This window comes from Panthera uncia (genome assembly GCF_023721935.1).
Source record: "Panthera uncia isolate 11264 chromosome A3 unlocalized genomic scaffold, Puncia_PCG_1.0 HiC_scaffold_12, whole genome shotgun sequence".
NCBI lineage: Eukaryota > Metazoa > Chordata > Mammalia > Carnivora > Felidae > Panthera > Panthera uncia.
The window spans coordinates 25,702,079-25,846,257 of NW_026057579.1; the positions used below are offsets into that span (position 1 = coordinate 25,702,079).

General features: G+C 39.1%; 1 long non-coding RNA gene across 1 annotated transcript; it reads right to left on the reverse strand.

The window, feature by feature from the left end:
* Positions 1–38,063: 38,063 nt before the first annotated feature.
* LOC125937643 (uncharacterized) lies at positions 38,064–116,718 on the reverse strand. Its single transcript, XR_007462453.1, has 4 exons — positions 116,498–116,718; positions 75,804–75,918; positions 75,195–75,264; positions 38,064–38,554 (listed from the first exon to the last, which is right to left on the reverse strand). It is a non-coding gene; the product is annotated as an uncharacterized LOC125937643 (long non-coding RNA).
* Positions 116,719–144,179: the final 27,461 nt, after the last annotated feature.

A 144,179-nucleotide genomic window follows, 5' to 3' on the forward strand; every position in this document is an offset into this window, starting at 1 on the left:
TATTATATATATATGCAATGCACATATATATATATATAATAGCTACTAAATGTATATAAATGGCTATTAAATGCCTACTAAATGGCTACTAAATTGTTAGAACATAAATACATATCAAGTTACATGGACCTATTTAATAAATGGAAATCTCTGGTATTGTTTTTGATCTAGAGATACTCTGAAAAAAATTCTTGAGTCGCCAGGGGCACTGTGATTCAAGAAAGTTTGGAACCCTCTGCCCTATGTAAAGCTGGTTGGTGATCCTCAAATGTACAAGTCAGAAGATTCCTATTTCAGTTTAGGCTTTGTAGATCTGTGGGGATGAAGGACGTGAGTGGCTTTAGTAAGCAACCACTCAGTATTTGTGGATGAATATTTTCTCTTAACGTTTACTGAGCCAGGCACTATATAAACCATTTGCAGTACACTATCTTATATGATTCTGATGATGCCCCAATGAAGTGCGTGTTACAGTATTCACATTTTACAGATGAGACAACCAAGGCTCAGAGACGTTAGATAAATTTGCAAGTCTCACAGCTAGTATATGCCATTTGAACGCTGGATGGTTTCACTTGAGGCTCATACTCTTTCCACCACACCATCCTCCCCCAAATGCACGGACAGACAAATGGATGGATCCCTGTACAAATCAGAGACCTGATATTTTTGCACAAGTTGGTCAGGGAGGAAACTCCAAATGGCATGGGATGGTAGAGGGACCTGGGGAGCAGAAGTTCTTGTGTGAAATTGAACACATCAATTAACCAGTCTTCATTAGGGACTGAATAAATAAAACCAGAATGCCTAAATCTACACTGAGTTCTGCAAAGTTCATCCTTTGTTTCACGTTTTGAAGATACATAAGAATCGTAGTCTCTGTTACCGTACAGTTAATTCCTAATGGCTTAGTAAAATCATAGGTTGATCCAAGTTCAAAGAGGACAATCTCTTTGGTTCTGCATGTCCTTCTAATATTTCCATAGCCTACTAGCCCAAATACTTGAGATGTTTGAGATATTTCTGCCTCAATCAAGCATTTCTATTTGCATAAAATATTTAGATATTAAATTTCTAATGCTTAAAAAAAAACTTCAGTGGAGAAGTATGTTTTCCTTAACCTCATTTGTTTTAAAGGAGAAAGAATGAGAGAGAGAGAAAAAAATGCATCGTGTTTTACATAAAGGAAACAGCTCGAGGCAAACCTTACTAAATATTTTAATGGTTTAAACATTCATTTTAGCAAGTTTTCTTTAATTTTCTTAACTTTGTTCCTTTTGAACTGGCTCAACCTTCATGTTTAATCCTTGGAGCTTTCAAGGAACAGCTCACAGAAAGTTATATACACAAATATAACAAACATTTCAAATAAAGCACAATGCATAAAACAGAGAACAGGAGAAGTCTGACAACAGCTGCTACATTTAACACTAATAGTTTTGAAAGATTTTGGCTTGAAGGTTAAGAGTATCTTATGACAATAAGCAGGCTTTGTATATAATGTCAACAGTCCTGTTGCAACATGCCCAGTTTTAATTTATTCTTTTTCATTTGTGTAAGACAAATAATATAATTATGGATGTCTGGTTCATGACATTGAAATTTTAAAAAAAGTTCAAAATCAATCATGTTTTTCAAGAATAACAACTTAAAAAAAAAAAACCTCTGGCCTATATGCCTGGTAATAGCTACAGTTTGGTTTACACATGATAATATGCTTCAAATCTTTATGGATTTGTTTTATTCATAGTAGTATTTGGTGCATGGGTGCTTCTGCATATGTGGAAGTGATTTAACTTTCTGCCCAATTTGCTTCTCCAGAGGGTGCCACGACTGAAGCTGAGTCTAGAGATAGGGGTTGGGCACAAGGACCTACTCGTTCCCCCTGCCCCACAGACCAGGAACAGATGGAACTTTTCAGAATCAGCCACCGGCCTGCTTTGCCCGAGCAAAGGCTCAGGAACCATCCCAGGCAGATCAGAGAGTGTTTTACATACATGCACACGGGCACAGAAACACACATGTACATAACACACACACATACATAATTTTATAAATAATAGCATTTGTCAGGCTTTGCCTAAGATGTCAAATGGGAAACCTCGAGAGAAGGGTGCTACACAATGCAGTGCGTGTTTAGAAGATATGAAGTAAAAGAAGCCTGCAGCCAGATCCCTGTGTGGGAGGCAAATAAGGCTGGAGTGTGGCTTTCAGAAAGAGGAAGGGTTCAACATAGTATTGTTGATGAGCCCTTCCTCCTCAAAAACACACAAGTCACCAGCGAATGTCCAGACAAGGCAGTAGAGGGGCATGAGCTGGCCTTCCTTGTGTGTTATGTTAAAGGACCCCAGCTCTCTTTCCACATCCAGGTGGGCTTATGCAATAGACCTCAGGTCCGGTGTCTTCAACCCAGTGTCCAGGTGTAGTGAGGAGACCAGGCAAACACCTCTTGCTTGCTCTCAAGAGTGTGCCTTGGCTTTGAGCAATATTCTCTAGAAGAAATTTCCACAGTGATAATAATAATAATGACCATAGTAATATTTATGAGTACTTACTACATAACAGGCATTGTATTAGGTGGTTTACTGATAGATCTCTGATTCCTCACCACCATCCTATGAACCAGGTATTATGACCCCTTTTTTGTACTCAAGAAAACTGAATCAATTTTCCCAAATCCGTGGTAAATTCAGGACTCAAACCCAGATATTTTCCATTAAAGAATATGTGGTTATAACCTGTCTTTCTTTCCTACAATGAAAGTGCTGAGGATTGAACAAATGATGTCATGTGTGACGATGGTGTGACTTGTTTCTAGGTCACAGTACCCTCCTCTGTCACTCTCCTCTGAGGAGTTAAGAATCCCATGCTTACCCCACTCACTTCTGCATCTTTCTATCCCATGATATTTTCTCGTATGTGATCTAGAAGTACACCCCTTGTCTTGACCTTGGAATCCATGTGGCCCGCACCTGCACAGGCATCTGCCAATTACTTGAGCTCTGACCTTGACACATATGGGCACACATGGGGAAAACTGAGACATCCTAGACTTGAGTCCCTCATTTTACTAGTAAGTACATTGAGACCCAGGAACTGGTGAAAGGTTAAAGGGGACATGAAAGGCAAATGCCTATTCTAAGGGTACTTGTGTGTGTGTGTGTGTGTGTGTGTGTGTGTGTAGGATCGCGTTTGGTTCATAAAAATACAAAGAACCAATGCTTTTTATTTCTCTATCAAAGATGAGAGTGAATATTTCCTAAGAAGTGAGAAGCACTGTTGGCCTGTGTTTTCACATTTTATGTGATACTTCTTCTATCACTAAACAGCTTCCTGAGGATGGGGTTATTCCTTTCCTGCTCTTTACCCAGTTTTAGCACAGGGCCTAGTGCATAGAAAGTGTTCACTGTAAGTCTGTTAAAGGAGCAAAAGCCAGACTTAGATGAGAAACTCAACACTGGAAGGAGCCCTGCCTCTTTAATCAGTCTGTTGTTCTAGAACAACACCCAGTGTTTTGGATGGAGGTCATGGTACCTCCTAGTTTCTGTGCAGCTTCCGTCTTAACCACCACTAGGATTCTGTGGCCTCAGGAGTGATGGTCTCTCTACATCTACCTTCTCGTTACAGTTTGAAGCACAGACAAGCCACTGTTTGAACAAGGTGCTTAACCCAGTCAAAAAATCAGCTTCAGTGCAGAGCAAAGATCCACTGAGTTCAGGCATCCTTAGTGCGGTGTGTAGTGGGGGGAGAGAAGCTGGTATCAGGATGCCTGGGTTGTTGGCCCAGATCTGTCCCTACCACGTGTGGGACATACTCTCCTTGATATCCAAGAACAGTAAGATGAAATTGCGTGGAAGATGGTGTCTTTAGTCTCGTTTCACCCTAACACAACATGGCCGTGTGGAATGTGACTCTAACATCCCATGGTTCTGAGGTATGTTACTCTAATACCCCATGCTTCTGTGAGATGTCGCTCTAACATCCCCATGGTTCTGAGGGATGTGACTCTAACACCCCATGGTTCCATGGGATGTGACACCCGTGTCAGGCAACAGGAGACTCCCTATTCCTCAAAGATGGACAGTAACATGAAAATCCACAAAAAATCCCAAAGCATTTCACCCTGAGCTATGAATGACTTAGAGTATGGAGGATATTTCAGTGAGTGGAAATTCAGGGAAAACACCCTTGAGAGAAAGATGCCCCCCCACCATCTCACTCCCTGCCCTCACCCCACCAGGAGCCAATCATTGTGAAAATAACATCCAGGATGGAAATGTGAGGAATGTGAGAGCTCTTCTGAAGTCAGTTGAAAGGAGACAAACCAAGCCTACCTCTCTGGGTAGCTTCTTCCCAGGATTCCAGAGTCTAGGAAATTTGGTCTGCTCCCTGCAATGGCGCAAATTACAGCCTAACTAATGCAAAAAGGCCTAGCTGCACAACCCTCCCTCATGCAAAACAGAGCTGATTAAATACCATGAGCTGGTCAAGAGCTTGGGCTTTGGAACTGAGAAGATCTGGGTGGGAGTCCCAGAAAATTTAGGTCCCTGTATAAGTCCAAACAGCTGAAAGGCAAATAATATTTACTGACTCTGATTAAGAGTTCTTTCAGAGATGCACATCACACAGGTTGCACATTAGGTCAGGGAAAGTTGCAGGGCTTATGAATTCCCCATCTGGCAGCTATCTTCCCGCCAGCTACTCTCTGCCAGGTGATATGTCCAAGTGTCAAGTGGTTTGTTTTATCTAACCTTCCTTGGGGTATCTCAACGGGGGCACCTGGGGAGAGTTTGTCTCTTTCAAGGGTCTGCATCTGTGTTCTGTCTTGTCTCCTTCCTTTTCAACTACAATCCTTGCTTTTGAAAGCCTGTATTCTGTAGCTCCTTTTCACGTTGTAGATAGGTTTCCACTGTGGTGTGGTGACACCACCATAGTTACCTGAAATGTGTCTTCTCTGCTGTTTTTTTTTTTTTTTCTTCTGATAATCCTGCTTTTCTTTATGCTAACATATATACTTGTCAGAAAAGCTTGTGGGTAAAAATGGCAAAAACAGTATTCAAACTTGCTTTGACACATGTTCATTGTAATAATCTATGCAAACTCATAAAATTAATGAAGAGTTGCAGTAACTGGAAACTTTGAGGACAGGGGATTTACCCTTCCATTAATCCATCTCTGCTACTTCTTGCTGGCATCCCTATTACTCTCTCTAGTGTCTAGATAGCATAGAGGACAGGGTCACCACTAGGTCTGCAGTCATCACGTCTATGATGCTCCTTTATCAGAGAAGTAAAGAAATTCTTTTTCTACTTACTTTACTTAAGAGAATCATGGGGAAAACTCTGATTGCTATAGCTTGGGTCATATTCCCATTCCCAGATCAATCACTATTACTAGAGGAATGGAAAATTATTATCTGGATCTGGGTCATGTACTCACACTGTGTCTTGGGAATGGGGTCATGGAGCTGGCAGCATGCAGAAACCCACAGTTTGAGTAGGGGAGGAGAAGGTCTCCAAAAAAAAGGTTTCTACTATCAAAATAAGGAAGCAAAGATGCTGGGCATATGGAAACAATAATTTTACATCACAGATAATAATGATTATAGCATAATTTGTGACAAGCCCAATGTGTGTCATGTTTTTACATACAATTGCATTTCAGGTAGTCCTCATAATGAATAGACATGAGAAAGTACTTCCCCCATGCATTGATGAAGAAACAAAAGATCAAAGGATTAGGCTGTATGGATGGTGCCATGGCTGGGCAGAAGGGCCAAACATCCACAGCTTGAAAAATATTTCTGAATGTCTTGGTTTGTTACTGTCTAAGTCATTCCTCCAGATGAAGAGAAAATGCAATAAACACACAAATAAATAAATACTATTGATTAGGCATCCAATAAACATTAGGCAGAAGAGATGGATAGCTATAGATAGAATTGAAATCATGACTATTGGAGGAATGTTTTGCCCTCAAAGTAGCTTATAGAGCAAAAACCCTCAAAAATGAAGCAAGCCTATTGAATAGTCATGTTAATAAAAATTCTGAAGTTGGAGAAATTACACAATTTGAAAATGGTAATCTAATAAATGGAACACTAATTTTAATTACTCCTTTAGCTTTACAGAATATGAATCTTTTAGTTATTATTTAGAGAAACTGACAAAATATATAAGAGAAGCCAAACATGCAGGAAAAAAGATGAAGAAATATTTGAAAAAAAATAGTGTATCATTCCAAGAGAAACATCTATTAAATGGTTTAATATATGAAAATGTGTCCATCATTTGACAACAAAAAGTACAAAAAAATCATAAGTTTATGTGTATAATGAAATTTGAACAAAGAAAGTTTGCAAATCTCTGTGGAATAAAGGTGAACAAAATATAATAAAATCAAGTTCATAAGTATAACATTTTAAGAAGTTATTTTCATGACCTAGTTCATAATAGAGATATTTATTATGCTAACATATCGTACAGAAATACATGGGCTAAAAATAGTTTGATTATATAAGTTCAGTTAAAGATGACAAAGAGTTTAGTACCATGAATAACAGAATGGATTTTTAAATTTTTTTTTATGTTTATTTTTGAGAGAAAGTCAGAGAGCAAGCAGGGCAGGGGCAGATAGAGAGAGAGGGAGACACAGAATCCGAAACAGGCTCCAGGCTCTGAACTGTCAGCACAGAGCCAGACACGGGGCTCGAACTCATACAGCGTGAGATCCTGACCTGAGCCGAAGTTGGATGCTTAACCAAATGAGCCACCCAGGCACCTCTAGAATGGATTTTTAAAAGAAATTCTCTGCTTATTGAACCAAGTCACCTAATGGCTATCTACTTAATGAAAAATTATTGAAAACATTTATGTGTCTCCCTGTCAAAATCGAGATGCAAACAAGGTCATTATTTAGTTAGTGACACTTGTATGAGAACAATGTACATGCCATCTGACCCTCCCCTGTTCATGCTCTGTCTTTCTCTGTCTCAAAAATAAATAAACGTTAAAAAAATTTTAAAAAGAGTGATTTAAAAATTGTAAGAATGACTTTATGAATAACTTGCAGCATGATTTATATCATTTGGTAAAGAGTCCTAGAATACACTCTGTAGTTAATCTACAGAATAGAAAGAACTTTTAAACTTTTTTTATTTTATATATTGACTTGCTTTATCTCATTAGTGGTAAAATATATTACTGTCCTCTCAGCATTTATGGACAAGGAGTTAGGAGAACATAGAGAGCACTCTCATATCAGAGACCAGCTGAGAGTATTTCCTGTAGGAGGAGTCAGTCATTCAGCTGATTGGAAGTTAATTTCACAGACAGAATAGAAAACAGAGAATATTTTGAAGGGAGCAAAATTGTGGGATTTTGAATACACAAACTGATGTCTGTAACTTGGCCCACTGAGTCAATAGTAGAGGGCCTTATAGACAAGTAGTGGGAAACAGGTCTAAGAAGGTAAATTATGATTAGATTGGGGTATTTTAGGTCCAAATGGAGCAATACAATTCTACTGGCTCTTGTAAATCACTGATAATATTTTATCAGAATATAGTGACATGGGGCCTTAGTTTTCTTATCTGTAAAATGGGATAAACAATCCCTCAAGAATTAGAATTGAATTATGTATATGCAAGAACCGGACACAGACAGAGCCTATTGGAGATAACTGAAAAATGTATTCTATTCTGTAAAAGCACTCTGTTTAGGTAAAATGTGCACAGTTTTCTTTGAAGCTCATACACTCAGATTGAGAGTTAAGAATTAACAGAAAAGTAATATAATCTCCCTAAAGAAGGTATTTCCTATCTGTTCTTTAATCTGTTTGTTAAATTATCTTTAGTACCTTAATCAAACAACAATAAAGGAATCACCCCACATTTATTATACTGCATTCTATTAATAAGAATGCAAATTGCTAAATTCACCTTATTTTTGCATGACATGATACAGCTTTGCTTCTGTACGGTCATAAAATTTTGCTGAGATTCAGAGCACTTACTTTCTTGTATATTTTTTGGCTCATATGAAATCCAAGGTAATGAGCTTTAACACTACAAAGGCTCTGGAATGCTTTCAAAAACATTTGCTTCCCACAAGAGAAATTAGCTGAACCAAGCAATAAAATGTGACATTAAGCATTCAATACTCCCATTTTTATGTAGTCCCAGGTCAACAAAAATGACCCCATTGGGGGCATTTCTCTAATGCCCTTGTTCAGCGTTCTACTAAAAACCTGTCTCCAGAAAGCTAATCAATAGTTATTTATGCATTGTAGACCCCTAAAGAAAGCCTACCTCATAAATTGAACTCAAGGCATTCTGGAAGCTTCTGAACCTAATGCGGTTTATAAGGATCCTCTGTCAAGTGGACCACCCTGTGTGCACACATGTCTACATCTGTATATGTACATTTGCAATTTATCACTTATACCTATTTAGGATTGTATCTTAAGGTCTTGAGAATATTCTAAAGTTGCACAATGATCAGTGAAATACTACTCTTCTTGCCATTTTTAAAATTCATGTTTAGACTTTCTAGTTGTTGAATATCTAGTTTTTAGAATAAGGGATGTGTTCATCTCACCTGGAGTATCATGCTCTTTCCGTTCAAGGGAAAGCATTTCTCCAGGAAAATAGTAATTGGTCTAAAGAAAGGAGGCACGGAGTGTGAAGGAAGATCTTACATGGAACAGTTGTGAAGGCTGGGTGTTCTTGGCCCGAGAAGACAGGGATGTGGAATGAAGAGAGGAGTCAGTATCTGCATGTCCCTAGAAGACTGTTAAACAGAAGGGACCCAAGGTGGGGTGGGGTGGTGGTTAGATGAGGGGCAACAGAGTGACAGGGAGGCAGAGTTTAGGTCAGTAGGAGGAAGAATTTTCTAATACAATGGTCCAAACCAGAATGAACTATATAAGCAGAGACTAATTCATTAGACTGGAAAACTCAACTGGTGATGTTTCAGACCCTTTACAGCCCTGGAATGAAGGACTTAACGATCCTCACAATACAGAATTCTCTCCTGTCTTTTTCCTGTCATAGTTAAAGATATCCTAGTTGAGCTAGAGTTTTCCACACACAAGTCTGTGTGTGGAAGCATATTCCCTGAGGATCCCAAGGTTTCTTTCATTCCAAGGCCAGTTTTTTAATTTTTTGTCTAATAAAAAGTAGCAAAACAAGGACAATTATTTGAAAATTCAAATTAATGTTAAGAAATTTTACTATGTTTTTTGATTAAAAAAAATTCTACCAGGAAAAGTGAGACATTTGTTCAAACGGGTTGGTAAATTCCTGCCTATTTTATCATCTGTCAAAATTATGGGTGCTTCTTCCTTTTAGGCTACTCTATACCTTGATTAATTAATAGTCAGGAGAGGAAGCTTCCAGACACCACAGAAAAGATTGGCCTATCAGCTTTGTGTGTCCTTTCTTTCTTTTGAAATGTAATATCCTAACAATTTACAGATGCTCCCTGCACTACTTTCAGCTTCAGCTTGGACTGATCCAAGTAGTCCTCTGTCATCAGGAAGGCATTTGTTGCTTGGTGCCTGGGGCCAAAACAGACGGGTGCTTATGACCTACAGTCAAATTCTGGTGGAGAATGTAGAGGGTACCGTCCTGTCAAGGGCACTCTGTTCTATCACAACCTGAGAGCTGCAATTTAATCAAAACTTCTCCCTGAGCAATTCAGTGAGGACCTCCACTCACTGTGCAACTCTATTATATTTCCCTGATCTATTAAGGGAGGTTCAACAAGAAATCTGAACATGTTAATCACTCTAAGTACAGTCCATATCTCACTTATGAATAGCAATCATAACTCATCTATACTGATGGAAAGGAAAAACAATTACTAGGGCAATTCTACAGAGATTAGTACTGCCAGGAGAGCTGGGGCAGCTGTCAGGGTGGAGGGGACTCAGGAGCAGGGGAGCAAGATTAGCCGCTGTGTGCCCTGCTACCTCTGCCATGGCTGCTGTGGGTTTCTCTTCAGCCTTCTCCTATGTCAGGGCATCTCTGAAAGTCCATCTGGTCCCAAGATTCTACTTTCTCCAACAGCTTTAGGTTCTACACGAGGCCAGAACAAGAAATATTCGGATGAATAACTACTAGGACCAAGATGCAATGAGTCCAGTGGGTCTCAAATTTGTTTAGCTATAGCTATAGATATTTCATTTTATATAGGATTGTGCTAGATTAAAATGTGGTAGCTGTCCCCAAGGGTATAAGAAAAAAAAATATATATATATATATACTGGAAATAAACCACGTAAGTGGAAGCCATTTGGGGCCAGCATAATGAAGGTCAATGTCAGTTTTCTGAGGCCACACGATTTAAGAATGAATGATTAAGTCAAATGCTGAAATTCAGGAGTAAGCTGAACATAAAATGACTCTTACTCTCTGATTTTGCTTGTGAGAGCAACTTTGGAGAAAGTTTAAAAACATATCAATCTCCATCCCCTCTCTGGTTCCATTAGAATAAGTTTTCAGGAGTTTCTAAGGCCCCACCAGATTTTGTATTGTCCCTCACATTCCCAGTCCATGTGCAAACATAACTTCCACATCTTATCCTTCTGCTGACGTTAATAATGCTCCCTTAACCCCATCAGGGCAGTTTTGTCTCAGCAACACATGAAGCCAGTGTTGGGAGGTAATGATCTGTTTCCTCATCCTATTATTTCCCTCTACTTGATGACTCTGCCAGCTGACAAAGTGGGGTCAAAAAGTTTGCTGCATACACGATGAGATGGTAGCTTTGGAGGATGGGGGTTGAGGCTTCCCCCAAGCTGCAGGGATCACTTGCTATCATTATTGGCAGAGCAAAGAAAGGGAGGGTAAAAAGTGTGAGGATCTTGTATAACACATTGCTCCCTATCTTCTTGAGAACTTGAGGTGGCTCTGGTCATGACTTATATTTGTTAGGGCTCACAGATGATAGACTGTGTCACCAAAGTTGTCTTATGTTTTTGTATTCACCAATACTTTGGTTCTTATTTTGATACACACACTCACACCTACACACACTCGCACCTACGCAAACACACACAATCACACCTACACACACACACACACACACACACACACACACACACACACACCAGGTTACAAAAAAAACTTGCTGATTTTAGCTACTGAATACTTCACCAACTTCAAATTACCCTCATCATATTTACTTCCAAATAGTTTTCTGGCAGGCAAAAATTCTGAGAGTAATACTGATTTCCAGTATAATGAATGTAGTTATTACAAGTTTTTCTATTCAAAGAAAAGTAAGCTGCCATATGAAACTAATAATATTCATAATATATACTTAAATTTTTCAGAATATAGTTATTTTTCTATTATAGTAACAAAATTTAATTTACCTAGAGTTATTTTATCTCTTTTTTTTCCTCTTATGATACTTTTCTTATTATAACATCTCAGGTATTTATAATAATGCCTTAGTTATCTGAAAACACCAGGCTGACAACTCTTAAGTGTATGGAATATGGCCACGTTCCTACTTTGGGAAATGTAGGAATCTGGTAAATTTCTTTTAAGAATAAGTAATTATATGCATGCCCTTCTATAACATTTATTATTCCACATCAGAGATAATTGTTCTATTATACCGTGAGCAACTCGATGGTGTAAAATATATCTTAGCTTCTTTCTCATCCATTGGCCTTTGGTTCGCCTGTAACTTTGCAATGAGTAATCAGTTTCTGAGGGATAACATACCTTTCAAAAATATACTTTGAGATAACCTTACTTAGAGGTATTGGCAAATACTGTTCAGAAGGTCCAAAATATTCTACAAAGTTCAACAAAGGGGTAACCTAAGTCTTCTCCTCTCTGAAGCTTAGTTTCTCTATGGCAGAATGAAAGAGTTGGAAGATGAACCTGAGATTCTGTGACACTCTATAGTCCATTCCTTTGTACAATGTAAAATAGTGTTCATTTTTGCCACTGCATGGAATGCCACATTGAAATGTAATGGCTCATGTGTCAGAGGTCCCTGATAAGGGGGTAGGTCCTTGGCATCACAAAATGACCATTAGGGTTGAGGGGTGCTGCTGTCTGTTCAGTATTCACCAGCAGGGTCACGTGCTGAAGCCCCCATCCATGCTCCCCTTGTCCAGCTCTGCACCCAGAGGACAAACTGGCCAGTTGTTTCTGAGGGAGGGCAGCACCTGCAGAGGGTCTCTGCCAGGGAAATGAGGAGAGATCACCTCAACAAAGAGTTTCTGAGGCTCAGGCAAAGGAAGCCATGTTCCAGAAACCTTCCATCTATTATCGCTCCCTGTCCCACTCAGTCATGCCTTCCTGCAGATCATGCTTCAGAATCGATAGATAAATTTCTTTTCAGAGAGGGGCACCTGGGTGGCTCAGTCAGTTGAGTGTCTGACTTTGGCTCAGGTCATGATCTCGTGGTTCGGTTCATGAGTTCGAGTCCCACGTCAGGCTCTGTGCTGACAGCTCATAGCCTGGAACCTGCTTCAGATTCTGTGTCTCCTTCTCTCTCTGCCCCTCCCCCACCCATCCTCTGTCTCTCTCTCTCTCAAAAATAAATAAACATTAAAGAAATTTCTTTTCAAAGAGATCTTTCTTCTTGGCTCTTTTCCTTCTGGTTTACACTAACTTAATTTCTCACAAAGTAGATTTTTGCATTCACTTTTTTTCCTATGAATCCCCAGAGATTTTGACTTAGCTACTTATTCAGGGAAGTCATTGGGTTCTGACCAGCCCCTTCTGACTCTATTCAGAGCACAGGAAAACAAATATTCTAAAGAATTGCCAGTCTCAATCTAAAGGAAGGATATACACAGCGTGCACAGAATGGTGGGCTACATTTTCCTCATCCCTGGCTCTGGTATTCAAAATGTAGGAAGGAGGTTCCTCATCTACTAGAACATGTGATGGGTTTCTAAGTATTACCTGTGCAGCTCCCCCATCCCCTGCAGCAGCCACCACTTGGAACACAGACTTGCTGGTCTGCATCCCACATGTGCCCTCTATCAAGGTGGTAGGGCTCATAACACTCAGCAATGTCTTATGAGGCTTTTTCTAAAGACCTTCTACATCCCAGAAATTAGCAGAGGCAAATCTGCTTCTCATTATCCTGATAGTCAATGATTTATACCTTCTAACTTGGGGGAGGGGAGAGTGCCTAAGAAGGTGAGCCATTTGGCAAGTTATTAACCCTTCTAGGAGAATGTGCTCCCAGCACTTCTCTGGAATCAGTTAACTCGTCATTCCTGGTCCTTCCACCCCAATGAACTGTCCCTTTTCAGGGGTAACAAATTTGTTTAATTTTCTTGAACAGCCACCGTAGAGGGGGCAGGGATCTGTAGAAGCTTTGCAAACCTCTAGAAGCCGTAGCCATAGGGCTTCAAATGGAACCCTTGCTGGCAATGCTGCTTCAGGACAGGGACCTGGTGGCACTATTTGAGGGAAGAAAGGCATGCTTATTTGAGGGTCCCAGGCTTTGGGTAAGTGTGACCCCAGAAAGGAGAGGATAATTCCTCTAAAAGAATCAGTTTCCTGGGCTGTGGTCCACTCTGACACATGTGGCAGTAGCAGGAGCAAAATGTCAGCCTAACCATCTCCCTGTAGACACGGTGGTTCTGCCCTTGACTCTTGGTTCCATAGAACATCTCTTTATTGGGATCAATAATGAAAGAACTGGTGAAGCCTTTGAAAAACATTATAACACCTGGTGCTGGTGGCATTAATACTCCTTCCAATGGCAGTTGCATCATTGTCCAGTCAAAAAATGCATGCCCCTAAATTCTGATCTCAGAAAAATGAAAGCAACACACACAGGGTTTGTCCTTCAGACACTGGTAATCCCTTGTGAATTCCTTGACAAATAAATGACAGAGGCCTGAAAAACTGGACCTCATGCTCATCTGGATACATGGGAGCCCCAGGATTACTCTCTGGGATATCAGTTCACAGGCCCATTATCACATCCCAAAAAGTAAATTTGTCATATTCATCATATAACAAATTACCACCAATTAGTGCCTCAAAATAACACAAAATTATCTTATAGTGCTATGGGTCAGAAGTCTAACTCACAGGGCTAAAATCATGATGTTGGCAATGCTGCGTTCCCTTCTGGAGGCTCTAGTGGAAAATCCATTTTGTTGCCCTTTCCAGCTTCTAGAGGTCACCTGCATTCCTCAGCTCATGGCCTCTTTCCTCCATCTTCAAAGCTAGCAATGGAAAGTTGAGTCCTTCTCATACTGCATCACTGTGACCTCCTCTTCTGCCCCCTCTTCCACTTTTAAGACACTTATGGTTACACTGGACCCTCTCAGATAATACAGGATAATCTTGCTATTTTTAAGGTCAGATAATTAGCAATATTAATTCCATCTGCAACTTTAATTATATTTTGTTATATAACCTAACATATTAACAGGCTGTGGGGATGAGGACACAGACATCTTTAGGGACACAGGGGTTGAAAGTGCCTGTACCAGTTAAGAATTTAAGCACAAAGAATCAGCCACTGGGTTAGATGTTGGGTTTCCAAGAGGAATAAATCTCAAGGGTTTCTAAGTCCAGGAGATAGGCAAAAAATAATAAAATAATATGGGGTACCTATAATCATCATAGGATAATATCAGAATGCCTATCTGTTGGTGGCCAGTGGCATGGTTGAAGATTTTTTGGAGGTAGAGATGCCTGAGTTTAGTTCCTAATGGATTCACAGCCATCCAGTATGTGAAGAAGAAGGCATTCTAGTCACTCGCATCCCTAATGTACCAAAACATGGCAACTTTCCTTCCTCTATAGCTCGGCTGATGAAATCTCCTGAAAATCACAAGGCTGAGAGCAGCCAAATGGGGAATTCATTGAAGATTTTTACTTGACAAATATATACTGAGGACCCATGACATGTCAGAACATGTGTGGCTATCAAAGCTGCAATGAAGGGCAAGACGTATGTCTTTTTGGTGTTACAGGACTACACAGGAAGAATGGCATTGTTCATGTGAAAAACTACATAGGAGATAGGCTTATAAATCTGTCCAGAGATGTGATGCTTTTCAGATCCCAAGTCTTAACAGGAAGAGAACAACTTTTGAGTTTCCCCAAATCGCTGATGAACAACAGAAGCTACTTCCCTTGAAGATTATCATCACAAACCAAAGCAATGGAAAGTCTGGGGCTCAGTGAATAGGGTGTAGTTCTGGCCAAAGGGCCCCCATGCCAGTGATAGAGCTGCTTCAGTCCACAGAAGCCACTGTCATACCCTGCTCATGTCCCCAATTTTTATTTTCCAGCTCCCCCCATGACACTGCCCTTGAAGTAACCAGCTACTGGTCATGCCCCTAACCCCAGAAGTATCCCCTGTCACAGAATCATGGAATTTTACAGGCTTTTATGGGTTATTACAGAAGCCTGACTATTATTTCCATGTTATTTCTATGGGAAAATGTATGACTATTGACTTCTAAATGAATTATAATAAAATGCCAGAGTATAACTATTCAGAAGTTAGGAAAGGCCTAACCTTTATAGGGACTTAAAATTTTACCCGAAAAATGTAGATAATTAAGCTCCCTTAATCAGTTTTAACATCATTCATGTGGCTGCACCACTTTTATTAAGTTGTGATCAATAATCAAATATTGTTTGAAGCAAGAAGAATGGCAAATGGAAACAGCATACGTTTTGAAGGCAATAGATCTCTGCTCAAATCCAGCTCTGCCACTTACCAGCTGGGAGATCTTGGATGACTTACTTAACCTCACTAAATACTAATATCACCACTATAAAATCAGCTTAAATCTGTCAAACTCTAGCTCTGTGAAGAATGCTTGTGTTATTTTGATATAGATTGCATTGAACGCATAGATGGCTTTGGGAAGTATCGACATTTTAACAATATTTGTTCTTCCAACCCATGAGCATGGACTATTTCCATTTCTTTGTGTCTCCTTCAATTTCTTTCATAAATTTTCCATACTTTTCAGCATATAGATTTTTTTACCTCTTTGGTTAGGTTTATTCCTAGGTATCTTATGGTTTTTGGTGAAATTTTAAATGGGATTGATTCCTTGATTTCTCTTTCTGTTGCCTCATTATTGGCATATAGAAATGCAACCGATTCCTGTACTTTGATTTTATATCCTGCAATTTTGCTGAATTCAGGTATCAGTTCACAGAACTAGAAGAAATGTTTCTAAAATTTGTATGGAATCAGAAAAGACCCTGAATAACCACAGTAATGTTGAAAAAGAAAACCATAACTGGAGGCATCACAATTCCAGACTTTAAGATGTATTACAAAACTGTAATCATCAGACACTATGGTCCTGGCATAAAAACAGACACAGAGATCAGTGGACCAGAATAGAGAAGCCAGAGATGGACCCACAAATGTATGGCCAATTAATCTTCGACAAAGCAGGAAAAAATATCCAGTGGAAAAAAGACAGACTCTTCAGGAAATGGTGCTGGGAAAACTGGACAGTGACATGCAGAGGAATAAAATTGGATCACTTTTTTACACCACACACAAAAATAAATTCAAAATGGATGAAATACCTAAATGTAAGACAGGAAAACATCACAATCTTACAGGAGATAAAAGGCAGCAAACTGATCTCAGCTGCAGCAACTTCTTACTAAGCATGTCTCCAGAGGCAATGGAAACAAAAGCAAAAATGAACTATTGAGACCTCATCAAGATAAAAAGCTTCTGCACAGTGAAGAAAACAATCAACAAAACTAAAAGGCAACCAATTGAATGGGAGAAGATATTTACAAATGACATATTGGACAAAGGGTTAGTATCAAAAATCTATAAAGAACTTGCCAAACTCAGCACCCAAAAAATAAATAATCCAGTGCAAAAATGGGCAGAAGACATGAATAAACACTTTTCCCAGGAAGACACCAGGTAATTAACAGACACATGAAAAAATGCTCAACATCACTCACTCATCTTCAGAGAAATACAAATCAAAACCATAATGAGATACCACCTCACACCTCTTAGAATGGCTAAAGTTAAAAACTCAGAAAACAACAGATGTTGGCAAGGATGCAGAGAAAGGGAGGCACTTTTGCCCTGCTCGTGGAAATGCAAACTGGTGCAGCCACTCTGGAAAAAAGTATGGAGCTTCCTCAAGAAATTAAAAATGGAACTACCCTACAGCCCAGCAATTGTACTACTAGGTATTTATCCAAGGGATACAGGTATACTGTTTCAAAGGGGCACATGCACCCCAATGTTTATAGCAATGCTATCAACGATAGCCAAATTATGGAAAGAGCCCAAATTTCCACTGACTATGAATGGATAAAGAAGCAACTCACACACACAGACAATGGAATTTTACTAAGCCATCAAAAAGAATGAAAACTTGCCATTTGCAACAACATGGATGGGACTAGAGTGTATTATGCTAAGCAAAATAAGTCAGTCAGAGAAAGACAAATATCATATGATTTCTTTCACATGTGGAATTTAAGAAACAAAACAAATGAACATAGGGGAAGGGAAGGAAAAACAAGATAAAAACAGAGAGGGAGGCAAACCATAAGAGACTCTTAAATACAGATACAAACTGAGAGTTGATGGAGGGTAGGTGGATAGAGAGATGGGCTAAATTGGGTGATGGGCATTAAGGAGGGCACTTGTTGGGGTGAGCACTGGGTGTTCTACGTAAGTGATGAGTCACTGGGTTCTACTCCTGAAACCACGACTACACTGTATGTTAACTAACTTGAATTTAAATAAATAAACTGAAGAGAAAAAAATCTGTCAAACTCACAGGATCAATAGGAAGATGAATGACTGAATATATATAAACCACAGGGCGCTATGGCTGGAATAGAAGAGGCACTAAACAAGCCTTTACATCAGCAACCTCTGCATTTATGTGGCCACACCGTTGTCGGTTTAATGTGTTGATATGTCCCCTACTAGTGGGCATTGGCCTGTTCCCAAAATCCAGTTCTAAACACCTTTGAACAAATAGAATTGAAATATACCTGTGTGTGTGCATGTGTGTGTGTGTGTGTGTGTGTGTGTGTGTGTGTGTGTGTGTATTGCACTATTGAATGCACAGAAACAGAAACTGGTTCTGAATGTTTCTACTGAGGTGGTATGAGGCAAGCAGATGGTAAAAGAAAGAACTTCAGTAAACTCTTATCTCTGGACACTGCTATCCCTTGAGGGCATTGGACCCTGATCCTGAGGAAATAAAACCGTCTCACAGCAAAGATACACAGTCATACCAATTCCTGCGGAACACTTTAGAAAGATTCATTCCTATGTATTATAATCATGAAAATACCACATTCATACTAATAGGCTAGTCTGTGCTGAATAGTTCACATTTCTTCACCACAGAACTTTAAGACACTGAACAGAAAGAGAACAACGTCTAGGGCAGATATATGTGCTTTGGGGTTAACATTCCACCTTTCCTGCTGGTGGCTTGAATGATCTCGAGAAAAACCTTCCCGTAGCCCTTTCTAGATCTTGAATTGTGAGATTCTAGAACCTCCAGGTCCCTGCTGTTTTTATTGCTCTCGGCCCTTCAGAGCCTTTCCGAGTAAAATTTCTAAACTGGCACAGAAGGACTTTGGCATCAAATGACTCTTATGAAACAGCACACTGATGAGTTAAATGAAACGATTCAGAAAAATACCGATTAAATTTCCCTTTAAATACTCAGGGGTTTAGAAATTAACCAAAACTGCTTGGCACTAGGCAGTCTGGATTTTAACAAGCTCAAAATGTTTGAAAAGTGTTCAAGATGTTTTGACAAACAGAAAATGCCACTATGTTCTCTCCTCTCTCCTGACATCACTCTGCCAAAAAGAAGGCAAAATCAGTGTATTCAGGGTCTGCTGATCAGCTAGTGTCCCAGGAAGGGCTTTCTCTCATCAAATGGAACAATCCATAGTTCTTGTTTTAATACTCACTAGCTTCTTTGTTTTGTTGTAAAGTGATAGAACCAGTTTGCTTCATTTTAAAAATGAAACAAAAAACAGAGTAACTATGAATAGTATAAAGTGATGACCTTAACAAGTGAGGTCATATTTTTAAAGAAAAAAAAATTCCAAATTATGTGAACAGAATCTGTAATGTTGCCCTGGCTTGAGCAGTGATTGCAACGAACATGAAATTCAGCCATTATCAGACTTACAACATCACCACAAGTGGCCTGGGACACTGACCCTCACTTGCCTGCTCAAGGAGGGTTGTGATGTTTGGCAGGAAATAGAAAGACTCCTGAGAGGCCATGTGGTTGAGTAAAAAGAGTACTAAAGGAGAAGTCAGAGGTCTGGGCTTCAGCCCCAAACCACCACTGCCTGCATGGATCACCACAAACAAGCCAGGATTCACACAGAAAGCAGCCTCCCACATTGACCTCCCCTAAAAAATTATGTGTGGGTTGAGTCTTTGAGGTAACCTCCAGTTCTGGAACATTCTAAGATATAGTCAGGCTCTATTATTTGTACCTCCATAAATGAGGAACATAGTTGTAAAACTTGTACTGATAGATAAATTTGAGTCACTCATTTTCCAGTTTAATGTAATTTTTCCAATAAATATTATCTCCTGCCCCAAGTGAGGATATGAGGATATGAGGAGATATATAAATATATCCTTTCTCCCTAATGGAACTGAACTATATTAATATTACTTAGCCAGCCATCCATGCATCCATCCACCCAATTTTTAGCATCTTGCAATTTACAAAGTATATTCATCCTCTGCTTCTCAGAACTCTGATGTGGATCAATTATCTATGTCCCCAAATAATGCTCAAAGAAAACTGATACTTCTCAAGGTGAATTCCTCAAGGTAAGAAAGCAATAAGCAACACAGCTGGAGCTGGGCTTAAGTCTGGTGGGCCCGCGTTAGTTTCCTTGTAACATGGACTGTACTCAACCCATCATTATTTTATTCTCTAAGGCTGTGAATTCACTCTAAGGGAGTGAATGAATGAATGAATGAATGAGGGAGGGAGGGAGAGGGGGAGGGAGGAAAGCAGGAAGGCAGGAAGGCAGGAGGGAAGGAAGGAGGGAAGGAAGGAAGGGAGGAAGGGAGGAAGGAAGGAAGGAAGGAAGGAAGGAAGGAAAGAAGGAAGGAAAGGACATAACTTTTGAGCTACAGATCAGCAGCACGCCAGTAGGTTCTTTCCTGTGGTTTTGATGACCCAGAGCCATTTGGATCACTACCAGTCTGAAACTGGTGAGACCCAGCCATTGTTTGGCAAGTCAGTACAATGATACACGAGAAACAGTTTCCATTGTCTACTCCCAATTCCCCAGTCATGTCAGCAACCAAGCTGGGCTGGTTTGGGTTTTCTCATGGCAATCAGAGTCAATTTCAAGATTTAAAAGCCAAGTTCATGCTAGAGAACATGGAGCCACACCTTTTCCCTTGTCATTTTATATGATCCGTAAACTCTTTCTGTAACCATGAAATAAGGAAGCTGTAAGGCACCCAAGTGATATTATCATAGAGCTAGGGTTGATGTTTTAAAGCACATAGGGATTGATATCAAAGCCACAGAGATGAACATGTTATCATAATAGTTACGAACACTCACATGTAGCCCAGACATCTATTATGCTTTACAGCCTGCAAAACCCTGGTAAATTTATTACATCACTTGGTCACCAAAACAGCTTGGTGATTTAGAAAAGGTGAGGATTCCACTCCTGCTTTGCACATGAGGAGAGTGAGAATTGCACAGTCTTGGTAAATGGCATCCACCCAGTTGCCTGGAGGGGAAGCTGGACAGGATCCTCTCACCTCCATCTCCCTCACTTATCACAGCTCGTTCATCACCAACTCCTGGCCTTCTCTCCACCCTAGTATACATCAGATCCATCCTCCTCTCTGCATACCCCCCAACACAGTTCCAGTCAAAATACCCTCCGCCCTTGTCCGCACCTCCACAGCAACGTTCTCCCTGGTGTCCGTGGTCTTCCCAGCTTTCTGACTTCAGATCCTTCAGCAGCAGGGCTCAGACTTCAGCGTGAATCCAGACTCAGACTTGACTTTGCCTGCCGTCCCCACAGCCTCTGTTTCCAGCTCACTCTCCTCACCATGTATCTTTCCTTTGTGCTCTGCACTGCAACCACACTGGGCTTCTTTTAGTTCTCAAACTCCCCATGCCCTCTCTTGCCTTAGGGTCTTCCCACTTGTCCTTACCTGCTGGATGTGTTCCCAGTCCCCTCCCTTCCTTGCTCCCATTTGCCATAATGGTTTATCTTCCTATCTTATTTCCCTATGATTTCCCTCCCACAAGATCAGAATCTACATAGCCCAAGCCTTACTCAGTGTCTGACAAGCACAGAAGAAGTATTCTGTAGCATACCTTTTCAAGAATAAGTGAATGAATTTTCACCAAAGGCCTCAAGCCCAGGGTTTTACACCATCAGTTCAAGTTTTGCCCCAACAAACATCTATTTATATAGAATAACTGTGAATAGTACCTCTCTGTTTAAAATTGTCAGGTCACCTGATGGTGCATACATGCAGTCAAACTTTCCATCTTTCTTCCCAGACAGAGAAGCTGCCCTGAATCCTGAGTCCTTTTCTGTCTCACTGAAATTGGCCTGTATTCTGGAAAATAACTGGGTAGCCCCCTTCCCTCTTTTCCTTCAGCCAAGAACCAGTATAAGAGAGCCAGCTTTGTGGCCATTCCTCAAAGTTTCTCTCTGCAAAGGGATCCTTGAATCTTAAGAGTATTCAGTATTATCATGGGTCATGATGTTTCTTGACTCACTTTTGCTACAAAATGCAGGAGGGGACTCTGGCACATCTAGAGAGATTATGGGTTGCAGCAGCACTGGGGCACTAAGCCATGAACATTCTGGAGAGCCAGATGGCTGAGCAGGGAGGACCCCAGCTCCTACACTACTGCACATGACAGGAGAGTAGATACTCTCCTGGAATAGTACCAGAGGCCCTGATTCAGAGTTGAGTGCATCTAAGTCACAAGCCAGAGCAGCCACACCTCTTGGTTTAATCCAAGGTTCCTCACCTGTAGCACTATTGCCATTTTGGACCAGATAATCCTTTCCTGTATGGGGGTGGGGGGAGCTGTCCTGTGCCCTGCCGGGGCTTTGATAGCATCCTTGGCCTCAACCCTGGAGACAGCAACAGTAACTCTGTCCCCCATGACCCTCCCCCTACCCCAGATGTGACAACAAAAGTGTCACCAAACACATTGCCAAAGTCTCTTGGGAGAAGGGGAGGGAAAGTCTCCCTGGTTGAGAACCACGGATTTAATGGCACTCAGCACCTTGTGCAAGTTACAAAACATGTTGCTGATCTAATTTTCCTCATCAAATAAAGAAAACAAAATTTAAAAAATTTAATACTTTTATGAGGACCAATGAAAATATTATGTGTGTAGTATCTAACCTAGTCCTGGTGCAAAGTAGGTGCCTAGGAAACATGGCTATGTGAACAAATTCTTACCCATGAAAGAAAGTGACTGAGACTGGGAGAGAGAGAAGCGCTGCTCAAGTCAGCTCCTCTGGCTGGGAGGAGCCAGGTGCCCCCCCAAGTCATATCAGCAGCAACAGAAAGTCCAGTGAGGAGAGGAGTATGAGAACATTTTGCTAAAGCCAAAAAATTTTGCAAATGCAATTTATTTGGCAACATAATGGGATCTCTTATGGGGTCTTCTTTCCACCTGGCCTCCAAAAGACTTGGATTTTATGTGTGTGTGGTGTACCTTGGGGTACTGTTGTGGATAGTGTTTTATTTTTATTTATTTATTTTATTAATGTTTATTTCTTTTGAGACAGAGAGAGACAGAGCACGAATGGGGGAGGGTCAGAGAGAGAGGGAGACAGAGAATCCGAAGCAGGCTCCAGGCTCTGAGCTGTCAGCACAGAGCCCGACACGGGGCTCGAACCCACGGACCGTGAGATCATGACCTGAGCCAAAGTCGGACGCTTAACTGACCGAGCCACCCAGGTGCCCCAATAGTGTTTTAGGAAAAGCTGTCCCAGGAGGAGGCCCATGGTGGCCACACCAGAGAAGGGCAGCAGCATATTCAATGGGATGCATATGCAACACAGAAAAGGTAGAAGAGAAGTCTTACTGGGAGGCAGAGGTGGGCATGAGACTCCATCCTGCTCCTCGCGGTGTGACTTTTGGCATACAACCTTCCTGACCTTTACTTGTTTCATTACAAGGAAAAGGTAAGAAGTAAATGGAATAGGGGCTCCTGGTGGTTCAGCTGGTTAAGCATCCGACTCTTGATTTTGACTCAGGTTCATGATCTCACTGTTTGTGACATTGAGCCCTGCATTGGGGTCTGTGCCGACAGCATGGAGCCTGCTTGGGATTTTCTCTCTCCCTCTCTCTCTGCCCTCCCCCGCTGGTGCTCTCTCTGTCTCTCTCAAAATAAATGAATAAATAAATAAATAAATAAATAAACTACCTACCTACCTAACTCAAAAAAAGAAGTAAATGGAATAAGATGTACAAGTCACTTGGCATAGAGCTAGAACATAGCAATCACATAAAACATGTAAGCACTGATAATATTAATTATCACTGCACCGGCTTTTACTATTAATCGTTTTTTACTACTACCATCATTATTGCCCAGGGTAGTTTAAAGAGCATTATTGTTATTAACTTCAGATCTGTCACCTCTTGGTCAGCAGGGCTACCAGTCTGTCTCCTGGATCAAGAAGACGGTGAAGCAGACAGGTCGTTTTAGCCCACTTCCCTCTGAAAAACATTTTGGGTAAAAATGTGTATCGTCTCTGGTCCCAGGACATCAAAGTGGCTTTATCTCTCTTGGCAGGTTAGGCTACTAGGAATACTGAACATTTTTCTGTCACACCCATTGCCAAGGGTGCAATTTGGGAAAACAAATAGGGATTTACAGATAGCAACTTTCCTCTTCTTCTATTGATAGCCAGAGATAATTCATGGCTAGGTTTGGACAAATGCAAAAAATGTGCATTTAGTTTGAATTTGGATTAATTCCTTATGAATATAGTCATCTCAGCCTAAAATTCAAGCACTTCTCTGTTTCAACAGATGGGAGAATGAACTGTGGAATCATACCATGGCACAAGGGGAAAACAAGAAGTTTGGACTTAAATTTAAGGATAAGTCTTGGCACAGTGGCAGCAAAGAGTGCAGCACCATATATTTCCCTACAAAATAAGGAATGTACTCTTAGGTGTGGCTTGCATTCTTGCAAAAACAATGGGATGGGAATATTTATAAACCATGTTTGCTTGACAACTTAACTCACTGTAGGAATATTTTTTGCATGTAACTCTTCATACAGAGTTTCGTTTTACTGAATGCCTAGATCAGAAACTGACTCGTCATAGGTCAGGTTCATTGTCAATGATGAAAATAGGATGCTGAAGCTCCTGCTGCCTTTCATGTCCCCTTCTGCCTGTTGACATTCCACTACTTCCTGAGGCACTGCTGGTGGATCCTACAACATGACAGAAAATAGACCAGCCTGGGACCAGCTGGTGACACTGGGGGGAGGGTGGAGGGAGGAGGAGACAGGATCAGGAGAGAACTAGGAAGAAAAAGAGCAGGGTGAAAGAAAATGAAAAAAAAAAGAAGAAAAGAATTGGAGCAGGAGAACTTCATACTTTTCCCACTACATCACACCAATTAATGAAATTCAGTAGGAAATGCACTTGTTAATTCCAGTCATGAATTTTTGCTGAGCACCTACTGTGTACCAGACACTGTGATAGGCAATGGGGAAAAACTAAACTTTTATGATAATGAAACCAGAATTCATCTAACATCAAATCAAAGAGAACCCTAGTTCCCACTATTTTCTGAAGATTTCCATTAACTGGGGTGTCAACATGCCAATAACATAATAATTCTTGCCCTCTAAGAATAAACAAAAGGTCATGCAAGATCTTGAAGCTCCTTCTATATCAGAGAAAGAATGACATTCACTATGGTTCACTTTAATATATTTTCATTACCATTGAAATTCACTGAACAAACAAAATTATGCACTATATTGAATATACCCTTTAATGTAGTGTTATTGATTATCTAGGAATTTCCATTGGCTTCTCAGTGACCAATCAACTTCTCAGAAGTAGTTTTGGTTAAGTAGAGGTCACACAGAAAACTTTTCCAGAAATATAAAATTTAGAACTTCAGCTTTGTAAGAGATTCTAGAAATTATTTTGGCTGAACATTGCTCCATTTGCAGATAAGAAAATGAAGGAAAAGAAGAACTGAAGAACCATTTCATTGCAAATCTTTCTGATAGTAGATTAGACACAACTAAATTTTGTTGAGTACCTCTTTTGTAACTGATTCAGTTGCAGACACTTTCATCCATATAATCTCCTTCAGTCCTTCCTAGAACACTATGAGGCAGATGTAATGTTTAATATTTAATATATGAGGAAAGAGAAGATCTGAGAAGGTCAATACCTCATCCTGGGTCACACAGTTAATCTCCTTATTTCAAGATAGAAATCTCACTATGTATATTGTAGCTTGTAAAGAAGAGATTATATTACCCAAATTCTCAAAGTCTCTTGTGTACTTAATAAAAAGGCATTTGCCTTTTTATGCTATAGAATTCAAGAAGATTTTTCCATGTATGAGACTTTTTGAGTGAGAAATTAAAATATAAAACTATTTATTTATCAGGTTCCCAGAATCTATAGCATATCATCAGTTACATTGATTATCTATTTCCTAATTCTTCTTAGAAGGATTTTTAAAATATTAAAGGGACATTTTAGATAGTAACTGCAAAAAAAATTGTCAGAGAAAACAAGAGTGAAAATAGGGTCAATTTTATAGCCTATTAAAGAGGAAACTCAAGGTTTTTATAGCTCAATCTTAGCTCTAACTGGGTGAGTAATTAGGGCTGATCACAGGACCTTACTGTGTAGATGTTTGGGTGGAGTGAAACAGTTGTATCTGGATGACTTGTCCCTCACTGCCAACCAGCTGCCTCAACATTACTGGAGGTAATTTTAAATGCAGGTTGTTGCTCCCAGCCTCAGAGATTCTTTAACTCAGTAAGTTTGGGGTAGCTCAGAAATTTTTATTATATTTACAGCTCCCTCTGGTGATTCTGTTGTTCTTCCATGTAGAACTATCAACTGTGTTAAGAATATTTTATTTGTATCAGGTACTCTATTTAACTCTGAGTTTTGTTCTCTCATAGTTGTGGAAGCTTGGGCAAATCATATTTCTGAGCTTCATATTCCATGCTACAGTGTGAGAGGGAATTAAGCTTTGATGGTGTCTTGGTCACCACACAGGGCCATGATTTCCATGAGATCATGTGTGTGATGGGTGTTAAACTCAAAAGCTGTTTACAATGTCCATAAATTTTGGTGCCACTTTGACGACTCTATAGGTTAAGAGAAAGGTTTTGAGTGTCTGCTCCATGCCAGGCACTGTCCTTGATATTTCTCCTTCTCAACCATCAATTGTCATGATTGTCTGGACCAGCTGAGTAAAGAATTTTCTTCCTGTTGAATCTCCCGGCCTTCCAGGTGTCTCTCCCCAATGCATTAGCTCTATTGACCTTCCCATGAATGCTGACTTTTGGATCCAGTTCTTGTGCTCTGCTTCCCTTCTTGGATATGGTATTTTGCATGGTTACACATACATTCCTCCCTTCACTATACATCCCTCTCTCTTTCAAAAGATTCCCAAAATTCCATTCTAGACATAGGTCCTAGGATTCTTTTTCCTAGAATGGGCCATCAGACAATAATCATTATGCAAATTAAACATTATTATTTGCTTTTTTTTACAGATCAGAAAAATAAGCCTCCATGATAAGTAACGTGCCCAAGCTCCACCACTAGTAAGCAGCAGAACTGGGATTTGCAGCCAGAAAGTATGTAGCCCTGGATCCATAGATCATTCTACTAAATCGTTCTATCTCCCAGAGTTCCCAGGAAAATGGAAGCTTAGAAAGAGAAAGGAGACTTTCATCATTTTGGCATTGCCAAATATTTTGCTCTATTTCAGAAGTAGATTGGTTATACTATGCCTTTGAGTTCCTGTCCTCATTTTCAAGAGTGCTTTTAACTTCTTAGAGTAATGCCCTCACTCCCTTAGTCTACGTGGTCTCTCTTTCTAAAGGGAAGACCCATTGTTTTTCTGCTTACTATCCATATCATAGACCACAGAGTTCTCTCAGAATGAATTCTCTGTGCTTATACTCAGTGTTCTACCTAGTTCTTTTATCAAGTCAACTTCTGGTTACTCTCCTAAAAGTAGAGGAATTTAAAGAAAGAGCCTAAAGGGAACAGGAATCACTCTCTTTCCCTTTATATCAATCTCTACATTTACTGTGTGATTCTTTCATTATGTCTGTCACTCACATTTGCCCACTAGTTTATCCACAAAGCCCAGCACAGAGCTTGGAATAAAATTCTTGTTCAATAAATAAATGAATGAATGGATTCTTTTAAGTCTCTATACCAATAATGAAATTTTAAGGGAAGTTGAATTTGAAGAGTACACTGGAGACCCATTTGTCATATGATACAAGCTCAGGTAGAAAAAATCCCATGATTTTTAAGTATAGTCCATCGGTCATCCAGCAAATAAAACATAGTTTGGGGCACCCACCGTGTACTAAGTTCTCTGCTTCATGTTAAGGGGAGGCAAAGTGGAGCAAATAAGGTACTTATAGGACATATGCATCATTATTTATGAGACTGGATTGTATTTAACAGTCACTAACCTCAGAATCAGTGTGTACTGTACTCAGGGGACAGACAAGGTGTGGAGGGGGTACATTTGCAAGAGGGCGTAGAGATCAATGTTAACTAAAATGTCCAGAGGGGGCGCCTGGGTGGCTCAGTCGGTTAAGCGTCCGACTTCAGCTCAGGTCGTGATCTCGTGGTCCGTGAGTTCGAGCCCCGCGTCGGGCTCTGTGCTGACAGCTCAGAGCCTGGAGCCTGTTTCAGATTCTGTGTCTCCCTCTCTCTGACCCTGCACAGTTCCTGCTCTGTCTCAAAAATAAATAAACGTTAAAAAAAATGGCCAGAGAAGACTTTGCTCCCAGAAAGAATGAGCAAGTATTGGGTGGTAGGAATTCACCCAGGACACACTAGGGTGTGATCTATCTTACCTACATGATCAGTTCTGGTGGAAAATAAATAAAATAAAATAAAAATAAAAATAAAATAAAATAAACTTCTAAGATACTGTTTGGGACACAGACTGAGGCTGGCTTGTTTGTTTATTTATTTGTTTACTTATGCAAGGATAAAGACCTTTGGAACTCAAACTCAATCAATCTCTTTCCTAAGAAGAAGGTTTAGAACAAAGCTGATTTAGCCATATGTAGTTTCCCCTACATTTAAAAGGCCTCCATGTTTCTTTCGACTCCTTAAATTTTCAAAGGAAGGGGGAGGAGCATGTTTAGTTGCTTAATATTTCTGTATATCTTAAAGGACCCTTCATATTTATCATCAGAGACACACCAAAGCACATTACAAGTAATGTAAGCCAGCTGGTGTTTTACAGGCCAAAGTCAGTTGATGGTTTAATAGTAAAAACCATCTTTTTGTTAACATTTTTCTGGAGCACATCACCAAAGAATGCATGGCCCCTTTGTACATTTTTCAGAAATGAATGGTATTATTAGCTATTTTCTTAAGTTTCTGAATACTTCTAGGACATGAAGGATTGGTCTGGTTTCTTTTGAGAACTCTTTCAGAGCTGTGTAAGCCTACCTTCTGAACACCAGTGACATTCTTTTTCATGTGGACTTGTTGGATTCTCCAAATTTACCCACATAGATCATGTTTAATATACTTGCATAAGGTTAGCAAACCTTCTCATCTGGGACCTAAGCTAACCTGTGTCTTCTGTGCTGGTCCATACACTGGCAATTGCAAAAAAGTAACTCAGAAGAGCTATTAGAGATTAGGCAGTTTCACTGCTCCCTTCCATTCTCAAAACACTGATTGAGTCACGATTCACAGGTCTCACTCAACATGGAATTCAAGAATTACCTCTAAAACTCAAAGGAAAGGACAGAAGGGTAAATTATGTATGCTTTCAGCCACTTATTAATTCCCTAAATATGCCATACTCCTTCCTAATCCATATCTTTACACACATCGTCTCAAACATAATTCAAGACCCATCTCAAAGTCTCCCTCCTCCAGGGAGCCTATTTTATCATACTTCACCTCTTCCCTTCACCCTACTCCAGGCTAGTTTATGGGGAACTGCACATAGTCTTATTATTATACCATATTGTCAGCCTATGAGCTACCTATGGGCAAAGACTATGCCTGATAAACTGCTCCATAATCAAGCCTTGTAGTCATCATGGTAATGGCACCAGAGTTCTGAAATAGCATGGTGTTTATGCCTGCTACACTGTGGGAAGTTATTACAACACCAGAATAAGGAAAGCTGAGTGAGGAAATAGTTCTAGGCAGAATTTTTGTTAAAAACACAGATATATCTTTAGAACAACATAATATACAAAAGAAAAAATATTCACATCGTGTATAGAGCAACTGAGTTTAGTGCATCTAAAGCTTTCCCAGTAGAGCTCCTTTGGGGGTAATCCTTGGATGTAAAATCTAAGATCTAAAATCTCGGATCTATGAACTGCGTGGGAAAATTTTACAAGTACTGAACTCTATTATCTAATTTTGTCTTCTCAACAACCCTAAGGAAGTGGTTACTATTCACATGTTATAGATCTACAAACTGAAATGCAAAGTAGCTAAAATGCTGACTTGGGACTTTATCAAAACTCATGAATTTAAATGCTATGCCTTTCTTTCTGCTATAAGAAGTAAGCTGAAGAAGCAAAGGGTGAGTGATATCATAAAAGGTACCAGAAGAACTCCAAACCATTACCTTGCCCACTATCCTGTCCCTGATACAAGAGAACTGCTTTGATCTTAAAGGGGTAAATGTTCTGGCTTAACCTCTAAGGATTTGGCTCCTAGAGCATTTCCTTTGAGTTTGGGCATCTCCTTTAAGGGGAAGGTCATACACTCGCGGGGCTCCCAGGATTGCCCCTGTTCCTGGTCACCAGGCATGACTTTGTGCAGGGAAGATGGTGTATAGAACTCCAGTGACAAAGGAAGATGAGTCACTGTAATGGGATGATTCCCATTGGTGCAGCTGGGGAGGGACATGGCTTTTGCCAATGTCCGCTGACATCGCCATGTGCCAACCCCCCAAAATAGAAACCCCTGAGAAAAACCAGGAGCATCCCTCAGAAATACAAGAAGTCCATCTGGGGTTTGGTTACATGTACAGATTATACACTGAGCATCTAGGCTTCTGCTGGTTTTGCCCATGTGTTAAATTCTCACCACGCCTCCCCTCTTTCTGCCTCCTGAGTTACCCAACAGCCAGCGATGCTCTTCATGGATTATCTCTTAGAAGTTCTTGCTATCATAGAGAAATAAAGCACCACAAGTACGAAATTCATATTTTGGCAACTATTGCCATTTGCCATATTTTATCTTCCTACAGATTTAACTTCATTTAAATCAAGTCTTTTTGCTGAACTGGGACTGTGTACACCGACCAAAAGCAAAACCCCAGGCAGAGACGATGGCTTTGCTATCCAAGTCTGCTATTCAAAGTGACACTTCCTCAGACGTTTGCAGCCCTGCTGTGCAAACATAGTTACGCATGAAATAAAGTAAAAACAAAAAAAATTAAACAGCAGTTAGTGGTTGGATGTTATTTCCAGTTTGGAACCACTGACGAGGCTGCTATAGAAAACTCTTCCCTCTGTTATTACAAAATAACGGTTTGTGGATGGTGAAAAGAAAACACAACTGAATTTTCTTTTAACTTCAAATACAGAAGCTAGTGCATCTATCATTACCACCACATTACAATACATTATGGGAGAAGGTCATCATAACTTTAGATGGGTTATTTCCATCCACGTCTCTCATCCTCTCAAAATTGTTATACCAGGACCAGGCTGATGCCAAATGCTCTGCTAAAGAAAACACGCCAAGTTGAAGTGAGCTAATTAAAGACAGTGAAATAGAACCAAAAGGTCAATGCATGGGACCATTGCAATAGTGAAGCAGGTTCCGTCACAATGCGCCCCAAGACAGCAGCATCGAAAACAGCCCTGCTTCAGGGCACCTGGGTGGCTCAGTCAGTTAAGCGTCCAACTCTCAATCTGGGCTTAGGTCATGATCTCACGGTTGGTGAGTTTGAGCTCTGCATTGAGCTCCACGCTGACAGCATGGAGCCTGCTTGGGATTCTCTTTCTCCCTCCCTCTCTCTCTGCCCCTCCACTGCTCACATGCACTCTGTCTCTCCTTCTGCCTCAAAATAAATAAATAAATGTAAAAAATTTTTAAAAAACCCAGCCCTCCTTCTCTTTTTCTTTTGTCTTTAAGTCCACTTCTGTTTTGTCACATAGATTATCCTTTATCCAATGACCACAACTGTAGTCCTTGTCAATATCCATGGAATCCATCTAGGAACAACAAGAACAAAATTCTTCCACTTCTTTCCTTCCTAGAATTTTGTCATTATCTCTTTGTAGTGATAGTACCAATGAAGATGATAAAAGGAAAAAGGGCAATAAAGTAGTTAATATTTATTGACTATTTAGCAGGTGTCATGTAGTATTCTTGTTTAAACCACGTCATAATCCAGTGGGTTACTGATTCGAGCCCTGCTTTGTGTTTTAGCTATGAGTCTAATCAGACTGTCTTCATTATGGGACCTTTTTAACGGGAAAGTCTGAGCTTATTTAATCACCATATCCCTCAAACAGAGCCCCTAGTCAGTCCTTAATCAATGAATGTAGAACAATTGTCCATAGCAAAGTCACATGCTCCAGAATAATTAGGGAGCATAGTGATCATGTCTACTCTAAATAACCAATAGAAATTATACCAGAATAATAAATATGCCTAAGCAAAAGAAAAGATCAGGGTCTCAAAATGGTGCTCAAGTCCATCTTCTGACTTGGGCTATCATCTGCAAAGGAAACACAAGTAAACTAACATTTTCAAGTGAATATATTTTCATAATGTGTATTCCACTTACAAATGCGGTTCTTAGATAAAAGATACATGAATGATAATTGCATTGAGTGAGGGACAAGGAGCTCTTTAGTATAACATTTACTTCCATTTAATATTTCTTAGTAATTGGAACACATGACCTTGAGCCAGGGCATTAAAATTTGCATTGCTTTTAAGTGGACTACCTACCATACATGAGGGCACTCAGCTGTTCCTAGCCACAGAGCTTGGCATCATCAGTCAGAAGATTTCTTAGACGTTTTCAGTTTTTAGACTGAAAAGTGAAAAATGACTTGCTCTTTTTTTTTTTTCCTCTGGAGAATGAACTAACACCAACAAGGAGAGCACAAAACTGAAAAGGGCATGTTATCTTTGACAAGTCTCTGGAACATGTATAACTTGGAACCACACTATATGAAGAGGCCTGTTGTGAGAAATGAAATGGGAACGACGGTCAGAGAGGACCCCAAGAAAAGGATCTGTTTTTAAAGATGTGGGGTCAGAGCCAGATAAGCACCATGACTCTGTATTTGGATGATTAAAATGAAGTGTGTACACACTCACAGCAGGAGCCTCTCTGCTTCCAGCCTGACTGCGTGGAACAGCGGGCAAACTAGAGCAGAAGAACAAATAAGGACGATTTCTGAAGAAGTAGAGAAAGAATAGAAATCACATAGCCCTGAGATTTACAATAGGATGACATCATCTCCCTCCACACTCCCCACCCCAAACACCCATACACACACACGCTCACGCTCTCACACACCTGCATCGTTTAGCATCATGTAGTTTGACTGTAAGCAGGACAGCTTTTCTTTCTCCTGGCTCTTGATTTTACCTACAGGGCAGTGTTGATGAGTAAGTTTCTATAGACAGACTTTCAAGTTCCCTGCTTGCTTGCTACTCAAATTTCTTCCAACCGCAGCTTCCCCCACAGATCACTTGTCCACAAAATCTGTTCAGAAATGTCTTGTCCAGGAAGAATTTCCTCCACTCAAAGACAATAATAATAATAAAAAGAAATGTACTGCTAGTTTTTATGGTATTAGTAGATTTTATGTATTAGTATTATGGTATTGTTTTAAAATAATAAAACAACATCCAATCTATGGAAGTTTTTTTAAATGAGAAATTCAACAAGACAAATGGAAGGCAGTTGAAGAACCACATGAGAAAAAGTATGCTGTAAAGCAGCAGAAAGCTTTACCAAACATTGCCCACAAGATTAACAAATTTGAAGGAAATGCATCCTGTATGAGGAAAGAGCCCAGTGCAGAGTTAGTGGGGATGAATGGACAAAAGATTAGAATCGCCACACTGGCAGAGGACAGGGAAGAATTGTAAGGGGAAAAAAGAAAAACCATCAGAGGGAAGCTGAAAAAAAAAAAAAAAGAAAAGAAAAACAAACACACAGATACGACAAAAAAATGATATAAGGAAGGTAGGTTTGAGAACCCTGAGCAAAACTTTTCAGAGATTAGAGGATTTATGCAAAGATGTTAGATGTGGAATACATATGCAGAAGTGCCAATATATTCACAATTGGTGTCCCTGAGGAAAGGTACAGGACAAATGGAACAGAAAGAAAATATTCGAGTATATACTTGGGAAAGCTTTTGTGAAATTTATAAATATCTTAATCTTAGGATAGGCACATCATGTCTCAGGAGAAAAATAATTCAGATCAATCAACATCAGTATATACTCCACTGTGTTAATGGATTTAGAGCATATAAAAATAATCCCAGAGACATGCCCAATAAAACAAATCAAATAACCTATAAATTGGCAAAACCATATTTTTGGCATTCGTGTTGGCCATCCAGCTTTTGAATGCCTACTACATCTAGGCAATTCTTTCCTGAATTATCAGTCTTGGTGAAGTGCAGTGACCAACCCTAATTTGAGTAGTAAAAATGCTACACACTCCCTTTCCTAGCCTCCCTCATAGTTAGAGCACAGGGTCATGATGTGGGATTCACCAATCTGTCACTCATGTCATATTTTGACACAGGAGCTAGTAATGTGAGGAGAAAGAGGTGAGGGAAGCCTCTATCCTTGGCATTGACAGGAAATGGTAGCTAGAAGGTCAAGTTTCTGGCATTGATGCTTGAATGAAGTTTAGAAGTAGAAGTGGTGAAAACTGTAGTGCCTACTACTCATTAGCAGCAGCAAATTTCTATTTGTCTTAATCTGTTGTTATTTTTGGTCTTCAGGTATAGAGAATTGAACTAATTATGCTCCTTAGTTTATTTGCTTTATTATGGTTCTTTCAAAGATGGTAACTTTTGTTTTAATTATGCACTCATTTCCTTTATCTTCCAAATTTCCCTTTCGCATTATAAGTAACGTATTTACCCAGCCCTTGCCCCCATTCCCAGGAAGCCACTGATATAAATTCTGTAATTATAGTTTGTATTTTCTAAATTTTGGAACCATAGAACCACACTGTAATACTTTTATTTTTAATCTGACTTTTCACAAAGCATAATTATTTTTTAATGTTTATTTTATTTTTGAGAGTAGAGAGAGAGAGCACCAACGAGGGAGGGGCGGGGGGGGCAGAGGATCTTAAGTGGGCTCAGTGCTGACAGCAGAGAGCCCAATGCAGGGCTTGAACTCAGGAACCCTGAGATCAGGATCTGAGCTGAAGTCAGACACTTAACCAACTGAGCCACCCACGCGCCTCACAAAGCATAATTATGTTAAAATTCATCTACATCGCATGTAGTTAATAGTTCATTATATTGATGTGTAGTAATTCATTATATGACACATTGCAATTTGATTATCCATTAATCTATTGATGGCCATTTGTGTTGTTTACAGATGTGGGCTATTAAAATAGAAGTTGCTATGAATATCCATATACAATTCTTTCTATGGTCATAGTTTTTCAACTCTCACAGGTCCACACATATAAATGGAATGACTGAATCATATGGCAGGTGTCTAGCTAACATTTTAGGAAATGCCAAACTGTTTACCCATGGTTGTGCCATTACACATTCTTATCAGTAGTGTAGGGGGTTTCAGTTGCTGTATATTCTAGCCAACACTTGATACGCTTTCTATTTCTGTATATTCTAGTCAAAACTTGATATATTCTTTTTACTTTTAACTATCCCAACAGGCAGGTAAAAGTATCTCACTGTGATTTAATTAGCATTTCTCTAATGATTAATGATGTTAATGATCCTTTCATTTGCAAGTGGTGTATTCATGTATCTCATTTGTTCAAATCCTCTGCTAATTTTCAAAATTAGTTCTCAATTCTCAAAATTGAGTTCTTGTTTTCTTCCTAAGAGAATTTTAATACATATATTCTGGATACAAATTTTTACCAGCTCTGTGACTGGCAAATATTTTCTCCTAAACTGGTTTATCTTTTCATTCTGTGATTTGCAAAAAGCAGAGATTTGTAATTTTGAAGTGTAACTTATCATATTTTTCATGTATAGACTATGCTTTTATTCTTGTATTTAAGAACTCATTGTCTAACCCAAGGCTATACAGATTTTCTTTTCTGTGTTCTTCTAGGAGTTTTATAGTCTTAGATTTTACATATAAATCTAAAATCCATTTTGAGTTGATTGTTAATTGTAGAAAATATAAATTGAAGTTCATTTTGTTTTTTTGTATATGGATATCCAATGAATCCAGTATCATTTTTTAAGAATAAGAGAGAAAGATGGGGCGCCTGGGTGGTGCAGTCGGTTAAGCGTCCGACTTCAGCCAGGTCACGATCTAGCGGTCCGTGAGTTCGAGCCCCGCGTCAGGCTCTGGGCTGATGGCTCGGAGCCTGGAGCCTGTTTCCGATTCTGTGTCTCCCTCTCTCTCTGCCCCTCCCCCGTTCATGCTCTGTCTCTCTCTCTGTCCCAAAAATAAATAAAAAACTTTGAAAAAAAAATTAAAAAAAAAAGAATAAGAGAGAAAGAGAGACTATCCTTTTTAAACTGAATTGCATTTGCACTTTTATGGGAAAAAAAGTTGCTAATAAATGATGTGATTCTATTTCTGGACTCTCTATTCTGGTCAATTGATATATTTGTTTATCTTTAGGACAATACCACAGCACTTTGATTAAAGTAATTAAAAGAAATTTTTTTAATGTTTGTTTATTTTTGAGAGAGAGAGAGAGAGAGAGAGAGCAGGGAAAGGGATGAGAGAGATGGAGACACAGAATCCAAAGCAAGCTCCAGGCTCTGAGCTGTTAGCACAGAGCCCCATGTGGGGCTTAAACTCAGGAACCAACCGTGAGATCATGACCTGAGCTGAAGTTGGACGTTTAACTGACTGAGGCACTCACGCAGCCCTAAAGTAATTTTTAATAAGTCTTGAAATCAGATGGTATTATTCCTCCAACTTAGGTTCTTTTTCAAAGGTGTTCACTACTTTGAATTTATGTGAATTTCAGAATTACCTTGCCAGTTTTACAGAAATGTTCACTGAGATTTTGACTGTGTTTGTTTTGAAATTGTAGATTAATTTTGGGAAGACTGACATTTTAACAAATGTGTATCTTCTGACCCATCAACACAGTATATCACACCTTTTATTTAGGTCCTGATTTCAGTTATCAGTTTTCTTATAGGTTTTAGTGTACAGAGCATCTTAAAAAAAATTAAGCTTATTTCTTTATTTTGAGAGAGAGAGAGCGTACAGAAGCAGGGAAAGGGCAGAGAGAGAAGGAGAGAGAGAATCTCCAGCAAGGTTCTACACTGACAGCACAGAGCCCAATGTGGGGCTCAGTCTCATAAACTGAGAGATCATATATAACCTGAGCTGAAATCAAGAGCCAGATGCTTAACTGACTGAGCCACCCAGGCACCCCTTTTTTTTGTTTGTTTCTAAATACTTATTTATTTATTTCTTCTGAGAGAGAGAGAACTCGTGCATGCAAGTAGGGAAGGGGCAGAGAGAGGGAGAAAGAGAAAATCCCAAGCAGGCTCCACACCATCAGTGCAGAGCCCATGAACCTTGAGATCATGACCTGAGCTGAAATCAAGAGTCTGACACTTAACCGACTGAGCCACCCAGGTACCCCATGTTTTATGAGATTTATCTCTAAGTATTTCATGTTTCACATGCTTGTAAATGGCATTATTTTTAACTTCAATTTTTTATCCATTGCTAATATATAGAAGTACAATTGATATTTGTATATTGGTGTTGTGTCTTACAACTTTGTTGAATTCACTTATTGTGGTAGCTTTTTGTAAATTCCAACGGATTTTCTATAAAAATGATCGTGTTGTCTATGAATAAAAATGATTTTAATTCTTCCTTCCTAATCTGGATGCTTTCCTTTTTCTTTGTTCAGCTGGCTAGAACCTCCCTCCAGTTGAATAGCAAGAAAGAAAATAGACATTCTTGTCCTGTTCTTGATACTAGCAAAATAGCACTGAGCCTTTCCCCATTAAGAATGATGTTAGCAATAGCCAAATTATGGAAAGAGCCTAAATGTCCACCAACTGATGAATGGATAAAGAAATTGTGGTTTATACACACAATGGAGTACTACAGGGCAATGAGAAAGAATGAAATATGGCCCTTTGTAGCAACATGGATGGAACTGGAGAGTGTGATGCTAAGTGAAATAAGCCATACAGAGAAAGACAGATACCATATGTTTTCACTCTTATGTGGATCCTGAGAAACTTGACAGAAACCCATGGGGGAGGGGAAGGGGAAAAAAAAAAGAGGTTAGAGTGGGAGAGAGCCAAAGCATGAGAGACTCTTAAAAACTGAGAACAAACTGAGGGTTGATGGGGGGTGGGAGGGAGGGGAGGGTGGGTGACGGGTATTGGGGAGGGCACCTTTTGGGATGAGCACTGGGTGTTGTATGGAAACCATTTTGACAATAAATTTCATATATTGAAAAAAAAAAGAATGATGTTAGCTGTGGGTTTTTCTCAGAGGCCTTTAGCAGGTTGAAGAAGTTCTATCACTTGTTTGCTGGGAAGTTTGTTGATTTGTTTGTTTCATCAGGAATGGATGTTAGATTATATCAAAAACTTTTCCTGCATTCTTAATGAATGTAGATCTTCATTTAGTAAACTACAAAATCCCTATTTCAAGATGTCAAGTCCATTGTCTCTTTTACAAAATTGCTGTATGTGTGAGCGTGTATGTGTATGTGTGTTATTATAATCTAGTCTGAATGGTTCTGTCTTTCATTTAGTGAGATTAACCAATTTTCAATTAGTGCACATTCTGTTCTCTTGGTCATTATTTTTTCCACATTATTTCATATTTCCAAATTTCTGTATTTTCTTTTCCCCCTTTTTGTCTTCTTTCCTGCATTCCTGGGATAATTAAAATTGTCTTCTCTGGCTTAAAAAATCATACATTCTATTTTTATTCTCATGTCTTAGATCATGACACCTACATGTGTTGTATTATGCCTTTTTGTTGTTTCAATTTACCAAATATCTATTTCTTCTCCAAGAAAAAGACAAGTCTCTTACCTTTTTTCAGCTTTCTTTGGCCTATAGCATAAACCATTTCGTAAAATATCTGGAATGAAATAATAAAGGTGGCATTTCAATTCAGTAAACAAAGAATGATGTGTTTAAAAAATGACACTGACATAAAGTTAAAACCCTATTACACTCCATGTAACAAAACATTTTACATGGATTAGCAATCTAAATGTAAAGGACATAAAACATAATTTTTAAAAGTTTATTTATTTATTTATTTGATAGAGACAGAGACAGCACGAGTGGGGGAGGAGCAGAGAGGAGAGGGAGAGGGAGAGGGAGAGGGAGAGAGAGAGAGAGAGAGAGAGAGAGAGAGAGAGAGAGAGAGAATCTCAAGCAAGCTCCACGCTGTCAGCGCAGAGCCTGACGTGAGGCTCGAACTCACGAAATCCTGAGATCACGACTTGAGTGGAAACCAAGTCAGATGCTTAATTGGCCAAGCCACCCACACATCCCATAAAACCATAATTTTTAAACTAAATTTTAAATTAATTTTTAAACTAAATCATTTAGAAGAATATTGATATAACCTCAGGGTAGGGAATTATTTTTTTCAGCCAAACAGGAAACCAGAAACCATAAATGAAATCATGATAGATTTCTTGCATTCCACGAAATTTTTTTTAAAAAAATGACACATTTTATTGGCTGTATATTTTTATCGTGATGGTTATATACTTTTAAAAATAAGACACTGATAATTATCTTTCTTTTATTCTTGCTGAGAAAAATATATGACTACTTTTGCCACATAAAAAATCTTGCTTATTCCATCTATCAGTTTAAAATAATCTATTCTTTTTTTCTTGAAAAAAATATTTTTTCTACCTGGTCCATCCTGTACTAGGCCAGGTATCATGGTGGGATTTATTTTCTTTGTACTTCTCAGCTAATTCCAATGTATCTTGTAACTTTTGTTTTCTTTTTCTCTCTTGGTTTTTTAAACCTTATTTTCTTGAGTATATTATCTAGAAACTTCCTAAGAACGGTGCATAGGAAAATTTCTGTAGGTTTTTTTTTTGTCACATATTCTGACGACTTAGTTATGTATAGAATTCTAGATTCCATCTAATCTATTTTAAGAGCTTGGAAAGTGTTCTTCCACTGCCTTCAAGCATCTGTTTTTGGTGATAAGAATTCCGGTACAAACTTGATTTTCATCCTCTAAAGTTATGTGTTACGTGATTTTACCTTTTAAGGGTCTTCTCTTTATCTTTTGTGTTCTGAAATATTGGAAAAATAATGAAAGAATGTGTGTGTGTCTATGTGTGCATGCGTGTGTGTGTGTGTGTGTGTGTGTGTGTGTTTTACCTTGAGGTCATTTGGATGTTCCTTTGAATGACAAATCTTATCTTTCCACATCTCCGGTAAATTATTTTCTATTGTTTATTTGTTTAAATTCCTCCAATTTTTTGCCCTTTCTAGAATTTTATTAAGTGTCAATTTTGTTAGTACTCTATACAGCTTATCTATTCTGTAATATTTATCTTTTTTTTAACTCCATTCTGGTAAAGGTTATCAATTTTTGCTTCTAGCCCTTCTATTGAACTTTAAATTGAAACAAACTATTTTTAATTTCCAAGAGATCCTTCATAGTATTTTTAATGCATAAGAAATAAATCTCAGTTTATTTGACATGATATTGTTCTAGTAATTCTCTCCACTAATGCATTGAAAAGTAAATAGTAGGGAAAAAAGAAAAGAAAAGTAAATAGTATGAGGTTAATGGACATTTCATGTATAGCACATGCTAAGAATTGTAAATGTATATTGAATTTCTCTAATTACAATAGTAACACATGTTCACTGTACCAACATTAGAAATGCAACCACTACCAAAAATAACCACCTAAAACAATTTGGCTTCCTTTCAGTCTATGTTTTTTGGCTTGTATCTTTTGCTTGTATTATTTTTAACAGTTATGTAAGTCTTGTTTCCTGTTTTATGACCTGTTTTTCTTACTTAATATTCCTTATAATACTTTATTCCTGACATCAAATAAATATTCTTGGAAACACAGTTTTTAAACTAACATTACACCAGACACTATAATGTGTTTCTTCCTCATAGTTTTTCATTTTTCCCTTTTGTTACCACAGACTATTCTTGTTTTATAGAGGCAACAATCTTTCTGATCTAATCTTTGTGACTTTTTTTTTAAGTTTAGTTATGTTCCATGAATTATATATTTGTTTTAGGTTTAGTTGATCTTGACTTTTATTTATTTATTTATTTATTTATTTATTTAATTTATTTATCTATTTATTTATCTATCTATTTATTTGTTATTTCTTTTTATTTACTTATTTTTTTATTATTTTACATCATGAGTGCTATTTATTTTGTCATATTGCTGGTAAAATCTTTGTTTTCTATTATATTTGTGCACGAAGGACACTGTTGATTTTGTAGGTGGTTACAGCAGTGTTCTTACAGGTCTTCTTAATGAGCTCATTGGGAGCTCTATGTCTGGTGTAAAATTGCCAACTGGAAGACTTTACTTCAAAGTCTGCAAGTAGAAGATGGCCATTACACTAGAAATGATAGAAGCTTCAAAAGCCTTAGCCTTTCTCAAGAGGTAAGTTGAGTACTGTCGAAGGAGAGCACTCTTGCTGTCTTTGTTTTTTTCCTGTTTTGTCTGCCAGGCAGCCAGTTGTGTGAGGGTGGTGGTGGAAATAAGGAGAGCCAACAAGGTTTTTATTCTCTAAACCACCTTTAATTAGTTCCTCTGTTTGGGGACCCTATTTTGAACTTGCTAATTTTGCATAGACTCTTTCCCAGGTTATTCCATAGGGATTGGATCTTTCTTTCCTCTTTCTATGAGTTAAGATGCCAGTGTGGAGTGGCAGAAAGTATGTAAGGAAACAAATCAAGAAGCATTGTAATTTCAAACAGCGATTATAACTATGAGAAAAATAAAATAGAGTGATAGATATGAGAAGAGACAGTGTAAGGTACTTTATCTTTTGCATCAAAAAATAAGATTCATTTTCAGAGTAAATATTTGGAGAGAAGAAACATGGTGGCTCTGATTTCTTTGCTTTCATCAATATTATATATCTTGCACTTACTGGTAAAGATGGAAACCAAATGCAAACAAGCATTATTCTTTGAGGTCTGCTGATTTGAACTGTTGTGTTTGAGACAGGACTTGAAATAAATAATATCTTTATCTAGAAGTAAAATGTCTTCAGCAAATTAAAGTGGCTTCATAATCACGATAAATCGGGGAAAGGGAAAGAACATTTAAACTTACCATAAAACCTTATTTTAAGTTCAATTAATGCAAATCATTCATATCTGTATATAAAATAGGAACTCTGTACATGTCCACAATCATAGTTTCTGGCACCATGGGCTTTTGCAAATAATAAAACTAAAACTGCCTCACTTTTAAAATATCCTATAAAGCAGACTTCTTACCAAATTAGATTGACCTTTTCCCTTGTTAGTCGAAATCAGTGGGGTTTGACTAAAATGCCTGGAAATACATAGAAAGGACCAGATGTCAAAAAGTCAGGAAACCAACAAAACCCTAAATTTCACATAATTTCTGGCTCAATTGTGAAAACTCAAGGGGAGCAGAAATCTTTCTATAAGTAAGTGTCTGAAGAAAGAGCCTGCTGAGAGGTTAGGAGTGTTTAGAAAAGGCAGGTGGGAGGATGAAAGACAGGAAGAAGTCAAGAGTTTCACGTCAGAATACCAGTTCAAATGGAATCAACACATTGCTTGAGCCGGGATTAAACAGTATGTGCACTGTGTTTCTTCCCGTCACCACTATGTACTGCTACCCGATTCCTTTTCTTTTCAGCTCTCACTGAAGTCTCCAATCACGGATAAACAAAAGTATTTTCCAATTTATGTTCCATGGAATCTGAGTTTCACAGGGAATTAATTTGTGCTAAGGTGTTACAGGACACAAGGAGCTCTGTGACCAAATAAGTTGGAGACATTCTGTGTTAAACTGATACTTTCTGTTTATTGCAAAATCTCTTAGAATCTTTAGTATGCTAACATGCATTTGGATCTCTAAGGTACGCATAGTATAGGTACTCTTTCCCAAAGGTATTTGGCCCTGAATATTTTTGTTTTACAGAACAGCTTTTAAGGACCAGTGATCCAGTGAAGAGACTTTATGTTATGCTGTATTAAACATTCAGCAATTGGGGCCTCTGGGTGGCTCAGTCGGTTGCATCTCCAACTCTTGCTTTCTGCTCAGGTCATGATCTCGCAGTTTGTGAGTTTGAGCCCTGCACTGGACTCTGTGCTGACATTGTGGAGCTTGCTTGGCATCTCTCTCTCCCTCTCTCTCTCTCTCTCTCTGCCCGTCCCCTGATTGCAAACATGTCCCCCGCAATAAACATTTTTGATAAACAAACAAACGAACATCCAGCTATCAAAGAATCTAGATATCTGAGATTAAAATGTGGAAAAGAGAGTAGAAGTCTTAGTCTATTCCATGTATTATAACATTTCAGTTTGTCCAGTACTTCTCAAAACAAATAGGACCTATGTTTTTTTTTTTTTGCTTTGTTTAAGTTACTAATTTCATCTTGATTCAGACCTTTACAAAATGCAATAAGATATTCCTTAGAAAATGAGAAAACAAAAACATAAAATACAACTTATAAATTATAACTCATTACAATGTGAAATTGCTATTGAACTTTCCCTGTTTTCTCAATTCTGTCATTGCAAACCAGTAACAGAGCATTTGATTATTAGTACCAGTTGACATTCTTGAGTCGCCTGGAGTTAACACATATGCATGTAAGCAGCATCTACACCATAAGCTGTTGTTCTGAGTTTGGATAAAATAGATTCTCTCAAGGCCATCCCTCCACCCATCCCATCCCCTATTGATGAGTATGTGGGAATCACAGCAATGTCTCTGTGATGTGATACATTTTTATCTGAAAATTGGAACCAACAGTGACCTCACGAGGCTATCACAAAATAAATACCTTTTCTTTTCCCTTTTCCCTTTCCCCACACTCACGAAGCATCATAAGGCATGTAGAAAACTCAGAGTTTGATGTAGGCATTTTTTCTTCTATTTATTGTCCCAGGCACAGGATTCCCTCCCTGGCCACAGCAATAGATTATCTTGTCAGCATTGATTTCCAGGTCTCTAAATACCTTAGTGGGAATCAGTCTGGTTACATGATTTGGCCACCCTGAAAATAACTCTATGCTAAATGTGAGCAGCTGGAGTTCAAAATTGCAGTCAGATCTTTTCCCCCAAATATCTGTTATAGTGTGTGTGTGGGGGTGTGTGCATGGGAGTGTGCATACATGCTCAGGGGTGTATGAGTGTTTATGGATGTCTCTTTTGGGGGATACCTTGTAGACCTATAACTCATGTTCTTAGACCTTAGCTTTTTCTATTTCTTCTGTGAGCCTCTCTGCTGGAGCCTCCGGGCTCACAGAGATTTAAGGTTGGTTCTCTTCTACTCCAAATGCTTATACCCATCTTCCAGAGGACCTATTACAATACTGTGTCCTGTCTCTTGATTGGATGAAATCATCAATAGAGTGTGATTTTTGACTCCCCACCCCTGGCCCGCTAGACCTCCTCCTTCTGACTCTGCCTCTTGTTTCTAGGTACTTTTAATTCAAATTATCTTCAGTTATGGATCTCAACTTTCATGCTACAGAAACAAGAGAAGGCAACAGATCTGCTAATGCCTGTTTAATTGATGGCTTTTGGTGGAGGAATTTTAGCCTTTATACATCATCAGATAATGTTTTAAGTCAAAGAACCAAATGGCCTCCAGAGCTATGAAGAGGCAATTTCCCACACTCTCTCACTTTTGATTAGCTTGTTATTGGCAAGAAACTGTGTTTATTAAGAAACTTTTATCAGCACATAAAATCTTGATCTTCTAATTCCTAAAAGTAACACAAAATTGTCCATTCGTCTTTTTGTTTGGATACCTCATTTTCTATCCAGTTACCATCAGACATTACAGGGAATTTAAATATTCTCAAGAATTGACTCTCAAGAAATCAGTCCAGCCCTGATCTCTTTATATTATGAGTGCCATGTTAGCATTTCAAAATAATATTGATATACACCATCTCCAAAAACTTAGCATTCCTAACTTGACTACTTATTTGCAAGGAGAAGGGAGAGGAACCAATAATCATATATCAAATTCTGGGCTCAGCCACATTTCTTCTCTTCTGAAAATCTTAAATGCATCAGAAACATTTTAAAGCAACACAATAATGAGAAGTGGCTTGCTATTCTTTTTTCATATTTCATACCTCTCCTATCCTCCAAAACCGAAGGTGGTATATACACTGCTCATTGTACTAAAATACCAATGGCAGAGAGGAGGCATTTCATAAGGAGGAAGGTGGGAGATATATTTATAACTTGTCAAGATAAAAATACTGATAAACTTTTTTTGTGTTTTAGAAAATCTCACAGATTTTTAAAGTGAGAACACAACCATCTAGTCTACTGAAAACATAACACCCTCAAGGAAATAAACTATGGTTTTTCTTCTTCTCTACCAGTTGCCTTGCTCTCTGGAGAGCCTGTTGAGCTGCACAGTATGGCCTTACAAAGGATGCACAAAGCATCAGGAATCAAAGTCTCCTCAACACCCATCAAGCAGGAGACCAATTAGAGTTGTTACCCACCCAGTAGTGAGCCATGTACAACCTTTAAGAAAAGAATGGCATTTTACTGTCAACAAAAGTATACCAATTCAACTTCTGTCAGTCATGATAAAGTTGATAATCAGTGTTCCTTGCTTAGCAAAATATGGTAAATAAACAGACCTGACAATATATCTAATATTCTCTACATATAATGGTTTCCTGTTACTTTAGCAGAGAATGCCATGGTAGCAATAGATAAAAGAATGCTATGATCTAGTCAAGCCATATATTTTAAATACAGGATAACCTGATCCTTGGGCCTTCTGTAACTACAATATTTCACTGCTCAAAGAACAGTTACAAGTCCTCTACCAGTTCAATGGAAAAGAGATCCTTAGCTTAGCTCAAATATTTCCTGACTGAGATACATTAATTCATCTTACAATCCCAGTAACATCAGTGAAATCAGTGCTCTTCACTCAAGGACAAGGTCTGAGAAGCCAGTTAGTACTGGAGTATTTGCATATAGATTAATAGTGCCATATATATATATATATATATGGAGTGGGGGTGGAACAAATAATGGGGTTACCAGGTTGGTTTGTATTTCTCAGTGAATTGGGGCCAGCTACCCAGCAGTCTGACCAACTAATGTGCATCTCATTTAATGTAATAATATACATTAAGACCTGTCAGGCTCTATTGTGGAGAATGAAGAACTACACATTGTACCACTTCATATGGAAGTCTGCATATGGAACCCTTTAAAGGTTCTTAAGAGACCCATTGGGGTTTCTAATTATTGTGAAACATCCCCTGGAATCCAGAGAGAGAAGGATCTTGGCAGAATTGCTTCTGCCATTTCAAATGTTCACTGTGAAAATAATTAGATGATGAGATTTAGACAGAAACCGCTAACGAATATTTTTTTTAAGTCTCCTTTGCTTTTTAATGTACAGAAAATGAAAATCTGAAATCGGCGAGCACGAAAGGAAAACAATATGGTGTAGTTCATTCTGGGGGTGGGATTGGGGGGTTTCTTTTTTCTGACTTTAATGCTTGGCTTCCTGTGGTTACAGTGGGGGTGATTTTTTTCATTTTTTGAACATTATACAATCCTGTTGAAAATTGGACCAAGGGTTGTTTTTTTAAACTTCTGTTCTAACTTTCTAAATGTGAGCAAGCCCCCATTGTTCCTCCAAGATTATGTCTCTTTCTTCAGAGGGAACCCTGACATTAGAGAAACTTGCTTTAATCAAGCTTTAAAGTTATCTCCCCCTCCACACACCCAACCAGAACCAAAGAAACCCCATCCTCTGAAACTGCGAGCCAAGCTAACATGTAACCAATTAGGAGCCATCACTTGTACCCAAGACACAGAACATATTTGTTCAATTAAAACAAACAAATATGATTAAGAGTTTAGAAAGCCATGCTTTGGGAAAGATGGACATTTCAAAAGAAATGCTGGCTTAAGAAGGACGCAGCTGTGATAAAAGTAAGTTGCGTGAAATCAGAAAGGTGAACTTAACAAATGGGGACATAAACAATCTTGTGCAAAGTAGCCAGGGTCTTTGGGTTGAATACATCAAGGTCATAGTCTGTTGCCTGGAACCCACTGACTTCATTCACATGCCTAAGACACCCCAAGTCTGAGACTTTTTGCTTTTTTTTACCCATCCACAACACTCTGACTCACAGAACAGGAGTCAAGGAAGAACTGATTTAACGCCATTCTTTCCTATTTTAAACTCCACAAATTTGAGGATTTTTGGGTTTCATCTACTGTATGCCAGGCTGAGGCAGCTCTTCCCTTATCCTGATGTCTGTCAGTATTAGAATGGACAGTGGCTGATACTGTGTCCCACCCACCCACTTATTCTCTCCAGGTGTCTCCAGTTTAGGGTTGGTCATTACATACTGGATGGACTGTTCTCGTGATAACAGATTGAAAGGAGAACTCATGGTGAAATTGCTTGATTCAACATTGGTCAAAATGTCCCCTTCCCCTTTCCTGTTTTTGATATTGGGTTAAGGTCTAATGCAGTTCAGATTTCTAATCTCTCCTTTGGCTCTTCATGGATCTCTAACAAGTCTGGAACCAGTGAGACCTTTACTAAATATCCAATAAGCATCATTTCAGGTATGTTACATAGGTCAGAATAAAGGATATAATACAAATCCTGTCCACATAGAATTTTCAAAAAGAGGAGTATGGTTAAGACATATAAATATGTATTGAATGCCTACAATCTGCACACTGATTACATAGATCTGGAGAAATTACAATATTCTACCAGTAATACAGTTATTTAGCCTTTGTACTACTGAGGTACCATTTTGGTTTTGATACTCCAAACATACAGAATCACTGAAAACTGTAAATCCCAGCAAGTCTCCCACCAGTGTCTTTCCTGTTTCTGTTCCACATGCCAACGAAAGGGTGATATCCTCAGGATGCAATGCATCATGGTTTTTCTCACCCACATTTCCTGACCAGATGTCTTCAATGAGTTGCTGTTTCTGAATAGACCTAGTTGGCAGGAGTGTCAGGAGATCAACAAATATATATTGAGCATTTAAAATATTCCAGGCTCTGTTACGGGTGTGGGAAAAGAGCAGTAAACAAAACAGACAATATCTGTGCCTTTGTGGAGGTTATATTCTACTGGAAGAATTAGATGAGAGGTAAAATAAGTATATATTAAGTAAGATGGTGTTAAGTGCTATGGTAAAAAAAAAAATAAAGCAGGAAAGTGGTATAGTGAGCATATGAAAAGTTCAATAGTTCAATTTTAAATGTTTCTTGAGCACCTACTATATGCTACATGCTCTTCTTGGCACTGATTATATAACATTGAATAAAATAATAAGGAACCAAAATCCATATTGTCAAAGAGCTTGCATTCTACTAGAAGGAGACAAAAAATAGAAATATAAATCACGAAAATACATGGCATATTAGATGATAATGACTAACAAGGAAAAAAGTAAGACAAAGCATGACCATAGGGAGTGTTAAGGTGGTGGACATCTTGAGTAAGTCTCACAAAGACAGTGACAGTTGTACGGAGATTGAAAGAGATGAGCTGTGTGATATTTGGTAAAGTCCACAAGGAATGTCCTCTGATGGCTTCAGACAAGCCTTGAAATGAACGTGACAGTGATGTCTGTGCCTTTTTCTGATTGATCACAAAACAGGGATATCTACATCAGGAAAAAAGAATGGAAGGATTAAGTATCTTCCTGTCTTTTTCCAGGTAGGTCTTATTTTCACAAACCTGGTGAAGTTATTTATTTTTTCTTTCCTTAATACCATATGCCTTACAGTTAGTGGAAATTCTTTTCAGATACTGACATTTTGTCAATGCCTTTAATTTTTATCATTGCACATATCTTTGCAATATTTTGTCAGGACATCAAACCAAAAACAAAACCAACCAACAAACAAGCAAAACAGCTACAGGTGTTGCTCACCAGACACCGTGTATAAATGCTGGCATTAATCTGACAACCAAGTCTATGTTTTCCCTCTTTATCTTACAATGCCTTGTGGCAGAGACTGCTAACTACACCCCCAATATCCATCTTCCTCCATATTTCTTAGAGGTAAAATTTTATATTATTGGATGTGGCAATGTGACCAACCACAGGATCCTTTACAGGTTTTCTTGCATCTAAAGAATAGTCAATGAGATTAAAGGAGGAGTTGCTGGGTAGGGTTTGCAGAAAAGGTCTTTAAGGTGTCTCAATTGGGAGGTACATCATTTTGTTCACGCCCCATTCCTTCTTATTTCTTCATGCAACATGGATATAACGGTAAGCCTTCCAGCTGCCATCTTGTAATCTTGAGGATGGATGCCATGTGTTAAGGACAGTGGAGCAGAAAGATAAAAGGGACCCAGAACATTGATGATAGCACACATCTATCACACTCTCCCAGGACTGTATCCCTCTTGATTTCTTTTACCCAAGGAAAAAGTAATCTCCCAATTGGTTTAAGACACAGTTATTTCAATCATTCTTATCAACAGTCAGATGTAGTTTTTAACTCCTACAAGTCTTCTCTATTGCAGACTCTGCTTGGACAGGAAGTGATAGACTTGCTTTGTTGGGCCACATTTATGTAATAATTATTAAAACTCTTTGCTTCAAAGGCAAAGAAACTTTTTTATGTGCTTGGCACATGGAACATATTTTTAGAAAACCATGTTGAATAATGGAGTAGTAATACTTTACAGAATCAGATGTCTAAATGATAAGTTCTAGTATATAAGTAAGGCGGCCCCACTTAAGAACTACTTGACTGAGAGTCAAGAGTCTTGACTGACATTTATAGTATCTACTTGCTTGGAAATGATCAAGATTCCTTGCCTAGAGGTGACATAGTCTTATGTTAACCTCAGCTTTTTTGCAGCTTTGATATTCTTTTTTTTTAATTTTTTAATGTTTATTTAATTTTTTAAAAATTTTTTTTGTTTATTTCTGAGACAGAGAGAGACAGAGCATGAGAGGGGGAGGGGCAGAGAGAGAGGGAGACCCAGAATCGGAAGCAGGCTCCAGGCTCCGAGCTGTCAGCACAGAGCCTGACGCGGGGCTCAAACTCACAAACTGTGAGATCATGACCTGAGCCGAAGTCGGTCACTCAACTGACTGAGCCACGCAGGCGCCCCAATGTTTATTTAACTTTTGAGAGAGACAGAGTGTGAGTGGAGGAGGGGCAGAGAGAGAGGGAGACCCAGAATCGGAAGCAGGCTCCAGGCTCCAAGTTGTCAGCACGGAGCCCAACGTGGGGCTCGAACTCACGGAACTATGAGATCATGACCAGAGCCGAAATCGGACGCTCAACCCGTGGCTCAACTGAGCCACCCAGGTGTCCCTACAGCTTCGATATTCTTTAATTTTCTACATACCCTATCCTGGTTCTAGCAAAAGGAATTTTCATTTAATTTAAGAATCACAAAACCTTGGGGTGCCTGGGTGGCTCAGTCGGTTAAGTGTCTGACCTCAGCTCAGGTCATGATCTCACAGTTTGTGGGTTTAAGCCCTGTGTTGGGCTCTGTGCTGGCAGCTCAGAGGCTGGAGCCTGCTTCGGATTCTGTGTCTCTCTCTCTGCCTCTCCCCCACTCACTCTCTGTCTGTCTCTCAAAAATAAATAAACATTAAAAAAAATTTTTTTAAAGAATCACAAAACCTTGATGACTATGGATCTATGTTTATACATGCAAACTAGCCCAGTAAGAGTTTCTTTGCTATTTCATTCCAAATCAATAGGTAACTATTAGTAATGTATTTGTCCATGTGGTCTACAGCTCCATCTGAATGAACTCAGTAAATTTAACTCAGCTGACATGACCTCAATGAGATAAAGCAGAGGCTGACATGCTATCACATGCTGAGTGTAGAGAGTCTTCTCAAAGACTTTAAAACCAGAGATCCATTCAACCTCTGGATAACAGGCATTCTCAGCAAAGGACTATGGTTAGCTCAGTTTGTCCAAAAGTAACTGCTCTTATATTTGCCAGCTCTGTCATCTGCATGCCTCAAATTAATATTAGATGCATACCAGATCTCTGAGTATATGCAGGTGGAAAACAGCCCTCTTTTTTACCCTAAAGAGTCACCAATATGTTCCACTAAGGCCCAGATCCTGAGTACCCATGGGTTGAACATAAGATAACAGTTGTGACTCTAGGCTTTAAGGCGAGATGAGAAGAGGAAGGGAGAGGTAGGTGGGGGAAAGTTCCTGTCTGCGTTTTCTACCTATAAACTTCTACTTGCAAAGGTCCCCTCCCTGGATTTCTCTTCTAACTCAAATACAATCCAGTTCAACAAATATAGAGAGAGAGCTCATTATTGAAAAATACTTTTGTAGGTGCCATGGATGTTATATAAAATGAAATCAGACATAAACTCTACCCATTTTTTAAGATGTCCTTTAAAATCTACATCTTATGTGAAACATTTCTTACCCCCCTTTTCCTCACTCCAAACCCAATGTGGTCACTCACATCTCTAAACTATGACAATCTAACACAGTAATCCTAGAATCCCGTAATTCAACATGTTTTGCTCAAGGCACTTAATTTAATGTAACTCCACAGAACATTAAGCAACATTTTCATTCTAGGACATGTGGTAAAATCCTACAATATAAGTGAAAACAAGACATAGATTTTGCCTTCCAGGAGCTATTAATTTATTGGTAGATTAAAAAAAAAAACACTTAAGCAATTGATTATAATTCTATGAGTATCTACTCCACTACTTAAGCAAATGACCTAGAAAGACATACAAGAGTGTGGCACATACAGACACTGGCTCAAAAACATCCATCCCACTTTTATTCTTTGACAACATATGCCCACATTTCTTCATAGCAGCAATGTGCTGAGCCTCCAAAAGATGCTATGATTGACTTAGGTCAGTTGGGACATTCCTGTCTCTCTGTTTTCCAAGCCTTCTTTGGAAGCCTTCCTACACAGTCCAGGTTCAGCCAGTAGGCCCAACAGAAAAGTCCTTATTTTGCAGAGATTTGGTTTCCCCCTTCATCCTTGTATAGCCTTGAGCACAAATGTGATGTCTGAAGGTGTACCAGCTATGATTTAGACATAGGAGATAGGACAATTTAGCTGAAATAAAACATCCATCAGCATATGGAATACTCATGATTATCTCATGAGTAATTTATTTCACTATTCCTCAATGGACTCATCTCAACCAAATTCCAGAGAAAGAATGCCTTCTGAAAAGCATGCAGGTTCTTTATTTATCTCTTTTAAAGATAGAGACCCTAACACTTTGTCTCTGTAGGACAGGAGAATCACAGAGCAGTTGGCCTTTACATTATTAAAACACCAATGGTGCCTAATTCAGCCTTCTTGGTTTATTAGAAAAATAAACTCCTTTTGGTTTGAGCCACTGCTGCTTCTATATTGTTATTAGCAGAAGAACATCTTTCTAACTAATATATTATGCCTGAATTGTTCTGTCTGGGCCAAAATGGGAAGAGGAGACATGTTCACTTCTGTATTCAACAATTATTGATCATCTGAGCTGCTAATTATATCAATACTTATGTGTAAATTCTTCAGCTGCCTTCTGAACTTGAAGGAGAAATAATTCTTCTTTATATCCCTCATAGTGTCTAGGATGGTTCCCTATTTATGATATATTTATAAGTTATACATACTTCAGATTAGGGAAAGGGAAGACAAGTGGCTCATAGTTCCAAAAATTTCCTGTCCAGACTCCAAAAGAATGTCTCACCTTGTCTTACTTCTATTCAGGGACAGGTAAGAAGTCTTGTCTGTACCTCCAGACTGTGAGCCTGTCCCACCCCCAACATTCCTGGCCCCTAGGGTTCTAGTACATAGAAAAGACCATGGCCAGTGGACAAGGAAAACCATTAGTACTCAGTATCTCACACCAAAGTAACCAAGAGTGAAAAATAGTGACTTCATTAGAAAATACTAGGAACACAAAACTTGTGTTACAGAATCATGCATTTCCTATTTCTCCCTAGTTACATATAATTTGTTCCAGGGGCTCCCATGGTTGTAGGACTAACTAGGTTCTGAGAAATTGGCACTTTGAATTAAGCTTCACTGAAGCCTGCACCAGCCCTCTGATTATTGGGAGACAGGGGAGAATAGTTGCAATAACTTCAAGTTGAAATTCTCCATCTGTGGCAAGGCCATGTTGGTAACGTCCTCAGTAGGCATATGTCAGTATCTTGCTCTAACATGAACTTCAGGGAATTTGAGACTGATAGACCAAAATTGGCCCCCAAATCAAAATCTACATGTTGTGCCCACTAGATGGAGACATTCTTGATTATTCAACCCAACGGCATTTTTATATTTTTATTTTCCACTTTATACTGTCATGTGCATTTTATCATTCAGCTCTGGGTAGGAATCTGGGGACCTGGGTTTTAGACCAGCTTGGGCTACTGATTACCCACACGGCCTTGGGTTTAAAGTCCTCTCAAGTTTTAAAATTCAATAACTCTATCGTGTACATTATCTAGTATTCCTGATTTTTTAAAAGACAATTTAGGGGCGCCTGGGTGGCGCAGTCGGTTAAGCGTCCGACTTCAGCCAGGTCACGATCTAGCGGTCCGTGAGTTCGAGCCCCGCGTCAGGCTCTGGGCTGATGGCTCGGAGCCTGGAGCCTGTTTCCGATTCTGTGTCTCCCTCTCTCTCTGCCCCTCCCCCGTTCATGCTCTGTCTCTCTCTGTCCCAAAAATAAATAAAAAATGTTGAAAAAAAAAAAATTTAAAAGACAATTTAAACATGCTTAGTCTGCAGAAATGAAGAATGGAATAAGCATTACAGTTTTTTAATTTCATGTTAAGTCTTCAAATCAAGTCATTAGTGAAGAGACAGGTAGCTTTAAATTTGTAAGTAAAGTAATAGCTAAATATGAAAAAAATGACTTAAAAGGTTGTTAAAAGCAATTATAATTATGGAAAATGTTTATCTACTCAACTCCATGATACATATAATACCAAGGACAACAGCATTATTATTATTACGGAGACAAATTATGAAAGCAGTTTATAATTATTGTTGTTAATATCAATCATAAGTATATTACATATTTATATTACACTTATTATGTCCCAGACACTAGGTTTTATGTTTTATATACTTTCTGTCTCTACTACAATTGTAAAGTTATGTATAAGCTCATTATTAGATGAAAAAATTGAGAAAACCTGCTTCAGGGCACCTAGATAGATACACTTCAAATCCAAGAATATCAATCCCAAAATCTACTACTATGCCACACTGGCTTTCAAATAAGAACACAGAGAAATAACAGCCAGTTAAAGTACTTATCAGAGATGCTTTCAGACTGCTTAACATTCAGGTCTTTAAGCCACCTTTAAGTACAGAAACCAGAATATCCTTCCCTAACAGAACACCTTTCACAGCTTTTCTATCTGCTTCAAAAGTGGGAGTTGGAGTTATGTGCAGCAAAGAGAAGACAGAGGTAGGAGTAAAAAATTTAAATGTATAGGAAAGGTAATGGATGAATATAAGAAAATGCCTTAAAAGATTTTTAAGAGCAATAATTATAGAAATGCCTATATGGTCAACTCCATGATGCATGTAATACCAATAACAACATTTTCAAGATGCTTGAGAATATCAGGGCCTACTCTTCCTAGTGGAAGAAAGGAGAGGATGTATAGTCTCAATTAAAAGCATGGAATCTGAAGCCCCTGAGTTCCAGAACATTCCTATCTGGCCATATGATCATTGCTTCCTTTGTTAATTAATGTTTTACTATCTCGACCTGTGTCTCTCAGCTCTATTCAACTTACCTTCAGAATGCATAGGCTGGATCTTCAAACAAAGATCAGTTAAATTCATGTTTCATTATTTACTGGATATGTTTCTTCATATTTGCGTATGAGACATTGAGTCAGGGAACACTTTTTGACACTGGTCTTGGCAATGATTTCTTGGATTTGAAACCAAAAGCACAGGAAACAAAACCAAAAATAGGCAAGTGAGACTATGTCAAACTAGAAAGTTTCTGCACAGCAAAGGAAACAATCAACAGAATGAAAGGTCATCTTACAGAATGAGAAAAAATATTTATAAGCCAGTTATCTAAGAAGGGGTTAATATCCAAAACATATAAGAATCTCCCACAAACCAACAGCAAAGAAGCCAAATAATCTGATATAAAAACAGGCAAAGGAACTGAATAAAAAATTTTTCTGAAGATGATACACAAATGGCCAAAGGCATAAAAAAAGATATTTAACATAATTAACCACCAGGGAAATTTAAATCAAAAGCACAGTGAGATATCATCTCATATTTATTAGGGTGACTATTATAAAAAACAAACAAACAAAAGATAAGTATTGGTGAGAATAGAGAGAAATCAGAATCCTTATATGCCATTGGGAATGTTGAATGGTGCTGCAGGTATGGAAAACAGTATAGATGTCCCTCAAAGTTATATAAGAACTATCATATGATCCAGAAGTCCTATTTCTGGGTATATAACTAAAGGAGTTAATATCAAAGAGATATCTTCACTGTCATGTTCATTGCAGCATGATTCACAATAACTAAGGTACAGAAACAACCCAAATGTCCATTGTCAGATAAATGGGTAAAGACAATGTGGTATACACACACCATGGAATATTATTTAGTCTTAATAAAGGAAATCCTGTCATTTGTGATAACATGGACCAAACTAGAGGACATGATGCTAAGTGAAATAATCCAGTCACAGAAGGAAAGATATTTCATGATTCCACTTATACAAAATATTTAAAATAGCCAGACTCATAGAAGCAGAGAATACAGTCATTATCGATAGGGGCTTGGGGGGAAGGGGAAATGGGGAATTGTTTTTTTCAATGGGTATAAAATTTCTGTTATGTAATATGAGTAAGTCCTAGAAATCTGCTGTAGGGCATAGTACCCGTAGTTAACAATACATATCTTGAATTTAAAAATATGTTAAGAATATAGATCTCATGTTAAGTGTTCTTACCAAACAAACAAACAAAAAATAAAAACAAACACACAAACAAAAAACAAAACCACAAAGAACAGAAGAAAATCTTTGGAGGTGATGGATATATTTAGTGTCTTGGTTTTGGTGATGGTATCACAGATATATGCCTATGTCCAAACGCACCAAGATACATGCACTAAATGTGTGAAATTTTTTTTATCAATTATACCTCAGTAAAGCTATATAATGTAGATAATTATTAGAAGATGAAATAAAACATCCTACATAAGATGATTGGGGCACAGATGGAGTTTAAAGTTACTGAACAGTAAGCATGTTATTAAGGGTTCTGAGCTTTAAATGTATACACATACTTAAATTTATTTTTTCCTGCTAAGAATATACAGGCTTAGATTTAAAAAACTAATTAGATATGTTTTCTTTGAGTGATTTGAAATATCCATCAATGAAAGATTTTTCTTAAATTAACAAATATGGATAAAGGTGAGAACCTTGGATAACAAAGGATATATGATGGTCTCATTTGCTAGAGGAAATGTGTGTGTGTGTGTGTGTGTGTGTGTGTGTGCGTGTGTACTACAATTATGTTTAAAATGTGCTTGTTAACTGTGTTAAACATGATGTTAATTTTTATAAAATTTATAAAGACACAAAGTTGATAATGTTGAAAAGTATAAAATGTACGTACATGTGTGATATGTATGTACATATTGATATCTATGTATATACATTATACATTCCCCTATATCCTTTTCCTCAATTCACAGCCAACTCCTTCTAGAACTATTTCTTCAGGCATTTAACAACATACATGTAATTTGTCTCTTGTCCCACCTGTCTTAGATACTATCTCTCATTTTCCTGTCATGGTAGATAAGAATTAAGTTCTACTCCTTTCGCCCATTCCCATTCCTTTGTTAAACTGGAACCACAGGGTTGTACTTGCTGACTTAATTGTTGTCTCTTAAATCCTTAGTTCCCTGTGAATCATTGTGGGGTTATATTTAGATGGTCTTGCTCTAATAATTAAGTGAATATATAGGGTTACTTTGAGTGGATTTGACTTTGTGTAGTTCCTAGTCACAGAGGGTCTAGATAACACTCTACTCTGTAAAAATAAACGAAACAAAACAAAACAATGAAGATGAAGATGTTGCTTAATAAATATATACTGAAGTAGAGTTTTTAATATTTTTCACTCTTATATTCCAGATGGACAACTAAAGTAATTCTTGATCTAATGACTTTGCAGATGATTACACTAACATATCCCCCTATCCTAATATCAAAAAATCTAGTCTATCATAGAATGATATTTTTAAATTTCATTATACTGACTCTCCAGGTAACAGAATTTCTAAAACATCCACATGTATTTGAGTGTATATTATTCAACAGATGCTTTTATATATTTTTTTCATTTAATATTTACAATAGCCCTTTAAGGTTGTTGCTGTCTCTGTTTTAGAGAAGAAGAACCAAAGACAGAGATGGTAACTAATTTCCTAAAGGCAAAGCAAATCTGAGACCGAGGATTGGGATGGATTTCTGTTCCTTGGACTAGAGCTTTATCTACTCCATCACAGCTAACCTCTCTGAGTTCTGTTTAAAATCCCTAGGTCATTACCCTATGACCCAGCAATAGCACTGCTAGGAATTTACCCAAGGGATACAGGAGTACTGATGCAGAGGGGCACTTGTACCCCAATGTTTATAGCAGCACTCTCAACAATAGCCAAATTATGGAAAGAGCCTAAATGTCCATCAACTGATGAATGGATAAAGAAATTGTGGTTTATATACACAATGGAATACTACAGGGCAATGAGAAAGAACGAAATATGGCCCTTTGTAGCAACGTGGATGGAACTGGAGAGTGTGATGCTAAGTGAAATAAGCCATACAGAGAAAGACAGATACCATATGGTTTCACTCTTATGTGGATCCTGAGAAACTTAACAGAAACCCATGGAGGAGGGGAAGGAAAAAAAAAAAAGAGGTTAGAGTGGGAGAGAACCAAAGCATAAGAGACTCTTAAAAACTGAGAACAAACTGAGGGTTGATGGGGGGTGGGAGGGAGGGGACAGTGGGTGATGGGTATTGAGGAGGGTACCTTTTGGGATGAGCACTGGGTGTTGTATGGAAACCAATTTGACAATAAATTTCATATATTGAAAAAAAATAAACATTTAAAAAAAAATAAAATAAAATAAAATCCCTAGGTCATTACAATAATGTGATTCCAATGTAAGACAATCCATCTTACTCCCCAGGGAGGTAGTACTCCCTAGGCAGTCCACAATTTACTCTCATAGATGCACAGGGCCCTCCTGTCAAAAATACTCTCCTAAAGCCATCTCACTAGCCACCCACCCAATGTTATCATAGGGAAATCCCTTTCATTTGGTTAAAGTAACTCTGCTTCCCTTGGCCATATCCACAGGGATACAGGAAATGACAGAGACAGGGATTATATTATTGGTGTCAGAATAATCTAGAGGCTCTATATTCACTATCACATAACACTTCTAATACTTCCAGAATAGTATGCATCCTAGTTTATGTCACTTGTTTTGTTCATAAGTGCTTCTTCTTCTTATCAGACCTTGCAAGTGTTAACCACGGTTGTAGACCTCTGTCCCTCCCTGCTGGTCACTGCTGACTTTGCCTAGTCTGGACTTCGTGGGAGTATTCAATCCATTCCCTACAGCCTGCTGGACTCCTGGCTCCCAACCTGGCTACAGGCCAGGCTATTAGGGGTCTAAATTGATCCTAAAATTATTCTGAATCATGTATATCCTGAAGTTTCTCTCCATTTTAATGGTCCACAATCACCTATCTGCATTACAAAACATCAAAAATGTTCTTCACACCCAAGTGCTTTCCTAATCTGAGAAAACTTACTTGACCACAGAGTTGGACCTGAACTGATAGGAGAACTTAGCATAAACACTACAATGTTTTGTCAAACAAATATTAATGATTTTGATTATGAGGTGCTGGCCCAGACTGTTTCAGGGACATATGCTCTGTATTACCATTCTGAAATAAAACAAAAACAAAAGCAAAAAAAAAAAAAATTGAATGGAGCTAATGGAGATGCTAATTGGAATTCTGGACCCATGTATGCATTTTTCTTCATATCTGTGATGCAGAATCAATGAATGTGACTAGCATTTTCAGCATGAACATTTCTGATTGTCTCCCTCTGCTATATCCATAATGCAGTTGTTCTAGGAGTGTTCCTTTCTGTGAGATTTTAAAACTCCATCAAGGAACTTCACTGAGACAGCAGCTGCTCCCTTTAAAATACTCAGTTAAAAAAGAATATATGATTTCAAAGACCTATTTAACCTTTGCACTGATATTTCAAAGCAGCAGTATATTCAATTAAAAAGCAACATTTAAAAACAGATAATATTTTTTGCAGTATCTTAGCAACAGGTGATTGAACCCATGCCTAGAACTAAGAGTTGAGATTTTGCCAAAAGGGCCACATACTAGTGATATCTTCTTTTAACAAATGGAATAAATCTAATATTGTTTTGGACAAGTTGTGCTGGATTACATCACAATATGAAATCCTGACAACAGAGCCACACTAAAGGGAGGACACAGTTTTGAAAGAGAAGAGCAAATACTATGAGTTCCTTTATACCTAAGCTTCAACTCAGGTGCCTAAAGCATGAATGATCAAGGGAGTTTCTTCCTGAGATTCCTGGTCATTCAGAATTCAGTTGTCCAACAGGGACCTCTGAGGCACAGAGCTCTGTTCCCATTCTTCATAGCCTTCCTCAAGATGGAAGTTTACATAGAATTAAAATCAGTGGGGCGCCTGGGTGGCTCAGTCGGTTAAGCGTCCTACTTCGGCTCAGGTCATGATCTCACGGTCCGTGAGTTCGAGCCCCGCGTCGGGCTCTGTGCTGACAGCTCAGAGCCTGGAGCCTGTTTCAGATTCTGTGTCTCCCTCTCTCTGACCCTCCCCCGTTCATGCTCTGTCTCTCTCTGTCTCAAAAATAAATAAACGTTAAGAAAAATTAAAAAAAAAAAAATAAAAAAAAAGAAAAAAGAATTAAAATCAGTGACCCTTAGTCCATTTAAGAATTTGTTACAACCCTTACCCTAGAAAATCGCACCTTTGAAATACTCATGCAAGACATTTATGTGATTTGAGAAGATTTATAGAACAGGTGAAACTTAACTTTCAGTCCCATAATTATCCCATAATGTGTCCTGATCATAACTCCCTCTGTTGTATCTTGCTCACTCCTAAAACCTTAGTGGAACCAGGGAAAGGCAGGGTGACAGAGGTGACTACTTCTATGATCCTGAGTTCGTGTCACTACATAACTTGCACATTCATATGAGCAAAAAGTGGAGTAAGAGTGTTGGCTGTAAAGTCACATTTGTGTTAATTGAGAATGAAATTCTTTTCTTTTTAAAGCACTCTGCCCTTGAGCATTTATGTGCCAATTGGTAGATTCTGGTAGATACAGTATTAACCACTTTGGAAACCCCCATTTAAAAAACAACTATAATTAAAACAACCTTTAACATACTCTGAGAAATGTCTTGTCAGGGCCACTTGCCCAGCTACATATCCCCAAAGTCCCAAGTATGTGATAACAACCTAATATGTTTGCTGCAATAATGAGATTATGTATGTGAAATATCTAACAGCATGGTAACATGTAGGTGCCAAGCATATTGTAGTAATTATTATCATTATTCCTGGATATAGCTATAATCTTATAGTGTGATGTAATTACTAGCAGCATCCCTGACTCAGTTTAGGTGAAGCCAAAAGAGACCACACATTGAGATGGTGAACTGTTTAAAATATTTCTTAGGTCTGCTGGAATCTCTCCCTGATCAGAGGAAATCTAGCTCTCTTTTACAGTCAGTCATCCGGCAAATATTTACTATTTTCAGAGTCTAATTTATGCCAGGCACTGTGCTAGGTGCCAGAGATTCAAAAATAAGTACAATGTAGTCTCTGACTTTAAGAGATATATAATCCAGAAAAAAGAAAGAGACACATAAAGAGATAATTGTGATGTCATGTGGAAATGAGATATATATGCACCCCATGTTATGGGAACACAAAGGAGGTCAAACTAACCTGAGTTGGCCAAGGAGTTGTCTTAGCCCAGGGTCTGTCAAAAACAGAGACTGAGGGAAAAGCTTATTTGCTAACGCTTGGAAGAGCAGCCCAGAGAACCAGAACAGAAGTAAGAAGGGAAGCTGCAGGAGGAACAAATGTAAAGATGAGGGGGTGCGTTGCCCATTTGGGCACAGCCTCATGAGAAAACATGGGCAGTTTTTCTTTTTCTCACATCATCTCGAGAAAGAGACATGCACGGTATGAACTACCTGTTCTCAGAAGACTACATGGGGTTGAGGAAGGGTGAATACTTTCTCCAATGACTTTCTCCTGTCCTTGCCTCCCAGTGGTAAAAATCTATTAACTCCTAGATTATGTCATCCGGCTTCCTTGAATCAGAGCCCTCAGGCATCTAGTCAGTCTCCCTTTGTCAGTCAACATATTATATAAGACTCCTCAACCAGCAGCTGCAGCAACATGGCATCGTAACTATGGGACTAGCTCAAAATCATGCTCAGATCTTTTAGTCTGTAGGATACAAATGGCTAAGACCCAGAGCGAGGACTAGCAAAGCTGCATGGATCTGGGTAGCATAAGAAATATATTTTGTACAGAGAGAAGAGCGATGGCTTATCAGAAATTGTCGGAAGAAGCTAGACATTATGATTTGAGAGGGATCAGAGCATTTTCTGGTAAGAAACATCATGCTTTAACAAAGGTTAAGGTTAACAGGGCTTGAGCCACGAGTATGAATATGAGAGAGAGGGAAGATAGTAACTTGAGAGAGCAGATTTCCCCCTTTAGCAACTGTAGACATGATGGAAAAAATGGGAGCAACCAGAAGATCAGGAAACATTTCCTCCTGCAGAAACATGCCTATATCCAAAGGAAATGCTTTCTTTCTAAGGATGTAGAGAATACTTCGTCTCTTTCATCCGCCTGCTCTCTTATACATGCATTCATTCACCTAACATCTCCTCAGCTCTGCTTGCCAGGTGCCATAATAGGCATCTGGAGAACAGAGTGAATAGGTCACCCTCGAGGTGCTCACATCTGACAGTGACAGACACATAAACAATGCCCGGCAGTAAACTCTCCAGCAGATATGTGCAACAATGGGAGCGCAGAGGAAGGGACAGATTTATCTTTTAAGGGAATAAGAAAATGCTCATCAATCCTAAAGGAGAAGTATGTAGGGCAAGTCCTGGGGACAAAGGCTCAATTTGCTCTGCAAGGAATATAAAGCGAAATATCCCACTAGTGAGTGCAACGGGTGAAAAGCAGAATTGGGAGGGGCCATGCTCTGTGACAGGACCGGGTGAGGGGTCAGTGTGATTGGAGGGAGCTTGGGTCTCATCCCAAGTCAGAAGGCAAACCCGTGGCAGACCTTGGGTGATGATTCAGGGTGCCTCACTTCCACCAGGCCAATCTTCCTACAAACTGACGTGCTTCTCCCCATGGCAATCGAACACCAGTTCCAAAAACATCCCGTGCTTTTATGGCTAGGCACAGCGGAACTACCCAAAAGGAAAGGACAGAGAATTTGCTCTTAGAGCACCATCCTACATGAGCCCACACCCAGTCATCTGCTGGAGAACGGCCTCCCCCGGCAACTCACCTTGGGGTCAGCTCACCAGAAATGTGCTTAGAGTCACAGCACAGCTGGCAGAAGATAACACCTCCCCTTGCCTTTGATCTGCAGGCATGGTGATTGTCAGACTGTGCATTGCAGCTGGTGATGAAAACACTAACAATACCCCAACCCCAACCCTTAACCCTGAACCACAGGTTGATAATGTTCTCTAGAGCAGGCATGGGTACGGTCTGGAGCCCGAGCCACAGCGTTTGAAGAAAAACCCAAATAGAGCCTCTCCAGTTTTTGGCCTGGCAGGATGTACCAGTGGTGCTGGGGATTTGCTCCTTTGCAGGCAGATGTCACATTCAAATGAAAGTTGTTTTATACACGGATCTGGAAAAAAAAAAACCCTAAGAATGTTTGCTATTAAACTCAGGCTGGCTGGCCCACCCCAAGCACTGAGACAATCTGCCTCTCAGATGCGAGGAAACTTGGAAGGATGTCTCCAGGCCTTGGCACAACACAGGCTTTCTGGGCCTTGGTGACATATAGGTGCTTTATAATGTAGCCCATTTGTTATGCTGTTTAAATATGTATATGCTGGGTACAGAAAGCTAATATCTGGAACAATAAGGTAATCCTATATGCTTTTCAATGAAAAACACGAGCAGAAGGCTACTTGCTGCCAGAATTCTGCCATTCTTACTTAATTCTGTCTTTCAGTTACATGATATCTCTGAAAGCATACTTTGCTAAAACTGCCTGGAGAAAATGAGCTACAAACAATATCCACTCTGCCTTTGAGAAGCAAGAGGTCAATGAGACATAGTTTTATTTGTGACTCAAAGAAACAACCAGAGAGAAGTTGCAGCTGAAGCCTACTTCTGGGCTGCCTAGTCCCCACTCCCATTGGCTGCTGTGCTTTGCCTAAAAGATGGTATATGTGGGGATGGGTGGGGAGAGAGGTGGGCGAGAAGAGGACGACGATGCTTTCCCACATACTTTGAAAAGAACTTCATAGCAGAGAGGCATCAAGGCTTTTTGGCCTGTGAGTGGCAGAAGCCTCCTCCTGGCCTAGGCCATATGTTACAGTCAGGGTTGGAACAAAGAGCTAAATCAAAACTGAAATTGGTGGGGGTAGGGCTGCAGGGAGAGGAGGTAGCGTGTCCGTAGATAAGCAGGTGCCCATCTGAGCTCTGATGATGAGAGGCTCACAATGGCCCTGACAGGAGAACGGGCGGGACTCAGGCTCAGCCAGGCTCCCGCAGGCGGTGTGTGCTTGCTCACAGGTTCTCTGCTCCTGAGTGCTTTCTGTGCCTCCGAGATGAAACATACCCTGTGTGTACATTGGGGTGAGGTATTTATCCATCCTGACCTTGGTACCATTTTGAAAATTGAATAATGGTCTTGAGTATACAGGGTTGCTGTAAGAAATCAAAATAACTGACATAAAATTGCCACCTACAGTGTCTGATATAAACTGGGATGTCTACAAACAGGCAGCTGTCTCAAGATATATACTCTGAAGAAGTACTCCTCTAAAAACATGCAAGATGAAGCCCTACCAGGTACCTAAAAAACAGGACTCCGTTGACTTTTCTCCTTCCCTGAACATACCCAGTGGCCACAAAAGGATCTGGTTAGCTCAGCCTCACCTCCCGTACCATTCCCTCTGAGAAGCCTTCACCGATTCTCTAGGACAGAAAGTTTTGTGAGCCATTTCCCTGCTTTTAATATCACAGAATATGTTGCACTTTGTTGTGATCTCCTGTATCTTTGTTTCCTCCACCAGCCTGTTAGCTCACTGCAACTTATGTCTTATTTAACTCTGTGTCCCCCATGGCTAAAATAAAGTGACATGGAACAAGCACTTTAAACATATCTTATAAATAAATAAATGCATGAATAGATGAATAAATGAATAGGATTACATGAATAGCTATTTCCTCCATCTCCGAGCTGGAAGTTCAAACAGATTACTCAATCATGAATAGGCTTCCCCAGTCTTGTCGCTAACCATGAAAACACAGGCAGGGAAGCCCTCAGCAGACCACATCTTAGAGAGATGAGTTTGTGAGCTCTGTTTCTCCGGGTGACTCTCTACTCTGCGGAATCATGCCATTGTGTAAACCACTGGCAGACTCAGAGGGGCCTGCTGCTGTAAGAGTGGGTGAGTTGAAATTGTTTCACAGCCAGAGTTAACTCACTGGAGCAAGTATCTTCCTTTCTCTGAATGTTTACAGCATCATTTAGCTGGGACTTTCACGGTCCATTTCTATCTCAGAACAAAGCCTCATTCAGGGCCACTCTCGTGCTTGTTGGCCCAGTTACACTCCCAAGAAGATATTTTTTTCAGAAGAAACATCAAAGCTCATCTATATTTGGAGGCAGCATAAAGCACACACCCAAATGACAAGTGTGGCTGATGTCTCCACAGGGCCATCTGTATCACCTTCTTTCTGGTCTCAGAAAAGTCCAGGAACAGATTAGCCATCTTGTTCTTGTGTTCACTTTATATTAAACACTCACCCCGTCTCTTGAGAGCAACTCTGATCTAAGGGATGTGGTAGACGGGGAAGACACACACCTACAATGGAGGTATAGACAGAAGAGGCGGCGGGTAAGAACATAGGAGTCATACCAAGAGTCATTTCAATCACAGAACATATTTTTGCCTTGTTAGACAAATAAACATCAGGAAAAGAAGAATCACAAGAAGTCTTTATACTTCTGTGCTATCTTTCATCTATCCACATTTACTGAGTCCTGACATGGTTTAAATGTCCATACATGGGTCTGGAGCTGCTTGCATCAGACCCTGGAGAATCAGGATTCCCTCATGTTCTGCAGGAGATTGACAGAGGGCTCAAAAAGTAAGTAAATGTTCTTTTCATCCTATGTTAATTCACGAGATACTTAGAGAAGGTAACTTTAGATTTTCAACTAAGTGGGTTTGCAAATATTTTACCCCATTTTTAGACAAACTTAATGCCAATAATTTGCAATGATTAACAATTCTTTGAGTCCCTGAAGGGACAGAACCTTTTGCTCCAAGATTGCTCTCCAAACAATTGAGAGTGAACCAGGTACTTTCTCTTTAAGGAGGCAGGCTTCTAAAGAAGCACATGATGCTTAGTTCAGTGTCTTTTCCTAACTCGCAAATTGGGTAAGTCCTTCCTCCTCCAAAGAAGTGAAAACAGGTAGAGAGGACCAGACTGTTCCATGGACTAAAAGTCCCTCCATATGGAAATAGATAGACTCTATCATGTTGCTAATGCTCACACCTACCACCTTGGACTGAGAATGGCTTGCTCCTCTGCTAGTAAGGGTATAGCTAGTCCTACTTTGTTAGTTAGACCTTAGCAAAATCATGATGAAATAGCAGCCAATGAAGATTACACCTGCTGTTGTAGTATATCTGTAAAAAAACAAATAATCCAGCATTTAGGTAAATGTTCTTCTCTCTTAATGGGATCTTGTTCCCCTTATTCCACTCTAGGAGAAAAAAGTAATCACCAAAAAGTTGATTAATACCTGCTATTTATTCAGAATCATAACAGCAAGTTCTGGTCAGGGTCAACAAACACATATAATTGCCCAGTTTCTCAAAACTTCTGCAACTAAAATTATATGCCACAAATTTGATGGTCAAAATAATTATACTCTAGGAATGGGCCTCACACAGATTAAGGATATTTCTCAGAGACCACTTACTAAGACTGGATAATTAACAGACATTTCAGATATATGTTGAATGCTTAAGATGGAATTTATTATTTCTCACAAAGATTAATTTAAAAATTATTACTCAAAAATTTCCATTTTCCAAGCATTATTGCTAGCCTGGCTTTACTGCATTGACATTTAAAACAAATAAAATAGGGTCATGATTTCTGTCAGTTAAATAAATATATTCTGTTGAAGCTTAAATTATCATCCATCTTAGCAAAGGGTCATATATTATATTAGCAGTCAGTGACTGATTAGTTATTTATTCTCTTAAAGAGTAACTGAAGGAGATTAATATTCTGATAAGCTTGTCACTGATTTCTGGGGAGTGCCTGGCTTTCTTTTATCACATGAACTATAATGTGTCAGACATAAATTCCATTATAATTACAATTAGTGCTAACGCCTCCCAAATTATATTTAATGGAAAGGTCATTATTTTAACTACAAATAATTTCTTTCTTAAAAGTTTCAAATGGATTTACACACACACACACACACACACACACACACACACACACACACAAAATCATAGTTAAGTTAATGTCGAAGAAAGAACAGTAAGTAAATCAGAAGGAGATAGGTAAAAATAAACAAATAAATAAAAGACTGTGTATTTTGCTTATTTTTCCAGCTGGGTTTCATTTTTCACCCATGTTCCACCATGTTGGTTTTTCGATGATAGTGGAAGAGGAGTGGGAAGCAGGGGAAGAGAGGAAGAAAGAGAAGGTGGGCGCTCATATTGGCCAAGTACTGGGTATGCTCCCAACACAGGGCAAGATGCTTACAAATCCCTTCTTTTACTTCTTATAATACCCCCGTGAAGTAGATATGTGTCCTAGTTTACAGAGTAACTAAGTGATCTTCCTAGAGGTTAAATCCCTCAAGCAATTTTACGCCACCAGGGATATGAGGAAGTGAAAATTAAGCCAAGGCCTGTCCAGCTCCAGACTTCCCATTGCCATAGGCAATGGCTGTTGCTGCTCATTCTGTTGGGAATGACCACTGCTGGCAAGAACTCCACATTCCCAACTGGGTGGATGGGTAAAGACCGGACCTAGGTTATGCCAGGTTATGTGATGAAGAGACCACAAGGCTGCCACGTGGTAGTACTGAGTCCTTCTCTGATTCTTCTGTGAGCTGGGTTCCCCTGGGCATTTCTTACCAGATATTTCTTAAAGCATCAATGAATAGACAGAATACAAGAGACAAACAACGATAATAACTGAGCCAGTGTCTTGGCAGCATGACTGTATTGCTTCTTAACATGAAAACAGCAAGTTATGAAATGACCATGTTGTGAAATGGCCATGAGATGTATAATTAAAAGACCAAAGTTTGAAGCCCTAAGGAGCTCAATGTAAATTAAAAACAAACAAAAAGGCCTATTCGGTATAGGTTTCAAAATATGCACATGCACCCACACATACACACACACGTGACATAGAATTTACTTTGATAAACTATTTAGAAATAAGAACACATTGAGTGCCTCTAATTATACGACCTTGCACCAAGACACTTCTTGAGTCTGAGCCTCAGTTTCCTTGTCTACAAATAGAAAGATTGGGTCCTTTCAGTGAGAACAAGTGAGAACTTGTTAGAACTATAAATTCTTGGGATCCACCCTAGAACACTAAAGTAGGTCATCTAACATGAGTCCCTATGAATCTCTAAAAGTGTCTACATCCAATAATAAAGGCAACCTCTTCACACTGTGCTTTGCAAATCATTTTAGTATAGAGTGCTTTATTTAGTGAGGACAACAAATGCTCGTTTAGCATCAACTATGTGTCAAGTGAAGGCATTCTTTGATATATGGCGCCTCAGCTGTCTATTGGGGAGGAAAAGGCAAGCCCACAGAAAATCAGGCATGACAAGTGAAATGTGAGAGGTAATCTCTGGGAAGACAGAAGAGGGACAAGTGACTGTAGGGAAGCACCTTAACTCTGGTAGGTGAAGTGGGAAGGAGAAGAAGGGAAGAACTCAGGTTATAATAGAAGGCTTCCGGGAGAGGGAAACTTTGAGGTCTGCACATTAAGTCCAATGAGAAAATTATCAATTTACATATTTTACAGGAGAAGCTGAAGATCATAGCAAAATGTCCAAGTTCACACAGCCATTGTATGAAAGAGATGAAATGTAAAGACAGATCTTTGGACTTAGAAAGTCCCATTTTATTTGATTTTGTTCTGATAGTAAAGCAACTATTAGGACACAATGGATCTGCAACCCCTCCCCCATCTCACGCTCCCGGAATAAAGAATAATCCCTATAGGTCTAGGGGGAGAGAAGTCCTTCAGTAGTCAGTGAGGCAGCAGTGGCAGAGAGCTGGGGCCAGGCAGTCACCAGTGAGCCTATTAAATGTATCAGATGTCATCGGTACCTCCTTTATCCTTCTCACTTTGGACCTCACAGGCTGATAAGAAGGGGAAAGCGTTATAACCCAGAAGTAAAACTGTTGCGTGATTATAACCCTGACAGCCTCCCTCTAATGAGCTTCCCTGCAGATAGGGACAGGGGAGAGTGCTTTGATCTCCATGAGCAGAAGGCTGAAAGGACCACTGTTTGGAGCAAAGCCGTCTGATGGGGTCCAGTCTTCCAGTAATCAAAGTCACAAGCTACCATCTGAGCCATTTGTGAACCACAGATAAGATTAGCTGCTCATTTGATAGATCAACCACCGCCATCAATGGAGGCTAATTGTATCTGAAATATGACCAGGGAAGTGTCAGCTCCTGGAGACAAGAGCTTCCTTTATCCTGGGTTTGAAGCAGAAACAACATTTTTCGCTTGAAAACTTGAGCAACATGTTAATGTGTGCAGCACTTTTTTTCCTTTTAGCCCCCGCCATAAGACAAGAGGAAATGTGGGGGTTCGTGGAATGAGATATCAATCTGCACACATATTTTTACAAAGATCCTGCATTATGGTGTCAAAGAATATGTAATTTGGGGGTGAAAGGCTGTGGGTCCAGGAATACCTGTACCATGAAATTCTTACATAGTTTCCAAATAAAAAAAAGGGAAGCGCCCAGACTTTGGAAAATCACGTCTAGGAATACTAGCTTTGAAATTCTAAAGTGTTTTAGGCTGTAGGAAAAGAAGAGATGACCCGGTCATTCTGAATTTGAAGGCTTTATATGGGTAGCATTTTGCCTTGGAAGCTGATGTGACTGACAGCTTTCCTTTTCTTCAAATTTATTCCCATGTCTGTAGAACCTGAGGTCTAAATGAATCATGATCAGGCAACTTGGACAGCCCTTACACTCTAGCAAATGAAGAAAGCTCATTTTTCGACTCTAGACCCACTGAAGATGGTTCTTTGCTGCAGATCACCCACTCTTTGCATTCTCCAGGCGTATTGCGGTACATGCATGAGGAAATTTGGTTTCTCATCCTCTGAATGTTTCTGTGTATGATGGTAAGCCATTTTAGCCTTCTTCTTTTATTCCCCACTCCCATCTCTCACCACTGCAGTCGGGCCTCTCTATTTCCGGCCTAGTCCACTATAGCTCTTAAATTGCTATGTTGTTCCCGTGTCCAGGCGGCTAGTAAAGGCTGCCTGAAAATGGCAAGGTATGATGAGAAGCACCTCATTATGGCTCCCAAAATACATAGACCCAAAATAGCTCTGCACAGTTGGGGTAAGAAAAGAAGGAGGAGACCGAGAACAGAATGTCTCCCACCCTGTGTAAAAGCTAGAGGAAAGTTCTGTCACCTTCTCACAAAGATTCAAGCTATGATGACCTTGCAGGGCTCATTTTCACGGACCTTCGCCTGCTTGGTCTGACACCCTGTCCTGCGAGCATCTCACAATTCAGGTTTAGAAATTACCTTAACCTTGCAGAAGATGGTGATTATGGTAATAGCTCTCTAGTAGAACCACCAGGTCCCGCTCTCAGAGCCACAGAACATTACAGGAGGAACAGCCTTTATAATTAACAGCACCTTATAATGAAGCAGGTACTGTGCAAAGCATATTTCAGTCTATAACTCTTAATCCTCACCAACTTCTGCAGGAGTTAAAGTTATTATTTCTGCCTTAAAGAGGAAGAAACGAAGACTCAGAAAAGTTAATCATATTGCCCCAGGAACACAGCTAGTAAGTGACTGGTACGTGAAACCAGATTAAGAGCACAGCTAGGAACAACTCTGCAACACAGATGCGTAGCCACTTTTCCCAAGTTTCGTAATCACTTAGGAGACAGCCGGAACTGGTACTCAGTACTCTCAACTCCCAGACCATTTCCCTGCTTACTCTGTGGTTGCTCCAAAGCATGGGGAAAATCCACTCTGCACTTAGGACACACTGGGATGCTGTCCGAAGGGATGGCAGGAGAAAGCCCTCCTATACCCAAGAGGACTACACAAAACATTGAGAACCGAGTGTTGATTACTGACCACTAATATAAAGCATGAGTTTACTTTGTAGAACACTCTATGACTCAGAGTTATAAATTCCCCATTCTAGGATTCTAGATAACTAATAATTGCACTACTTGACCCAGTTATTAACTTCACATACTACAATTCTGAGATTTGGGGATCTTAGTACCTCGCTAGGTCCTGTCTGAACCTTAGCAAATAGGCTCTGAAATCAAGAGACTAAACTGAGATGCAGTATAAGATAATCCATGACTGCCACATCCTGTGCCCTCAAATCTCAGGAATTAAGATGTGCAGAAAGTGCTCTGAGGCCAAGGGTAGATAGGTCCTTTCCTTCAGCATTGTGGGTGAAGAAAAGTATTTGCCACAGGATGGGGAACACTACCTACTGTTTGAGGAGCTTCTGCAGGCCTGCTGCCCGATAACTATGGCTCCACTATAAGCATCTCAGGTTGCTACAAGGAATCTGGCTTTTTGTTTTTCCCTTGACCTTACTCACATTTTCTAAGTTCTTACCCCTCCATGCAGTTTTGTCTCATATCTGGCAAAAGCTCTTTAGCCATTCTCACCATTTTGGCTCTCTGGAGCAAAATTTAATTTAACTTAACAGTGCTTATAGAGCAGGCTCTGTGCTGGGGCTCAGGAAAACACACAGGGCCTAGTCCTCCGGGCATCATGGGACCACACCTAGAGGTCAGACTTCCCCAGGAATTAAGTTTCCCCAGGATTCCAAATAGGACAGGAAGATAATTCCAACACTGCCTCCAAAGTCAAGAGGTCTGGGTTGGTGCTAATTCTATCTCAGTCAGCTGTCTCACTTTGGGAAAGTCCTGGTTTTCTTCTCTGGACCTCAGTTTGTGCATTTCAAAAAGAGGGGACCCTTTGGCTCTTACTCTAAGTCCATGTGATTCTAAATCTTTCCATATCATCTCCAGGGTACATTCTGAAAGAGGCTTATTCTCAAAAGACACTAAAAGATGAATATAGAGGGACATTCTACAAAACACCTGACCACTAGCCTTCAGATATGTCAAGGCCATGAAAGACAAGAAGGGACCACGAAGCTGTCCTGGATTGGAGGAGACAAAGGAAACATGACATCTAAATGCAATTCATGGGATCCTGATTGGATTCTGGAACAGAAAAGGGACACTGGTGGAAAAACTGGGTAAAGTCTGTAAGTCCACGGTTGAGTTAAGAATATTATGTCAATGCCAATTTATTTGTTTTGATATCATTGTTTTAGGTAAGATGTTAGCATTAGAGGAAGCTGGGTGAGAAGTATATGGGGACAGTCTACAGTATCTTTGCAAATCTTCTTTAAGTCAAAGATTATCTCCAAATAAAAAAATTAAAAATAATAAAAACATGAATATCTATTTTCCCAAAAAGTGAGACTATAAATTTCTTAAGGGGTCTTCTTTTATCTTTCAGTATATTTCTTCAGGCCTAGCATAGAGGTGTCTTTCAGTAAGTTCCCAAACCATTATTAGAAGTAAGTGGGTCGAAAATTATTTACAACCACAATTTAACTGGAACAGAGCGACATGTAACCTTGTCATTGTTATAAAAAGTTAATATTGCAATTGTGGTATTTCTACAACTAGAACACACAAAAAAGTCTGGGAAAATGCCATTGTTTCCTGGTACCAAGGCAAAGAAATCTCTCCACGTTCAAGGCAGATAGCCAGTCTGATTTCGGAAAATAAAAAGGAAAGAAAGAAAAAGTAACAACACAAAAGATCAAGTGGCTCCTTTTAAAAAACCATCATCGTTGCTATTTGGACTAAGCCAGAAGCTCCAGATAACAGTAACCACTGAAGAAGAAAAGGAACAAAAACCCTCGGAGCTTTCAATTTGTTTTTCATAATAAATGAATTGCCCCCACCAAAACGCAGCCTTGAGGAGTTAATTAAACAGCTGCCCCCACGGCTGATTCTGAGATGTTAGAAGGCCCGTGACAGGCTGCTAAACAAATGGGGCAATAAAGGTGTGGGCTGTTTGGCTTGATTGAAGAGCCTGAGTTTTTCACCCCTAGTTTCTAAACCATCTGGAAGTGAGTTTGTGGAATGTGGGATGGCAGCCTCTCTTCCCTTATCTACTGATAAGATTCTCAGCCTCAAACACGTGTACTGGAAAGTCAGGGAGCAAATATTTCAGACCTTAAACAACTTGCAGATCCTCCCTCTAAAGTTCATGTTGTGCTATAGCACGGAAGGAAGGACACTCATCTCACATCTTCCCCCTCCAGATCTCGGGCTTTTGACGTCAAAATGAGCCAAGACTGCAAAGTTGACTTAGAGGAAAATTGCGTTTTGGTTCTGATTCATGAGTGTCACCCACCTTCTCTGAGTCCCACAGACGTTAGGCTACAAAAGTCAGCCTTCTGAGAGCTGTCCTTGGATGAGACTCCCATGCAAAGGAGGTTTAAGTGAGCAAAGAATTTGAGGATGAGGGCCAGTATCTATGTTTATGACTGCTGGTCTAGCTGGATCCTAAAAAACAAAATATCTGATGATGGCCCACAGGCTACAGCTACACTGACAAGGGGTTCAGGTTCCCGACATCAGAAAGGCTTGGCTGTTGGGAATGAAACAAATCTGGAAATTATCCTTATTGCTTTTAAAGCCTAAAAATGAGAGAGTGTATGGGGTGTGTATAGCTATGGTGGTGGGTATGAGGTATGAGGCTGTATATGGGAGTCAGGGTACAATTAAACTGGGCTGAACACAGTAAGAAAAAAAATCATAATTAGATGAAGCCATTAACATCATGGGTGAGACACACACACACACACATATATACACGCGCCACAGACACAGAAGAACTGAAGGGATGCTGTAGCTTGAAAAAAAGCTTTCAGAATTCTGTCATTTAATCTTTCATTCAATCCTCTATTTTCAAGTCCCTAGATGTTCCAGGCACTAAGTGCACCCCAGGAATATAAAATCAGATGATACATTTAAACCTTGTCCTTGAGGAGTATGCCATTCACTGGAAAAGGCAGAATAATCCAACAGTTACAGGACATAGTGATAAGGGCCACCATAAAAGCAAGTTAAGATTGTCCTGAGAGGCCAGAGGTGGAGTGACAGTGAACAGAAAATATCTACTGTGCCATCTCTTTTTCAAAACAGGAGATGATTCTCCCATTACTGGCTCATCCAACCTCAAACTGATCTTTAAAGTCAAAGAAATAGTAAGACTTTCCTATTGGTTTGTGGAGCTGGAAAAATGCAATGGCAAACTTGATCACAATTTTTCTCCTCTCTGGTCTTAAAAATCTCATGCTTAAGCTGCTTGAGTGACTAATACAATTCTTTTTAAACAACAGAAAATCACCAGTCAATTTCATTTATCACTCAAATGTTCTTTTAAAGTACCTACTCTGTGCCCAGTGCTGGCTCCTTCAATCTTAACTCTTTCAAAAGGGGACACTCTGGTCTTAACTTCTTATAAAACTCGGTGCGTCTCCTCCAGCACGATAATTTGAGAGCATAAAGAAGGATGATATTTTTAAAAAGACTTAATTGGTTTCATAGCGGAAAAGTGATCCTATTTCCCTTTCTTGACGAGAAGCAAAGTGATCATTTTATCTACACAATCTCGCTAGAGTCACCCGGGTTGTCTAATGGCATTATAACTAATTGCGAAGTAAAACAAAGATAAGGATAGTTTATTGGACAAAACAATTTCAAACAATCCCAGCTCTAGTGAAACCAAACCAATGGAGTTCCTTTACACACTGCTGTGATATTAATATAATGTTCTTGTGAAACGAACACCAGGCAAATAAACAGGCAAGCACAGCAGACATGAAAGATGATCTGTGATAAGCTTATGGTGAAATCAACGGCTCTCCTGAACCTATTACAGCTCTTTAAGGGCCCCATGTCTGTACTCTCTCACAAAACCCAACTAACTCTGTCCTCTGAGTTTATAACTTTTTTATATTATATTCGTACAATACCCTGAAAATGCCCAAAACAGGCATTCTAAGTTCCCTCTACAGATCTTCACATATGAACTCTGTTGATTTTCCCAATTGTGCTCCCGGGTTTAGTTTCTCTAGCTAAGTGAGGAAAAGGCTTCTGCTTCCAGAGGTCAAGCATTATCTTGATTTAGCAGGTTGGGCCCCTGAATCACTGCTATGCTCAGTAGCAAAGAATGCAGGCTGGGAAGGATTAATTACCAAAGCCAGTAATCCTGACTCCAACTCCAAAAATATGGGGAAGTCCAAAAAAAATCTTGAAAGTGATTTGCAACATTCTGTTCAAATCAGCCTCATGAGTAATGTCACTTTGACACCTCTTACCCATGTAAACATAATTATCGCAGACACATCAGCTATTCCTCTGAACCTTCTCCTTTTCACCCTAAGGCTCAATTTCCCCTCCTCTGAAAGAAGATCAACATAGTTTTACTAATAGCTTCTTCCTCAGTCTTTCTAGTGAAACAAATATACTCAAAGTGTGAGAATGCCAGTAGCCTGTTTTATGACAAATCATGTGTACTCCCACAGGCATGGGCAAAAAAAAAAAAAAAAAAAAAAAAAAAAATTAATTATGTACTTTGGTCTCAAGCCCAGGGGACATAGATTCTCTTGGCAAATTCTGGAAAGTTGGACCAAACCTTGCAATTCCTGTCATTCCATATCAGTGAAATCTCAGTTTATTAGGAAGTAACCATAGAAGAAATTCCCAGTTGACCATTAAAATGCCTGAACAGGTACTACTTTCTTTCACTTACTTTGATCTGGGCTCAGTGAGCTCAAGTGTTGCCACAAGACCATATGTCTGCTGGTATCACAGGAGTAATTCTATGAATGAAAATATTTACAGCTGAGGTTATTCATCCATTAAGGTAAATAAAAGGCATCACTGATGTGATGTGTGTGTGTATATATATATAATACACATATTACATACATACATACAATGTCCCGCTGCCTAAGCAAGGGTCCTAGGCTGAGAATGCTGAAAGTATCTTAATACATCCCCTCCATCCATACAAGTTAAATGAATTAGAAAAATTAATAAGAAATGTAGAAAAACAGTATCTCACAATAAACGGTACAAACATGGTTTACTTAACATTTGGAACCTAATACCATAGCTAGTGTCTGGGCATAAATATAATTAAATCTAAATAACTTAAGAAGAAGAAAATGTGTGAAAACAGCTGATATGGGAAAGAACATAATTGTCAAGGGATGCTAAAATGTCAGTTTATTATGCACATGAACCCAATACGTGTCACATAAGGAATTCCTTTCCTTCACAATAAACCATCAGGGATTTCTAAAAATAATATTGTACCAAAGGAACGGCTTGATGAACTTCAGATTTAGAAACTTACATCCATGTCCACTGTGTCCAGCTCATGTTTTGGAAGGAGGCACATCCTGAGACTTCATGGAACGAAAGGTGATTCTAGTGGCTGTGTGCTCGCTCTGTTGGTCCTTTAAACATATCTGGAAATTAACATTGAAGAATTGTTATTACAAGTACACGTTTTTTTCTCCTTTGAGCCTGCATCATATATATAAGATTATATTTTCATCCATCATTCCTTTGGACAAGGTCAAGTGGGAAGGCAGGTTTGTTCTATAGCCTCAAGGGAACCAGGGCATCAGAGTGGAGGGGGTGGTGGCAGGTGTGTTAGGTCACCTCACTCCTAAGTGTTATGCTCAAAGCTCGATGTTCCCTAAACACAGGTGAGGGGCTGTGTTACATGATTACCTGGAGCTGGAACTCTCTTGTGAACTTACGTTCTCTAACACCTCATTTTGTCTCCAAGAGAGTCCCACTGCTCTTAGGATTGTGTTCAAATTCTTAATCAGTCATTCAAGGTGTTTAGCTCTAGCTAAACACTGCATCCTCTTCCCTCACAACTCACTCCTACTCCCCTCTATTCTCTCACTTTCCACAAAACATGCATTCATGTGTGTGCTTAGTTAGTACTCATGGCAGGCTTCTTATGTGCCAGCACTGATCCAGGCCTTGGGGCTACAATAATGAACAAGACACTCACGGAAAGTCCTTCCACTCATGGAGTTTATATGGGGAGAAGGGCACAGTGAAAGACAATAAACACAAAAGCCAATAAGTAAGTGAATAGTATTTAAGTAACAATAAGTGTTAGGGAGATAAAGAGGGAATTTCCATGAGGAGGCAGAGAGAACCTCTCTAACTAGAATGGTCAGAAAGACCTCATTGTGGATGTGACGTCTAGGCAAAACCTCTATACAAATGGAATCGCAAATGCAAAGGCCCTGAGCTAGGAATAAAGTTGGCTTCTTTAGGGTGCAGAAAGAAGCCCAATTTGGCTGAAGTAGAGTAATTGAAAAGATTACAAAGGTTTTTGACAGTTGATGGCAGTAGAGGAATCCTAAGATGGTTCCCAAGATTTCTCACAGAAAATGACCTTTTCCACTATATTCCGTCATATTCCCTCTTATCCATGATGTATGAGATAGCCAGAAGAAAGGTTATCTGGAGTTTTTTCTGCATATCCAAATATATTTAGTTTCATTTCAATTGTTTTATTTATGTTATCTTTTTTAAATTTTTTATTTGCCTGTTTAAAAAATTTATACAGGTTTATGTTTCTTTTAATGAGATTTAGTTCTTCCCTCCCTTTTTGTACTTACTAAGTGGGCCATAATTCACATGCTGGGTCTGAGAATGGGTTAATCCCTTTGCAGACTGGGTATAGCTGAGTTTCCGCCCTTGGTTCAAATGCTAAGTGAACCTGCATAACCAGCTTCAGGTGCAGTTTAATCTTTGGGCCACTGTTTATTTGTCAAAGGCCTTGCTGTGCACTCCTGTAGGTCAAAAGGCACAGAAATGAGAGGTGGCAGAGAGGTCAGGCCCTGGGGAACTGTGGAAACAGCCAGGACTCCAGTAGGCTTGGCCGTTAGCTCCCTGTGTGGCCTGAGCCAGGCCCCATGGCTCTCTGAGCTTCAGTTTCTACTTTCCTACATGAGAGAGCCACAGGCCAGAGAATCCCTAAGGATCTCCCCCTCCCCCTCCCCCTCAGTACCTTACCTAGAAGACAGTGAGCTCTGAGGGACAGGAGGAGGCCAATCTAACTGTTAGAAACAATTACTGTTGGCTTGATCGAACTCTCCATTTGCTGAAGGACAGTCCCTAATACTGGTTGAATGTTTATTGGGTGTGGATCTTTGTTAATTACCTCAAAACATTATCACATTTCATCTTTACACAACTCTCTGGAATATGTACTATGATTCTGATAAATTTTAGATAATAAAATATAGACTGAGAGCGTTTAAGGAATTTCCTCAAATCACACAACTGGAAAGCGGCAAAGATAGATTACCTCAGTTTTTACATGTACCGTGTTTTAGTGTTTTAGCTCTATTCCAGCTATTATGTGGTAAAATACGAATTAAAAGCAATGTCCAACTACACATGGGTCTTAAAATAATATAAATGGCATATGTGGTACCAAACAACACAACAGATGTTTTACATAATTTTTACTGCAAAGAATATATTTCTAGTCCTCATTTTTGATTAGAGAAACTAGGATTCGGAGAGTTTAAGCAATTTCTCCAAAGTCCCACATCCAAACAGTCATGAAGCAAACTTGCTGGTCTGTCTGCAAAGCTCATTTTCTTCTATGGCATTTTGTCGTTCTTATGTGACAGAGATCAGTGGGGAATGGGACCACGTGTTATACAGTGAAGTTAAGGCACATGGTAGGTAGAGCATCAAGGTCACAGAGCCTCCCACATAGCGAAGTGTGGGTTTGCTATGAAGGGTAACCCAAAGGTATTCGAGAAGAACCATCTACTGATGAGAGGCATCAGCAGGAGGCAGTGGAAGTGCACAGGGTGTAGGTAAGCAGAGTGGGTTGGCCAGACACAGAAAAATCTTTTTGTACCAAGGTCAGGCTCAGGGTATGACTCTCTCCCACTGCCACACCCAAAGCAATGCCTCCCCCTTGTTCCATACTCCAGCGACAGAGACCAGGTCCTGAAAAAGGAAAACAAAGGTGAACTCTCTTGCTGCCCTTTCCGATAGTTAATCTTTTATGCACGTGACCCGGCACAGTCAGAAATGTATGTCCTGCCAGGAAATCAAAGATGGTCCAGACCCACTCCCAGAAAAGCCTTGGTCTTTGTCCAGTGCAAACTGGGCAATTCTACATAGAATAAAAGACACACATTCATAAGCTCTCTATCCTTGGGAGTGTGCTCTAGGTCTCTGCTACATGGCTACTATGCTGGCTGGAAGAATTTGCCACAGTTCTACACAAAGGGCAGTTATTATCCTCTAACTTAGAATTCAGTTCTTTTTGCAGGGTGGGGAAAGGAGTACATTTAAAATACTGAAATCAAGGCAATTTACTTAAATAGGAAGGCAGACGTATTAGCAAGATTTATGCCAAACTAGTTTTATAAATGATATAAGCCACTCAGGGTGCCAGGGTGGCTCAGTCCGTTGAGCGTCTGACTTCAACTCAGGTCACAATCTCACGGTCCGTGGGTTCGAGCCCCGCGTCGGGCTCTGTGATGACAGCTTAGAGCCTGGACCCTGCTTCGGATTCTGTGTCTCTGTCTCTCTCTGCCCCTCCCCTGCTAGTGCTTTGTCCCTCTCCCCCACCCCCCCACCTCTCTCTCTCTCTCTCTCAGAAGTAAATAAAAAGTAAAAAAATAATTAAAAAAATAATTGATATAGGTCACTAACATGTGTTTCTATTATTTAATTAGAATGCTATCACATGTTCTGGTCAACCACTATTCTCAGTGGGGCATTATGTATATTTTTGCAGAATAATAATTAGTAAATAGCTTTTAATGTGTAAAACAGCAACTACAGCAACTTTCCCTGTCCTGTAGCATTTTGCTTAAGGCCAGTCTTAATGGTGAAGTTCTTGGTATTTAATTAGAAGAAAAGACATAGGTGTTTTTACCATTAGTGTCCACCCAATTTGTACTAATTCATTATGTATTGTAAAATACCCAAGGATAAAGGGAACAGTATGCCAGCCCCCATATGTTCCTCAAAGCTCTCACTCATGATATAGTTGCCTGGCATTTGGCACCATGAACACTGGGAACATAAATAGTAATACCTAAAGGATTTACTCTGGCCACCAGGTTCCTGTCTTTCTGCAGAAGGCTGTTGGTGCAGGGATGCTAAAGTATAATTGCTTCCTTTCTTTCTGTCCATTGTTGAAAGCAGGGCACTGAATTCTCCTATGATTATTATAGTGTCTTTTTCTCCCTCCAGATCTTCTTGTATTTGCTCAATATATGCCAAAGAAAACGAAATTACTACCTCAAAGAGATATCTGCAACATCATTGGAGCATTATTCACAATTGCAGCATTACTCACAATAGTCAAGACATTGACACAATGTTAAACATCCATGAATGGATGAATGGATAAATAAAATGTGGTGTGTGATATAATAATTATATATATATTTATATTTATATATATTTATTTTATATATAAATATTTTATATATATTTATATATATATATATATAATTCATCCATAATAAAGAATGAAGTCCTGCTGCCATTTGTGACAATTATGGATGGGCTTTGAGGGCATTATGCTAAGTGAAAAAGCTCAAGATAGAGAAATGTAAATACTGTATGATCTCACTTACATATGGAATCAAAAAAAGCCAAACTCATAAAAAAAAATAAAGTAGAATGGTGGTTTCCAGGGATTGAGTGGGGGTGGTGGTGTCAGGGGAAGGGAGGTACAGGAAGTGAAGCGATGTTAGTCAAAGAGTACAAACTTCCAGTTACAAGATGACGAAGCTCTGGATATATAACATACAGCATGGTGACTATAATTAGCAATATTGCAGTATAAACTTGAAAGTTGCCAAGAGAGTACATCTTAAATATTCTCATCCTATACACAGATGCACAGACACACACACACACACACACACACACACAGGCAATATATGCATATATCAAATCATCACATTGTATACTTTAAACTTACAGTGTTGTATGTCAATTATGTCTCAATGAAGATAGGGGAGAAGTTAATGCAGTACTAACATATTACTATGTCTGAAGTAAATACAAACCCAAGTTATTTCACCAAAAAATGAGATTGACAAATATACCTTTGGTATGTTTTAACAGACTTAATCATTTGCCTTTCTATCAAGAATATATGGAGTTTTTGAAAGAAGTTCGTCCTAAAGTGTTTTGGTCATTACATAACCTGGTGGTGATTAAAGAAAAAACAAAAGATAAGGAATTTTAAAAGATAATTTGCATGAACTCTGGAAAGGTTTAAATATTGGCAAATGCTCGTTCCCTCAAGGTAAGCCCCCCCTTCTCAGTGTGTCTTCAGACGAGTAATGGCATTGCCATCATAGGGTAGCTTGTTAGAACTAGAGACTCTGTGGGGTGCCTGGGTGGTTTAGTCAGTTAAGTGTTCAACTTTGGCTCAGGTCATGGGGTTTGTGGGTTCGAGTCCCATGTCGGGCTCTGTGTTGATAGCTCAGAGCCTGGAGCCTACTTCAGATTCTCTCTCTCTCCCTCTCTCTCTCTCTCTCTCTCTCTCTCTCTCTGCCCCTCCCCCACTTGCACTCTGTCTCTCAAAAATAAACATTAAAAAAATTAGAAAAAAAAAAAAAAAAAAGAACTAGAGACTCAGTGCCCAGCCCCAGACCTACTAAGTAGAAATCTTTAAGTTCATGAGAACTTTAAGTTCATGAGAAATCTTTAAGTTCATGCCCAGGTGGGCATGTCATACACATTGAAGTCTGAGAAACACTGCTCTGTTCTAAACCTTTGCTTTTCCAGCTCTCTAATGCATCAACACCCTATACCAGTAGTGGGGGCCTAACTGAGAAGGATTATTTCCACAGAGTGCTCAGACTTAGAGAAAACTCATTTTATTTTCACATTGGAGTGAGAGGGAAATAAACTGAAACAGAAAAACTCAATATATACAGAAATCTCAGCATCAGGTTATAATCTGCCAAAATTTTCAAGGTGGCAAGAAATTAGCTGTGTTATTACAACAGGTTCAGGAAAAGAAGGCACCTTTGGATACACCCCTGTGTATACCTGTAAAGCTAACCACATCAGCAAATCCACTTTCTAGTTGCTACAGTCCCATGTGGGTGTTCGGAATTCTCCCAGGCCAGGTGAATTTTGGCAATATGCTATAGAGCTAAAGGCGGACTTGCTCTATGATCCCAGCCAGCAATTGTACTTTTTATATATTAGTACTTTTTATATATTATGTCCATAAAATTCTGCTCCTTGAAGCATTGGTTCTAATAATAATGATAATGATAATGATAATAATAATAATGATAATAATAAATAATTAGATACAACATACATGTCTATTGACACAACAAAGGGCCAATAAACTGTGGTATTTTTATATTGCAGAATATTCAACAGCATTTCAAAAGAATAAATCTTGTATATGGACAGGGATAACTCTCAAAAACATAAATATTTTGAATAAAACACATAAAATCTGAAATTATTCACATCAAGTTTAAAAACCTGCAAAAGAATATAAAGTATATGAATACCCACAGACAGAAATATAAAACCATTCATGGGAATGATGACTATAAGATGATGAATATAAAACATGTCTGTTATATATATATATATATATATATATATATATATATATATATAATTCTGTATTTTTATCATGTTTAAAATATTATGATTAAAAAAGGACAATTTAGAGAAGTGGGAGATTTCTAACTAATAAAAGAAAACAAATAGCAATAACAACAAAAACACTGTAAAATTAAAATAACCATCCCTAGAATTACTTTATTTAAGAAGGTATGGTTTTTAATGAAATGAACTTTTCAGAAATATTTTTAACCTAATAATAATGACTTTTTTACCTGGAAAATGATCAAATTACCTCCTTGTGCTTGCCCCATGGTCTCATTTGCTCTGCAACTTGTATGACAGAATCAATACTGATATATGGAAACTTCTGTGAGTCCAAAAAGGCACCAGTGGTCCAGAACCACTGAATTCAACACAAATTTAACCAAAGTCAGAATTTTCTTTTTGACCCAGGTTGTAAGAAGGATATACGTCTCAGAATGGATTTTCATGAGGAACCAGATTTCATGCAGGCTGACAGCAGACCTCTGAACTGCAGTTCAATCAACTGTGAGTTGTATGATATTGAATGAAATACTTAACCTCATTGAGTCTAGGTGGAAATAGCAGGTCATAGTGTTGTTATTAGTACGAAATGGTATATAAAATACTTAGTACTGTATTTAGCTCATAGTAAGTGTTTTATATATGATGGCTCACAGTAATAATGATGGTGGTAATAAAACTATGGCCAGGGGCGCCTGGGTGGCTCGGTCGGTTAAGCGGCCGACTTCGGCTCAGGTCATGATCTCGCGGTCCGTGAGTTCGAGCCCCGCGTCCGGCTCTGTGCTGACAGCTCAGAGCCTGGAGCCTGTTTCAGATTCTGTGTCTCCCTCTCTCTCTGACCCTCCCCCGTTCATGCTCTGTCTCTCTCTGTCTCAAAAATAAATAAATGCTAAAAAAAAAATTAAAAAAAAATAAACTATGGCCAGTCTATGCTTTATAAGTGTTTTTTTTTTTGTTTTTTGTTTTTTTTTTTTTTACATTCAGGACTGTAGTATTTCATGAGATATATGTACTTTATTTTGCAAGGTAAATGAACAAATCACCAAAATAAAACACTGCATTGATCTGGCTTTGGTTCAGATATAAAGATGTGCCCAAGAAGACTACTAGCTCTTTCTAACTCACTCTCCCTTCTATTCTATATTTTCTTCTTGCTCTACCCCAAGTATAGGTTCACTTGGATTCTAATAAAATCTGCCCAACTGACCTGCTATTAGTATATGAACCAATAGATGAAAATGCAAATCCTAAGGTAAGAGTTTTAATTTTTATTTGATATTTTATTGAAATAATTTTTTTTAAAAACTTGAACTCTGATTGATTTTTTAACATGATGTTTTCATACATAAATTAAGAAGAAACAACCGAAGGTTTTGCCCAAGGACACATTGTCTTGGGTGCAAAGTTTTAAATAAGAAATGTATGATGTCATGACCTTTGTTAACCAACACCTACACATCAGCTTTTTTCGGTGACCGCAGGATAAGCTTATCCTTGGCCTGAGCCAGCCCCGTGGCAAACAATGGAGCTGTGGGTATGAACAGAGTTGGAAAACCAAGGGCAAGATCATGGTGTCAGTTGGCCTAGAACTTCTGTGTACAGGGCGTGGGGTGGGGTCCTCTCCACTTGTCCTTCATGGATTAATGGCCACATATTATGCTATCTGCCACCCACTTTCCTGCCTCACCACCAAATGGTAGCTTTGTTTCTTAAATGAATGAATGAGGCTTTTCCCATCTTTTCTTCAGAATAGAAAGAAGCCCTAGAGATGACAACGTGATATAATATCTCAAGGCTTCCCTTTGAAAATATAAAGCAGAGCATTCCTTTTCCAGAAACCAAATGGAGTTTGGAAACGGCAAAGGACAACATTGTTAAAAGATCAAAAGCTAATCTCTACAACCAAGTCCTGATGCTTTCATGGCCCCACTCAACATGCAGCTAAAATCATTTGTGAAGCTTCTGTAACCCAAGGATGTCAGGCAGCTCAGATATACAAGAACAATATATGCCTGGCAGGACAGAGGAGCTCTGGCCAGGAGAAAGCACTTGTGACATTGACTCCTCTCTACTATATTTTGTAAAAAGAGATCTGAAAATGAAGGGCTCCTTCTGTTTGCAAAGCTGTCCCAAAATGTGGCTAATTGATGTTTTCTTAAGAAAATAACCATGGAGAAAGACCAAATCCCCCTCACTATGAAGTTGGGCATAGCTCACTGAAAGAGAAGGGAAGTGAAAGTGAATAGCAATCAGGGTCCAAAAGCCAAAGGCTTCTCACTTGCAGCAGCAGATTTAACAACGGGCATGGTGGTGCACAGGGGGAAGGAAGAAGACAGTGAGGATGGGGGTGAGAGGACAGATGTGACTGCTCGTTAGTTCTAGTCCCAAGACTGGTTATAGGAAGGTGACTTATTTTAGGACAGAGGAAGAAAGGTGGGAAAGGAGAATTGTGCTTGAGGGCACAGGGGTATGAAGAGACATAGAGATATTTATTGAGACATTAATGAATTCCTATAGTGGGAAACATTCTATCCATTTTTTGTTCTTCCAAAAAAAAGTAAGCAGTTGCCAAGGATAGGGTGGCAAGCAGATTTCCTATAAAAAGCTTTCCTAATAAATTATGTACTTGGTAAGAGGAATTGCATTTTACATGCTATGGCCTTACTTCACAGTTTTACAGATTTCTTTAATCCTGACTATATTTTCCCTGGTTTTATATGAGCTGCTGACACTGGGTACTAGTGGTGGCTGGTAAAATTGTACTTTTTCCAGGGTTTTAAATCTAGAAATGGTAGCTAGAGAAGGAGGAATGGAACTGCAAAATGGCTGTGGCTACAGCTTTTATGATTCCAAGGAAAAATGAACATGTCTTATAATATTCAAAGTTTCCTTTTCCTCATAATTTTTAGAATGATCTCATCAAGAAATGTGTTATCACTTTAAATTTTCAGAAGAAATGGGAGCAAATTATGATTATCTGAAAATTCAGGAGAGACTAGTAAAGCGAGTTTGAAGAAGTCCCTTCAACATACATTAAGCACTCTTTGATTAAAGCCATCAGTACTGCCTCCACAGTGCCAGATCTTTCCTAAGATGTCTTGGAAAACTTCTGGATGTCATTCCTGAATTCTGAAAAGGTCAATGATAGAATATGAAATAAAATTTTTTCTACGTTAGAAATACTGAATATGATGTTTCAGTTAGAAGGCACATATGGAAAAGCACAGAAGTGAAATTCACTGCACCTTCATGGTGATTTAGGAACAGTTTTCCAGCAAGGGCTAAATGGTCACCAGGAAGCAAGAGCAAAAATGAGCACCTCAGGCACAGGATCATGCCTGGGTAGTTTACTGGGCTGTAGACCAATATAAGCTGAGGGATCAATTGCCAATCTCGATGGCTTCCACGAGAGCTGAGTATTTAAATCAAAACTCCACATTTAGCATGTGTGAATGTGTCAGATTTTTTTGTGGAAAACTTTAAGCACTTGCTACCACAAGTACTCTTCCAGACTGTCTTCCCTGGGACAATGGAAGGTCAGTGGAATAGAGTCAAGAAACCTCAAATCCAAGTTCATCTCTGCGTTCAATTGATGTGTGGTTTTGAACAAGTCATTTCCCTTTCCTCCTCCTTTTCCCTGTCTGAAAATTAGAGATGTGTCATGCATGCTACCTAAGTTCCTCCTAATTCTAATGTCACATGGCTGAAGATAATGTGTTTATTTTGAATTTCAGGTCAATATAGTTCCATCTTCCCTAGGAATTAAAGTTAAAGAGTCTTTGGAAATTAAAACTATAAACCTGAGAAGTAGTCAAACTCAAATCCCCTCATCCTACTCATAAAGAAACCGACCACTTGTGTTTGTTGGCTTTACTCCCAGATGCCAGTGAAAATATTTGGTTGTTTCAAGTAAGTGCAGCAACGAAACCCCTTTTGAATCTGAAAAATTCAGTTTCACGTTCTCTCACACAGGAATAATGTCATTTCACTGTCAGAAAAGAATACAAGTTCAAATTATACTAGAAACAAAATATCCATCTCAAACGAAGATGGGGTTTTCAGCATCATAGAATTAAATATCCCTACATCTGTCCCAATGGTGAAACTTGGAAAGAAGCTGCATAATGCATCAGCTATGCAGCTTATCTATGGCACAGTCTTGGGGTCTGGACCCAGTTAGTGGAGCCATGTCTGATAAGGAATACCTACAGTCAAAACAAAAGTACCTGAACCTTCCCATATGTTTAAGGAGAACTCTGGAGCCCCAAACAAGGACATGTGGGGACAGAAGGAAGAATAAAAAGCAACTAGGAACAAAGCAGAAAGTATAAGACCATTACTAGAAGGAGCAAAGGGCCCAAGCTTTTCTTCCAATTAGGAGCCAGCCCAGTGGGCCATGTACAGAGAAGCTTTAAAATTCAAGGTCAAGGCAGGCAAGAGTGATTATGGTAGATGGCTGCCCTCACCAAATTATTCATTTGTTTTTATTATCATGCTTGTAGAAAGTAATTGCCATAACTTGGTACCGTGTTATGATATTGTCTTTGAATCTTCTAGTGGCAGATAAGTTTGCAGATGCCTGTGTCTTGTTTCACTAGCTAAAATATTAGCTCTTTGAGGATCTTATTAATTACTGTATTCTCACAGGTAGAGGCCTGTTATAAAGTAGGTGCTTTCTAAATGTTTGGTTCGTTCCATAGCTATCAAACACTCTGTTTAGTTGAGAGTTATATCATCAGGCATTTTATTATATTATTAATGAAAGTTATTTCACAAAGTATGCATTTTGTATATTTTTCTAAGGGTTTATAAGTCTTTACAGGAGTATCGTAGTCACTTGCCAGTTCCAGAGATCTCTGGGTATGGAACATGGGGTAATCCAAACTTATCTGCATTTATGTATTTAATAGTTGGCTTAAAAATGTTGGGTATTCAGATGAATAGAAAAACTGCCCATCTTTGTTCATTACCATAATTTTGTGGAATTCATGGTTCATTTATTTGAATGGTATTCTGAATTTTATTTACATGACTAATGTATATAGCCACCTCCATACACACAAGACTACTATTTCATTTATATCCTTAAACTTTGAATACCTATGCAGAGAAGAGATTCATTCTGTACTGCCCTATTCTTTTACTATTCAGAATGTGGAGAACCTCACAGCAATTGCTTATCCTACCCAAGACCCACTGAATAGTTATCTGATCTGTTTAAAAGAGAAAGATGTATACTCTTTTCCTTCAGTAGGGTTGCCCCTCCATTTATCCATTCACTCACCCTTCAGACATCCTTTGCTCAATGTCTTTTACATGGAAGATATAAAGGAATGAATTAGGCACACAAAAAGAAGCTAGGAAAATAATCCTTTGATTTCAAGGCATTGATATTCTAGAGATTAGATAGATAAACACATGATCATATGTCCCTTGCTATCCTCTACTTGATATCCCCACTTATACAATCCTGGGTGCTAGTAGGCACTTACAAATCATTCACTACCCAAGTGGGGCAATAAATGTAATTATGAGAGCTGGACACAGTGGGCACATATGTGGCCAATAAGCCACTATCGGACACATTTTGAGATTTGAAGGAGGCATCTTTTAGATAAAATAAAATCATACCCTGAATGGTATCCACATATTCATGTGTTTATAAAATACGGAGTTTGTTTTCTCAAGAATGGTTTGATATTCATGTAGAATCAATCCACAGTGGATGTAAAAGGAAATCCCTAGCATTTAAAATTAATGTAGGAGAGGTTAACCTTGCAGATTCACTTCTAGGAGTCCTGCCAGAGCAGAATCTTGGGTGGGTAGGTAGATCATGGTGTTTGCCCAGCTGACCATCGCCCCATTATTTAGCTGTGTGCTAAGCAGGTCCTATGCTCTCTTCATAGAACAGAAAGTGGCTGACATCTCCTGTGTTTCCTGTCCCTTAGCACATAAAATCACAGTGATACAGAAGAGGAGCTCAAGACATGAGTACTTGCCTTTCAACCATCCAAAATCTACACCTACCCTGTGTGACCTTCCCTGGGATGGCTTCTCCAGTCTGCCCTATGTGAGAAAGTGTGAAAAAAAAAAAAACAGGCTTTGCTGAGGGTACCAACAATCCATGAAATGGCGGTGCAGTCTGCAAATTCTGTAACAGTACCCGTTTTGCAGGAAAGGTGGTGAGACATTGACAACCTGCTAATATAATACAGTGTAGGACTCAGGAAGCCCAGCCTTCCCCCAAAGTTTCTCCCAACAGAACAGAAGGACCAGGTGACAGCAGAGGTAGAAATCAAGCTGCTGAGCCAGCACCAAGTCCATGCAAAAGGGATTGTCCAGCTTATTTAGGCTTTAAAACATTCCTGAGCTGAATGTAACCCAGTTAATCTTTCCATCAGGCTCAGTGCTGCACTTCAAGATAAAAGTGTCACTCATAAGTCATCAGGCACTGGGGTCTGGCAAGAAGCCAGATAACACTTCTGTGAAACACTGGTTCCAAGCTTTGCCATCTACTTCATCCCCTACACATTCTAACCCAAGGCTGGGAGGTTTAAATAATTCATAGCTGAACCAAATACAATTCATTCAGAGGATACACTGTGTCTCTTGACTTGGGAATGGAGTAGTCATGGAGAGACAGACCATGGAAATTAGCATTTTGTTGGAATAAACGTACCCTGGGTCACCCTTATCCTGTACCATGGAAGCAAAGACCACATCACTCTCAAGAGACAAAACCAGAACCGTGAGACCACAGCATTCCCCAGAGATGACACACTACTTCCCTCAGCAACTTCCAGGTTCCTGAAGCTTCATATTTAGTGGGTTTTCTTCTCCCACTCAGTGTCCCATGAGGTATCCACCATTGGAGCAATCATTGCCAATCTCTTTACCCCAGGGAGTTGAGCTGGCAGAGACCATTTGAATGTTTATTTTTGAAGTGTGACATGACACAAATGCCATCAATGATGTCTCTACCTCATCGTTCTCCTAAATCCTTAAAAATTTTAAATCTATGCCTCGGTGTGAATATTTTTGACTTGCTCCTGTGACTGTGTAGTGTATGTCAAGCATTGTTTATTTATATGTGTGTGTGTGTGTATATAAATTATATATTACATATATAAATTATATAAAATATACATAAATATAATTTATGTATATAAAATTATACATAATTTTATATACATAAATTATATATAAACATATTTTATATAATTTATGTATAAATTATATTATATATAATATTTATATAAATATATAATTTATGTATATATAAATATATATCACTCCTTTGGAGATATATATGTGTGTGTGTGTGTGTGTGTGTGTATAGAGAGAGATATATATATCTCTATATATCTATATCTATATCTATCACTTCAAAGGACTTCTGAATATTTTTTACAGTTAACAAAATCGAATGTCAGGAAGGTAAACTTGTCTAGAATTATAAAAGTAGTTGGTAGCAGAGCTAAGTTATGAATCCAGGATTTTCTATCAGTAGAGCTGGACTTTTTTTTTTTTTTTTTTTTGCTAAAAGCTGCCTTCCTTTTTCTCCGTGAGGCAAGATGAAGGAAGGATGACATCTTGACTGCTGTGGCCTGCAGAAAGAGTGCAGAAAGAAACATGCTAAAAACATGGTAGAAATGTTCAGGACAAGGAAATCTCAAGATAAATTTAGCCTAAAGTACAACTTTGAGTGGACATGGCCCACCGAGTGGAGCAAGTCTGCTTCTGAACCATTATGGGGGAAATAGGTGTGTTTCCATAGAATTAGTGTGGGACCTAGACTCCAAGTGTGCTCTTAAAGGTGTATATTTTAGAAGCAGCCTCTAATTATTTATCTACTCTTGTCGTAAAATAAAACATCCCTAGGATCCATCTCTGCTTTTATCAAATCCTTTTTACTTGGACAAATCTCCTAACTCGTTTTCCTGAACAAATTTTATTCCTTGCAAACTTTGCAGCTAACACCAAGGAGATTTGCTAAAATGTGAATCATACTGTGCAGTGGCTCTGTTTAGAATCCTTTGAAAGCTCTGGGGAACACGCAGGAAAATTACCAAACTCCTTAGCATAACACACTCCACCAGGCAGCCATGCTGATTTTCTTGTGATGCCAGGAACTTTCATGATGCTGTGCTCTGCCACAAGCACTCCCTCTACCTGCATACCTTCCCCTCACCATCTGCCTCAGTTTGCATGATGCTTCCTTAGGAATCCCCTGAATGGTAATAAAAAAAAAAAAAAAAAGAGAGAGAGAAAGAAAGAAAGAAAGAAAGAAAGAAAGAAAGAAAGAAGTTACAAATGGTATCCACCTGGAACACCACCTTCTATCTTGGGGATCCTACTTTCTGAGGACATTGTTTGAGAGGTTAGAGAAACATTTCCCATGGAAACTAGTTGATGGAACTGACGAGCTAAGCAGGAAAAAAAATGAAAATTAAAGACAAGAAAACTGACAAAGAAATATCACAGGAAGAAGCAGGTTATTGAGGAGGTTTGTTGAGTATGGCTCAGGAGTCAGAACTAGGATCTGGTGTGGAAGTAGTCTAAAGTCAGATTTAACATATTTTTCAAAAGGCTTTCTTGAGATTAAAGATTTATAACTAATTAAAGATTATAACCAAATATAATTAAAGATTATAAACAATACTCCTGTAGAAAACTCTGGGTTCCAGGTTTCAAGAGAAGGCTAGATGATGCCATAGAAGACATTGCTACAGGAGTTAGGAGAATAAATGCTCAGCTTTTCTCACAGGCATTGACCATCAGGGATGACAAAGAGAAATGGGACAGCAATGGAGTGGAGAGGAAACCAGGTAACCTATTGGAGCCTACAACCTCCCATTAACTCCTCCATGTACAGAGTCACTAATGAATTTAACCACAGCATACAGCCTCCACATAAGCCCTGAGGATATTACCTTCTCCAATCTTATAACTGTTTAAAAAATATATATTATTAACAAGAACTCCATGACCTCTACTCTCCAATATTTGTGGGTAAGGAATTTACAAGCAACATTATTGGGGACATGCATGGATATTTGGGTATACAGACACATCCAGTAGAGAAATGTTTTTATGTAAAGGCATATTTTAATGTTGGCATATAAATTTGTGCGTAATTTACCCTCTAGTAGTCAGCATGGTTATTGCCAGAGCACAGTGATGGTGCAAGACTTAAATATTACCTTGCAAAAAAGTAGTTTGTATACCTCAGTGTCATAATGCATCCCCGTGCCCAGTGTACTGGTGGGATGCACTACAAGTAGTTTGTTATTAATGGTAGGTAAAGTCTGAAATTTGTGAATGATGTAATTTTAGAACACTATAAATCAGATACAAGATTATTCCCCATATAATGTAATTCTCACTCACTTGCTTACAATATACTTTCTGAAAGAGAGAGAAATGGGTGGAGTTTTAATTAGTACTTCGGAAATTGCACATAGCCTCTGGTGCATCCCATGGAAATGTGTGATACATGTCTTCTGTTATATGTGTTGTGACTGATAAATTGAGAACTTTCTTCTGAAACACTGAGTATAAGGTAACACACTGTTCACCTGTCATCCCAAAACTCTACATTTGCATGACCTTTAAACTACATGTGATGGACAGAGGAGCACACGCTGAAAAATGCTTTTAAGGTAAATCTTTCCATTCTCAATTTCACACAGTGGTAGCTAAATAGAAACACATAATGTATATTAAAAACACAAAAATAATGCATTGACTTTTGGAAGAAACTATAAAACCCTTATCGCTTTGTAGTATGTGCACACATCTGTAACCTGACTATCCCAGTTGTCCAAAAAGATAGAACAGATTGAATGACAGCTCATGGCCAAATTTCGGTAGGAAATAGGAAGATGATTATATGTTTGCTTTTAGTACTGTTAGGTTATGCAATGCCTTTGTTCATTTAGTTAGCCACTATATTAAGAGCGCTAGTATTCCTCTGCACAAAAAAAAAAAACAAAAAATAAGCACTACTCTCTAAGAAAGCAAGAGACAGATGCAAATGATGCTAGGGAAGCAAGTAGGGACTAGACCAGGTAAAATCACGAAATCCTTATAATTTATCTTTCTCCTAAACTCATTCATTGAAACATTGAAATACATTAAGCAGGGTTTAACATGATAAAATTTTCACTTCAAAAATATACTGTGGATGTAGTTAAGAATAGATGTGGGTTATTAGTTTAGGAAACTTTCACATAAGTCCAGGCAACAGACACTAGAATAGAATGGTGGAAATAGAGAAAAGTGGTTGAAATGAAAATACATTTAGGAGATAAGGCTGAGGTCTTACACATATTTTGTTAAATTTATACCTAAGTATTTCATGTTTTTGATACTATTGTGAGTGGTATTTTTAATTTTTAATTTCCTAATTAGTTTTCTAGTATACATAAATAAAACTATTTTTATATGTTGCTTCTGTATCCTGAGATGTTGCTTATTTGTTTGAGTAGAGTGTTTGGTTTTTTTGTTTGTTTGTTTATTTGTTTTGGGGAGATCCTTTAAAATCTTTTAAATACATGATCATATTTTCTGTGAAAGAAATACAGTTTTGTTTTTTCCTTTTCCTTATATTTGCCTCTTATTTATCTCCCTTGACTTAATTATACTAGCTAGGGTCTCCAGTAAAATTCTGAGTAGACCAAGTTGATCACTGGAGACACCCTTACCTCCCTTACCTTATATCTGGTTGTAGGAAGGAAGTGTTCAGTGTTTCACAATTAAACATGATGTTAGCTATAGGTTTCTCACGGATTTCCTAAACAAGATCCCAGATATCACATATCAGAACATCTACACTGAAAGCTACAAATCATTTCCAGAAGAAAGAAGGCCTGAGTAAATGACAAGATATAACATTATACTGAATTGGAAGATTCGACTTAGCAGATGTAAAATTTCAAGATGAGCTATGCATTCAATGCAATCTCAACCAAAATCTCAGCAAGATTTTCTTTATTTGGAGATATTGAGGACATGATTCTAAAATTCATATAAATATGAAAAGGATCTAGAATACTGAAAATGATTTTTTAATAGGAGACCAACATTGAGGTACTTAGAGTATCTGATGTCAGGACTTCCAAATATCACCATGTTGGGAGTGTGGGCTTCAACATAGGAGTTTTGGGGTAAACCAGTTTAGTCAATAGGAGTTTGCTCGTTTAGCCTTTCCCATTTCTGGCAATCTGCTCCACAAATTCCAGCCACCTCAGTCTCTCCAAGCTATTTTATTTTCCTTTTCATCTCAGTGAGACCACCATGCTGTGTTTGAGTTTATCCTCTATGCACCAAGTTCTCATATCAACCGGATAATCTTGAATGAATCATAGTATTGCATTTCCTGTGTGCATTGTCTGAAACAGTCATTTCAAACATTTAGAACAGTTCTTATAGTGTTTATAGCAAGAATTCCCATCCAGTAACTTTAATTAGGCTGAAGTAGAAACCTAAGCTATGGATTTTTGAAAGTTGGGGATCACATAAACTGGTGGAACCAATGAATTTAATGGTATGGTGCAAAATTAGTTGATGTACAGGACAGAAAAAAGCATATGAGAACTCATGATTTTGGAGATGGTGCAGCTATTAGCAGTGACACAGTGTCACAATGTGATAGGGTAACTTCCTCTCCTTTATTTGACAGACAAATGGTAAGAAAGAAGAAAAAAAATCAATCACCTAATTGGTAGTATTATGCATACATATTTACATATTCACTCACTAAGCATTACGTACATTCAATTATTTATTCATTTTTTTTCAGCAAACATTCCTAGGTGTCACTCAGGATTAAGACAAAAATGTATAAAAATTCAGATAAAGTTTAGCCTGTGGCTAAGATGAGAGCCTAGGAAGGAAATTAGTCTTAGAAGAAGACATCAAAACTAAGCAGAATAGAATTTTGGGAGTGAAAGCAAGATGTCCTACTTAATGCAGTTGATGATTTTTAACAGAAATATTTTAGATACAAATACTTTACTATATTTATAAACTTTTATATCCGTAGGCAGTCATCAAATTGCATCCTATTGAGGAAAATAAACCAGTCCATCCATCTATTTCTCTGTCAATGCCTCATAAAATAGCTGGTTTATGTTTCAGACATAAGACAAAACAAAAGTCCATGGAGTATTTTCCTTCCCAACATGTTCCAGAAATTTACAAGTTATATTCTTTGGAATTGCCTCTCATATTATCAAAGGATTGCAGTTAACCAAGCATAAGCCAGAAAGGTGATATTACTTAGTGAGTCAGATGGAATGGATTCCAATCCTGGCTCTGTATCTGAATAGCTCAGTAACCTTGGGCAAGATGCTAACTAGGGGAAAGAAATAAGATACAGATTCAAGAGATATGGAGGGAAAACGGAAAGGAATAGGGTCTGTCTGGCTATAAAGAGAGAAGAGTCAAAAGTGATTTCTTGTTTTTGGTTGAAGGATGTGAGAATATTGGTATCATAAATAGACATAGAAGAAGAAGGTCTTAAGGGAAGCGACTAATATCAATTTAAGATATGCAGAATTTGAACTCCTGGTAGAACTTAATGTTGAGCTTCTAGGTGGAGCTCTCTACTAGAAATTAAATGGCTTGATGTTAAATCCTGGAGCTCAAAAGAAAGTCATTTATACATTTTTTTCAACCAACAACAGTTATATACTTAATTTTCCAGTTACCGCGCTGGTTGCTAGGGATTCAGAAATAAAAGACTAAGTGACTGCCCCCAAGGAGCTTACCTCAGTGGAACCAAAGTTTATAAGACAGTTAGATCATGCGATCCTAAGTGCCAAGTTTTGGGGGCTAAGGTAGAGGTAGGGGCACAGTGCTGTGCAGATTGCCCGTCTAGGAAGCAGGAGGTGAGTAATCAGAGAAGGCCTCCAGAGTAACTGAGCTAAGTCTTAAAGGAAGAGTAGGAATTTGTCAGTCAGAGAAATTGAGGAAGGACTTTCAGGCAGTGGAGGCAGGGTATGTAGAAGTACAGAAGTTTTCACCAGTAGGACTGACTTTGAAAACCTCAAGAAGTGCGTACATAATTTCCAGTAATACCACATTCCTCATTTTATTCCTACATCATTGTCTATTCCTTTTTATTATCCTTTTTACCATCTTCTCTGCTCAGCCCCTAAATGATAGCACTCTTTCCTGGGCTGCTTCTCTCTTCTGTCTATATTCTCTCCCTAAGTGTACACACCTATGGCTTCACGTATCATTTTCATGCCAACGGTTCTTCTCTGAGCTCCTGACTCTTATAATCCTTTGACATCTCCACCTTACAACACTCACCCAGAAAAAAAAAAACAAACAAACAAATTTGTCCACTCAATTTCTGTATATTTTTCCCAAACCTGCTCTGAGTACCCTCTTCTCTATTAACAACAATATCATCTACCAATTATCAAACCAAAACCTTAGAAACCATCTATTATTCTTCCCTTTACCTCACCTCCTACATCAGATCATTCAGGGAATAGTCAATTTTTTGTCTAAAATATCCTCAAAAATAATCTGATATTTTCCATCTTCATTACTAGCACTCTAGTGCTAGCTACCAACTTCTCTCACTTGGACTATTGCAACAGATTCCAGGATGATTACCTACATTCTTGTTCTTGTACAGTCATTTTCCCATTTAACTGTGACCTTCGATAGGGGAGTTTCAGAGGCAGTGGAAAAACTCGACCATAAGGATTTTAGAAGTGAGTAATGAAGACTTTTTATTTGCTCATTAATTCATTTACTCATTCATAATTTGAGAGAAACCTAGGCATTCTTTGAGAAAGATGTCAAAGTAATAGTGGAAAGGGAAAAAAATGAACATGCAAGAGAATCATGCATAGAACTGAAAATCTAACGCATTGAAGAGAAGCAGGATAGCACAGAAGTTGGGAAGATATGATGTGGAGGTAGATTATTTTGTTCATATTCTAGCAATATGACATTGGGCAAATTATTAAGCTTGCTGGGCCTCAATTTTCTTGTAAGTGACAGGGAGATGACATGTGGTCACTGTAGATAGTGAATGAGCTTCATGCATAAAGGGCTTAGAACAGAGCCTGGTGCAAAGGAAGTACCCACCAAATATTCAACACTCTTCAAAATTGATTCGATATATGAAAATGTTTTGAGGTGAAAAAAAAAGTAGACTTCAATCTCCTTTGTAAAGTAAAAGTCATAGTCATTTGTAAGGAGTTAAATGGAGGTCTTGGAGATTGAATAATAATAACAATAATAATAATATATTACCCTTTATTGATGTGTAAGGCATAATGCTAAGTACCTTACATATAGTTATTTTTGTCCTCCTAATAACCCTGTGAGTTCAATTCCAACATTACTCCCACTTATAGATTGTGAAATTAAGGTTTAAGGAGGTAAAATAATTTATCCAAGTTCACACAGATAACGAGTCAGGATTTGAACCAAGTCTACGATATTTTGTGTTTTAAACTGCCACACTATGTTGCCTGTCAATTTCTTACTCTGCATATTTGAACAGAAATGCCCCCCAAAATATTAAAATCATTGCCCTTTCAATAAAATCAGAATAGAACACTATTTTATACTGCACATGTTGATACTCCCTCTTTATTGAAATATACTTCATACAACTAATCAAATAAAAACAGTCTGAATGTCCTCCAGAATTCCTTTTGAATCTGGTTTAGTCTTCCACAGAAAGGAACGAATTTCACAGAGCAAAAGACAAAAGCACCCACTATCAAACTGCACCACTGCTGGTGGCTCACAGAGAAAGCTGTCCAGGGGCAATGATCCCAAGAAGATGACAATAACATTTTAATAGGGAGTTCTAAAATCAAAACTGTGTTTTCAAAAGTTTCTTTCATCTCTAAAGCATGTTCTAAATATTTGCTATTCAGGCTTCTGTAATAGACCTACCATGCCTTTGCACACAATACACAAAAATAACCTTAGACTGACCTGGAGGGCCTGGGCCTGGTGAGTGATAAATCTGTTAGCCCCAATTTGGAGAGCAAAGTATTTTCTAGAGGTCACAACACTACCATTCACACAAGACTACAAATGCTTTCAGAGGTGCTCCCTAGTAAAATCATGATGAGTGCTTTGATCTTGGGGTCTCTTTCTTTTTGTAACATGTCCGAATACCTAGGATTATAAGGCAGGCAGAAGTCAGAGAGAAATTAAACAAACAGTGGAGAGTGACCAGCCAGGGTGGCTTCTAGTACTGAGGTCATGTGTTTGCCTCTTTACTTGCAGATCAAGGTGAAAAGTGCATCCTGAGCTCCAGCCAAATATGGTATATAAACAAACATGAAAGAAGGATTAACTCTCTTCCCTGAGACTAATGGGGGCCTCAAAAATCAATAGCTGATTTGTGACAACGAGACTAAGTCAATATTGGGACAAAAGATGCTAGCTATATCCAACTCACCCTTAATCTCAGGTAAACTTGTAGTAAATTCAACATTATTCATTTCCCTGGCTGCAATTCTCCCTGCCTCAGAAGAAATACTGATGTAGGAGACACACACAAAAGCCACCACTTGTTTCTTCTAATCAGATCCCTTTCTTCTCCGACTCATGACAGATGGCTGTTTGCAGACATTTTTTTTTTGTTCTAATTCTAGTTCAGCCAGCGGGAACTCTGTGTGGAGAGAGAAAGCAGCCGACTAGCTGCCCACTGTTCTGCCTGCATCCTGCATTCCTAATACAGGCAGAGAACCATCATGAGCAGCGTTCTCCCTAAGAGAAAAGACTCCCCTTCATCCAGAAGCTCAGAACCCCAGGATACATGTGAGACAACATTTGTAGGTATTAGGAGCAATGCTCTCACAGAATTTCCTAAGGATTTTCATCTGCATCACAGATTCAAGACCCCCATAGGCATCAAGGTTTTTATGAGTTTGAGGTGGAAAGTGGCTAAGTCCCATGGCCTAACGTTTCCACTCCTGAGTTTACATGATGTATGACTCCCAGACCAGCTTCTCTAATATACATATATTCAGATTATTTGGGTTTCTTGGCCAACCTATACACAGAGAATTTTCCAGAAACTACCTAAGGAAAAAGGGAGTTAAACCCTCAGCCAGCTCACTATCACCATCCACATTTTGCAGATGAAAAAACTGCCTGAGAGCACAGAATGAATTAAAGGTGGATCTAGCATGCATACCCAGACTCTGACTCCAGGGTCAGCAACCAACATTTGAGCTCTACTTTTACATGACCTTAGCATGCATTTTTATCAGTCTGAAACTTGGCTCTCCCATCAATAAAAAGCATGTTTTGATACACATCTGGCAGTGTCATAATGAGCAGTCAATAGGAAATGTACATCAGATACTTAGTAATGGCTTGGAACATAGAGATCAATAAATGGCCAATTCTTCCATATCATTTTCTTCGATAAAGGAACAGGAAATATATGCAGCACTGATTCTCTGGGCCACTTCTTGTCACTGCTCATTGCCTCATATATTTTTCCATCTAGGTTCTTCTTCAAAATGAGATTTTTTTTTAATTTATATTTTCACTGACATGCTATCGTCCTAGAATTGGGCTATTCCTTAGGAACGTATATCTATGTCGATGCTTCATCGTTAGGAAAGGAGTTCATCTTTCCTCTCTTTTTCTAATGGCTTCAGGTTTTTCACTTACATGAGAATCTAGCTCTTAGCATTTTGATGAAAAATAAAGAGCTAGCAGTCTTCCTAGGAGCACGGCCTCCTGGATCTGCACTGTACCCACAGTGCTGAGTGGAGGGAACACTGAGAATGCTTGATGAGAATAGAGTTCAGGGTTAGTGGTTCTGGCATCTAAACCATCCCCTTGTCTTTCATGCCAGCAAATCATGCCAGGAAGAGAAATAAACTTGCCCAAGATCTGCAATATATCAGTGGACAGCCTCCTGTATGTTGTGATGTCTAGGGTACCAGAAAAACCTCCCTTTATCTTCACAACCAGTAATAATAAAATATTCAACCATGGAGTGCTTGTTTTTTTCAGGCAATTGACTACACATTAATTCTAAAGGTACTACACGTTCTTCAGGATGCACAAATTTTGGCCTAGTGCTGAATGGCTCATTGTTAAAGCCAGTATGTGGCTAGAAACTAAGGCAGAGACTGAGTATTACTATCATAGACTGTACTTTTGAAAAACAAGAATATATCTGAAGTTTTATCAAAAGTAAATATTACTGCAACTTTATCTTCAACATTATATGCTCAAAGTTTAAAAGATTAGCACAGTGTAGGAAAAATCATTTCTTAGTACCATCAGTTGACAATTACTCTGGCATTCACTATACTGTACAATTGCAACAGTAAAGAGATGCTCATTTTCAGCCAAGGTCAATGGAGGAGCAAGGTAGTTTTGGGTAGGCAGTGCTGAAGTTCATGTTGTTACCAAGTTGTTGAGGTTTCCCTGAGGCCCCTCAAAATGTAACTGACTGAAGTAAATGGTGACCTTTTCTTCATCTTCCCTGAAGATACAGTCACTGATGCCATCTCATAAAACAAAAGCTTTGAACTTGCTTGAAGAAGATACTTTCAAGATGAAGAATACTTGAGGAATATTTTCAGAAACAAGGCTGAGGTCAATAGTCTTACCCATCATCACACACACTTAAACAAAAACTTACTTGATACTTCAACAACCCTTTGAGCATGTATCATATCTCTGTTTTACCAGAGAGAAATTAAAGGTTCCAAAGATTAAATGACTTATCTAATTAGCAGTTAAATAGGATTTTAACCCAAGCTGTCTCATGGCTATGTACAGAGCTAAATAATGCCCCAAATAAGCAGACAACTCTCTGTTCAATGCCTGCCATGTATCTGGACTGACGTATACATAAATTCATTAATTCTACACAATTTGACATAGCCATTCTTATACCTACTTTACAAATGGCCTGGGACCTAACCTAATGACTAATCAGTGGCGCAACCAGGATTTGAACCCAACTACCTAATTATTAAGTATACGCTACTACCTACTACGTGACGACCTTGCTTCTCACCATTCTTTCCATCACCAGGGATTCTCTCAACAATATTCAGCTACTATTAGTGAGCTCTGACCATACGCCAATTGCTTGTAACGTCTAAGATCTAACATTCTGGAGAGAAGTCACTAAATTTTATTCCATAGGGAGAATCCGACTTGCATCATCACTCAGGAGAAAAGATACACGGTGAGGCAGCATGTTTTGAAAAAAAATATAGAAAACGGTAGATTTGGAGGCAGCATAATGAAATGAAAGAAAAGCTGCTTTGTTCCTTGCCATCTTGCCCAGGGTTTCTCTAATGCGAGTGATATCAGATTAGAAGACAGAAAGAACAGCTTCACGATGGTAGCTGCCAGCAAGGCAACCTCTTTTCCACGTGCCCTGTCCCCACACTTTCCCCCTGGGAGAGGCCAAAAGGCATCAGTGCAACACAGGTTTGTTGCTGGGAATAGGCTGGAGCTAATCCCTTCCTGGGGATGTTTGTTTTTACTGAAATACTTTCCCCCACTTCAGTTAGCCCGTCCTCCGTTATGTGAGTCAATCTGACAGTTTAAACCAACAGAAATATTACTTTTTTTCCCTGTAAAGTGTAGGTTAAATGCAACGTTTAACATAATGAGCCCAAGGGGGGAAAAGTTCACAGTAAAGATGAATACTCTTTTAAAAAAATTAGACCCAATTAATAATTAGATGGTATATGTTTGCAAACAATGAAAAGGGGAAGCAGTGTTTCTTCTTCTTCTTTTGTTAATTAAATCACAAAGTCTATTGTTTTGTTTTAAAGCCTGAATACCAATATATTTCATACATTATGGCTCTTTTCTGAAAGGAAAAAATATAAAACTATTTTATTAACCACGATCCCCCCATATTTACTGTAAGGTAAACAGCAGCCCTAGGTAACAGCTCTTTTTCTCCTAAATTACTACTTCCCCTTGCTCCCTGGAGACCTAACTAACTCCAGTTTGACAAAGATTGATCCTCAGTCGCGACTGGGGAAGGCGTGCTTCTCACAATACACTCCTCACTTTGCAGTTGACGGTGGTTGCGTTCCAAATCCTACCCAAACCGCTTGGGGTTCATACTCTCTCACTTTTCCCAGCAAAATCAAAACTTGCTTCTTAAGAGCGTTCTTGCTAACATTGCTTGTTAAGATGAGTTCCTGAATATTGCCTTTTTCTTAGCTAACAGCGAGCTGAGGATTTAAGTCTAAATGAATCAGAAACATATGGCATGCATTTCTCTTAATAATACGCTGGGCTTTATAATTAAAGGAGAACAGTACTAGAGGCAAAGTGTGCTTTGAGAAGCTATTGAAAGGGGAACGTTGAGTGGGATTGAGGATGGTCCACAGATGCAAAAGAAAGGCCCACTTGGCCTTGAATTTTGCAATCTTGGGCTACTAGGGAAGACACCATGCCCTTAATGGAAATTCCTAAGAGAATATTCCATTTGCACTCTTTCTCTTTATTTATTAAATTTTCTGTTTCATTGCCTACTCCCTTCTCCCTATCTCCCCCACCTACCACTTTTGGTTCCTTTACTAAGATCTTCCTGCTTATTAAAGTTCATACACTACGTTTGTTTAGAAGCCTCTATATATGCTAAGACCTACACAAAACGAAGGTAGATGGTGAATTATTGAGTGTGTAACCAAAGCCTGGGCCCGGGATTATATTCAATTAAGCCTCATTTTTAAGCAATCCTAATGTCAATCTCACTGAAAATCCATGGGGGCTTGATGTTGGCTTATAAGGATTTTCATCATCTCTCTTTATCAATACTGTGTGTTCAGTGTTGTTTATGTGAGAGCAGGAGAAGACAGGATCTGAGACAGCTGGGTCCCAAACTGTCAGCTACAATGTGCCTTGGACAAGTCACTTTATTTTCCTGAATCTCAGATTTTAACACACACAAAGTGGGAATGAAAATACCGCTATATTACTGGTCTGTGGTAAGAATGCAATAATAGATTAACAATTGCTCTGTAAGTTGTATTCAAATTAATGTTGAATACATTGCTTTTACCTCTTGTCTTTAAATATTTAAAAGACTCTCTTAGACATTTTCAATTTGTTAATGTCTCTATATTTTCCCCTAAATTCACTATACCATATGGGAACATTATTTTTCCTCAAACAGAGAGAAATGGGATAAACCAAGTGTCCCCTTGGCATACTATAGCCAAAATTGCCAAAAGGCATTTTTTTTAAGAATTGCACTTTTTTCAAGCTTTGGTCCTTCTGAGAGTCTGTAAACTATCCAGCCTATTCCTAGAAATAGCCAGATAAAGTGACTCTGGGCTAAAATGATTACCTAAACCAGAGTTGGACACCTCAACCTTCCAGTTCTCTAGTCTGCCACCTTGTCTTTTGGAATCGGTCTCAAATCTCCTAGAAAGGACACAATCTTCCATTTATCAAGAGTCTCCCATGCTTGTGTGTAGGCCACCTTGTATGTGCTATGTCACTTAATTTTATCTCCACGCAGCAAATGTTGGGTGAGTAGGAGTTGCATCACCTTCCCCCACCCAACGAAACCAGGGATTCTGAGAGGACCATGCAGAACTGACTGGCCTTAAAACCAAAAATAAATCAAGTATTACATTGACTGGGAAGCAAGAACCACATGGTGGGGCCCCATCTGCTGTCTGGGGACCTGCAGGCTTCCCTTCCACACAGCTGCTACAGCTGTTCGCTGAAGCACTATTCTTCATGCGGCCACTTGAATGGCTTCTGGTCAGCACTCGGGGAAGGTCTGGTGCTGAACAGGTTAAGCCCTCTGAGATGTAAGCCCATTTCAAGTATTTTAGGCCAAGGGCAGCAAACAGAATGGCAAAGACCAGGCACAGGGGTGTTCCTTTGAGAAGAGGTACAGCATAGTGCCCTGCAGTAAGCTGTGGGGCAGGCACCGGAAGCCTAGACTCCTATCTTAGCACCCCTTTGTCCTAGCTAAGTGACCTTGTCCAGGTCACCACTTGGGGCCGCATTTTCTTCATTTGTGAAATGGGAATGATAATTCCAGCTCTTCCCACCTCACATGGAAATGGTGGAGTCTAAATAACAATAAAAAAGAAACTACCTGTAAATTGCTGATGTCCGGTGTTGAGTCACATAGATGTTATCAACGAGCATTTGTGATGTGCCAAGGATGCAGCCATTGCTCTCCTTCCTGGGGTGGTGGGTGAGGGACATTTCCAGAGAAAACTCTCACAGGCTTTCCTCTTTCTGATCCTTTCTAGGACATCACAGTAAGAGCTCTGGGCCCTCAGTGCCTTTCCTGACTGATTCAGGGCCTTCATCCTTGGCCTCTGCTGAAAGCTTTGCCAGGGTGGAGCCAAATGAGAATCTGACAGTCCTTCAGAAACTTCTCTCCAAGGAGCAGCAGGGCATTGCCTTTTCTCCCAGCTGGACTAAATCCTCACAGGAATAGGACTCAGCAGAGGGACAGAGCCATCAGCTGGAAGCACTAGGAATCAGGAGAAATGGAAGTGAAATGCAGCCAGGTGTGGTCAAGGCAATGACTGAAGGCATCTCATGGGAAGAAACATGGCTCACTGCAGAGAGGGACTTCAGGAAAGCTCTCTTCTGCAAGTTGTGTCAGCCAACGCTGTTTGATGCAATTTAAAATTACAAAACATTCACTATAGCCAAGTTCAGACCTTCCACGATATTATTCCAGAGGGGATACTATGAGCAAGCAGAGGAGAGGGGCAGGATGAGAGAAAGAGAAGGGGGAAAAAAGGAGAAAGAACCAATTTGGGAGCAGAGGAAAACAAGACAGTAGAGAATAGAGAGGACAATTGATCCCTGAGAGGATGGGGTCATCCTTTTCATATAGAACAAAAGTTAAGCTGTGTCCAATATTCACAGAAGATGAAGTATGGTAGCACAGACCATTTATTCCCCCCAATTTTTTTTAACATTTATTTATTTTTGAGACAGAGAGAGAGACAGCATGAACAGGGGAGGGTCAGAGAAAGAGGGAGACATAGAATCTGAAACAGGCTCCAGGCTCTGAGCTGTCAGCAAAGAGCCCGACGCGGGGCTCGAACCCACGGACCGCGAGATCATGACCTGAGCCGAAGTCGGACGCTTAACCAACTGAGCCACCCAGCGCCCCTATTCCCCCCAATTTACCGTCCTCCAGCTTCAGCAATATTTGAAGAACTCTTGAGTTCAATCAAGTCTCTATGATCTCAGTCTACACTCCTCTGAAGAATAACATAGGAAAAAAATAAGCATATGTACGTGTATGTGCACTTGTGTTATGTGTTGTGTACGTGTGCTATTTGTACACACACATGCATCGCTTGTGTGCAGGCATTTGTATGCATGTGCACACTGTTTGCATGTGTGTGCATCTGTGTGCATGCACACGTGTGTTGGTCATGTGATTATGTGTGCCTGTGTGTGCACGTCTGCATGCTGGGGCCGAGGCAGAGCTGCTCCCTTCCCAGGGTCTGGGCACATTTTGCTGCACGATCCTTTTCAGTAAGAAGGCTGAGACAGCAAGCCCAGCTCAGGTTTCATGAGGCTTCATCCTGTCTGAAGGCTGCTCATAGAGCAAAGTCGGGTGTATTTCAGGGGCTGATTAAAGCTCTCACAAATGCCAACTTACATCATTTCAATGACTATTAATTTAAAGAAAACATTTGCCTGGAAATAAAGAAAAACATTGCAAACCATTCCTGTTTTATCACCGAGGGTCCTTACTCTCAGTAGATCCTTCTCTCTGTCATGAAGCAGGCAAGTCTGACCTGGGCAAAGTTATCAAGGTAGAGCAATTACAGAAACACGGGCCAGATTCTTCCAATTAGGTGAGTGTGCACAGACCTTTGCCATAGTGATGGCAAAAAAAAAAAAACAAAAAAAAAACTACTGTTGCGTCCCCCATTCCCACTGTTCAAGTGATAAATGACCCCCAGCCTGCTCTCCCCAGAGCTGAGTGAGGCCTGTCTCTGGACAAAGGCCAGGGAAAACACAACAAGATTTATAAGAGCCAAAGGCAGGATGAAGAAGACCCGCAGGGCAAAGGGGGAAAGACCACATGAGAAAATGTGGCACGTTTTAGTAGCTGCATGTTATTTTATGATGATGGGGTGGGAGCAGAAGGGAAGATGGGGGGCTGGCAAAGGATAAGTGGCCACAGTCAAATAGCCTAGAGTATCTGGAAGGCCGGGGGCTTCTCCTCAGTTGGCTCAGCTCTCTGCAAAGAGGGAGCACTGGCTCTGAAATCCTCGTCTGGCTCCTCTATTCACCCCAGCTCCTTCTAAACAGACACTGTTAAAAGAATGTATTTAAAACTAAGGAGACAAATGGAGACAGAGAGAGAACAGTCATGTGCTGCTGAGATTAGAAGGCATGATGGTACAATTAAAGATATTTACCAGAGAAATTCGAACCCCATTACACGCTGGAGTACAGTATGCAAGGAAGAGCTGTTTTATATCATTAAAGACAAAAACCAGGTCTATAGGTAAGCTTTAAGAACAATAAACATCCTGAATTCAAGAATAAGGCTGTCAAATGAAGGGATATTGATTTTGGAACAAGGAATATTATGTCAAACAACATTAGTTTAATTGATCTGAATTTAGTTTAAGTACTAAAAGCATTTATATACAAACAGCAAATGAAAATTAACTGCAGCTGAGCCCCACTGCTGGTTCTCAGGGGCTTCTCAGGGCGGAGGCGGAGAGGAGAGCCTGGCACCCAACAGGCCTGGTTGGAGTCATGAACACACGGCAGAGCTGGGGTTTCATCCCCTGCACAATGATGGGTAAGGCAATGTGCTTTCTCTCAGAGCATAGGAACATTTAACACTGGACTTTGACTTTTCAAAATACACAAATGCTGTTTCTTGCTCTGAAGGAATTCATGAGAAACATGGGATAGGCCAGGAGCAAGGAGTTGAGTGGGTACCCAAGTCAGTGAAAAGCTTCTGGTCCGGAAGTGAATGAGGCAAGCCCCTGATCTGCTTCTGACCACTTGGCCCCAGCTGAACCAATGCCTGACTGCAGCTGCCAGGTCCTGGGAGCCCAGGCAGAGGCTCCAGGAAAGCATCTGGGCATGGAGCCTGGGGCAGCACAGGTTGTCAAGAAACAGCATTGGCCTCAGTCCTTCCTTAGTGACAAAATGGAGAGAGATTTCAAAAGTGTCCAAACCCATCTCCTCCTTGTGCCCTTGCCTCCTCCTGAAAGAGACCATAAATCGACCACTCTTTCTTTCTTAACCCCTACCCACAGCTATCCCGGGGTACCCACCCCAGAGCAGGAGAATACACAGGAAATGCACAGTGGAAAAGCCAGGGTAGAGATGCACATTCCTCTTCAGTTACCAAAGTCTTGTATGGAAGAATAATAGTGATTCCACTGAAAGATTATTCAAGAGAATTCCAGCAGGAACCTATGGACTGCCCACCCCATCTGCTTGCCGAGGGCTCATCGTCCGACCGCCACGGACCCCCGTGAAGGGGTGAAGGTGTGAGCTGCTCAGTTATGTGTCAGACTCATTATTTAAGGTCCGGTCAGCCCAGGAGCCAACCATGTTTCCACTTTGTTTTCAGAAGGCCTGACAAAGGCCCCAGAATGTTGTTTTGTTTATATCTTGCCACCTGTGCACTCTCTCCCTGAGAGCTGAATCTCCACTCTAAGATCAAAGGGCAGTTAAGTGGAGCTGAAAGAAAGCTCTCTCCACCCCCAGCCCTGAGCTTTCACTCTAAGGACAGTGCTACATGTTGTCAGATTTATAGCTTCATGTGTGAATATGGTGTCAAGAAACAACAAAAATAGCCCCACGTCATGATTTTCTATCCATTTAGACACTTTGCCACATACATGAGGGTTAGTCTCAGTCTAGCCATGAAGGGACACTTATATGAGCTCTCAAGATACCAGTTACCCTTTCTTGACTTCTCCTCTTGAAACATTTTTCTCTCCCATATGCTTGAAACATTTTTGGATCAAAATATTTTCCCCTCTGATATTCCCAGTCAGCCTAATCAGTGGGGGATAGAGTGACTAAGGACCAGGAGAGCAGTGTTCTGGAAAGACAGATATAACTTGCTGAGGACAATGTAATAAGAAAGAAGTCTTAGGTAAGGCCTATGATGGAACATTCTGGGAACATTCTCTGTGTGCAGTAGGGTCTCATAGAGTTCAAAGAGCCAATATTCCTGGACTAATATTCATATTATATCTGCTCATCAAGTATGTATTGAATACTTTGGTGGGCCAGATCTTAAGCAAAGCATGCATGAACACTGCATACTATCTTAGTCAAGAACAGATGATCCAAGCACAGTCTGACTTATATCTGCTGAAACAGAGGTACAAACTACCCACTAAAATAATCCTAAAGGTAGAAGCAATTGTTCTTTCAAGAAAAAAGGGTGCTATCATTTGAATGTTTATGCTTCTCAAAATTTAGGTGTTAAAATCCCTTAAGGTGATGGTAGTAGGAAGTGGAATCTGGTGATTAAATCATGTAGGCAGAGCTCTCTTAAATGGGATTAGTATCCTTATAAAAGAGACTCTAGAGAGATCTGGACCCCTTTCATCACGTGAGGACACAACAAGAAGTTGGCTGTCTTCAACCTGGAAGAGGACCTTTATGTGACCATACAAGTGCCCTGATCTTGGGTTTCCACACTCCAGAATGCAGCCTGAACTAACTAAGACAGCAGGCATGGCAAGGAAAGTGTTTGGGAAGTCTTAACTCAGGAGTCTGCCAGCTGGTACAGGTGAATGGGAAAAAAAGGAGATTCCAAGAAGAGGGAACCACAACCACCCAAGTACAGGGGGTACAGGTGATATCTGTACAATGCTGCCTAGTCCAGTGTGGCTGGATCCCAGAGGATTGTGGTGAGGCTCTGGAAAGGATCCTAAACAAGAGCACTCGTGGTTTCCTAACCACCTTATTTCTGTCCTTTCCCTTTGAGAAGCTGTAATGGACTCAGGCAGATGGTCTCTGGATTGAGCCAGTCTCCTCCATTTCTTAGACATGTGACCATGGACAAGTCACTTAACCTCTCCAGACCACAGCTTCTTCCTCTGAAATATGCAGAAAATAAGTTCCATCCAGAGAAAAGTGGAGGGAGGCTTAAATAGAGGCAACTATTTAAGCGTCATAAGTGAAAAAGCCCTTACGCACAGTATAGGACTAGGTCTACCAGGACCCTCAGTCACGTGATCCAGAGGGCCCCACACTTTGCAATGTAAAGGGATCAGGCTGTCTCTGCCCTGAATTTAGAAAAACTCCCAGTAGTTCTACCCATGTGATTTTGAGCACATTGCCACATTTCCCCAGGCCTTATTTTTTTCCTCATCTACGAAACAGGAGTGGAAGGGCCAGGATTGATTTCTAAGGTCTCTTCCGGTTTAGATTTCCAAGGACAGAGTTTAAAACTCACTGCACAAAAGCTTCAGATTCTTGAAGACCTTGTTTAAATCCACCTCCTGGAGTGTAACTGTTATATGTCTGAACATTACAAATTATGAAATATGAAATAAATATATGCATATATACATAAACACATGTGAGTATATATAGACATGCATGTATATATGTAACTCAATTGTTCCAACCAGGGACATTGGTCCAATGCCTGGAGTTTCTCTTTTTCTTTCAGGATTCAACATTTGGCTCAATTCCAATGTATTCCCAAGTTTCTGAATCCTGTTCCCACAAAGATCTGTCTTCTTTCTCTGGTTAAAAGAAATGTATGCTGGGCATTCTGCCAAGCACTTGGGGGCCCTGTAGCATTCTGCTGTGACCCCTGGGGTGTGCCCCTTCCCTGTCACTGATTGTAGGAGTGAGGACAGGCCTACCATGGCCCTGCTGGAGCTACACATTGAATTCTGAGGCATAGAAGGTTTATCCAGGCCCAAAAGTGGACTACCCAGATCTGTGTCTCAAGTATCCCAGCCAACTATGTTCTGATGCACTAGCAGTGCCTTATGGAGTGACCCTCAAGAAGAAAAGGAGAGGCCCACCTGTTCTCTCAGGGTCACCATCACTAATGCTATCTCTCACACTAAAACAGCTCCTCATTATTTACAAAACACAGTTACATCCTTGACCTGCTGTAAGTCAAATCAGGTTGATAGCATGCAAACAAGTACTCAGTTTATAATGCATAGGCACATGGAGTCCTAGGGGTCATCTTTTGAAGAAGTGTCCTCTTACTGACCTCTATTTATCCTCAAAGGGCCTGGATATACCATTCCTGAGGTTGGGTATTCTTAAACTTAAAGGATGGAAGGGACAAAGGTTGGCTTTTGGCAATATGGAGAAAAACTGAAAGATGTGGAGACTCTATTCTCCCCTTTTATGCCCTGCCCTCATCAAAGTATCTTTTCTACTTCTCCCACAGCCTTCCTCTTCCTCCTGGAAACAACTTCTTTTATAATAAAATTTACTAGTAGTCTCTAATGGCCCTTAAAACTCTGACATTTTATGGTTCTATTTGAATTTCATCCAATTTCTTTTCATGAGATGAAGGTTTGCTATTAAGGAGTTTCAGAAATTCTGGGGTCATTTGGGAGGAGAGGTAGGGGTTTCCCTACCTAAGCAGATTTTATGGTGGATGTCTTCATGGAAACAGGCGGCATCATGGAGCCTGACCACAGAGCCTGATGAGAGGGATGCTCATATATAATAAAAGGTTGTCCAGGCCAAGAGAAAACCACAAGAAACTAAGATTTTTCTACTGATGAACTTCAGCGCAGCAAAACAGATATGGACAGGAACTATGAAGTTAAATACCCCATGCCTCTTGGATTAAGGAGTTCATTCTCTACTGGTAGAAATATATACATGAATAGATAATTTCAATAAAATATCCTAAGTGATAAAACAGATGTAAGCAAGAGTATTGTGAAAGCACAGAGAAGGGACATTCAGCCAATCTAGGAATTCAGAAAATATTTCTTGGTAGGAATGAAGTCTATTCATGTTACATTTTAAGAGTGCTTTTTGTTTTTACGTCATGCCCTTGTCCTCCCTTTCACAATAACCTCACTCCATTCCTGTGAAGGAGTCAAAGAAAGGAGCATTACCTCAATTGATGGATGGAGACACCAAGGGACAGGTGAAAAAAACAGTTACACAGCTAGTTAATGGCAAGGAAAAAATATTTTTATGCACTTGAGACTGAATGGAATAATGGTAATCTCTAGAGCATTTAGACTTAGAGCAAGGAAAAATGAAGAAGGAGATATGATAGACTGATACGTTACAGCAGTATTTGATTTGCTTCAACCAAAGCTATCCTTTATAGAAATATATACTCTATAATTCAAAAGCACTATCCCTGAGGGGTGGGAGAAAATGGATGAAGGAGTTTAAAAGGTAAAAACAAAACAAAAAGAAATAAAACCAAAAAACATAATGCCATTTACAATTATTCCAAAAAAATGAAATACTTATAGATTAATCTTATATAGGATCTCCATGCTGCAATACTAAATTCTCAAGAAAGAAATCAAAGAAATCCTACATAAATGAAGAGACATACATACTATGTTCATGGATGGGAAGTCTCAACATAGTAAAGATGTCAATTCTTCCCAAATTTGTTCATAGGTTTAAACCAATCCTTATCAAAATCCTGTAAGGCTTTTTGTAGATATAGACAACCTTATTCTAAAATTTATGTGAAAAAAGAATTCTGTGTAAATTGTGTCTTTATGCCTATTGGGTTTAATGTTAGCTAACTTTGGAACAGGTATTATTTTCCATTTTCTTCTGAAAGGCATATGAAAAAATTCAATAGTGTAAATAAAGACATAATTTTTCACCTGTTAATTCTCTCTGTTCCTCCCCTGATCATGTTCTGTCTCTCTTTCAAAATAAATAAACTTAAAAATAAAGAACAAAACTCAAACATCAGTGGGCTCTGTTCCCTTGGGCCCTGCGTTACACACACCTTGGATCTCCTTCTAAGATGACTACTTGCTCTTTTGTCTGGTTGTTTCTTTTCCCTATCAGATAGTGAAGTTCATGAGAACAGGATGTTATTCTATTTATTTGCCCAGAATCCAAATGGTAGTTGCTTAGTAAGTGAACAAATGGATGGATAAATAGAGAAATAAACAACAGTGAGGAATTAATCTTAAAAAAAACCAAAAACCAAAAACAAACAAAGAAAAAAAGAAAACAGTGTCAGTGGATTGTCTCCAGCCTCAGCTCCAGGGTATAAGGAGCTGGAAAAAGAAAAGCAGCGTTCCCACACTAATAATGAAAAAGAGTCAGACTAAGTTCAGGTTTACAGCATTTTTCAAATCCACCAGATGATGGAGGTTACAGAGACCTGGCTCAGAATCTAAGGAGGGAGAGTGACTGAAAGGAAAGGGAAGATATAAACATGTACTCACCTGGGATAGGCAGAACCAGACATCAACAAACACAATTCATCTACAATAGCTAACAAATTGGTAAAGGCTAAGGGGGAGCTAGTGGGACAGAGACCACCTCTGGGAGGGTGGGGTCACAGAAATTAGAGGAGGTCACAATATCTATCATACTTGTTCTCCATGAACCCACAGGATGTCCACACCTGGATCACGAGGACCTATCATGGTACAGATCTAAATGAGAGAAATGGTAGCTGTGTAAGAGGGACAAGAACCTCTGTTGGATCTTTCCCTTATACCTGCACCGTGGAACACTGAGGGAGAAGGGCGACACCACTAGCCTTAGGGCACAGGTGAACATACACTGAAGCTGGGGAAAGGGAAGAGTGGGAGAAAATCCTAGTCCTGGGAAGAGAACAGAGTTAGATGCTGAGCCCACAATTTAGCCAGGGGAGGAGTGGAGAACAAAAGGCCACGTTTCTAGGACACAAGGACATGCAAGCCCAAGCTTTAACTGGAAAAACAGAGACCACACTCCACTACTACTACTAGCAAGCTACAAAGTTTAGAAGAACAAGTAACGAGAGAACACTGCTAGAGAGGGACAGATGAGGAACAAGAGTTTGCAAAGAGACCCTCTCTGAGGTAGAGTAGATATGGAGGACCTAAGACTTGAATCATAGATGTTGCTCTGGTTAACCAACCATATGCCACCCTAGCACAAAGCATCTCTAGAGGAATGTGAAGAATGTGGTACACCGACTGTAACCAAAGCAAAAATAGTAGCACTCAAAAACAGTCAAATATATATTCTTTTCTAGAGAAGATAAAACATTCACCAAGGTAAGCACAGAGAGTTCAACTGCCAAATCTACTAAACATTTAAGGAAGAAAAAACAGCCATTCTACACAACTTCTTCCACGATATAAAAGCAGAAAGAATATTTTCCAAATCATTTTATGAGGCCAGGATTATCCTACTCTGAAAGTGAAATGAAGACATTGTAAGAGAAGAAAGCTACAGAAAAATATCCCCCATTAATATAAAGGCATATCCTCAAAAGAAAACAACTATAGAATCCCTGCCATAAATCTAAATTTTTCCAAAATAAAAAAGTTCTAAAAGTGGCATCAGTGTGCTTAGAATTTCCCCATTAAACAGAACTTTCTTAAATCTTGCATTGGAATTCCTAAACTATTATCTGGGTTTGACCCTTTAGCCAAGGTTACACAGGTAAAGGAGTAAAGGAAGAAGAAATCTGGCAGGTAAACTTTTAACAAGTGATCAAAACCAATATCATCAGATGTTACACATTTTAATTCTCGCCACCTGATAGGATACAAATAGAAGATTGAAGTGTCACTTCTGTAACATTTGTGCCAAAAATGCATGGTCTGAATCTACTCAAACCCAAATTCAAAGCCATTCTTCAAAATAACTGACTTTTAGTCTTTGAAACTATCAAAGTCATGATGGTCAAGGAAAGGTTGAAGAACATATTGAAGAAAACTAAAATCAATGTGCAGTTCTGGACAGAACCCTTTTCTGACAGGAATGAATTTGGCCAGTTGATGAAACTTGAGTATAGTTATAGGAACATGTTGAGGGAATAATAGCGCATCATGTTAGCAATGTGCTCTCTGATGGCTAAAAATGTTCTTTTTTACTGTCCTTGAAACTTATGGATCAGTTTAATTGTGATTTAGAGATATACACACAAGCTTATTCCTAGCAACACTATACATAATTGCAAAATATTGAAATCAGCCTATGAACTCATACATGGGAGACTGGTTGGATAATCCATGGCACAGCACAGAATGGAGTCTCATGCAACTGCAAGAAAAATTGGGGAAGATGTCTGTGAAATGATATGGCGTGGTTTTCACAATGTATTGTTGATAAGAAAGGGGAAATCACAAGGCACCTCGGTGGCTCAGTGCGTTAAGCATCCAACTCTTGATTTTGGCTTAGGTCATGATTTCATAGTTCATGAGTTCAAGCCTCATGTTGGGCTCTGCACTGACAGTGCTGAGCCTGCTTGGGATTCTCTCTTTCTCCCTCTCTCTGCCCCTCCCCTGCTTGGTGTTCTCTCTCTCTCTCTCTCTCTCTCTCTCTCTCTCTCTCTCTATCAAAATAAAGAAACACTTTAAAAAGTTTTTTTTAAAGGAAAGGGGCAATTGCAAATGATATTTATAACATGCCATTTTTCAAGTAGGGAAGAAAAGGACATAATGGAATATACACATATTTGCTAATTTGTGCAAAAGGAAATACAGGAAAGTTCAACCAGAAACTAGTGAGGTTAATTACCTGTAGAGGGTGGATAGAAATGAGGTAGAAAGAATTGCAGAATGGGAAAGGAGTAGTAGGGATGAGGAGGAAGTGATACTTGCCTGAGCTTATCATCTGTATGGTTTGGACTGTTAAAACCACTGCAATGTTTGACCTACCCCCAAAATAAGTAAATAATTACTATCATCCAAGGTGTGTGTGTGTGTGTGTGTGTGTGTGTGTGTGTGTGTGTGAGAGAGAGAGAGAGAGAGATGGGGGGGATTCAAAGTAGATCCAAAACAATTGCAAACAGACCTACCTATATTATAAAGAAATAAAATAATCACAGAGAAGAGTCTGAGGAAGGAAATAACATGCACTGGAAAGCATTACTTTGATTGTATGATATAAGGCTAAATAAGGGGCAAAACTTGTTTGCAAATGTACTATTTTTCTACAGGGCTGTAGGTTAACAATTCTAAAGCTACTTTTTGTGTACACAATTATTAAAAAAATAGGGGTGTCTGGGTGGCTCAGTTGGTTAAACATCCAACTCTTTGTTTCAGTCAAGTCATGATCTCAGGGTTTGTGAGTTTGAGTCCTGTGTCAGGCTCTACACTGACAGTGTGGAGCCTGCTTGGGATTCTCTGTCTCCCTCTCTCTCTGCCCCTCCCCTGCTCTCTCTCTTTCTCTCTCTCTCCCTCTCTCTCTCTCAAAATAAATAAATAAACATTTAAAAATATTAAAAAAATAAATGAATATATTAAGGAAATTGAGAGCCAGGTTTCTCACTGTTAAAGATGCTACACATAAAGAAATATAAAATAAGCCTCATGGTATTGGATTAGAATCAAAGGTATGAGCATGAACTCATAGCTGCTATATAGAAATAAATATACCTGTGTAGGTATGTGTGTGCTCATATACATACATATATTTCCTGGCTCTTAATGCTGGGAGGCTCTAGAAGCAATGGTACCCCAGTGCCAGTGGACATCCAGTACCCAGATCTTGATTTCTAAATTCTATTAATAAATGCAAGAAACAGAGAGTCAGAGAAATGAATACTTTTAGGACTGGATCAGGGAATGTACATGAAGAGCCTGGAAGGTCTGGTGGTGCCAGAAATTAAGTAAATGCTCAAAAATAAATAAGGTCATGTCAAAAGGTCATAGTAGTCAACTTAAAGGAGCTCACAATGGCCAATCTGGATAATTTGAACAATGAAGTAAATAATGATAGTAATAGAGTATAACCTGTAGGATAAAATAAATACTCAGGACTCCATGCTTAGATAAATAAATAGGCAGATATATAGAGGAAATGGACATTTTTTAGAGTTCCACTGTAGGAAGAATAATGGAAATATAAAATCAACATTTGGCAAACAGGAAGTAATAATTAATTAAAGAAAATGGAATTATTACATGATACAGAAGATTATTTATCACTCTGGGACCACAACTTGTACTTACCTTAAATTTAATTTTTGAACATTGTAGTTTACTACAATATGTCAAATATTGGTATCTACTTGGGAGTTGCTACTTTTATTCATTCATTTATAAGCAAAACCAAATTTCAAAAAAAGAAGCTCAGAGTTTAGAGATTCTCTTGAAAATTGCTGAAATATGCATTTCCATAAAGAAATCAAAACTGGAAAATAAATATTTTTGAAAGTAATAAACTAGAAATCATTTTAGTAAATGCTGAAACTGACATATTGTGTTTCATGTAATGCTCCTGAGATAGTCCTTTTAAGAAAAAACTGTAGGAAATATAAAGGAAACACAAAATAATAAAAACATTATTGATATAGTACTTCAACAAGATAACTATGGATGCCTGGAGTGCAGATTTTACTACACATAGACTGTAGTGATCTACAGAATATGTACAGTCTAGAAATCCTAACACTCATATTAGAATATTAGAATCACAACTATCTTTGAATACTTTCTATGTGCTTTGTATTGTGTTAAGTATTCTCTGTAGGTTGTTCTCATTTAATAATTACAACAACTCAAGTTCACTCATCTCCAATTTAGTAGTGAAGAAACCACATCTTCACAAATTTCATTATCTTGTCCAAAGCTACATGTGTTGCATGTGGCCAAACCAATATTTATAACCTGATCTGTCCAGCACCAAAGCTTTGGGTCAAAAACAGAACAAAGAAAAACCAATACATCCACATGCTAAAGATCCACTAGCAATGCTAAAACATCAGTCACACAGGTTTATTCCTGTAAAAATGGTAATCTTTATTTAAGAACTCATAATTTTAGCAGTAGGAAATTACACATAAAATTTGAGCCAAATCTGGACTTTATTAGGAGAGTGTGTCATCAGAGAAGCTAACAATCCCCTCTGCAAGCAAGCTGTCTTTATGTTTAGTATAGAGATGCTGGACAAGAGAGCATGTCACAGTCTCACTGTTTATGCTTCTTCAAATGAATTCCCTGCATTTTTCTGCAGTGTGACAAAGTCATGAAAATAGAGTGTTATGATTTGGTTAGGAAATGGATGATATCTCTACTGTCTGTTTTCCTTCCTGTCCATCTTTTTGGATTCAAATTAAACAACAACCTCATGACTGTAGCCCAAATGTGTGAAAACAATGGTCAAGGTGAGTGAAACTTCCTGGTGCTGAAAATATCACAAAAGGAAAGCAAATAGAGAAAGCAATGGATGCAGATAGGACATAAAAGGTCATCCAACCTGGTACAGCTGTGTCATCTTCAGGTGGAGTCTGCAGCAGCCCAAAGATTTTAATGGTAAGTGTGTGCAAAGAGGATATCCTGATGAATGAATGTGAAGCCTGGAAATTTCCACAAAGGAGTTGAGAAGACTTTATATCCAGCCAGTTGAGGCTTCTATTTGACCTCGTTCGCTCTGACTTCCAACAGCGTGGCCTATTTGGTTTTCAGAGCTATTTGTTGATTGTGGAGCTGAAATATAACTTGCTCTAGAGTTGGAAGGAAACACATAGGAAACCAAGGTCAGTGTACTGTCTCTCTCCCTAGATTTATTTGTCTGGATCTCAGTCAATGGCAGCTAAGAACTGGGCCACAGAGAGAAGTTTTGACAGGGCAGAGAACACCATGAGAAATTCATCATGCAGATGGTGGGTATAATTTTAAAGAGTTTTCAGCAGAAGTTACAAACTACTTTATAGCTTTAGAAAATGATATATCCCGTTCTGTTTGTTTTTCAGTCATTAAAACCTTTGGCATATTTCAGTGGGGGGCGGGGAGGTTAGAGTATGCAGTGTTCTACCTAAAAGATACCAGGACTACAATCATTATATCTACCCTAAATGCCTTAAGAAAGATAACCAGGAGAATATTTCAATTTATTTTAATTTTAACCACAAAGAAACTGTAAAACTGAAATCTGAACACAAAGCATTGATATCAAAAAAGGTAGTACAAGTTTTCATTATTGTACCTGGCATGGCTGCAAGCCTTAGCAAGTCCTAGACTTCGCTCACACCATATTAATAATTACACTCCCCTATGGAGAGAACCACATCAAATTCTTTGCATGATAATGGTGGCAGTGAAATCATTGAGAAAGGCATTTGATAAAGAATGGCTGTAGATCCTAGTGGCTCAGTAGACTATAAAAGACATCAAAACATTCGATTTTTCTCATAAGACATTACTTTTCAAGGTAACAGGTATGTGGCTGACACCATGAGTTTATTTTTAATTAACATTTTCTCTCATTTCCTTTTCCACCTTCCCTGCTCCACTCTTCACCTGAGCCAAGGGGTAAATATACGCTAATGACACCCGTTAGCTTTGTCTTTACAAACATCAAATTGATGAGCAGACACCCCAAATCCTTCATTAGGTGGGTCATAAACTGAAAGAGCTCTTTGATTATAATATGATGAAAGATTTATTAACAAACATGTATTCAGCTAAATCATAGTATTGGCAGGTTTATGAGATTGTCTCTCCCCAGCTGACAGGTGGGGACTGAGGGCTGGTGTGGGAATGAAAACACTCAATCTGTTAGTGTACTACATAATGATCTAATTACCTCCCAACAGAGGGCCGCACAAGGGTCCAGAAGTTCAGAAAGTTTCTTTGGGTTTGCTAGGTCCTAACACCAAAAAAGAAACATGACCATAGTTCAGGGCACAAAACTAAAGTATGTTAAATGGAATGAACAAGGGTTTCACAGAAGGCATGTAGTCAAGTGACTTATCTAAAAATAGTAAGAAAGGAAAGAAAGAAGGAGGGGCTCTACAAAGTGCCAAGTCAATTGCAAAGGGCCTTAATTCTCCACGTTCCTCTAGCAGAGATTTCTTGCAGACTTTTTCAATATGTAGTGATAGTTAGGAATTTAAAATATAATAATAAATATGCCAAACAGTACACTTAAGTAATATCATGGTAAAAGAAATAATATAAGGGATATATTATTAGCTCATTGAAAATTAAATATTTGTGCATACCTTGAAAAAAAGGATGGACAAAAATCATGTTTATAATATACCACTGGACCAGAGGAAGTTTTTTCCCACTGGACGCTCAGAATTTTAGAGTTTTAACATAAGGTCATATATACGTATAGAGGTATAAGCCTGCAACATGGTGTCTGAGAAACTCTCTGAAAATGGCTTTCAAATTACCAACATTTTCTAACTCACCCCCCCCCACACACACAAATACTGAATTGTTTTGTATAGTGAAGTCAAACTATTTTGAATAATCAGAATAATTTTTGATGGGTTTGGGTTTTTTACAAGTATTTTTCTTAAGGTGATTTTTTTTAATATAAAAGCTTATTTTCTGTTTCTGTTTGTATACTTTCAACCATACATGTCTTTTCCCATTTAATACTATTAGCTATTGAATTGTCAAACAAACAAATTTTCTAAACTAATAATTATAGGTGAAATTAACAATACATGTCTTAGCTTAAAATGAGGCTTTGGCCATAATGTTTGCCATTTAAAGAAAATTTATATGCTTCTGGGTTGATGTTAAAACTGAAGAGTGATATGTAGCATAAAGGGGATTATGTTCTTAACCTCTGTATTTCATGAAGATTGAATGGAGAAAGGAAATTTCTTAGACTCTTAGGACTGAAAGGGACTTTAACAATCTTCTATTCCAACCCTCTCACTCTAGATAGAGTTATATAAGTTCAGATAACTTCTTCAGGCATAGTATCCATAAACATAGCATCCATTTTCCAACACATGTACGCAGATGTGAAACCACAATAGCCTCTTAAAGATGTATCAGTCTTCTGATACTAATAAGATCTCTGTCATCATAAACTTCTATAGGAAACTGAGCCACTAAAGCAGTACTTGACATCAAATAATAGAAAAATATTCTTTAGAGTGTGCGTGTAACAAAAATTTCATTTTCAAGTATAAATACAATCATAATGGCTTTCATGTTTTGAGTACCAGTCACTGTACTAAGCAGTGTGCTGGGTACTTTTCACACAACAGTATCATATGCTAAGAAGATACATGTTGTTTTAAGAACAAAATTCACTTAGCCATTTTATTGTTTTTATCAATTCAGATTCCCAGAAGGAAATATTTACAGGCATATAGATACTTCCCTAGCAGGATTTTAGTAAGAAAGCAGAGGTACTCTGCTGCTTATCATCAAAACAGCAATACTAATAATTATATTAGTGTTAGGGCTTGCTCTGAGGATAAAACAAGACAAGAAATGCAGCTTCTAAGCCAGTAATGATATATAGGTTGCTGACCAATTGTTACTCTTATTATGGTCCCTGATCATAAGATTTTCCACGTTGAATTTGGGGCCTCTCATCATACTCTAACCTTTTATAACACCTCCTCTGGTCCACCTACCAGAGAACTGGAAACCCAGGTATTTAAATGAAGCAAGTACCATGCTTTTAGCTGCCTTATACCTTCATTGATTAATGAAGAAGTATGTTGCCTCCCTAAGAAGATGTGGTTCTCCCTGAGGACAGAGAAGACATCCCTCTCCCCCTGTCTCTTCAAATCTCCAAATCTCCAGAACACGGTGGGAGATGGGAAGTATATTCAATGAACACTTAGCAGGTCATACAGCTGTGGAAATTATGAAACTGTCACTCTACAAGGCGGGTTTCCTAAAACAAAGAATTCAAGATTATTTCTGAGTCATTAAAATATGTTTTATTGGAAACTTTGTGGGAAATGGCCCTTTCTGAGCTATCCTAGGCTCTATCTCTGAGATTTCATTCATCTACAGAAGTTTCGATATCTACACTTTATTTTTTCAAAATTAGATTATGGAATCCCTGTAGTGATAGAATGCTTGGACACTCTACTTCATGGAGGACACTGCGGTCCTTATACCTAAGGAAAAGCAATTGAGATTTCATATAGATGACTGCTACAGGGTCTGCGGCATAATACAACTCAGTGAGTGATTGCTGATAAGGTTTCATGAACATCAGGATGAAATCTATGCAATGATGGAACAGTCAGTAGCCAGATTAATAAGGAGATTATTATAAGGTAGGCAATGGTATTGGGAGTACAAGATCATCCACAAATATTTATTATTTATTAGGTAAGGTATTTGCTAGTTCTGGGGATTAAAAGATGAAAGTAAAACAACTTATAATCTAGTAGGGAATAGATAAAATAACATTTAAAAATGCAACACAGTAAAATCAAAGTGCTACACTGAGAAAACTGGGTTCTGTGGGAATGTGAAGGAGGGTGCTATACTGTGGCACCCTGAGGAGGGAGGAGGTGGGCTCCCTAAGCCTTACTCAGAATAAGGCAAAGGAATGCAGAATGAATGGTCTAAGCAAGGGGAAGGCCTTAAGATGAGCAGTGAGAGGTACTTTAATAGATTGAGAAGAGGAAAAAAAGACTATGTTTCACTATGGCTAAGCAGTATACCAGAGAGAGATAGCAAGAGATGACATTAATGAAGGGTCTTTTGAAATATGTTAAGGAGTCTGTACCTCATTGTCTGAAGACAATGGGAAATCAACTGAAAAACTGTTAGTAAGAGAATGACATGATCAGCTTTTGTTTCCTAAACATCATTTTGCTTGCAATGAGAAGAATGACTGGAGGGGTCCAAACAGGAGGCACAAAAAAGAGTTAGTTAAGAGACTACTGGTAACAATCTGTGGGGACCCTCTTACACTGTTGGTGGGAATGCAAACTGGTGCGGCCACTCTGGAAAACATTATGGAGGCTACTCAAAAAGTTACAAATAGAACTGTTATGATTCAGTAATTGCACTACTAGGTATTTACCCAAAGGATACAAAAATATAGATTCGAAGGGACACATGCACCTTGATGTTTATAAAAACATTATCAACAATCACCAAATTATGGAAAGAGCCCAAATGGCCATCAAATGATGAATGGATAAAGAAGTTGGGGTGTGTGTGTACCCACACACAATGGGGTATTGCTCAGCCATCAAAAAGTAATGGTATCTTACCATTTGCAACAACATGGATGGAGCTGTAGTGTATTATGCTAAACAAAACAAGTCAGTCAAAGAAAGACAAATACCATATGATTTCACTCATATGTGGAACTTAAGAAACAAAATAGATGAACATAGAGGAGCGGGGTGGGGGGGGGGGAAAGCAGAGGCAAACCATAAGAGACTCTTAACTATAGAGAACAAACTGAGGGTTGCTGGAGGGAAGGTGGGTGGGGGATGGACTAGATGGGTGATGGGCATTAAGGAGGGCACTTGTTGTGATGAGCACTGAGTATTGTATATAAATGATGAATCACTAAATTCTACTCCTGAAACCAATATTGCACTGTATGTTAACTAACTGCAGTTTAAATAGAAACTTGAAATAAAAATAAACAAATAAATAAGTAAATAAGGCAATTAAAAAATAAGTAAATTAAAAATAAACTAAAATAAAAAAAATCAATGGGAGCGATTATAATAGGCTAACCTGGGACCATAAGAATAAGAGCAAATAAACTGAGAACAAACTGAGGGTTGATGGGGGGGTGGGAGGGAGGGGAGGGTGGGTGATGGGTATTGAGGAGGGCACCTTTTGGGATGAGCACTGGGTGTTTTATGGAAACCAATTTGACAATAAATTTCATATATTGAAAAAAAAAGAAAAAAAAAGAATAAGAGCAAATACATGAGGACATCATAGCCTCTATCTATATACCTGTATCATCATCATCATCATCATCATCATCATCATCATCTAGCTCTAGATAGGTAAACAGTTTTATTTGATTTTTTTAATTTAGAAATTTATTTAGGGGGCGCCTGGGTGGCTCAGTCGGTTGGGCGTCCGACTTCGGCTCAGGTCATGATCTCCCAGTCTGTGAGTTCAAGCCCCGCATCAGGCTCTGGGCTGACAGCTCAGAGCCTGGAGCCTATTTCGGATTCTGTGTCTCCCTCTCTCTCTGACCCTCCCCTGCTCACGCTCTGTCTCTCTCTGTCTCAAAAATAAATAAATGTTAAAAAAAACAAAAAAGAAATTTATTTAGTTTTTATGTCTGACCAGATATGGGGAAAGAATAATCAAGGACGACAGCAGATTATGAATTTAAGAAGCTGATTATGATAGTACCGTTGTCTGAGTTGAACAGCTAGGAAAAGGTGAATTTAAGAGTAAAAATAACGACATCAAGTGAAACATATTAACTTTAACATGCTTGTGGGATGACAAAGTGTTTCCATTCATCAGACAATTGAAAATATGGATCTGAAGCATACGGTGGAGAGATAGCTTGAACATGGACATTTAGGAATGATCAATGTCTAGGAAGTGATTAAGTAGTTGACCATGTAAATGATAAGCTGAGGAAAAGAACAGTTTAGTGAAGGAACAAAGGAATCGGTTCACACAGGGAGAATGAGGAAACCCAGAGGAAACTGAGGAGAGTATCATGTCATGAAAGCCAAGGAAAAATATTTTAAGAAGGGGGTTAGTTAGGGGCGCCTGGGTGGCTAAGTCAGCTAATCATCCGAATTTGGCTCAGGCCATGATCTCACAGTTCATGAGTTTGAACCAGCATCGGGCCCTGTGCTGACAGCTCAGAGACTGGAGCCTGCTTTGGATTCTGTGTCTCCCTCTCTCTCTGCCCCTCCCCTGCTCATGTTCTGTCTTTCTCCATCTCTCAAAAATGAACATTAAAAAAATTTTTTTTTAAAGAAGGGGGTTAGTTAACTGTATCAAATGTTGCTGAGAAGTCATGACTAACACCAGTGTTCATTGGATACGTTTTTTTAATGTTTGTTTTTGAGAGAGAGAGAAAGACTGTGAGTGGGGGAGGGGCAGAGAGAGAGGGAGACACAGAATCCAAAGCAGGCTCCAGGTTCTGAGCTATTAGCACAGGGCCTGACATGGGGCTCAAACTCACAAACTATGAGATCATGACCTGAGTCAAACTCAGACGTTTAACCAACTGAGCCACCCAGGCTCCCCTAAAAGTGTTCATTAGATTTGATAGCAAGGAGATAGGTGGTAACTTAAAGGGGACAATTTCATGAGATGGTGAGAAAGGGACTAAAGGGAATGAGCTTGGCATTTTACAAAGATGGGGAGTATTCATTACAAAGATGGGGAGTATGCTGCATTTGAAGAATGAATGGAGCTTCTCCTGAGAGAGACATAGTAGAGACTTCTGGAAGAAGAACTAAGATAGGGGTTGTGCCTATTAGCAGGGGGACCTGTGAGGTGTCTAATGTGGCCTGAAGATAGCATTCCTGGAAGGATGTTGGATAGACTAATTCAAGGAAGAACATTCTAGTCTTTGAATATGCCAGAGTGAGACATTTGGACATTGTTCTGTGGGACACGAGGAAGCCACTGACAGCCTACAAATAGGCTATAAGTTTAGAACTAAATTTTAAAAAATATTCTAGGCATAGAATAAACAATGAATAGGAGAATAATTACCATTACTCAATGAATGATAAAAACTAATAGCAATATCCTTTCTCAGTACTGAAGCTGAACAACATCAATACAGTTGCTATGATCATCCATCCATCGGGTAATAAACCATAACTTGATGGTGCTGTGGCCTCACAATGGTTGTGACTTTATGAAGTGCCTGTATATATGGTAAGGATATGTTAAGAGAATTTTGTTTCAATTGTTTCTTTGATGCATTACTTTAAAGCAAGACTATTTTATTCCTAATAGTCAGACGTTCTATATCCAAATGAATGTAGAAAGCAATCCCTTCCAGATTCTATACTTAGTCTACTTTGGAACGTGCCATGAGAACTGGCTTGCAAATCTCTCAAGATAATCTGACTTTTTTTCTTTTCTTTTCTTTTCTTTTTAAAGTTGCATTTCTTTTTGCTGAGAATGATTATTTGCCAACAATTACCACCGTACCCACTAGCCTGGATTCCTGATGACTCAGACTGCCTCTAAAAGTCACCTTCAAGTGTCAGGTTGGAAACACTGCCTTTTTTAAAAACTTATAAAATAACTTTCAAACAATTTGAAAGTATATTTGAAAAGATGATGCAAAAATATCTGGCACAACAGTAGCCTGGTTTGAGATGTGCCGGCTGTACTTTGTTTCACATTTACAACTCTCACTTGCCTAGAAAGGAAAAAAGCCTGCTAGGCAGAGTTCCTCTGGCATGACTTTTAAGTCCCTAAACTAGCTAGAGCCCTATTAACCAATTAACACAGTTGGGTGCCATTTAACAGCCCACACTCTTACTCAGGACCTACATCCTCTATTTGACCTTAGAACAAGAACCATCTTCCATCAAATGCTTGATGCCAACAATTCAGGCATGGGGACACTGATAAGGGAACAGAAGAATTTTCATTTCTGAAAGCAGGACGCCTGAGTCAATTTGTCCCAATTGTATCTGCACAAGGCCTATTATATGGACTGTGATTTCCAGGGATGAAAGCTGTGAACTCCCAGGTCACTTGTAAACTGATCACTCCCCAGTCTTTCCTCCTCCTGCTTTTAAGTGGTTTGAGGCTGGTAAATTGAAACCTGAAGAAACACAGAGCTCTGATCCCGGAGACCTCCAGAGCAAACCTGGACTTTGGCTGATTTGCTGTAGGAAGTAACTGCTTACTTACCTCATAATTAACACCACAAGCTGATCCTTGGGAGATAAAAGTACAGAAGGTCAGGCGCAAGATCATCTAGAGAAGGATTTCACTTAAAGTACTACTTTTAGTAGCTCTCGTGGCGACTTCACTCGAGAAACAACCGGGTGTAATTTCTAAAAATATTACTGTTCATAGAAACGGAGGAAAGGGTGAATTACCTATCAGTGAATATGATCTCAGAAAATCCCCCCTTGATTAATGAAGCCAAAGCACACATCAACCCGGCACTGTATCGAGATACAAAACATGCAGTTTGTACAGTGGCAAGTTGTAACGACTGTTGTAACGCCATTTCACTGTCCTATATACAAAATGACCTTTCTCCCCTGGTTGGAAGTGTTTACTGGCTTAGCATCCTCCATCAAATAAAGTCCCCTTTGAGCCTGCAGGCTTCTGTGGTCTGGTGGCCTGGCAGACTTTTGTAGCAGCCCTGCTCCCCTCCTTGCCACCACCCTCTCACCCTTACAGTCGGGGGAATACAGCTGAGGTTCCTGCCTCTGTACTTCTGCACAAAATGCCCCTTCACTTGAAATGCCCTCACTGCTTTGTCTATGAGTCAGATTACTCCTCCTCCTCAAGACCCAGCTAAAGAATTACTTGTCCACAAAGCCTTCTCCACCTATATCTGCAACATACTCCTTTTCTGATATATTGCAGCTTATAGATATTGCATTGCTATCGTGGGAAATATCAATCTCTCCTATAATTTGTTTGTTGATAGATATCAAAATTATAGGAATTGAATGAAGCGATATGCCAATAGAATACACTGGTTTCTAGGGGCACCTGGGGGCCTCAGTTGGTTAAGTGTCTAACTCTTGATTTCAGCTCAGGTCATGATCACACGATTCATGGAATCGAAGGACCACGTTGTGCTCCGTGCTAACGACAGGGAGCCTGCTTGGGATTCTCTCTCTCCCTCTCTCTCTCTGCCCCTCTCCTGCTCATGCTTGCTCTCATTCTCTCACAATAAACTTTTAAAAGAAGAGAGAGGGGGCGCCTGGGTGGCTCAGTCGGTTAAGCGTCTGACTTCGGCTCAGGTCACGATCTCACGGTATGTGAGTTCGAGCCCTGCATCGGGCTCTGTGCTGACTGCTCAGAGCCTGGAGCCCGTTTCAGATTCTGTGTCTCCCTCTCTCTCTGACCCTCCCCCGTTCATGCTCTGTCTCTCTCTGTCTCAAAAATAAATAAATCTTAAAAAAAAAAAAAATTAAATAAAAATAAAAATAAAAGAAGAGAGAGAATACATTAGTTTCTAGTATCTTTGCTTCGTAAATAATTTGTAATCAAGGTCTATCTTCACCCATGTTAATCAGTCTCTGGAAGTCAACGAAATCTGGGAGACAAGTTTTTTAACGAAGCAAAGAGCATTAAAGTTCAACCCAGTTCAAATGTAATAACTATTCATTCTTAGTATTCAGGTAAAAATCTCTTATCTGGGAATCAAGAGGCTTAGATTTCAGCTGTGCACTGGCATGACCCAAGGGGAAGTTCCTCCCTTCTTCATTAACATTGTCTCATTGCAGGGGCACCTGGATGACTCAGCCGGTTGAGCATCTGACTTTGGCTCAGGTCATGATCTCACGGCTCGTGAGCTCAAGCCCCGCGTCTCTATGCTGACAGCTCAGAGCCTGGAGCCCACTTCGGATTCTGTGTTTCCCTCTCTCTATACCCCTCCCCTGCTCGCTCTCTCTCTCAAAAATAAATAAACACTAAAATAATTTTAAAAATAAAAAAAAATGTCTCATTTGCACAATAGAGAAGTCAGAATGTTAGAATGTTTCTAAGGGTATTTTATAGCTCCAAGATTTTATGACTCTATGAAATATTCAGGTAGACTGTGTAACTGCAATATATATTTATAAAGTCTACAGTCTAGCAGTATAGAAAATTGACCTCAATTAGCTTAATTGTTATAAGTCTGCTGTTAATATAGTCAAAGTTTGTGGCCCACATGGGCAAGTTAGCATGATCAAGGCAAAGCCTCTGCCTCCTCAGTAAAGAACTATATATTTTAGCTCAGTCAATCTCGAAATGTATTCCACTGGTCCTAGGAGAGCCCAAGAGTGAGAGTTCCCCAATCATATTCATCAAGACGATTCAGGAGTCACTGGTAGCATGTATGTTGTGCTGACCCCAGGTCAACATCATTGCTCTCATATACAAATGTTTATCCCTCTTCACTCAGTGCTTCTAGTTTTGGACATCTATTATAAGAAAACAATCTGTAAAATTTGATATAACTTTAAATTCAACAATATTCTTTGTAGCATTATACATACTATTAGAAAAAAAGAAAATAAGCCAAGTATCCAAAAATAAGGACATTGATAGATTGGTTTATCTGGTACAGAAGCATGATGGACTATTGCAAAGCCATTAAAATTGTTAATAAGGATATTTTTGTGGACATACATTAAATAGTAGGTTAAAAAGGGGTGCCTGGGTGGCTCAGTCAGTTAAGTGTCCGACTACGGCTCAGGTCATGATCTCATGGTTCGTGGGTTCGAGCCCGCATCGGGCTCTGTGTTGACAGCTCAGAGCCTGGGGCCTGCTTTGGATTCTGTGTCTCCCTCTCTCTCTCTCTGCCCCTCCCCTGCTCGTGCTCTCTCTCTTTCTCTCTGTCTTTCAAAAATAAATAAACATTAAAAAATTTTAATGTTAGGTGTAAAAAAATGAATTTTTTTTTCTCTTATAGAAGATTCACATTAACATGCAGAGGAAAAACAAATGGAAACCAACAGTAAAATAATATGTGTTGTATGACTTTAATGAGACACGTATGATTTTTTAAAATCTTCTGCCTAATTTTCAATATTTTCCAGAATTTGTATAATGAATGTATATTAATTCAAAAACCAGACAAAATTTAAATGTGTTTTAAAGGGCAGCATTTAAAAATACATTTATAATTCAACAAATCAAAACTTATAAACCATATTAAATGTACTGGTCAAATTTAAAAACTATTGCACGTATTCAATAAACTGAAAAAAAAAACTCACCAAGAAATCTAAAGGTAATTTCATCACATTAATAAACAATCGTGATAAAGTTCAAATGAGCTACAGGAAACATTTTAAAACACCTCTCAGAATGTGTTTCTTAATGCACAATGTAAATGCATTTGTAACCAACAACCCATGTTTCATGTTTTAAAAATCCATGATATATATATTTATATTATAAATAGAAAGCACTTTCAAAGAATTGGACTTACAGGGATTTAGGTAACTAACAGTGCATGCAAGGCACTGTCTAGTGATGTGGCTGAACAAGTTCTTACCCCTCTGAAAACTCAAAATCAGCAAAATCACCGCACTACCCAAGGTATCCCATAAGTTCCCATCTAGCTCCAAAATACTGGTTCTTTAAGGCTGTCATGCAGCAAATGGAAATGAAAGGGTAAATGGGTTCTTAGGGATATGCCCAGGAAAGAAATTTAGCTTTAAAGCAGGTAAAAATTTCCAAAAGGAAAGGGATAAAAGAGAAAAAAAGAAAGAAAGAAAGAAAGAAAGAAAGAAAGAAAGAAAGAAAGAAAAAAAGAAGTGAGGGAGGGAGGGAAGGAGGGAGGGAGGGAGGGAGGGAGGGAGGGAGGAAGGAAGGAAGGAAGGAAGGAAGGAAGGTGAAAGGGGTTGAGTGGGAGTAGGAGGGAGAAGGGAAGGGGGAGGGGGAGAGGGAGAGAGAGAGAGAGAGAGAGCCATCAAAGAGAGAATATTTTGTGGGAGAAAAGTATTAGTGAAATATCTCTTAGGGATGTTCCAGGATGAGAAAGTAGAAGGCATTTGAGATTTAAGTCCATGACGCAACCTGGAGTGCCAAAGTCTCATATTCACTCCTACTCTGAAGCAGCTCAATAAATGACATCTCATCTTTTATCAGCTATATCACAGCTTGAGGCACACCATTACCTATGGAATGGAAATAAACTAGGGACCCTAATGACCACTATGCACAGGATGAATAAATAGGTCATTCAATACAGATAAGAGATAATATTTGAACCATTTGAGCCATATCTCCAAGTGCAAATCCCCCCTTGAATGATCCAAAGGACCCTCAGTGTCACTATTACCAAACTGGAGCTCATCTTAATGCTCAAGGCTTGCTTCTCCCAGAAATTTCACTTCAAGGACTGGCATGTTTTTATACTTAAGCTGTAAAGCCAGAGGTCTGGGTATCATTCCAGATGCTCTTTCTAACTTATACCTAAAGTCTCATGAATGCTCAGTGTAGTCATTGATTCCTAAATTTCTTTAGTGTCAATTTCTTACCAGCCCCCCTAAAATCTAGTTTACACCAGCAGGTTTCTAACTGGTGTCTCCTCCAGTATCACCTCTAGACAGCCCACCTGTCCCACCTCTGCTGGGTATCTTTCTAAAATGGAACTCAATAATACCATCTCATAACTTTAAATACTGAATGATTCCTCTTTATTGTATTTCTTCCAAAATTAACCTAAACTCTTTAGAATGGCCTAAGAAGCTGACCAGAATCTGGCCTCACCTGACTCATCTGGACTCTGCATTATGGTAAGTCACCCAAGGTCTTCCACATGTGGGGTCTCTGCAAGTGCTCTACTCTTCACTCTTCAACAGCTACCTTAGAAGCCACTTTATCTAAAAAAAAAACTTTCCTAACTCCCCCAGACGATGTTTCCTTCCTCTGTGCCTGCATAGATCTTAACGCTTTCCTTAACTGATATTTGCCTAGCTCTGATCACGCTGGGCTGTGATCATGTGTGTTCATAATCTATTCTCTCACTGAAATGTCAATCCTTATCAGCAAGGACCTGAGTTGTAGAAATTCTTGTACCTCCTGTATTTCATCATCTTGTAAATAATCAATAATCGGTAAATACTCACTGACTGCTTTCAATGAATAAAAGAATATCCTTTAAGGATATATGGATACAAATTTAGAAATCAGTGAGGAATGTGTGCTGTTATTTCAACAGTTTTATTTTAATCTAAAAAAATGTACTGCAAATACCACTCCATTTTCTGGGTCAAGGTTAGTCATTTGTACCATACAAGGAAAGTTCAGTATCTCAAATCATTTGATGGTATCTGACAAAATGTACATGTGGTGCCTTGAAGAAATAAACTAGCCTTTGAGTCTCTGGGCATGCAAAGTCACTCATAAGAAACCACGATAATATTAAAATAATCAGAAACAATGCATAAACTTTGAAATTCTGACCTAGATTAATTTAATCAAGAATTGAACAGAAGGGAAATAAACATAATGAAATACCACTAGATGTTTTCTTTGGCCCTATTCCCTCTCCCTCTCTCTCTCTCTCTCTCTTAAATGATTTTAACCACCACCTGTATGTAAGAAATACTGGGTGTCAATATATTCTTCTATCACAAGTTCCAACATATTCTTTCCACCCTCCTAGAAATCTCTACCTGGATCGGGAAACTCAAATCCAACATTACTGACTGTACTCATTATTTTAATAATCTCATCAACTAATTCCTTTTGTTTTCCCACTAAATTCTATGAATGGTACTACTTCCCACCCAGCCACTCAGGGTTTTAGAGTACCCATCTCCCTCCCTTCATGCCTAACAGACAATTAGTTAATAGAATCCCCTGTGTATATCTAATGTGTGTCACATGTCTCCTCAGCTCTCCACACACTATCATCCCTCTAGTTCAGCCTCCAGTTACCTTTTACCTGGATTACTTTGAGAACATCTTATCAATTACACGGCTTCTTTTTCATCTCTGCATCTCTGCTTCCCAAACTCCATAAATTCTTTTTTATACTGGTGTCAGAGTCTAAAATCTAGTGTAATACTGTCCATTAGAAATTCCAGAGTGGATAAAAATGCTTTTTACTGTCCAATATGGTAGGCATTAGGCCACATCAGGCTGTGGAGCACTGGGAATACATCTAGTGCATCTAGAGAACTGAGTTTCAATTTATTTTAATTAAGTTAATTGAGCTACACATGTTTAGTAGCTACCATATTGGATAATGCATTTCTTTTTTTTAATGTTTTATTTTTTTATTTTTGAGAGAGAGAGAGTGTGTGTGCATGCGTGTGGGGGAGGGGGAGAGAGAGAGAGAGGGAGACAGAGGATCTGAAGCTGGCTCTGTGCTGACAGTAGAGCTCCAAATCACAAGTTGCGAGTTCGTGACCGAAGCCAAAGATGAACGCTTAACCAAATGAGCCACCCAGGTGTCCACGGACAATGCATTTCTAGATCTAAACATTCAGTCCCTGATTTGAAAACATTCAGTGACTCAATTTTATCCTAATGGTGAGAATGAAATAAACTAAAAACTCATCAACTTGCCACTTGAGGTTCTTCAGGATCTCGTCCAACCTGAATGTCCATTCGTGTATACTGCTGCACTTTATCATGATAAACACCTTATGATATAAACCTATCGGAATGCCCATAATTTTCCAAAAGTCTGTTGCAGTCTCCCTTCTGGGACTTCATTAAATCTCTTTTGCTTGGAAGCCCCATCATGTTCATTTTATAAAAGCTTGTCTATTTTCAAGACCTTGGAGGCTCTAAAGTGCTATCTCCTCATTGAGAAACTGCACAGGGTCCCTCAGTTGAGGGACTTCAAAGACTCACAATACACCGTTCCAGTGACACTTATATATGTGCCGTGTTTTTATTTTTCTTCTTTCTTATTAGAATCTTCTCCATCTGATTCTAAGGTCCTAGGGTTATGCTGTATCTGATTTCCATTTTTTAAGTTCATGAAGTCACACTTGATGTCTTATTTTAATAACCATATATTGAATGGGATATTATGACTCTGTAGACCAGAGACTGTCTTTCCTGGTAAACTTTAGTCATTGGATCCTTAGAATAATATCCCCAACATGAGGTGTTTTAGACAACCAAAACTGGGTATATTCGTACACTGTAACTACAAATACAGCATTAATGAGCAAACACTTGAGACACATTTCATATTAAGAACCATAAACTAAACAAAGTTCATAAGACTTCTGCATTTACAACTTAACTAGAAGCTCATCTCTCAGGACTATGCCTGTTCCTCTGAAGAGGAGAGTTTCCTGTAAGCAGGAATTGAATATGAATGGAGAATTAACTCCACAAAATTCACAAAGTACTCACTGCATGGTCACTCCTAGGTCAGGCATCAAAAGGGAGTAAAAAAGCATAAGAAATAATTTCTACCTCAGGTGCTAAAAGTTAAGTTGGGTACAAATGGCATGTATGTAACAAAGTAAGAGCAATACAGAACAGTCTAGTAGAAAAGGTCCTGTTGCTCCTGTGAATGGGCTAATTTTTTAGCTCTGATGGTCTGTGAATATCTGGAATGGGCCATGAAGGACAAGCCTGGCCACTTCGGACAAAAAGACAGAGAGGCATAAACAAAAAACTCAAATGTACAAGTAAGTTACAGAAGATAGGTGAACCAACCTGCATGAAATTAAGGTGCTGTGAAATGTGGAATATTGTAGATAAATAAGGAAAAAATGGAGAAGCTGGATTCTAGAGAACATTATCTCCCAGAATAATGTGGACTCAAAGCAGTGGGTAATCCTTGGGAGCATCTGAGTAGGAGAGTGATGGAATAAAAGTTAAAAGTACACAGAAGTGATTTCTCTCACGTAGCTTTAATCTTTTTTTAATTTTTTAATGTTTATTTATTTTTGCGAGAGAGAGAGAGACAGAGCAGGGGCAGAGAGAAGAGGGGAGGAGCAGAGAGAGAGAGGGAGACACAGAATCTGAAGCAGGCTCCAGGCTCTGAGCTACCAGCACAGAGCCCAACGTGGGGCTCAAACTCACAAATCACGAGATCATGACTTGAGCCAGTCAGATGGTCAATCAACTGAGCCACCCAGATGCCCCTCACATAGCTTTAATCTTAAAAATGAATTCTTTCAGGACCTCCAGAAGGAAAGAATAAGAAGCTTAGCACACCACCCCCCATCCAAACAATTTAAATGGTGAAAAGTATTTTTTTAATCATTTAATGTCTCTAGAAATTTTCCTATAGGCATACAGGAAATGGAAAAACATTGATTCAAGAAAATTTACTTAATGGTAGCTACACTTGTACATTACACAGTGTAATGTACAGACTTGTTGAATCACCATGTGTGCAGTTGAAACTAATGTAACATTGTATGTCAACTGACCTCCAATTAAAAAAAAGAAGAAGAGGAGTGCCTGAATGGCTCAGTTGGTTAAGTGTCTGACTTGGGCTCAGGTCATGATGTAAGTTTCCTGGGTCCCAGCACCTCATCGGGCTCTCTGCTATCAGCTTCAGATCCTGTATCCCTCTCTCTCTGCCACTCCCCCACTGACGTGTGCTCTCTTTCTCTCTCAAAAATAAATAAATGTTAAAAAAGAGAAGAGAAAATCTACTTAATTTTAGTAAAAATACTGAAAGTCTGTGGCATTTAGCCACAGAATCCCTTCTGCCCCACCACTGGGTATTACAGAAGCTCCCTAGCTCCTCATCTGACAAGAAAGTACTCATACGAGGAACAGTGTCTGTGCAATTCCAATGAGAGAGTATCCCTTGTCTGAGTGCACATGGGGAGAGGGAGGCAGGCACAGTGAAGATGGGCCTTTACCACTCCTTTTGGGTTTTGTCTGTTCCACCCAGGCTACCCTAAATCTGTCAAGTTTGAAGGAGTGAGACTAGAAATGTAAACATCACTCTCACATCAAGGAAGTTCCAGGCAAAAAGTGAGCATTTCAGTCTACTTGGCTACTTGCGGGTGCTAAGTATCTTCTCATTATAGTCCCCTGTGTCTCCAGGCTGCCTCAAATGTGAAGCTATTGATGAACAGTGGCCATTAGCATTCTGTACCTCCCACTGTCAGTGACTGTTCTCTTAACACCACAGGAGACTCACACTTTCAAAGAAACTGGGATACCTGCAAAATTCAAAAAAGCCCCTAGGAAAATGACTTTCTATGCAATAAGAAGTCATAACATGCACATTATTCTTCTTTTCTTATGCCAATATTTGGTTATCTAGATAAGATCCAATAGTTGGAATAAAGATACACACACACACACACACACACACACACGTGTATGTGTGTGTGTATATATATATATATATACACACATATATATATTTGTGTATATATATAGGCATGCATTTTCATATATAAATATATGTATTATATATGATTGTGAAATATATGTATATTTATAAAGATTAATATTAAGACTAAACCACAGAGCTTGGTGAAATTGAAGTGTGAAACAAATGTCTGCCCTACATGAGATTTTGTTTTACTGTGTGTATTCCAACTATTTTATTTATTTATTTAATATGTATTTTTTAGATATCTACTATGTGTTTGGCATATCCTCAAACCCTGATGAACACAATAAGCAAACAAGATCAATACACTCATGGAGCTTACATTCCATTAGAAGAACGATCACAACCAAAAATCAACTGGAGTAAGTGCGATGCTGAGAAATAAAATATGATGATACGATGAGACAAAGAGATCCTGGGTGTCTACTTAGTATCACCTAGTCAGGAAATGTTCACTGAGGAAATGGCATTTAGACTGAGACTCAGATCTGTTGACAAGAAAACACCTATGATGAGCAAGATGGGCAGGGGGAGGAGGCAGCATTCCAGGCCCAGAGAACAGCCATTGCCAAGATCTGGAGACAGGAAGTGACTTGGTATGTCCCAGAATCAAGAAGGCCAATGTGGCAACAGCAGGGGGAATAACGAGGAGAGTGACAGAAGACAAGGTCAGCCAAGTTAAGTAGCTTGGATTTTGGTTGCATTTTAATGCATTGTTGCTGACATTTTAGTCTGAGAATCAAGATTTGGGTGGGTTTTGATCAATGCCTTGCCATTAACTTACCATATGACTCCGGAAAACTTATATCCTTTCTCTTGGCCTCAGAGCGACCTCAACTGTGAAACAAAGAGATTGAACTAGAAAGTAGATGATCTATGAATTCCCTTCGAGTGCTAACATTCTATGATTCTAATCTTTGCCCTCAAAAATGAAGCTGAACACTCCCTTTTCTTAAAAGTACTGAGGCCCTTCTGTGAACTAGGGAAGTAGAGCTCAGGGCAGGCTGGTCATTTGCCCTGAATTGTAAAACTGCCAAGACTTAAGATAGGATGGGGAGCCAAAGATTGCATTTCCCCTGTGTTGTTGACATTTCTGGTAAGACATATTTGCTGTGAGTTTTTATATTTTGCTCCTGTCTTCATTACTTTTCCAGTTTCTTCAGAGTGCCTGACTAAGGCTCTCTCAATTCTCTACTCGCACCTTAAAGACTTAGAAAGGGAGAGAGAGAGAGAGGAATGAATGAATATGGAAATCATTAATCCCTTCCCAATATCCATAGGCATACCGGTTTTCCAAACTTTCCTTTGGGGATAAGATCAAGTGTGCAAAGAGTGACTCACTTCTCTCTGAGGAAAGGTGCTTGAAGGTGTAACACTAATGTAAGCTTAATCACTTTGGAGAGATTCCCAATATAATCAATCAGAAGAGTGATTCCCAGAACATGAAATTCACTGTGACCAAGGATTAGTTGGCTCTCACCATAAATAATTGAGAAAGGCTACTAAACAAACACTTCAACAGTTTCATACGGTTGCTAAATAAACAAGCAGTACGTGCACAAGATAAACCTTTTAAAGGAACAGCTAAGAGATTTAGACTTTTAAAGAATATTTACCTTGGAACTCAGATAAAACCCAAGACTAAGTTTAAAGAGACAGAGCATAGAACACAGGCCTTCTTCTGTGAATCAAAAAAAAAAAAAAAGAAGAAGAAGAAGAATAAACCCTGTTTCTGATTTGTGGTATTTTAAGTTTCAGGGCTGCATCGATACCGTGACCTCTTTTTCAGAGACATGCATGCTTTAGCAGGAAAAAACAAAACACTTTTAAACAGCATAGATATTTATGAGTTTGCTATGTTGTGTGATTTTTATCATGCTTTAGAGGCTAAAATACATCAGTTGGAAAACAACTCTATTTTATTATGAAAAATAATATCGGACATACAGAAATTTTATTTGCAGGACAAAATATATTCTATAAAGTGATTTTCAGTTAAACTAAACAAACACTACAGAAAAATGTTGTTTATTTTTTAAGTTGCTAACAATACGAGATATTGGAAAGCTATCTCATTATGCACACACAAGAGTACATTTGAGGACTGAGTTTTAACACCTCCTCTTTAGTAATTAGCAGTGTAAGCTTGGATAAGTTACTCAGCTGCTTTGAGTATCACCTGTATTTGCCAAATAAGGCAGTTGGATTAAATGTTCTCAAATTGTAATTCAATGTTGAAATGCTGGAAGTGTATTTTTAACACCACACATTGCCTTTGCATGCAGCACATGGTAGGTATTTAATCAGTTCATCAACAATTTAGTGAAAACCTGAAACAGTGAGACACAGTGTTTTGCTAATTAGAAAAGGGCATTACTTATCTTGGTAATGCAATATCTTGGTAATGTGGAGTCCTGAAGTTGTTATCACAAACCTCTGTTTCTCTCCCCTACTAGTCACAAAGGAGCTTGGGGAAGATCATATGAACTCTCTGGAGCACCATTTCCTCCTTTGTGTATTTCCTTCTCATAACTGTTGCAAATAATTAAGAACACAGGCGCTGGACTCAGACTGTTGCATTTTAAAATACGGCTCCACCAAGTATGACCTGTGTGATGTGGGGGACACTTGTTTACCTTCAGAGTGCCTTAACGTTCCCATCTGTAAAATGCAGGTGTTGGCAGTACGTAACTGAAAGAACTGTTGTAAAGATGAACTAAGAGACCATACCTATAGCAATTAGAATAGTGCTCAGCATGCAGCAAATGTTAGTGTTCATTTATATCGGTAGCGGTAGAAATAGTTGAAATAGTAGTAGTAATAGTTTCAACAGTAGCAGCACATGAAAATCCAAGTACTAAGTAGAGAGAAATCAAAATGCTTTAAGGGGAAAAAAAAATAAAGTAGGCCTATGGATTGGAGCTATGGAAGAAGGCTTAAGGGTACAGCCGTAGTGACCATTGAGCCTCACAGATAAAAAAGAAGGTCAACAGAAAGGTGTTACAACCTAAAGAAGCGAAAAGATGGGAGGGAAAAACCTCAGTGAGATTTCCAGGTGAAGAAGCAAACTAAAAATAGGCATGTACTCTTGCTCCTTCCTGAAACCTCAAAAAAAAAAAAAAAAAAGAAAGAAAGAAAGAAAGAAAGAACATTAAGGAAATATTTTTAAAGCATAAAACCATAAGAAGAAAAATAATAGAAAACACCAACCCATCTTGGGAATCCGGTAAGCAGTTGGACTAGTGCTGAATGGTTTAGGAAACTTGACTAATGTTAGTTCCAAGCTGGCAGTAGGAAAAGCTAACATGTGACCAAAGTTAGGGCAGAAAACCTCCACAAAATTCAAGGATGTCCAGAATCAGGCACCTCCAAGAGTGGAAGTGAGGATAGGGCTAAATTAAAGTAAAGAATTCCTTAAAAGTTTGCTTAAGAAACATTTTGGGGCATCCAGGTGGCTCAGTCCACTGAGATTCCAACTTGGGCTCAGGTTATGATGTCACAGTTTGTGAGTTCGAGCCCCTCATTGGGCTCACTGCCATTAGCACAGAGCCTGATTCCAATCCTCTGTTTTCCTCTCTCTGCCCTTCCTCTGTTTGTGCTCTCTCTCTCTCTCTCAAAAATAAATAAATTTAGAAAGAAAGAAAGAAAGAAAGAAAGAAAGAAAGAAAGAAAGAAAAAGAAAAAAAACACTTAAATCTCCAGACTCTTTCCCCAGAAGGCCTCTGCACAAGGAAACAAGCAGTTGAGGACGGCATTACCTTACTGACAAGTTAGAATGACTATATACACATTTATATGCTGACTGCTGAGAGCCATCCCACTACCCCATTCCCAATCTTCTATCACTGATGGGCTTCTAGAACACTGGAAATCAAGTCTGCAAGGACTAGACTGAAAAACTGTCCCTGGGAATCTGACCAGCCCAAAAGGAAGATACATAAGTATTGGCACTGAGATTTCCTCCACAAAGCAGACCATCATGATTGCCCTTCTACTCTGAAGACTAGTTGACAAAGTCCACCAAGGCATTCTGAATTTATCATCTTTTAAGATAATCACTCTAAAAAACAATCAGATCATTCAGAACATATGTTAACATGAAAGAGACCTAAATGTAAGTGAAAAAAAAGAAACAACTTGTAGATAATAAAAAATGCAAGATAAAAACTTAAACAAAAATGTTATTAACGTATTACATTCATAAAATAGGAAGACTGCACTTTACAATAACAGATACTCTGACAATTTTAAAAGGGTCTTGGAAATAAATATAATAACCAAAATGAGAAGTCAATAGAAGGATTGAAAGACTAAATTAGGGAAATTTCCAAAAAAGCAGGACAAAATTTCTAGGAGATAGAAAATGAGAGAACACAAATAAAATGTAAAAACAGCCCAGAACTTTCGATGTCCAAACATTACGAGTTCCAGAGAGATGATAAAAAGGAAGAAAGGAAGTTGTCAGTGAGCAAATACATCAAAAAAAATGTTCAAAACTGAAGATATGAATGCCAAATGCCTGCAACAGTGAATAAAAGCAGACCCATCCTAATATATATCATCTTGAAACTTCAAAGAAGACCATACACATTTCCAGAGAAAGAAACAGTCACATACAAAAGATGAGGAATCAAACTTACCTATGGATTTTGTAACAGCAGAGCTAGAAAGTAGAATATAATGAATGGGAGCCTTCAAATTCCGAGGGAAAATGATTTACAACCTAAAATTCTATACCCAACCAAACTTTCAATCAAGACTGATTCTAGAATAATGACATTTTAAAACATGGCATGGTCTTTAAAAATTTCACTTCCCAACATCCCTTTTTTGTGAAGCTACTGGATGATGAGCTTTGCAAAACAAGTAAGTGATCAAAAGAGAAGGCATCTCTACAGTAAAAGGCAATCCACCACTGCAAATAGGGAGAAAATCCCCAAGAAAATTAAGGATAAACTAAGGTGAAGGCTGTACACCAAGCATAAAAGGGAATTAAATCCATTAAGAGCAGATGATTAGGATTTTGATGAGATTTTTTTCTAGAATACAAAATTTAAAGAATACTTGAAGATTTTGACCATCAGTAAAGAATCTGGGCTGAACGAATAAGTACATAGGAAACTAAAGAAAGGGGGAAAAATCAAGATGGGTATTCACTAAAAAGAAAAGGAAAACTGTAGAAAAAGAGAAGAAATGATTATTTACTACCTGGTTCAGGATTTACCTAGTCATAATACAGGAAACACTGAATATTCGTATGACCAATGTGAAAACTACATTGGAAAGGCGGGAGAAATAGGAAACAGAGTATGTGGATCCATGGATCATGCCTAAACTGAGGCATCTGTAAATAGTACTGTATTTAGCAATGCTTCCCAACCATGTTCAGTCCATGGCACACACGTGCATGCACACGCACATGCACACACACGGGAATGAATGGAAAAGATAGCTTAAGATTAGAAGCAACAAGACAGGGGCTCAGGTCACCCCAGGTTTCATGCGACCTCTCTGCGGACAGAAAGGATCAATATCACCTCACACCTATAATCTGTTGGCTGCTTACTGTTTGAAAAGCTCTGATTTAGAGACCAAAACACAAGCCAAATGAACTGAAAGTGATTTCCTCCAGAGAAGGGATTTGGGTGGGTGTGGGGAGACATGCAGGGGGCAGAGACCTACCTTTTTTTTTATAAAAAATCTTACAGAACTAATTGAATCTTTAAACCATGTTCGAATATTACTTTATGTTTTTAATGTTTTTTTTTTATTTTTGAGAGAGAGAGAGAGAACGAGAGAGAGAGAGAGAGAACGTGTGCAAGAGGGTGAGGGCAGAGACAGAAGGGGACAGAGGATCCCAACGGGGTTCTGTGCTGACTGCAGACAGCCCAATGTGGGGCTTGAACTCACAAACAACGAGATCATGACCTGAGCCTAAGTCAGACACCTGACTGAGCCACCCATCTTCCCCTATTACTTTAACTTTAAAAATAAAATCAATAAAAACCTTAAACTATACTATGTGAATGATGCCTGAACTAAATGAGGCTAATGTGTATTGAGCAAATTTTAAATACCAGACATTCACTAATTTCCTCATTTGATCCTCATGACAACCAAGCAACAGGCAATAATGATTGCTATTATACACATTTTAAAGATGAAGAAACATACGTTAAGAGAAATTGGGTACATTGCCTGCCTTTCTACAGCTAATCAGTAACACAGCTGAAATCCACCCAGAACTCGGCCACCTACCAGAACCCAATCTCCTAACCCACTGCTGTGTTGTCTCTCAGGTGCGGTCAGTGTTGGTGGCGTCACACTCTGAAGGGTCTTGTATACCAGTCTATATGAAGTCCTCTTACTTAGGCACTTTGGGAAATGGGATCTCCCCAAATTTTTTCACGTATCAGGAATACGGGCCATATCGACCTGCTCAAGTCTAAAAACGTATCAGGAATGCAGGCCATATCAACCTGCTCAAGTCTAAAAAGCAAAGTGGTAACAAAGCCAGACCTGCCATCTGCCTGACCCTCCTGCAGACACTTTGCCATGATCTCACTGCTGCTCTGTGCCTTATGGAAATGGTGCTGCACAGCCCTTGGTCTCCACTCAGGCATGTTTCCTGTTATCAGAGGTCACTGCTGCTTTTCTGTGGGGCTGCCATACTCTGCTGATTCAATATGAAGGTTGAAATGTGGGAGCTAACCTCACTGGATGTTTAATATTGTTTCCAATATCATCATTTAATTATCTTAACAAGGTTGCTATTGGCTAGTCTGCTTGCTAATATGGACTCTACTTTCCCATAAACATCATTCAGGTATATGTAAGCATCATATTTCAATCTAAAACTTAAGGGAAAAAAGGAAAAAAAATCTTCAAAAAGATTGATGGACACCTAAATTTCATTGGAAAAGTGACCCCTTTGTAACAACCAAAACTATTAGGTTTCCTGGCAGTTAAGAAAAAGTTATTCTGAATATTTACATCCAGAAAGCTTCTATACACACACCAACACACACTCATACACATGCCTGTGTGCACATACACACAGATGGAGAAAGAGACAGACACAGAGAGAAGGAGGGAAAAGAAGAAATTTTAAAAGAACAATAACAAAGAGCTGTGTTGATCTTTAACCAAATAGCATTATAGGGACCTATTAGATAATTTACATTCAATCGATCAACGGAATTCAATTGACTGCATATGATTATTTTTCCCACTATCTTTCCATCTCTCTCCTGCTGGAAAACCAGACATGCGGACTTTTACACCATAGACCTTCTTCCAAGATCGTTCACATCCCCCATGCTTATCCCACGTGCCCCTATTCCCCCACAATGTGCACATGCTCACTCACGGCCCTGACAATAATGCAGTCATCACTGTCCAGGACCCCGAGTCTGTGTCAGAAGCAGACTTCATTCCAGAGCAGGGGCTTAGGCTGGCCCAGTTTCACACTCTGTGGCTGGATCTGAACCAGCCATCCCAAACAACTCCCCGGCAGCCTTCTCCCTCCTAGCTCTTCCTCACCCACCACCACCCACTGTGTCCAGGGTGCTTCCTCAGGTTTTAAACCTAGGTGGGAGTCTCTCATCTGGAAAGTGAGTCTGGCAAGGAATATTATAAAATAACTTCCTTCCTTGACGGTAAAGAGACAGCCATTTGGTTTTCTTTTCTTAAATAAAAGCATTTTATTATTTAAATATATGGGTCCCCTTATTTTAACTTGATCCATAGGCCACACTTCTCCGTTCCCAGGCTACACAATTGCTGTCCAGGGCACTGACTGCCTTATAGATGTATTGACTAATACATTTATCCCTTCAGTCAGAAAGTATTTCATGTATACCTACCAAATTCATCAGTGTTTGGAACACAGGCAAGAAATCAAGCATCACCCCTGCTGGGATCACTGCTAAATAGTAGAAGATGTGGCTTTCCCAAATGCTCACTGGAAGAGAGGAGTATTTAACCTGGACTTGCTGAGGGGAGAAAGGGCACGTGTGTGAGTGTGTGGAGGGAGTTCTACTTGTCAAGGAAAAGGAGGCTTCCAGGCAGAGAGAATTGTTTGCTCTAAGGACCAGAGCCACAGAAAATATTGATCAAATAAAAGATTATTCTCCTGAAGTACAGAAGGAAAAGGGGTGGGTAGGAGTTAGCCAGTAAGGCGTGAAGCTGAAGACAGGGTCAGGGTCAACCATAAGAGCCCTGTAAGCTCACTTTGGCAGCGATCACCCATTGGCGTTTTTAAAAGATCAGTAACGTGATCAGATTTGCATTTTTAGAATTTCATTCATTCTTAGAATCAGCTTCCACGCTTGGGAGATCTATTGTATACTTTAAAAGCAAGCCCACCCTATAATAGCAACTTTATCAATATCTAACTTGAGTTGATAGTTGTCTAATAGTTGCGTAACCTGTGGAGATTACTAAATACTTCCAAACATATTTTCACATTTAATCATCATAATTAACTATAAGGCCACTGTGATTATCTCTTCATTTTTGCCGAAGAAGAAACTAAGACAGAAAAATAAAGTGGAGTCCTGGGACTGGCTCTGGATTCAAGCGACCTTCATTCTACCCCTCTCATCAAACCACTATTTCCTGACTGAAGGAAGATCGGTTGCTCACATGGGCAGCCTGTAACAAACAACATAAACAGATAATATATACATAATGCCAGCTGTAGTTGCTTAAAGTTTATGACCTATAAGATGAGCTAGTAAAAAATGAAAAGACATGAGTCTGAAAACCAGAAGACTTTAGAGCATTAGCAAAGATCAACTGTGACAATCAATGAGGAAATTGTGTGAGAAATACTAGGTTCTCTCTTAGCTTAGTATCTCTCTATTTATACAGAATGATCTCTAATGAAGTTGTTTTAAAAAAAAACACATAAACAAAGACAGAGGTGTTTGCATATCAAGGTGCTATTTGTACACACATTCTTGCATCAATATAGACAATCTCTGAAAAGACATATGAGAAACAGGTATTGGTGACTGCCTCTGGGGAGGACTGGAGACTGGAAGGACATTAGTTTTCACTGTATATCCATTAGCCCTGCTTTAAGTTTTGCACTGTGCCTGCATCACACTTTGAAAATGGAATTTAATTATGAAAAAAATAGGGTATTTTGAAGAAAATTATCATTGTATCTAATTCAGAGGATGTGTTTTAAACTATTAATGCAGGGGTGCCTGGGTGACTCAGTCAGTTAAGCGTCCACCTCTTGATTTTGGCCCAGGTCATCATCTCATGGTTCATAGAATCGAGGCCCAAGTCAGGCTCTGCGCTGAAAACTTGGAACCTGCTTTGGATTCTCTCTCCCTCTTTCTCTGCCCCCTCCCTGCTGTTATGTGCATTCTCTCTCTACCTCTCTCAATAAGTAAATAAATATTAAAAAATAAATGCATAAATGCACGTAGAATATCACTGGCACTTTTTCTGCAATATCTGACACATTCTGGAACTTTTTAATGTAAAGCAATGTTCTTTGGAATTGTCTAACTCCCTGGGAAGTAACGTTTGCTCTAAGAATGGCCACTTTATGTATTATCATCCCAGGGCTACGTCAAGGCACTGTAGCCCATAGAGCTCCACGTACTTCCGCCTTTGTTTACCCCCTAAGAAGGGCCACTGTGCCTAGTCACTATGAAAACGCATGATGTCGACAACTCAGCATTTGATCCTGAAACTCCACTGGCTGAGTTCAAGTTCTCCAAAAAAGACATTTGGAGGGGGAATAACAGAAAGGTGGGAGGAGACATTCTGCTTTATTGCCCTAGGCCACTGTTTTAAAAAATATTTTCTATGATATTAATAGCTATTTCACAAGGAAAAGGAAATGTCAGTCAAATGCACTTGGAAAGTGTCATTTTCTCTTCTTCCTTTTCTAATGAGGACTGGGGAACAGTTCACATGAGCACATTGTCCTTGGGATGTTTTGCACTTATTCTTTTTCAAGGCAGGCCTTTTAGCATTGTCAGGACACCACTATTGTGTGGGGGAACACCGTTGGGGTGATGCTGCTTGGTAGATCTTTAACAGCAACAGCCCCCAATCCATCACGCTCCTTCCCACTACCCATTCCTTTGCACATTTCTTTCCCACTTTCACTCTGAGTTTGGCCACGCAATTTACTTTGGCCGGTGGGATATCAGCAAACAGAGCAAGCAGGGGTTTGATAAGGGCCTGCCCGCGGGGAACC